At 44.9% G+C, this 112,076-nt stretch overlaps 7 protein-coding genes, 2 long non-coding RNA genes and 6 pseudogenes across 9 annotated transcripts; 1 reads left to right on the top strand and 14 right to left on the bottom strand.

Moving 5' to 3' along the window:
• Window positions 1-18,737: 18,737 nt before the first annotated feature.
• Window positions 18,738-19,799, bottom strand: LOC127785875 (BTB/POZ and MATH domain-containing protein 1-like; annotated as a pseudogene).
• A 5,466-nt stretch (window positions 19,800-25,265) lies between these two features.
• On the bottom strand, window positions 25,266-26,521 carry LOC127786220 (BTB/POZ and MATH domain-containing protein 1-like). The gene has a single exon (XM_052313562.1). The coding sequence runs from the start codon at window positions 26,346-26,348 to the stop codon at window positions 26,034-26,036; it is 315 nt and encodes a 104-aa protein (XP_052169522.1). The 5' UTR covers window positions 26,349-26,521; the 3' UTR covers window positions 25,266-26,033.
• Window positions 26,522-26,560: 39 nt separating this feature from the next.
• Window positions 26,561-27,119, bottom strand: LOC127785874 (BTB/POZ and MATH domain-containing protein 3-like; the record flags this gene model as incomplete). Its single annotated transcript, XM_052313233.1, has 1 exon — window positions 26,561-27,119. A coding segment is annotated over exon 1 (531 nt), but the record flags the coding sequence as incomplete, so codon positions are not given.
• Window positions 27,120-33,277: 6,158 nt separating this feature from the next.
• LOC127785873 (uncharacterized) lies at window positions 33,278-43,917 on the bottom strand (annotated as a pseudogene).
• A 5,703-nt stretch (window positions 43,918-49,620) lies between these two features.
• LOC127752988 (uncharacterized) lies at window positions 49,621-51,925 on the top strand. Its single transcript, XR_008012455.1, has 3 exons — window positions 49,621-49,920; window positions 50,143-50,229; window positions 51,196-51,925. It is a non-coding gene; the product is annotated as an uncharacterized LOC127752988 (long non-coding RNA).
• Window positions 51,926-52,501: 576 nt separating this feature from the next.
• LOC127785661 (uncharacterized) lies at window positions 52,502-53,314 on the bottom strand. Its single transcript, XR_008019816.1, has 3 exons — window positions 53,201-53,314; window positions 52,924-53,025; window positions 52,502-52,803 (listed from the first exon to the last, which is right to left on the bottom strand). It is a non-coding gene; the product is annotated as an uncharacterized LOC127785661 (long non-coding RNA).
• A 1,629-nt stretch (window positions 53,315-54,943) lies between these two features.
• On the bottom strand, window positions 54,944-55,969 carry LOC127785871 (BTB/POZ and MATH domain-containing protein 1-like). Its single transcript, XM_052313232.1, has one exon. It carries the CDS (start codon window positions 55,967-55,969, stop codon window positions 54,944-54,946), a length of 1,026 nt encoding a protein of 341 aa, XP_052169192.1.
• Window positions 55,970-57,018: 1,049 nt separating this feature from the next.
• On the bottom strand, window positions 57,019-58,413 carry LOC127786189 (BTB/POZ and MATH domain-containing protein 2-like; annotated as a pseudogene).
• An 8,504-nt stretch (window positions 58,414-66,917) lies between these two features.
• On the bottom strand, window positions 66,918-67,521 carry LOC127785651 (uncharacterized; annotated as a pseudogene).
• Window positions 67,522-70,161: 2,640 nt separating this feature from the next.
• LOC127786157 (BTB/POZ and MATH domain-containing protein 1-like) lies at window positions 70,162-71,937 on the bottom strand. The gene is made up of 2 exons (XM_052313487.1): window positions 71,121-71,937; window positions 70,162-70,983 (listed from the first exon to the last, which is right to left on the bottom strand). The coding sequence occupies exons 1-2, from the start codon at window positions 71,718-71,720 to the stop codon at window positions 70,495-70,497; spliced, it is 1,089 nt and encodes a 362-aa protein (XP_052169447.1). The 5' UTR covers window positions 71,721-71,937; the 3' UTR covers window positions 70,162-70,494.
• A 5,777-nt stretch (window positions 71,938-77,714) lies between these two features.
• Window positions 77,715-82,031, bottom strand: LOC127785592 (BTB/POZ and MATH domain-containing protein 1-like; annotated as a pseudogene).
• A 2,243-nt stretch (window positions 82,032-84,274) lies between these two features.
• On the bottom strand, window positions 84,275-85,439 carry LOC127785870 (BTB/POZ and MATH domain-containing protein 1-like; annotated as a pseudogene).
• A 944-nt stretch (window positions 85,440-86,383) lies between these two features.
• On the bottom strand, window positions 86,384-88,998 carry LOC127785869 (BTB/POZ and MATH domain-containing protein 2-like). Its single transcript, XM_052313231.1, has 3 exons — window positions 88,873-88,998; window positions 88,526-88,791; window positions 86,384-87,158 (listed from the first exon to the last, which is right to left on the bottom strand). The coding sequence occupies exons 1-3, from the start codon at window positions 88,996-88,998 to the stop codon at window positions 86,384-86,386; spliced, it is 1,167 nt and encodes a 388-aa protein (XP_052169191.1).
• Window positions 88,999-93,086: 4,088 nt separating this feature from the next.
• Window positions 93,087-95,018, bottom strand: LOC127786078 (BTB/POZ and MATH domain-containing protein 2-like). The gene has a single exon (XM_052313405.1). The coding sequence runs from the start codon at window positions 94,743-94,745 to the stop codon at window positions 93,570-93,572; it is 1,176 nt and encodes a 391-aa protein (XP_052169365.1). The 5' UTR covers window positions 94,746-95,018; the 3' UTR covers window positions 93,087-93,569.
• Window positions 95,019-108,261: 13,243 nt separating this feature from the next.
• Window positions 108,262-110,017, bottom strand: LOC127785868 (BTB/POZ and MATH domain-containing protein 2-like). Its single transcript, XM_052313230.1, has 2 exons — window positions 109,295-110,017; window positions 108,262-108,423 (listed from the first exon to the last, which is right to left on the bottom strand). The coding sequence occupies exons 1-2, from the start codon at window positions 110,015-110,017 to the stop codon at window positions 108,262-108,264; spliced, it is 885 nt and encodes a 294-aa protein (XP_052169190.1).
• Window positions 110,018-112,076: the final 2,059 nt, after the last annotated feature.

Genomic DNA, 112,076 nt, shown 5'->3' with positions numbered 1-112,076 from the left:
TTCAGCTAGATATTAGATGTGATTGCTTAGCCATGCTTAGAAACATTAGCACACTATTGGGATAACTTATGACTCACTATTATTTAATGATGGCTTAATGATAACTCATGATGGTTAATCATGATTGGTTAATTAATTAATTTGCCAACTAAAACCTGTTAATGGTGGGTTGTGAGCACATGGTTTTGATGGTCGTGCTCATGACAATTAAGGACCGGTTCACGAGTTTCGGTTGTGAAACATTAACCGTGCCAACCACAAGCCAGCGTGAGCAACGGCTTTACCTTTTGTATAGCATAGTTCATTGCGGGGCACCAGACTGAGAAGTGGCGGAGATAAGCCCACGGGGGTCGCTGGGGAGTCCATGCCTTGTTTATAAGGGGGTGATTATGATCCAGGAACGGTGCGCTGTGGTGGATTGTGTTGTGCGAGGGGTACTGTCACAGCTCCTTTCTGAGGTACCGTGGTGGTATCAAGGCGCATGGTGACATGTCGTGGGGCTGTGTCTTGTGGGTACAGTGGTACACCTCTGGTCAGAGTAAAACTATTCGAATAGCCGTGCCCGCGGTTATGGGCGGGTCAAACAATGTCTTTCGTGATTAGTCTCATACCTCTCATCATAATGAAAGATACTATGACTGGTAATAATTTGATTAGCTCCTGGTTTGGAATGGAATATTCCTGGTTTGGAGATAGAACTGTGCAGCCGGGATTGGTTGTTCAGAATGGTTGGGCCTATGCAACAGGGTATGTTGTATAGCGTTGGAATAATATTGTTTAATTATTACTCAACTGTTTTACTAAATTCTGAAATGTTTATTAAATGCTGTTTATGCAAATGAAACTCTATTATGCCATCCTTTGTTATCCTGTGCACTTGCATATTTGCTGCGTGGCTTGCTGAGTATGTCATATACTCACCTTGCAATCATTCATCAGAGGAGGAGTTCTACAGTGATGCTGATGGTGTGGAGGATTAGGTGTAGCCCTGGTCAAGCTGCCTGTGGAGTGGAATCGTCTGCGCCGTTTATCCTATTTTCCGCTGCTTAGATCTTTATTGATTGAGAGGAACTATCTACCTCTGTAATGACATTTTATTCGCTTATTAATTAGAGTAATAATTGTACTCTATTATCAATTTGTTATTGGGTGCCTCGGCTGATTCCTGGACGAGGGTTCGCGCACATGTAAGCGTTTGGAATTTTGGATAGAAATTCCGGGCGTGACAAGTTGGTATCAGAGCCTCCTTGACCCTAGGTTATGCCAAATGGTTACCCATAGAAGCCCTCTAAAAATGTTGGAAAAATAGAACTATTCTCCTCTCTTTCTCTTTTAATTAAACCAAACAAATGGCACATGCAGTTTATAATTCCTTTAATTGTTCTCATTTAAAAATTTATTTATTATTATTCCTGTGTTATTAGTACCGTACATCTATTACTGTACTAATGGCTCATTGGCCAGCAAAAGTTTTACAACATTGTTTAATCTTGCTGCAATGAAATGAATTTAGCATATTGATTTTATAACTTTTCTTTTATTTTATTTCTTTTGAAACCTGTCGTTCAAAAGTGCAAAATTTGTGATCTTGTTTCCAACTGTTTCAACTTATCTTGCAAGCTTGGTTTACTTACCTACCTTTTTCTTGGAATTTCTAACTTTATTCAAATTAATCCAAAAACTTATGCTATTAATTGGACAAATGTCTTAACTCCCTCCTTTTACTTGTCTTTAGATGCCGCGCTACAAGCCTGAGTACTTGTTTGGTGTTGAGGGATTTGTCCAGGAGTTGCGTACGATGTCCTTTGCCATAGGATTTGGGACTGCCCCTATGTATGCCCAGATTCCTCATGATCGGGATGAAGAGAAGTGTCGAGTCAAAGTCACCTTGAACAGTAATAGTGAAGATATCCCATCAGTGGTGTTCGAAGCTGGAGGAGGAAATTATATTCATGCATGTCAGGAGGTGGCAAGGATCGCCATAGGAGAGCTCCGCGATCGCTACAATGATCAGTTGGCCGACACTGAGTATCGCTACCATCCTCGCCAACCCCAGGGAAGTGACTGTGGCAGCTACCTTGAGACTGAGGGGATTGAGAATGATGCTACCACAAGGCATTTGGTTGAAATGCTGTGGGCTATGGATGAGACCCGCGCGGAGGTTGTGCTAGCAGCTCAAGATCGTGAAGACCGGAATCGTGGAAAGATTTGCAAGCTAGAAGACAAGGTGGATCGTTTGGAGAAAGAACTAGCCGCATTGAAGGGGGAAGCACCGCCGCAGAAGGCCAGGGTTCGTCTTACCGCAAGGAAGAGAGCTCTATTCGTCCCTCGCTACCAATTGGCGCCAAAGGTCCGTGTGGTGGAGAAAGAAGTTACCCCAGCCCTAGCAGATCCTCCAGTCGTCAATATAAGTGATGATGAAGGAGAAGAATCGAAGCGCACCCATTCAAAGGTCGAGTGGGGAGCCACTCAAGATGATGAAGACGAGCCGAACGAGCCTTCAATCAACTCCGATGCCCGGAAGACCTAGAGTTCCTTGTCAAGCCGTTGTCCTAGATCGTTGTGTTAGTTTGCTTGTTTTAAGTTTGGTTGTGTGTGTGGGTCCTGCATGTGGTTTACATCAGTGGTGGGATGTAAGTGCATGCGTTTGTTTGCTTTCGAGTGTTAGGTAGTTGGTGAGTTTAGTGGTGTGAGAGAGTCTTCAGTTTTGTAATAATGAAACTCAGTTAAGATCAATAAAAGTTAAGTTAGAAGAGAAATTAATTCTCTGTCCTAAGTAGTTTTTTCCCGGTTTCTCTTCCTGTGCTCTTGCCCGTGCCAGATGGTGCTCACTCACAGCAATGGGAATGGCCCCAACAACAACAACAACAACAATGGAGAGAATCCCACACTTGCTCAAGTCCTGGCTCAACAGGCACAGCTTATGAACATGATGATGCAGCAACTCCAGAACCAGCAGAATCAGGGAAATAACCACGCACCTCCCCAGAACAAGTTAGCAGAATTTCTTCGTGTGAGGCCGCCCACTTTCTCTAGCACCACTAATCCTGTGGAAGCTGGTGATTGGCTGCACGCCATAGAGAAGAAGTTGGATTTGCTTCAGTGCACTGATCAGGAGAAGGTCTCATTTGCATCACACCAACTGCATGGCCCTGCCTCTGAGTGGTGGGATCACTTCCGCCTTAACAGGACTACTGCTGAACCTATCACTTGGCTTGAATTCACCGCTGCTTTTCGGAAGACGCATATACCATCGGGAGTGGTGTCTCTCAAGAAGAAAGAATTTAGGTCGCTCACCCAAGGGTCTCACACGGTCACCGAGTATCTGCACGAGTTCAATCGTCTGGCTCGTTATGCTCCAGAAGATGTGCGCACTGATGAAGAGCGCCAGGAGAGGTTCTTGGAAGGACTTAATGATGAGCTGTCTTACCCACTCATGACTGGGGATTACCATGATTTCCAGAAGTTAGTGGATAAGGCTATTCGTCAGGAGGACAAGTACAACCGCATGGAGCAGAAGAAACGTCGGATTGCTCACTTCAAGGCACAACAAGGGAATAGTCAGAGGCCGCGTCTTACTTTAGGACCCCAGTCCATGCCACAAGGAGGTTCTTCGTCTGTTGTTCGTCCGCAGCGTCAGTTCTTCAACAACAATGCTGGCAACAACATCCGAAATCAAGCTCCACGTCCTGTGGCAGCTCCAACCCAACAACAGCCTGCCAAGAAGGAGCAAGGCAGCAAGCCCGGAGTATGCTTCAACTGTGGTGAACCAGGACATTACTCTGACAAGTGTCCGAAGCCCCGACGCGTGAAGGTTGTCCCTACCCAGAGTAACTTTACCGCACCTACGCCAAAGGCTCGTGTCAATCATGTTGCTGCTGCAGAAGCTCAAGGTGCTCCAGATGTGATTTTAGGTACGTTTCTTGTTAACTCAGTTCCTGCAACAGTGCTTTTTGATTCTGGTGCTACACATTCATTTTTATCTATGAGTTTTGCGGGAAATCATGGGATGGAAGTAGAAGATCTTAGACGTCCTTTGATGGTTAGTACCCCGAGTAATCAAGCACTCTCTTTGCAACGGAGCCCCTCTGTCAGAATAGAAATTCAAGAAGTGCCATTTCTGGCCAACCTTATCTTGTTAGAATCCAAAGATCTTGATGTCATCCTAGGGATGGACTGGTTAGTCAGGTATAAAGGTGTGATAGACTGTGCCAACAGAAAAGTAACTCTCACCAGCAATAATGGTCGAGTTGTAACAGTTCATGCACTGTCCTCTGAGTCTTTAAGGTCAAGTCTGAACCAAATAGCTTTGGAAGAGATTCTCGTAGTACAGGAATACCCAGACGTGTTCCCGGACGATTTACCTGGTATGCCGCCTAAGAGAGATATTGAATTCAGAATAGATCTGATACCCGGAACAACTCCGATCCATAAGAGACCTTACAGAATGGCAGCCAATGAGTTGGCAGAAGTCAAAAGGCAAGTCGACGATTTGCTTCAAAAGGGATACATCAGACCAAGTTCATCTCCATGGGGAGCTCCAGTTATTTTTGTGGAAAAGAAAGATCATACCCAGAGGATGTGTGTGGACTATCGTGCATTAAATGATGTGACTATCAAGAATAAGTACCCGCTGCCCAGAATTGATGATTTGTTTGATCAGCTCAAAGGTGCCACCGTTTTCTCCAAGATAGATCTTCGATCAGGGTATCACCAGTTGAGGATTAAAGAAGAGGATATACCTAAGACGGCTTTTACCACTAGGTATGGATTGTTTGAATGTACTGTTATGTCTTTTGGACTTACCAATGCCCCCGCTTTCTTCATGAACTTAATGAATAAGGTGTTTATGGAATACCTAGACAAGTTCGTGGTGGTCTTTATTGATGACATTCTTATCTACTCCCAAACAAAAGAAGAGCATGAAGAACATCTTCGTCTTGCGCTAGAGAAGCTGCGAGAACATCAGTTGTATGCCAAGTTTAGCAAATGTGAATTTTGGTTGTCTGAAGTGAAGTTCCTTGGTCACGTCATCTCAGCCGGAGGAGTTGCCGTTGATCCCAGTAATGTGGAATCCGTAACCAACTGGAAACAACCGAAGACGGTTTCAGAGATTCGCAGTTTTCTGGGTCTTGCAGGTTATTACCGGAGGTTCATAGAGAATTTCTCCAAGATTGCTAAGCCCATGACTCGACTGCTTCAAAAGGATGTAAAGTACAAGTGGTCAGACGAATGTGAGCAGAGTTTTCAAGAGTTGAAGAATCGCTTAACATCAGCTCCTATTTTAATTTTACCTGATCCAAAGAAGGGTTTCCAAGTGTATTGCGATGCATCTAAGCTTGGCTTAGGTTGTGTTCTGATGCAAGATGGGAAGGTGGTTGCCTATGCATCTCGTCAGTTACGCCCGCATGAGAAGAACTACCCTACTCATGATCTTGAGTTGGCTGCAGTGGTTCATGCATTGAAAATTTGGCGTCATTATCTTTTCGGTACTCGTACAGAGGTGTACACCGATCACAAGAGTTTAAAGTATATCTTTACTCAGCCAGATCTGAACATGAGACAACGGAGGTGGTTGGAATTAATTAAGGATTATGACATGGGAATTCATTATCACCCGGGAAAGGCTAATGTTGTAGCAGATGCTCTTAGCAGGAAAGGTTATTGCAATGCTACGGAAGGACGACAGTTGCCATTGGAGTTATGCAAGGAATTTGAAAGATTAAATTTGGGAATTGTTAGTAGAGGTTTTGTTGCAGCCTTAGAAGCAAAGCCTACTCTAATTGATCAAGTTAGAGAAGCTCAAATTAATGACCCCGATATTCAAGAAATTAAGAAGAATATGAGAAGAGGAAAAGCTATCGTTTTCTTGGAAGATGAGCAAGGAACTGTATGGTTGGGCGAGAGAATCTGCGTCCCAGACAACAAAGGTTTAAAAGATGCAATCCTGAAGGAAACTCATGATACTTTGTACTCCATTCACCCTGGTAGTACCAAGATGTACCAGGATCTCAAAGAAAGATTTTGGTGGGCAAGTATGAAGCGTGAAATCGCAGAATACGTAGCAGTATGTGATGTTTGTCAGCGAGTCAAGGCAGAACATCAGAAGCCCGCAGGTTTGCTGCAGCCTTTGAAGATTCCTGAATGGAAGTGGGAGGAAATCGGTATGGATTTCATCACTGGTCTACCCAGAACATCATCAGGCCACGACTCTATTTGGGTGATAGTCGACAGACTTACCAAAGTGGCTCATTTCATTCCAGTAAAGGCAACATATTCCGGAAGTCGGTTGGCGGAATTGTATATGGCAAGGATTGTGTGCTTGCATGGTGTCCCTAAGAAAATAGTGTCTGATCGAGGTAGTCAGTTTACTTCACAGTTTTGGAAGAAGCTTCAAGAGGAGATGGGTTCTAAGTTGAACTTTAGTACTGCTTATCATCCGCAGACAGACGGACAAACCGAAAGGGTAAATCAGATTTTGGAGGACATGTTGAGAGCTTGTGCTTTAGACTTCGGTGGAAGTTGGGATAAGAATTTACCTTATGCGGAATTCTCGTACAACAACAGTTATCAAGCTAGTCTTCAGATGGCTCCTTACGAAGCGCTGTATGGTCGGAAGTGCCGCACTCCGCTTTTGTGGGATCAAACGGGAGAACGTCAGGTTTTTGGGACTGATATTCTAAGGGAAGCAGAAGAAAAGGTAAAAATCATTCAAGAAAGATTGCGTGTGGCCCAGTCCCGTCATAAGAGTTATGCCGACAGTCGTCGTAGAGATCTAAGTTTTGATGAAGGAGATTATGTGTACCTTCGTGTCACGCCTCTTCGAGGAGTTCATCGCTTCCACACTAAAGGAAAATTGGCACCGCGTTTCGTGGGACCTTACAAGATTGTCAGTAGAAGAGGAGAGGTCGCTTATCAGTTGGAGTTACCTCAATCTTTAACAGGAGTCCATAATGTGTTCCATGTGTCGCAATTGAAAAAGTGTTTAAGGGTACCTACCGAAGAAGCTAATCTTGAACAGATAGAAGTCCAAGAGGATCTGACCTATATTGAGAAACCAATCTGTATCTTGGAAACAGATGAGAGAAGAACCAGGAATCGAGTGATCCGTTTTTGTAAAGTTCAATGGAGTAATCACTCGGAAGAAGAATCAACTTGGGAACGAGAAGATGAATTGAAGTCAGCTCATCCGCATCTGTTCGCCAGTTCTTCCGAATCTCGAGGACGAGATTCTGTTTAAGGGGGGTAGGTTTGTCACACCCTAAAAATTTCAAATATATAAATTGTTGTTTAATTGGAATTATTAGAATTGATTTTAAAAGCCTAGAAGAGAAGATCTAATTTTAAATAATAAATTCCAATATAAAATGGGGCTAGATAAAATTTTATTAAATACTTTGCTTAATTCTATAATTCCTAGATTTTTCTGGGATTTATTTGAGCTAAGGAAGTATTTTTAATAAATGGAATTGCATTTCATGAATAATTTAAATGGAAAAAGGTTTTTAAAAGTCTCTTTTGGCTTTGGGCCGAAAGTCGGCCCAAAACCTTCTCTCTCTCCTCCTCGGCCCAAGTCGGCCCAGTCCGCAGCCGCAGCCGTCGCTCGCGCGCGCGTCCGCTCGCTGACAGGTGGGGCCCGCCTGTCAGGGTCGTCGTCTTCCTCGCGCCGCCGCCGCCCGAAACCCTAGCGCCGCGCCGCTGCCGTCTCTTTCCAAATCCGGCCGATCCTTTCCGTTTCCGGTGAAATCAATAGAGGGGAAATGATCTTCTCGATCTCCTCTACCTTTTCCCTTTTGGAACTTCGGCTAAAATCGTTTGGAAAGCGGAGGATTCGATCTCGAATCGGATCGGTCTCTCTCCTCCGAACCCTAGACTTTCCTTCTCGTCGCCGGCCGCCGTGGGCCTTCGCCGCCGTGTTCTTGCCCCTATAAAAGGATCCCCGGTGTCTCCGCTACCCGTCGCCACCCTCGCCTTCGCCTCTCGTCGTCCGTAGAGCCCTAGCGCCGTGAGTCCTCGCGCCGCCGTCGTCGCCGCCGCTCTAGCCGTGCGCCGCCGTCGCTCCAGTCGTCGCCGTCGCTCGGGAAGGCCGCCGTCGTGGTCGCCGTCGCGTCGCCGTCCTCGTTCGCCCCTCCGTCGTCGCTGTCGACCGCCGGAACTCCGTCGCCGTCGTCAAGCCGAAGGTTGCCGCCGCTTCTTCCTCGTCGCCGACGTCGTCCGGTCATCGTCCGCCGTCGCTTTGGTCGCCGGTGAGTTCGCCGTGTCGCCCGCAACCCGTAGAGGCTTTCCGTTCGCGCCGCCGCGCCGTCGTTCGCCGGCGAGCTCGCGCGGTTCGGTCGCCGCCGGAGATGACGTCATCGCCGACGTCATCGATGCCGTCCGCCGTGGTCCGGCCGTGGACCGGTCGATCTCGGCCGTCCAATCTTGTGAACCGTCGCCGTGCACCCGGTCCACCGCTAACCCTAGCCGCTGACGCAATAAATCCTCTTTTCCTTTTCAAAAATAATTCATTATTGCGTCATAATTCAATTAAAATCCATATAAGTGTTTTAATCCGATTTAATCTTTAAAAATTCATAACTAATTCATTTTATTCATCTTAGCTCGGATTTAGTTGGTTCAAGTCTCTAAATTTTTCTAAAATTGAGATCTACATGTTAAAAATATCCACATGTACTGTTCATGCTTGTTTATGTGCTGTTTTGGTGTTTTGCTCTTTTCTGTTTAGATTCCGACGTTTCCGGAGAGTCCGTTTTCGCAGGAGAAGAATTTGAAGAGTTCCAAGGCCAGCAAGGCAAGTCACACAGATCCCAAACAACCCCTTTGAACATGTTGATCCCGTTTAAAGCTATTGTTTCTATTCAACTATTGCATTTATTTTCGAATGTCATTGGGTGGAATTAAACTATTGTTTGTTATAGCCCTTTTGTTCTTGATTACTTTATTCCTTGATACCTTGGGTTCTTATAAATTGACTAGTTGAGCTTTATATATTGGTTCAGCTAGATATTAGATGTGATTGCTTAGCCATGCTTAGAAACATTAGCACACTATTGGGATAACTTATGACTCACTATTATTTAATGATGGCTTAATGATAACTCATGATGGTTAATCATGATTGGTTAATTAATTAATTTGCCAACTAAAACCTGTTAATGGTGGGTTGTGAGCACATGGTTTTGATGGTCGTGCTCATGACAATTAAGGACCGGTTCACGAGTTTCGGTTGTGAAACATTAACCGTGCCAACCACAAGCCAGCGTGAGCAACGGCTTTACCTTTTGTATAGCATAGTTCATTGCGGGGCACCAGACTGAGAAGTGGCGGAGATAAGCCCACGGGGGTCGCTGGGGAGTCCATGCCTTGTTTATAAGGGGGTGATTATGATCCAGGAACGGTGCGCTGTGGTGGATTGTGTTGTGCGAGGGGTACTGTCACAGCTCCTTTCTGAGGTACCGTGGTGGTATCAAGGCGCATGGTGACATGTCGTGGGGCTGTGTCTTGTGGGTACAGTGGTACACCTCTGGTCAGAGTAAAACTATTCGAATAGCCGTGCCCGCGGTTATGGGCGGGTCAAACAATGTCTTTCGTGATTAGTCTCATACCTCTCATCATAATGAAAGATACTATGACTGGTAATAATTTGATTAGCTCCTGGTTTGGAATGGAATATTCCTGGTTTGGAGATAGAACTGTGCAGCCGGGATTGGTTGTTCAGAATGGTTGGGCCTATGCAACAGGGTATGTTGTATAGCGTTGGAATAATATTGTTTAATTATTACTCAACTGTTTTACTAAATTCTAAAATGTTTATTAAATGCTGTTTATGCAAATGAAACCCTATTATGCCATCCTTTGTTATCCTGTGCACTTGCATATTTGCTGCGTGGCTTGCTGAGTATGTCATATACTCACCTTGCAATCATTCATCAGAGGAGGAGTTCTACAGTGATGCTGATGGTGTGGAGGATTAGGTGTAGCCCTGGTCAAGCTGCCTGTGGAGTGGAATCATCTGCGCCGTTTATCCTATTTTCCGCTGCTTAGATCTTTATTGATTGAGAGGAACTATCTACCTCTGTAATGACATTTTATTCGCTTATTAATTAGAGTAATAATTGTACTCTATTATCAATTTGTTATTGTGTGCCTCAGCTGATTCCTGGACGAGGGTTCGCGCACATGTAAGCGTTTGGAATTTTGGATAGAAATTCCGGGCGTGACAAATCTTAACATTGCAAATAGATGGATAAGGTGATTCTGTATATCAGCAGCCTGCCCAGAGTCACCAAGTATGAATGCAGCCTATTAGGAATCCAGGATAAGCACTCATGGATGCATCTCAGTTTCAGTTCTTCAACACCAAGTACCAACTGCATTTTTTTTTTCAGATTCGTACTTGTAAATATGATTAAAGATATCCCCAGTGTAACACCCTGAAAATTCGACCGACAAAAAAAATCTAAACTCTAAAAATACGGATTTTCAAAAAACTTTTTTTTAATCAATTGCATCATGCCGATCTTATTCGCTTATTTTTGGATTTGATCTCGAAGTTTATTAATCGTGAGTAAAGAATAGTTAATTAGGAATAAACCTTAAAAATAAATTGGTAAAATAAATATAAATTAAAATAAAGATTAGGTATGGATAGAAATGAGTAAAATATTATTACGACCATATTTATATCCATCAAATTTAAAGAGCAATGGAATGAGAATTAACTCTAATTAAATTCAAGTAAATTATAATAATGATATATAAAACATGGAATAAATTAATCTAGAATGAATCCATGGATTGGAATAGCACAAATATTGAGTATACTTCATTTATGCAAAATTTGGGAATTAAAGAATCAAATTTAAATAATAAATGGGCCAAAATCGGGTTAATTAGAAAACGGCACTGTTCATTGCACCTAAAGTGTTCGACGAGGTCCCCTAGCCCTAACCCTCCCCCGCTGCCGCGCCAACGCCGCCCCGAGCGCCGTGCCGCCCCTGCCGCGCCGCGCCAACGTCGCCGCGCCGCGCCAACGTCGCCGCGCCGTCGCCATCGCCGCCCGTCCATCGCGTCGCCGCTGTCGCGCCGCGCGCCGTCGCCATCGCCGCGGGTCGCCATCGTCCCGCGCCTCGTGCCGCCGCCGTCGCGTCGCCGCTGCCGCCCGTCGCGTCATCCCGAGAACCGTGCCGCCGCCTCGCGCCCCACGCCCGTGCCGTCACGCGTCGCTCGCCGCCATCCCGTCGCGCCGTCCCATCGCCGCTGCTGCCGCCCGCCGTCACGTCGTCGCTGCCGAGCCGTCGCCGTCGCTGCTCCGCGCCCCGCGCCGCGCCGCGCGCCGTCCCGTCGCCGCGCGCCGCCGCCACCGCTGTCACATCACGAGTCGCCGCAGCCGTCGCGTCACCTCGCGCCGCGCGCCCCCACCTCGCGCCCCGCGCCGCCGTCGCGTCTCCCCTCTCCCCCCCTTATCTCTTCCCCTCTCCTATATAAACCCCACTATTCCCCCTCTTTCCCTCCATCCTCACCTCCTCTCCTCTACCCACTCCACCACGCCGTCGCCTCCACGCCGCCACGCCGTCGCATAGAGCCGCCACACCGCCGCCACGAAGCCGCCGCGCCGCGCTGCGCCTTGGCCGTGCCGCGTTCCCCGCCGCCGTCGCAGCCGCCGTGCGCCGCCGCCGTCGCAGCCGCCGTGCGCCGCCGCCGTTGCCGTTGCCGCCGGTAAGCCGTGCCGCCGCCGCCTCTTTCCTTTTTCCTCAGCCGGTCTCGGTAGGCAGGACGAGAGAGAGAGGGAGACGAAGCCGAAAGAGAAGAGAGGAAGAGAAGGAAAAGAAAGAAGGAGCCGGGAGGAGGAAGAAGAAAAGAAAAGAGAGAGAGGGAGAGAAAAGAAAGAAAAGAAAAGAAAAGAAGAAAAGAAAAGAGAGAGAGAGGGAAAAGAAAAGGGAAAAATTTAGGGGGAAATTTAAAAATATTTACAAATATTAGAATTTAATTATAGGATTAATGAAAATATAGTTAGATGAAATCTTACTAATTAAATACCTAAAATACTAGCATTTAAATATAGGATTAATGAAAATATAATTGGATGAATTCCTATAGATTATAAATTATTTTTAGTACTCTCCATAAGAAATCAATTCGCGGTATTAATTTAGATGTAATTAATAATTAAACAAATGTATGAATTCTCGTAAATTATTATGGATTATTTCTGGGTAATCTCTATAAGTAATCGATTAACGGTAGCGATTCGGATTTAATTACTAGGGTGTTACCCGTGTATTATATTTAATCATTTAGTCATAGGCTAAATTAAATCGTATAATATTTCTAGGATTCCATCCGATATTTAGCTCGCGATAGAAATTTCTAACCTATTATATGGATATAATGCTCGGTTAGATTAAATTAAAAACTTATGACAACAAAATATTTATACCCGCAAAATAGTTTGGATCGAAATTGGGTTTGCCTTAGTTCGCGAATAAGAAAGTTAATATAAAAGAATTGACTTACGCGTTCGACTTCCATTTGGATTTATTTGGATTTTACTTGAATTCTAACCGAATTCAAAATCGATTCTTCGCACGTACTTGTAGAGCCCGAGGGAGTTGCGGATCCAAGCGAGGACCAAGACCCGCAAGACCTTGAGCAAGGCAAGTCATCACTATTCCTTGAACATGTTGATCCCAATTGCGAAATTGTTTTGTTTGCAAATAAAATTGCATGCAATGGTGAACATCCCACTTGTGATTATGCCATGCCTTGATTATTGTTTACCCTTAAATCTTTGTAACCATGTTTACGTATGAGTCCCTAGTCAATTATGACAATTGCTTAGAAATGCTATTCTAGAATCATGCATACTCATATTTATCAAATGCTATGTGCTTGGCCAATTACCTTTGGGAAGGTAATTGAGATGCGGCATATGGAGACATGAGCGCCACATTGCCATGATGTTGATGACATGATTTGTGAAAGGAGAAATAAAATTAAACAATTGTTTTCGACTGGGGCGGACGGAGGATTTGGGTGGTATCTGGAAAAGGCTAGTACCGTCCCCGGTGAATTAAGGACCGAGCCATGAAGTTAAGCATGAAACGACCCCCGTACAACCGCACTTCTCGTATGGGTATAGACCTAGCGGATTAGATAGCCGAGCGGAGGCAGTATCCCTGCATAGATGGTTCACCCCTGAGTGAGGCAGGTGCGCTACGGTGGGACAGCCGTTGAGGTAGGGCCGAGAGGCGTGCCCTACATCGGTGTCGCCGTTGGTAGGACTGCCATGAGTGTGTGTGAGAGAGAACTTAACTTGAACCATAATTTAATATGTGTGTGAGACTTCTCTTTCCCGGGAGCGCCAGAACTCCTCTCACTGCTAGAAACATGGACGCCTAGAGTGCATGAGGATTTAAGTTCATGAAGCGGGTACTGTCAATGCGAGGTTATCGAAAAGCTTTGCCGTGACGCGTCTCATGTGTTGGGACGAGGCTCATGTGTTGGGCAGTCGCGGAGTGCGGGTAAAGTGTACATCCACTGCAGTGTGAGTAAACCAAATCTATTCGAATAGCCGTGCTCGCGGTTATTGAGCACCGAGACATGTATTACACTTGGCTAGACTCTAAATTCTTAACTTGTGTGGGATGGGATATTGCATGATGATTTTTATGCTGATGGAGCCACTTCCTGAGAGGTGGGAAGGTGGACGTCCTCAGAAAACCATAACGACTCGATGGCGGGAAGTTATCCTTGGGATCACAATGGATGGTGGACAGAACCGTCATTGTTTAATATGAACACTGGTACTAAAATTTGATTAGTCTGTGCTAGGTCTTAGGCTTGCGAAAAGAATTACAAAACTGGCTTTGCGCAAAGGAACCATAGCTATCCTTTGAATACCCCTATCATGTGCATTTCTTGCTGTGGTGGCTTGCTGAGTACGGTTGGTACTCACCCTTGCAAATATAAAATTAATCAGAAGCGGGAGATGAAGCTTCGGAGGATCCCTATGCCTACTACCAGGAGGGAGAAGAAGACGATGGCGCTCAGTAGGTCTTAGTTACGGTCGTTGCCTGTGGCAATGGCATGCCGCTGCCTGAATTCCGCTACCTCATCTATTTCTGCTTTTGGATGTATTCCGGACCGCTCGGTTCGATGATTTAAGAGAATGCCTGCGGGCTTATGATGTAATAATTAGCACTGGACTCTCGTGTATGTGCTTTTGGGTATTTCAGCTATGAACTCGTGTGTACCAGACTACTTGATCCAGGGAAATGGTACTGTTTACACGAATGATTCCTGTTATAAAAACGGGGGTCCACACCCAGCAACTGTACCCTTATAGAACAGGAACACATTTATTAATAATCTAGTGAATGTAGAACTAATGCGATGTTCAGCAGTTCAGCTAACCATGAATCTTCCCTGAAAGAAAGTTGAACTACTAGTACCAAGAATTATTTCTATTTCTAGAGAATTTCGTGACGCTTCCTTGTTCCAAACAGAAGCCCCCCTCTTGACGACAACAAACTGTTTTGCACCGTCATATATACTACGAGTTCATGAAAACAAAGTTATATAATATTAGACTCTAGTTCCATCTATCTCTACTATTATAAATGTTTTTGTCGGTACTTTGATAAATCATTCGTGTTTGATTTTGTTTTAAGTTTCTTCGTTTTTGAAAATACAAAGCGGCGGACGCAACAGGGCGGCAAAGGAGGCTCGGTCACCCCTTACTGCCGCGCCCCCAATGCATGCACCGTGTGCTAGCAAGCGGCTCTTTCGTGGTCTCGTGGTAGACTTGTGGCTCACAGCAAGAAAATTCACCAATCCGGTGGCAACAAGCAGCATGCAACATCCTTTACCTCGCGTCCTCGTCGTGTGCATGAGCCCGTTGGAACCGCAGCAACCAAATTCGACTCGATTAATGACAGTTGTATTCGAGTAGTTCCTATTTTAATGTGTCGCAAAGCAGCTGGGCTGCTGTGTTTCCTATATTAATGACCTTGTAAATCAACCAATAAACTTAAACAGGTATTAATCATGATAACATGATGATAAACCCATCCTTATGACTTAACTATATAAGTAACATATACATAATCAATAGATTTGTGCTATTTTTTACGAGAACACCCATACCCCGTCTCCCGATGATGGTCTTCTAGCCATTTGCGTTATATGACAAAAACTCCACTTTCTTCTAACATACTGACATGCAATCCTTTTACGCATTCGCGAGAAACGAGCACCCCCAAAATTTTGGTTCTGCATTCGCCACTGGAAATACATATCCGTCATTGAGTCTGTTTTTAAGTTAGTTCGCCTTTGGAAATATAGAAGAAGTCGCATAAAAAATTACTTAAAAAAAACTCACATGCTAACTAAAGACGCTTTTGGAAATACAAAATGAGTCGTGTGATAAATCACTAAAAAAAACTCGCATGCTAATTTGAGATGAGAGTCAGACTCCTAATTACAGCTCATGATTTTCTAAAAAAAAATATATCCAAGCGAATTCCCACAATAATTTTCACCTTAACTAAACCGTATAATACTAATAAAACTAAAATAGCCTTCAGCCCTTCACCCGTTGCAACGCACAGCTATTTTTCTAGTCATATATAAATTTTGATTATTGGCACATAGAGTGAAGGAAAGTAGGAAACAAAGTAACAATTTGCAGGTCTAGTGGAAATATGAGCTAACATCAAAGTGGAGATGCAATTAACTAGCATAAAAAACGTAAAACTATTCTGACATTTCCTTAGTAAGCATTCTATACAAATTTGCAGGTTCATTAGTGGGGAAAACTAGCACAGCTTCTCTGATAACAAAGTCATTCATGGTTAATACCTTAATTGATAACAGAACAGATAAAAACTGAAACTATCACTGCATCTCCACATACATATAATAGCTATCTGATAATAAAGCCTGTAAAGTCAGCCAGGGAGAATATTGCGAAAACAGGATAACTACCTGATGACAACATCAGTCAAGAAACCACATGAACCACCATTGAAAGAAGACACTGAGTACCACTCAACTAAGCTGCTGAGTTCATGGCAGTCAACTCCAACAAAACAGAGGGGCAGCTCCATGTCAGATGCGCGAAGCCATCAGTGGCAATGACTACCCTGAGACTTGCTGGAGATTTGAGAAAACCGAAGCACTGTACGCCTTCTTCAGAACATCGCAGCCGTGCCGATCAGCTAGCACCAGCATGTCACCACCGTGACGACATCGATGTACTCGCCGAGATTTTCCTCGCAAATCAACCTCGGCCTCTCAATGTTATAGTACAAAGAACAGAACACAGGGGCTTGCGTGCTTGAGCCTCTTCTTGATGAGGATGAACGGCGGCCGCATCGGTGCCGTCGCCGCTGGGCTTGACGTAGAAGTACCAGCTGTGGCCTCCCACGGTGAATGAAGGGGCCTGACCGGAGGTGCTCCCCGGCGGGGAGGCCCCTGGTGCGGGCGAAGCCGTCGATCTTGAGGCAGTGGGACCCCCTCCCCGCGGTGGGGGCGACGGAGGAGGCAGTCCTCGACGACGGCTTGCCGCGGCCGGGGGAGGAGGTGGGTCACCACGATGACGCCAGTATTAATTGGGCGCGCGCGGGGGAGCCTAGAGTAGTAGAGTCTATCCTCCTCGTCGGAGACTCGGAGGTAGGGTTTAGCGCGGCGGAGAGGAGGAAAGCGAAGGAAAGGGGAGAGGAGAAAAAGAGAAGGGGGAAGGAGGCTCGTGCCGTGCGTGGTCGGTCGCTGCTCGTCTGATCTAACGGCCCACATCTCCTGTAAAAATGGTTCTCCCTCTGTCCACACTGTCCACAAATATAAGGTTTTTTTTATTTGTTGGATGTGATATATTCTGGTATGTCCAGATTCGTTGTACTATAATGTGTTATATTTAGACAAAAAGCTCTATATTTATAGACAGAGGGCTTTCCCTGTATTATCAACCCATTGCCACACGCGTAGCTGGAGTTTTTATATAGCGTTTTAGGCCAATTTGATTCGGTCTAAGATTATTATAATCTAAATTATTAGAAGTAATTTAAAATAAGTAAATAGATTGTTTTGGTAGATTATTATAATATAGAACCCAGAGTACTATAATATGGTAATCTTCTTCAAAAGTGTTGTTCTTCATAGTATTAGTTGCCTAAAGACCCATGGCCTACAAAAACTTAAAAAAATTTATCTACATCTACCATCCACCCAAACAAATAGTCGAGGGTATTATAAACTTGAGCCTTTCAAACTCAAACCTAGTATTTGATATCTATATTAATTCAGAGAAACAAACAACTCACAACTTATTCTACTCTAATTTATTATAATGCAGCTTATAGTAATCTGACTCAATAATCTTAAGCCGAAACAAACAAGGCCTTAGCTCGGTGATTTTCATGCAAATTTTAGCTCGTCTGCAGGACTGCTCTTTAAAGTAGGTCACTAGCACATGAATGAATCTGTTGGTTGTGTAGTTCTCATGTCAACGAAAAACACTTTTAAGGGTCTCTTTGATTTGAAGGAAAAACATAGAATTCTAATCCTATAGAATTTTTTCCCCTGTATAACCCTTTGAAACAAATGATTGAAAATTATTGAATACCATGAAATTAATGTCTCAATCCATACAAGTTTTGGAAAATTTTAAGCATGAGGTCCAACCTTATGGAGAGTTTTCAATAAGTCTATCTCGCTCATCTAATACCTACGTTTTTCTTGTGGTTTAATTAAACAATCGTTCCTATATTTTTCCTATATATGTTTTACAATCCTCTATTCTATAGTAAAATTCTTGTCAATCTTTCATTTTTTCTATTCCTCTATTTTCTCAATCATTTAAAGGGATCCTAAATTGTTATGAAAAAAATATCAAAAAATTGATAACATAGATTTATATGTAATATGTCACTCCAAAAACATGCCAGTTTTAAATTTGACTTCTGTAAGTTATAACAAAAGTAACAAATCAAACTATAATTAATATACATATATTCATAATTAAATTCGTTATTTTGGTTACAACTTATAAAAGTTAAATTTGAACTTGCATACATGCAGTGATATATTACATATCAATCTGTCTTGGCATCTTTTTTTTAAATTTTCTCATATAATAATTTAGTTGATAAATTGGTAGACATCTATATGTACCCGAGTGATTAAAATCCGTCTCCACATGTCAGCCAATCTCTGACTCTTTGTGTTTCTTAATGCACCTGATCATTAGGTCATGGTGTGTTTTTCTTGAGTCCTTACCTCTTTCTAACATGGCTATATATCTTCTGTGAGAAACGCAAAGGGGTTTTCCAGCTAGCTTCACAAGGTGGTAGGCTAGACGACCTGGGTTTGAATCCTCACCCCTTTTAATTATTTAATATTATGTCCTTCACTAATATTCGTGTTTTTTTATATATCTTTTGTGAGTATTAGGTACCAATATTTTAAATCTAATTAGTTGATACTAGACACTTTCCTAATATTTGTGTTTTTTTATATATCTTTTGTAAGTATTAATTACCTATATTTTAAAACAGAGGTAGTAGTAATTTGATTTTGTAATATCGGTGAATTACATCTGCGCTCAGATGGAGCTAATAAGTTAATCCCTCAAAATTAAGGAGATTCTCCTGAAACAAAAGTGCATACATATATCGAGCCACTTTAGTTTACTGAAACAAAAGAAATGCATAATTATAGTAGCTTAGTACCCTGATTAAGTTTCTCTGCTCGAATCATGAGATGAGGGTAGCAACCTTCGCAAACAGCTCCTTCACAACAGCTGGGGAGCTGCCGATCAGCTCCTCAAATGCATCTGTTCCGGCGAACTCTCGCAGCTTGGCGCCGGAGCTGAGGAAGTCGAATCACGCCTCCTTGAGATCGTCGCAGTTGTGCCGATACGCTAGCGACAGAACGGATCCAACCGAGCTCCCGTCGATGTGCTCTCGCAGCTTCTCCTCGCAGACGAGCTTCATCCTGTCGAGGCCGTACCTGTCGGCGGCGGCGAGCAGGTGCTGCGCCATCACGCCGTCGGCGGCGGCATCAGGGGGCAGTGAGTCGGTGTAGATGAAGTGAGCAGAGAGCTGAACACCTCCGCTTCCATGTCGTCTATGGCGATGACGCCTGAGGCCGTCGATCCCTCCTTCATGGGGCCGAACAGCTGCGCTCTGAACACCGGCGACCGTGCCGCGAGCACGCACCGGTGCGCGGCGAACGTCTCTCCGCCGGCGACCATCTGGAAGGTCACGTTGGCGCCCTCCTTCTCGGAGAGCAGCTTGCCGAGATGCTGGTGCAGGTCAGACGGTGGCAGTGGCCTCGCCGCCGCCTCCGCCGCAGCAGCCGCCGCTCCTCCAAGCACGTCCATGAACACGATGTCGCACCGGACGGTGAGGCGGTCGTCGTCCCCCAGAAGCTCCGGCCTCCGCCGCTCCAGTTCATCCACCGTGACGAGATCCGAGCAGTACGAGGACCTTACGAGACCGGACCAAGCGATGACCGGGCTGTCTCGGGCGTGGGACGGCACTGGATTCCCCGCCCGGCCGGTCGAGCAAGGTGAACTTGCACCGCGCGTTCATGGTCATGGGGCCATCGATTCTGTCCAGAAGAACGAGGGCGAAAGACATGCGTCCTGGGTAGAAGAAGGTGTTAGGATGGTAGGTGATACGCCAGCTATAGCCTCCAACACTGAAAGGGGGCGAGTAGAGGCTACGGCCTTCCTCCCTAGTTCGTGAGTAGCCGGCGATCTTGATCACGAAGCACCCACTCACCATGCTGAACTCCATCGCCGCCGGCGAAGAGACGGAGATGGATATTGGGGACAAGATGGAAATGCTATCAGGAATGGCGTTTTATTGGCACTGGGCAGTGATTAAACTACTGGATGACGGCACAGTGCCATGAGGAAAGATCAAGTATGCAGATAATGCTTTCTTTCCCTTTTTTTCTTCTTCTTCAGGGGAATGTATTTAGTATTAGCCGTAAATGCGAGCACCTGTGTCAAATCTAGAATTTGAATTCGGGTGGGCTGGTTCCACCACAAGGAACCTAGCCAGTTGAGCTATGCTCACTTCGCAAATCTCTACTGTAGCGCCCGTTCCGTCGTGGCGCCTAGCGGGAAAACTATCTCTTAAAAACCCTAATTGCGAAATCCGTTTCTTTACTTGTTGTCTAGTGCCCGTGCCATCTCAGATCTCAAATCCCCGATCGGTCGTCGAGTTCAATCCCGAATCCAAATCCTTCCCAAATCAAATCCCTCCGCAAAAGTCTATTTCGCCTCCCTAGGGTTCGATGGGCCGAATCCCTCTCGGCCCATCTCCCCCTCCCTCCCCGGCTCTCTCTCTCTCTCTCTCTCTCCCCCGCTCTGCCCGAGCGCTGCACGCGCGTGCGCGCGAGCCGCACCGAGCCGAGCGCCCCGCCCTCGCTGCCGCCTCCCGCCGATGCCGCCCAAATCGCCGCGCCGCCCGTTGCTTCCCGCGCGCGCGCGCCGTGGTGGCCGACCGCCTGGTCGCCGCCGCCGTCAGGCTCTGCCGCGCCTGCCCGCGCCTGCCGCCCGTGTCGCCGCTCCGATCCAAGCCAGTCCGCCGTCATCGCCGTCGTCACAACCCGGCCCCGCCTCTCCGCGCGCTAGCTTCCAAGGGACGGAGGCAGAGCCCCCCCGCCCTCTCTGCCGCGTCGCCCTCTCTCCCTCCTCCTTTTCCCGAAATGGCAAGGAGGCAAGCCCCCTTTCCTCTCCCCCTTTTCCCCTTTTCCCTCCCGCCGGCGTCATCCTCCCCCCTCCTGTCGCCGTTTTGGCCGCGAGCGCCGAGCGCCAGCTCGCTCCCTTGACCGCCCAAGGTCGGTTTCCAAACCGACATTGCCGCCCTTTAAGGCCCAGGTGCCCTCTCTCTCCCTTCTCCTCTCGTTTTGTCCCATCATCTCCACTCCATTGTCGCCGCTTCCCGTGCTCTGTTCGCCGTCGCCGTTCGCCGTCGCGCGTGTCGGAGGAACCGGCACGAGTGAGGACACGGAAGGGGACTCCGGGTGCTCGTCTTCTTCCTCTTCCCCGGCCCGAGACCGGAGAGATCACTCCCGCGCCGTCGGTTCTCGTCACTGCGCCCCTTCCCCGCACGGTAGTGTCTCCCTCCGTTCTCCCTTCTCGTTCCATCTCCTCCCCTTAGACTCGGGTAGTAGCACGAGTAGCCTCCCCGTAGCTAGCTGGCGCCGCCCCGACCGTTGCCGCCGCCCGCCGTGTGCTCGCCGCCGTCGCCGCCCGTGCTCCATAGCGCCCGCTCGTCGCCGGCCTCGCTCGGCGTAGCTCCGCCCAATCCGACGCTAGCAACGGATTCCCGTAGCCGCGTAGATGCTCTCACCGCCGGGAATCGACCCCTCGTGACCTCATCGCCGTTTCCCCCTTCTCTCGCCGCCGGATGCCGCCGCCGCAATCCGCCGCCGGTGAGCATCCCCCGGCGAATCCGAGCCGTTGGCTCGTCTCCTCACGTCCCGTGCAACCCCCCGGTGTGCTCGCTTTCGCCTGTATCGCCGTGGTTCGCTCCGCCGCTCGCCGCTGCCGTCCGCCGTCCGTTCCGGCCGGCGTCGTCGTCTACCTCCCGCCGGTCCGCGTGGCAGCCACGTAGGCGCCACGACGGCGCCACCTCGGCCGCGACCGGACCCACCGACCAAGTCAGCCGCCCCTCCGTTTCCCTCCCCGTGCGCGCGGTCCACCGCGAGCCGTGAGGCTGCGCGTGGACCCGCCGTACCGTGCCCTCCGCGAACCGCGCGCATGCGCCGCGCCTCCCTCCCCAAACCCTAACTTGCCCCGCGTGCACCTCGCCCACGGTGAGCCGAGTCGCTGACAAGCGGGTCCCACCCGGGACCACGCGGGATGGACCCGGCCCACCGGCTCTCTCTCCTCCCCGCTCGCGCGCGCGCCTTGGGCCGCCCTCTTGGGCCGGCCGGCCCATTAAGCTCGGCCGAGCCGCCCCTCCCTCTCGGGCCGCGCCCTAGCCGCCCGAGGGAAGTCTAATTTCCCTCCCTCTTTCTTTTCTTTTCCTTTCTTTTTCAAAAAGGGTTTAATTAAATCCTTTTCCTTTAGACCAAAAATCCAATAATCGTAGAAATTCAATATCTTCCCAACCGTAAGTTCGTCTGACTCCGTTCAACTTCCAAAATTCCTCAAATCTCGAGATCTATCTAATGGCATGCTTAGAGGTCAATAATAGGGCTTTATTTTCGCCGTTTGTTGAGTTGTCCCGTTTCGCGTGTAGTTTCGGAGCCCGAAGACCCGCAGTGCGAGGATTTCGAGGATCAGGCTCAAGATCTCGAGCAAGGCAAGCCACCTTTGAACATCTTGAGTCTATATTTGAAATTAATTATGTTGCTTGAAAAATATTATGCATAGGTAGGATTGCACTTAATCTGTTTTCACCGTCTGCAAGGCAGACCGGTGTGCCTACCTAACTTGCTGCATCTGATCCTTCCATTGTAATTGTTATACCACGTTCCCTTGTAACCACCTAGTTGCGCCTCGGTAATCATGCACTCTGCACGGGTATCGACGGTCGCCTTCAAACTTAAAATCTGAGAAACATCTTGGGTAAAACTTGGGGTTTTACAAAAGACTTGGAAAACCCGACACTTGGGTCGGTGCTTGCGAACTAAATGAATTTCCAAAATTGCGGACCGGGGAACGTACCGGGAGTACGGTTTCCCGCTCTTGCACTTAAGGACCGTTTCCTTGGAATTTCATCCGAACATAAGACAAGTACGACCACATGGGTGGAATGGGACACCCCTGGCTGAGTAATTAGCTAATCGAGGGAGCCTTGATGCCAAGAGACCTATGGATTCGCCGGGGTGGTGTCGGGGAGGACCCCTGGGCTTCCTGGCACAATATGGTCTGGGACCTAATCTGGTGTTGGTCTGGGACCCCTCTCGTTGGCATATGGTGAACCTGTGTCGGCTTTCGAAATGCCTTGTCATGAAAGCCTTAAGGTCTCTAGTCATGGCCGTTCTGCACGGGCTGGATGATCCGGGTTAGTAATGTCGTGTGGGTAAAGTGTACCCCCTCTGCAGAGGTTATTAAACTGTTCGAACAGCCGTGCCCACGGTCATGGGTGCATGTGAGGTGATTCCTAGCGTAGTTTTGTTTGACTACTGCCTTGTGAAATTTGCTGTTGAGGAATGGGTTTGATGTTGGAAAATCTGCGGCTGATGGGATCAGCCAGGCCCGGGTGGCCGTTTGAAAGCTGTTGGCCGGGTGCCAAACTTGATCAATTTAAAAGACTGATACATTGCACATACTCCGACCGGACACGACGCACTGTCTCATCCGTGTCGTTTGAGAAGCACTCACTTAGCTGTTTCAAAAAGGGTTTAAATAAAAATCAATTGCAAAAACAACAGCCTTTCCTTTGAAGCCTGCATTAAACACTTATTTCCCCTGGCTTGCTGAGTACTCCCGTACTCACCCTTGCCCTATATACATATCCCCCCCCCCCCCCCAAGTTGTTGAAGAAGATGAAGCGGATCCCGCTGACGAGGAGTTCCTCCAGGAGCAAGCCGGATACGATGAGTTTTAGGGTTTCGACCTAGTTCCCAAGTCGCGCCTGTGATGTTTGGTCCAATTCTTGGCTTCCGCTTCCCTTTTGAAATGCAGTTGTGAGCTCGGGATCTGTCCGTAGCCCAACATGACTGTACTCCTACTCTATAATAAAGAGACCTCTGTTGCTGTGATATTCTGTCTTCCTGCGATACCAGCACTGTTTCCTGGGACTGGTATCGATTAACAGGTTAATCTGGAGCGTCACAGGCTAGTTCCGCTCGGGACTAGTTCGGGGCGTGACATCTACCAATTTGGAATTTAGAGATGCATCAACATTGCAATTTTATCTGGGGCTTGGGATTTACTGATGGGCTTTGTTGTGCACTAATTCTGGTGTATGTATATCATTAGATTCATCATATATTGTATTCACAGATAACAAAAATATGTAGAGTAAATACTCCCTCCTTCCAAAAATCTAAGTTCTATTTTCTTTTTGCACCAAGACCAAGGTGTAGTTAACTTATTCATCATATGACAAAACCAAAGAACATGTAACCAATAAATACTAAAATGATTTCTTGGGTTCCGATAAAAAATTTAATATAGCACATAGTAACTACAAATAGGATATAGACTTTTAGAAAAATCAAAGAATGAAATAAGGAGGGAATACTATACTAAATGAACAGTTTAACTTCCCCGCAAAAATAAAAGAACTGTTTAACAGCTACTAGTGTACAACGCAGAATCTCAGGATAATGACTTAAACTTCAAATTGCTGCATATCAGCTTTAGTTCATCAAAAGCAACATCATTTTCATCCATCAGGTTCTTCTAGAGTTCAAGGTCACATGAAACGGTCTAGTAGCATTTTGAGAACGAAGTTGGATGTTACACTGTTACCGAACCATGGATCTTCCCAGAACCAGGTTGAAGTACCATCCCCATGAATTATTTTCCAGAGAATTTCGTTGTGCTCCCCTGTTCAAAACAGCTACACCCCACACCGAGGACAACTGATATCGTTGTACAATGTCATGTTAATTAGGACTACATGATAACAACATGACTTGTTACAAAGTTTTCGTCAATTTTGCTTGAATGTCTCAGACTCTTGGTTCCAACTATCATAGATTTTGATAATTGGCACATAGGTCGAGGAAGGAAAGGAGGAAATAAAATGAGCACTTGAAGGAGTAGTGGAAATCCAATGAGCTATTACTCCCTCTTCAGTTTGTCTGGGCCTTATGATTTGTTCTGCAGAACAGGCCGGCTTAGTGGTAGTAGTAGCATTACCGCATATTGTACTCACAAATAAGGTAAAGGTTGTTTGAAACAATGTATTGTGGCATTTACACAGAATGAACTGTGTATCAGCCATAGTAACCAAAGCGTTCAGTGCATCCAATCAGGATAAATCACATAGCTTCATATTGCTACATCTCAGTTTCAGTTCTTCAAAACCAACTGAATCTTCATTCGGAAGGGTTCTTTCGAAGTTCATATATAGCCTGTACATATAACTAAAGATATCCCCCACAAGCCACAAGTGTACCCTTAGACAAGGTCACATTAAACAGTCTAGCATATCGAGGACAAAGTGGGATGTGGGATTTTACCTAACCATGGATCTTCCAGTAGTAGGTTGAAGTACCATTCCTAAGATTTTTTTTTCCAGAGAATTTCGTGATATTCCCCTGTTCAAGACAGCTACACCCCCTATGAGAATAACAGATATTGTTGTAAATTGTATGTTAGGAGTTCATGATAACAACATGAATACATGACTTCTCACAAAGATCTCTTGTCTCAGACTCTCGTGTCACAAACTATCATAATTTTATTATTAGCACATAGGGTGAATGAAAGGAGGAAAGAAAGCGAAACTTGAAGAGCCGTGGAGATTAAAAAACATGAAACTGTTTTGAATATTTCATTAGTAATCATTCTATATAATCAAAAAGGAATTTGCAGGTATATTGTAGGTGAAACTAGCACAGCTTCTATGATAACAAAGGCATTTTTGTGGTTAATATACTAATTGGTAAGGTTGCACGGATTTAATGAAGTAACAGAACAGATAAAAATGGGATCTATTAATTCATCTCCTTAGGGACAGATGCAACCATATACATATAGCTACTCCCTCCGTTTCACAATGTAAGTCATTCTAGCATTTCCCACATTCATATTGATGGTAATGAATTTAGACATATATATATCTATCTAGATTCATTAGTATCAATATGAATATAGAAAATGTTAGAATGACTTATATTGTGAAACGGAGGAAGTACCTGATAATGAAATCCATAAGCCAGGGAGTACCATTGCTAAAACAGGATAACTACCTGACAAACGATTAGTCTAGAAGCCATGAACCACGATTGCAGAAAGACACTGAGTAACCCTCAACCAAGCTTCATAGGCATAGCAGTCAACTCCAACAAACTTCCTGTCAGATGCACAAAGGCGTCAATCGCCATGACGGTCATCAGGTTTGCTGGAGCTTGAGAAAATTGAAGCATGCCTTCTTCAGCCCGTCGCAGCCCAGCTGATCAGCTAGCACCAGCATGGCTGCCACCGTGCCGACGCCGACGTACTCGCAGAGCTTCTCTTCGCAAATCAGCTTCAGCCTCTCAATGTTATACCTGTCGGCCGCAAAGAGCAGGTTCTGGAACGTGATGTCTTCCTCCCCTTTCTTCATCACAGGCAGTGAATCGGTGTAAATGAAACGGAGCAAAGCCCTGAACACATGAGCCTCCATGTCATCGATGCTGATGACATGAGCGACATTCCCCTCCATCATTGCGCCGAAGACCGGTTACCGTGCCGCGAGCACACACCGATGCGCCGCGAAGGTCTCGCCGCCGACACGAACACCACGTCTGCGCCCTTTTCGGTGTCGAGGAGAACGCCGAGCTGCTGGCACAGGTCGGAAGGGGGCACCGAGACGAAGGACGGCGCGGCCGGGGTGGCGGCGGCGCGGGTCGTCCCCCCCCCCCCCCCCCCCCCCCCCCCCACCGTCCGGAACTCGTTGATGACGAGGACGTCGCAGTTGATAACGAAGCAATCGTACTCGAGATACCCCTGGTTCTCCAGGTCCGCCCATTTGAGGAACTTGGAGAAGCCCCAGGCGGCGCGGCTAGCGAAGTTGCAGGTGCTCACCCGCGGGGTGAAGGGCGCGTGCTTGAGCTTGATCCTCTTCACGTGGAGGAGAAAGAACGACGGCCGGTTCTCCGCCCCGATGCTGAACTCGAACTGCGCCGTGACCGGCTTGGCGACGTCCTCGTCGAGGAGGAGGTAGAGGGAGGCGTGCCCCTCGGCGGCGTTGCCGTTGGGCTGGAGGTTGAGGCGCCAGCGGTGGCCTCCGACGGTGAACGGGATGGACTGGAGGCGCTCACCGGCGGGGAGGCCCTTGGTGCGGGAGAACCCGTCGATCTTGAGGCAGTGGGACCCGCTCGCCGCGTCGGCGACGATGGTGGAGGTGGAAGAACGCGGCGGGTCGCCGCGGCCGGCGAAGGCGGCGGCGGGCCACCACGCCGGCGGCATTCCTGGTCGGTCGTGGGGGTCGTCGGCCTGATCGCCTCCGCCGTGGTAGGGTTTTGCGCGGCGGAGGAGGGGAGAGGAGGGAAGGGGAAAGAGGGGGAAGAAAGGAAGGGAAGGGGGCCCGGTGGCTGGGCTTGCTAAAATTGGGTATCAATATGATAATATCAGTCTCTGTAACAAAATAATAAATGGACATATATTGAAGCTTTCAAAAGTTTTTAAATGAACACATGGAGAAACAAAAATTGAGTCATCAGGTTGATGAGTTGATTATCGTCTCTGACAGCGCTGATCAGTCGCGACGAAATCATCTCAATCAAATCAATACCATATGCGTCGTCAACACTGATCGATGACGACGCATGCGCTCACCTCGTCGGGGACGGTGGACTCGGCGGCGGTGGCGAGGTAGAACCGCTCGACGTCCATGTCGCCGCCGCCGCGGGCGCCGTCCTCCTCCTCCGCCGGCAGCGCCGGGATGAGCGCGCCGCACATGGCCCTGAGCGCCCCCATCTGCGCCGTCCCGAGCCCGTGCGTGTACCGCTCCCGCCTCGCCGGGCCCCGCAGCGCCGGGTGCCCCCTCGCCGCCGGCGCCGCCTCCTTCGCCTTCTGATCCATGGCCTCCTCCCGCGGCGGCGACGCCATTAACCAATTCCCTGCAGCTCGCGCAAGCTCAGCTGCTAGCTATAGCACACGTACGTGTGTAGATATAGAGTAAGTACCGAAGTACGTACCGGAGCTTGCGGGGCACAGCACGCACTGGCCTCGCAGCGACGTCAAGCGCGCGACGTCGACGTCGATCTCTCTCTCTCTCCGATTTTGTGTAGCTGACATGTTTGTACACACGTACGTTAGAGTACAGTATACCAGAGAAATCTTGTGTAGCTGTGTTGGAAAGATATGCAAAACGAGGTGAGCCATTAGCGTATTATTAATTGAGTATTAATTATTTTAAATTTTAAAAATAGATTAATATGATTTTTTAAAGCAACTTTTATATATAATTTTTTTTTAAAAAACGCATCGTTTAGTAGTTTGGGAAACGTGCGTGCGAAAAACGAAACAAACAAACTCCCTTTGTTCTCCAAACAAACGCATACATTATATCAGAAATCTCTTACGTGACCTAGATCGCTGATACGTTAATTAGAAGAAGTAAATCCGAGGATTTACTGTTCTCTACAGTGGGTCGCTGACACGTGGGGCGTCACGAGCCGTGAAACCCCACACGTCAATCACACGTCAATCGTTCAAAGTCAGATGACAGTAAATCGGAGGATTTACGACTTCCGTGACGGGATTACGCAACCGAGACTTATCTGATGCACTCACTGTTATCTAACATGTAGATAAACATATCCGTTACTCAAAGTTAAAGAGAGATGGACATCGACGTTGAGGTCGTAGTCGTACGCCTCACGTCGATGTCGCCGTTTTAAAAACGAGGGCGCTCGCCAACCACCTGGATCGTCTGCTCTGCTGGCGTGGTGGATTCATACCGCAAATGGAGTGGTCGATCGAGATGAGATCGTGTACGTGTGGCGTACGTGCTGCGTGTGCATGCAAATGCTTTGCTTTGCCGTGCTAGTGCTATACATGTTGGTTAATTGTGCATAGTGTGGTGGTGGACTACGTACTAATGGTAGCTATAGAGTGTGGTTGAAATTAATGAGGAGCTGTTGATTTCGGAGAGGGAAAGGTTTATTACTGTATCCATATGCAGAAAAACAGTTTATCATCCCTACACACTTGAAAAAAAATTAGGAAAAAATTATTCATCTAATAAATAAGTGTTTTTATTCCTCAAGAATATTTTCACTTTCTTGTACGTTACCTAAATAATTATAAAAATATATACTAAATATTATGTGGTATATTACTAAATAAACATGTAAGTTTAAATTTGACTTTTATAAGTTGTATACTAGTCTTAATTTATTTTTTATATGTTATAAAAGTGGAATTTTACCTTACATATTTGCGGGATGATATATTTTATATTAATATATATATATATATATATCTTTTTATTGGCTATTTAAGTACTTCCTCCGTTTCACAATGTAAGACTTTCTAGCATTGCTCATATTTATTTAGATGTTGATGAATCTAGACATATGTATGTGTTTAGATTTATTAACATCTATATGTATCTGGGTAATGCTAGAAAATCTTACATTCTGAAACGGAGCGAGTAACATGTAAATTTCCTCGATAAATGAAATACATCCAGTGGTTGAAAAGAAGTTGTTGATTTCAGAGAGAGAAAGGTTTATCACTGTATCCATATCCAAAAAGAAAAAAAACAGTTTAAAACTGCACTTAATGCGAAAGAGGGACAGTTTCTCTATTTGCCAAATTAATGCGAAACTCTGGTATTTTAGACGGTCAACTCGGATGATGGTGATCTAGAGGGAATCGCGCGCACAACAGTTATGGACGCTTCTTGCGCCATTAGTTCGACATGGATGGCTCACCTAAGTGAGCCTGAGGTAAAAAATCCAGGTCCTTTGCATTACTGTAGATGGATATAAATATGGTAAAATTTGCTATAGTGCATAAAAAAATGTGTAATTAGCTCGTGGACACCGCAAGAACGATAATTTGCCTTCAGACATCAAAAAACATGTAATTAGCTCATGGACACTCGGGGCCTTATTTTAATATTTCCTGTGAACTTGGAGAGAGAAACACGGTGAGAGTACGATTTTGCCCCTGCCCTCACAACGGCCAGAGCACCGCTGCCACCTCCTCCGCGCGGCGGCCGGCGCGACGAGCGCGTTGGGCAGAGGGGGAGAAAGGCGAGCCCGCTCTGCGCCGCCCGCTGCCGCGCCCACGCATGCCATCGCATGCACATCCGCGCCACTGCCGCCGCCGGCAGTGGCAACCGACGCACGCGTGCGCCGCTGCCTTCCCCCCATCTGCGCCGTCGCGCTGGAAGACGAGGAAGACGATAGCGACAAGGACGACAGGAAGGAGGAGGCCGTGGAGCTCAAGATGCTGCACATCGACCGCGCGTGGAAGTCCGTGAAGCCGACGAGCTCTGCCGGTGGCCGCCGCGGGCTGATGCAGGTGGAGCTGCTCCGGCCCGTGGCCGCGACTGAGGAGGAGGCATGCTCTTGTCGACGGGAACCGAGAAGCACTCTGGTCGCTGGCGACGAGCACCGCCACGCAGTCGCGCCGCCGAGCCGGCTGGAAAGAGCTAGCTCAGCGCCATATGCGAAAGGGAATTCACGAGTATGTGCATGTACTCTCTCCCTCCCGATCAAAATTTCCCCTCCTTTTTTTTTGTGATCTCTCCATCTCTATATGCAAATTGTTGTTTGATCCTCTCCCTTGCAATTGCGAAGCAGCTGCCATTGACATGGCAGGAGAACGGGACACCGGCGTCGAGGCTGGCGAGGAGCAGCTCCGCGACATCACAACTCTCCACCGTCGCCCACGCGCCGGGCACCGTGTCGCCGGACATTGTCGTCGATGTCAGTGTCGTCGATCAACACGTGCATTAGCTCCACGCCAAAGGGGTCATCGGCGGCGAGCCCACGCACGCTGGCCACAGAGCGGAGCATCCCAGCGATGGCCGCCGCCGCTCGGACCCATCACAGGAACAGAACACAAGCGCATTGTCATCGGCATCGGTGTCGTCAGTCAACACGTCCGTTAGCTCCACGCCAAAGGGGTCATCGGCGGCGACGAGCCCACGCACACCGGCCACAGCGCGGAGCATCCCGGCGATGGCCACCGCCACTCGGACCCGTCACAGAGACAGAACACAAGCACTGCACGTGTTCGGCTCCGTCGCCGCCGTCGGCCAACCCAATGCTTTGTCGCTATCCAGGTCGAGACCCAAGGGCAAACTTGCCTTTATTTATTGCTTCTCTCTCCAAATTCACAGGAAATAATAAAATAAGGCCCCGAGTGTCCAGGAGCTAATTACACATTTTTTACGATGCCCGTTAGCAAATTCTCGTTCTTGCGGTGTCCACAAGCTAATTACATGTTTTTTCGATGCCCTGTAGCAAATTTTGCCTATAAATATAGTACTCCTAGTACGTATGTAATCTAGAGTCTGCTATGGTGTTCTACTCCCTCCGTTTATGTTGTAAGACTTTCTAGCATTGCCCACATTCACATATATATATATATATATATATATATATATATATATAGGGATGCGCTAAACCGCGCCTGGGGTGCGCAATAACTAAACTACTCCCCTCACAGCACCCCACCCCACCCCACCCCCACCCCCCGGCGCCCAGGGGGCTCTCCCTCACAATTTGTCTTTCAGTAAATAAATTACTTGCAGTTAATATCTTCTTATTAGTAAATGAATTACTAACTAATATATTGATTTTTGCATTGTAATCCCGCACCTTTTGGCCTGTCCATTCCAACTGCAACCCGCACATTTCTCTTGCACACGTAGTAAATAAATTACTCTTTGTTAATATCATTTTATTAGTAAATAAATTACTCGGAATCCAACTCATTTCTTCTCTCAGTAAATGGATTACTCCCAGGTTGTAGCCCTTCTCAGTTGGTTCATTCTCTCAGTAAATGAATTACTGTTGGGTTGGTCTCATTTATTCTCTTAGTAAATAAATTACTTAAGATAATACTACACTTAATTGGTTATCATACCTTCTCGCAGTAAATAAATTACTTAAAATAACGTATTGATATCGTCACAAGATTTCTCTTAGTAAATAAATTACTATTACACCAATCTCAACATAACATATTGACATTGCCAACAAATTCTCTTAGTAACCAAGTTACTATTACTCCGATGGTTCTCAACATATGTCTCTTAGTAACTAAATTACTATTACATGCACGAATCCAACAGGCAAGACGACGCTAGTGCCTCATATCGATGTTGAGCCGACAAAGCACTATAGATTCCTTAGGTCTCCCCATCGACAGGTATCCATCACCCACGAACATCTAGAGAGGCATCCCACAGCCACCTGGATATAGACAGAAACGATTACATCATCTAAGAGAAGTCTATAATTTACACTCATAAATGACTCTAAATGAGATATGATTCGCTGAAGAAGAAATAAAATGCTTCATAAAAAATTGAGCAGCAGGAAGAGAGAATATGTGCAAAATGCAGCCTCAATCTGAAGAACATAAATCGAGTAGAATAAATTTTAGAACTGATGAGTCTATACTGCTTTATTTACAGGAATACACTCCATTAGACTGATCATAGATTTCAGATGTTCACATGCATGTTAAATTAAGAACCAAAATTCTAATTGACACATTATCAGTTCGCCAAGATAAATCCAGAAAAAGTGTGCAAAGTGTACGACATGAAACATTTAGAGCGTCCATGTCAAATGAACCAAGGATCCTATATCTTCAGAGATCACCCGGATATCATTGAGGTCAAGAGAAAAGTTCAATTTGGCAGTCAGTAAAGATCTGTTTCCAGGGAACATATTATTATGCATAAAAATGATACTAATCAAATAGACTCGTCCTAGATTTTTCACGATACCAATGCCCAAATAAGCTAAAATGATAAGGAAATTATTCATGGATGAAAACTCCCTTGGTGTCCTTGATCCGCACCTGCGGAACTAGTGAAGGACATGCCATATGCACATGAGCAATTAGAACAACAATCTCAATCCTCTGAATATGAAAAAAAAAAGCATACTTAGGCAAAAAAAAATTTATTGTGTGCCCAGTAGCAAAACACCTGCACCAAGAACAGGGATTTGTGCCAATAGACTGAACAATAAAGGTCTCAATGTACATCGTTGTCAGTATAATCCTCATCTGCATTGATGCTGCATCCGGATTCTCACTCTGCCCCTGCGAAAAAAATACATATCTTGTCTTTTCATGTCTAGTTATAAACACTAAACTAAAACCTGGGAAAATTGCAACCATAAAGCATAGAAGATTGAATCGACAAGAAAAACCACATGAATCTGAACAGTGTGGGGTAAAAAGGCCCGATCACCGATCATGCAAACATGAAAAAACAAAAATGAAAAAAAAAGAAAGGGAATAGATCGGATTGGCATGGCAGCACCAAAGACACTATTCCTCTCATGGGGGATGCAGACTTCAATCACGCAGACGAGTTCGGGGTTGTCGATGGTGTCGCTTGTGAAGGAACGCAGACGGCGCCGGCCCTCCTCCTCCTTTGCCCGCATCAACAACTTATGCAAATCCAATCCAAATGCTGCTACTACACCTCCTCAGCGTCGTCCACGGGCGGCGGACGAGGGCAGCAGGCGTGGGCGATGGTGGCGATCTGGAGGCCGCCAGCGGACGAAGGCGGAACGGCGGCCGCCGACGAGGACGAAGGACGTTGGCTCCTCCGTATAGCTCGCCAACGCGGAGCAGATCGGTGGCGGCGGAAGGGAAGCCGGTGGAGACCATGGGCGGAAGAAAGGCAGGCGCCTGTCGTCGTGGAGCTTGCCTCCAGATCCAGGTGGCGTGGTGGCCTCTCCCTGGTGCTGCCTTTTCTCGAATCACAGCTGGCAACCTCCTCATTCCAGATCTGAAAAAAGCAAAAGAAATTAGCAAAAAAAATGAGTGTATTAAATCCTATATATAGGAGGAAGTTTAGTAGTAAAAGAATTACTACTGTATGGGAAAGGGGAGGAGGTCGGGGGTAGAGGGGAGGGGTGGGTTGTGCTGTATTATACTACACCCCATCTGTAGTATAGTATGTCTATATATATATATATATATATATATATATATATATATAGTAAATTTGTTTGGTGCTCCATGGTGCCCGGGCACCATTGTTGAAATTGAGTATATACCCAATTCAAATGAGTATGAAACTTTTTCAATTACTTAGGTATTAACATTAACTACTTTACTAACTAGTTCAAAGCAAGTTTGAACTGAATTTGAACTTGTTTTTGTTAGATTTTGATTCTAGGTATATAGCATCCATACATATAATTAGTTAGGTATGTAATCATGGATTGTGAAATAAAGTTAAATTTGAGTTGTTTTGTTGATAGGTATAGGTATGAATCGAATTATTATAACTAGGTATATACTCACAATTTGAAATTTTTGAAAAATTTAAGTGATTTTGTGTATTAGATACCATGGTGCCCGGGCACCATGGTGCCCCATATGAGTGTCCTATATATATATATATATATATATATATATATATATATATATATATATATATATATATATATATATATATATATATATATAAAGAGTAGCTCTATTATACACCCCTCCCCTAGAATAACTATTCTACACCCCCCCTCCCACCTCCCATCGGTCCCCACCTCCCTCCCTCCCGCGCCCCCCTCTCCCTCCCGCGCCCCCTCCGTCCCCACCTCCCTCCCTCCCCGTCGCTCCTCTCTCCCTCCCGCCCCCCCTCTCCCGTCGCTCCTCCCTCCGATTCTCCCTCCTCCCGATTTCTCATCTTCCCCCCAATCTCAACTTTTTCTTCTTTTGTTTTTCTCTCCCTCCTTCTTCTCTCTTCCTCCTGATTTCTCATCCTCCCCCCAATCTCAACTTTTCTTCTTCTTTTTTTCTCTCCCTCCTTCTTCTCTCTTCCTCCTCCCGATTTCTCATCCTCCCCCCAATCTCAACTTTTCTTCTTCTTTTTTTCTCTCCCTCCTTCTTCTCTCTTTTTTAGAAAAATTAAAAATACCCCCTCTCCCGTCGCTCCTCCCTCCTCCCGATTTCTCATCCTCCCCCAATCTCAACTTCAAGACTTGAAACCATGATCTCATGGCGAGCACTTCTAACCAAATCACCATATGATGATTTGTGAACAAATCAGTTATATACCTGTAACAATCATATTTTGTTACTATGATTTGGCAGTAACATTATCTTAGAAGGGTAGTAACATCGTATGTTACTGTAAAAATGTATAGGTTGTTACTGTAAACTTTATAGGTTGTTACTGCACTTTTGGCAGTAACAATATAACGAAATTTGCAGTAACAGAGAACATGCATAGTAACAGTGGCCCTATAGTAGTAATGTTTTTTAGATCTAGAGTATTTTAAATCTCAATCTTTAGAGAGTACTAACATACACGTCATGTCTTATTTTTCTAACCCATTTGCATCGTGGCGTTCGTAAAAAAAGTGCTTAACAAAACTAGAACCATCATAACTATTTTTTAACGTTGTTACTGCATATTGGCCATCGTGTTACTACGCTGTTCTAGTGAGACGAGAACTAAAAAAGAGGTAAATCACAATCTTTAGAGAGCAATATCTCTCACATCATATCTTGTATTTCCAATCTGTTTGCACCATGAAGTTCATAAAAAAATGCTTAATGAAACTAGATCCATCATGGCTACTTTTTGACGTTGTTACTGCGATAATGCTGTCTTGTTACTGCAGGATGATCGTCCTGTTACTGCACGATTCCTGCAAGACGAGAGCAGCAAAGTGGTGGGCGGGTTTGACCGATGGGAGGACGCTTTGACCGAGGTGGGAGGGGGGTTTTGGGCCCTAGGGAGGGTGGGGGAGGTGGGTTTGACCCATGAGAGGGGGGTGTAGAATAGTTATTCTAGGGGAGGGGTGTAGAATAGATTCACTATATATATATATATATATATATGTATGTGTGTAGATTAATTAATATATATATGAATATGAACAATGCTAGAAAGTCTTATATTATGAAATGGAGGAAGTACCACCGAAAATAGTGTGCCTGAAGACCATAGCAAAACAGTGCTTCTTTGTACTGTGTCCATGAGGATTTTTACTGTGGGCGGCGAAGTACTGATTGAAGTAAATGGATTTAATTTGTTCGGGGATCTATGAACGAGTAGTGGAAGGCTGGAAGCTATGGGCTAATGCCCATTACTGTTGCCATCCGTTTAGTTGGAGACAGCCCTAACGGTTGTGATCAACCATATATCCACACCACATCAAAGGTATCCACACAACTTCACGGGAGAGGTGTCTCAAACTCCACCAGTTATTGAGGATCAGGATCCTCTGCAGTCACTGCACCGTACCTTTGTCACTGACATGTGGGTCCGATGTGGCGTCAGGTCCACATGTCAGTGATAAAGGTATGCTGAAGTCGACTGCATAGGATCTCAATCCATCATTGGAAGGTATGCTTTCATATATATTTTTTTATCACATGACAGACAGACATATATATGCCCACATATCACTGCACATGTAACACATGCTCAAATATATGCAAACCAGCGGCACATTCATGACCTTACTAAATTCTTGTTGGAAACCTATTTACATGTATGTAATATTCATAGACCCCAATATTTGCATGTGATGAGTGGAGTCATGCGTCTATAACTTCGTCATAATATATACCACTCGTGTTTTCCTCAGTATCTTTCCATCTTGTTTTCAAGGTTCCTCTTTATTTTCATCTTTCATATATTATTTTCTGTTTTTAGTTTATTATCTAGTTTTATATCTTTTTCCTTTTCTCTAACTATATTTTACACCTTTTCAGTTCATTTTGATTTTCTGAAATTTCATGGTAGGATCAAACAGGAGGGAGTGTGATCAACCCCACTATAAATATTACTACTTATGTTAATTATCTCTCTTTTTTATCATCTAAGCATGCATAAGATTGATAATAAATGAGGTTCCTTTCCAAAAAAGTTGATAAATAAGGGGAAGAGTAGCATTTGTTATACAAAAAGAGACAGATAACCAACATATTAGTGTCTATATGTGATTTAGAATGAAACAGACTTACGGCTTTAAGTTGGCAAAAAAATTATCAGAAAGAAATGGAATTTGATAGAGGCTTCAGACATATGGGGCTAAACTAGCCTTAATATCGGTAGAGGTCGAAACTGGTCGCTGTTAATAGATATAGGGTTACCCTTTGTCCATTGTTCCCATGCAACTTTTTTGATACCGATCGATCATTTTGCTAGTCATCAATATAATCTTTTATGCTTATAGAGATGGTTACCGGAACTTTGACTGATAATATATATTTCATTGGAAAAAGATACGAAGCTGCATGAAAATGATATGTAAGATTTGCTCATAACAGTATTGATCAAAGGGATGTTCTGGACTTCAGGTGATCTATCAACAACAGCTAGTTTGTTGCTCAACTATATCGAACAAAATACTTCTTTCATTCCATAGTGTGTAACTATTGTCTTAGGAGTATCCATATTAAAACATTGTTAGTTGAGGACAGGACAAAATATTTACAAAATTTGACCCTAACTGAATGCTTTTGAAAGAGACACTGCACCTCACTCCGTTTCATATTATAAGTCGTTTGACTTTTTTTTTCTAATCAAACATTATTAAGTTTGACCAAGTTTATAGATAAAATTAGGAACACTTAAAATATCAATTTAGTTTCATTAAATCTAATTTTGAATATATTTTGATAATATATTTGTTTTGTTTTAAAAAAATGATACTATATTTTTCTATAAATTTAGTCAAATTTAAATAAGTTTGACTAGTAAAAAAGTCAAACAACTTATAATATGAAACGGAGAGAGTACATGGCTGGTGGTCAAAATCAATCTTACAGGAGCCGCCTGTAACCAAAGGTTAGATAAAATCGTGGATTTTGACAAGCGGAAAACCAACCTAGCAAAAATCGACTTTTGCTAGCGGATCTCATAAGTCACTGCCAACGAAGAGATATTTGGGGCCAAAAAAGAAATAAAAACATTTTCCACAACAACATGATTTGATTCAAATCCATATTTTTCACATGGACATGCAAGCATCAACATCAACATCGTCATAATCATCGCCACACACAAAGCCACCGCGGTCATCATCTTGTCAAGCTTCATCGGCAAAGGCGTATGCGGTCCTTCTTTCTTGACTACGGATCCGGGCCATGCCGAGGCCTTCACGCTCGTCGCCGAGCCATCTGTCGTCGAGGCCCGCCGGCGCATGATCTGGCCGCCCCGAGGTCCGTCGTCGCCAGATCTAGGTTTTGAGGCTGGCTCACCACTGCCATCATCGTCCCAAGGCTATTGCCATCTCTGTTTGCTGTACGTCGTTGAGGCCCGTTGACACCAGATCTGGTGGCCCCGAGACCCACCACTGCGCCGTTGTTGTCCCGAGGCCGCCCCGTCATCGTCGTCCCATCAGCTGCTCATGGAGCTGCTGGGGGAGAGAGTGGAGCAGGAGAATGAGTGGAGACCGACTGCCTTTGACGCCCTGTGGCCGTCTCGCCATCGCAGGTGATAGGGGAGAGAGTCGAGAGGGACAACTAGTGGAGAGGAGTGAGGGAGAGGGATGAGAACCGGTGAGGATGAGTATAGGTGAGGGATGAGAATGAGTATAGGAGAGTGTCTCCTAAACTTGTATATTTTACTTGTTGATATCCCACGCTTTGATGTGGGATATGTGGATGAATGCATGCTATAAATTGCAGAAAGGATAGATGTATATGTTTAATATTGTTTAAAATTTATTTTTTAGTAGTGAGATATGTATAGTAGTTGTACTATGTATTTCCTTTTTTGTCTTGAAAAAAAAGGTGTACTATGCCTTTGTGGGTATACTGATAGTCGTTTGTCATTAAATTTTTCTCCTTTTCTGCTTACTTAGCTCGGTGTATCAATTACAGAATGGATCGTGGTGGTTGAATAATGCGAAATACATCATGATCTGTAAAGTTCATACATACACTTGTTTATGATGTTTAGCCCCCATCAGGATTTGATCTCCAAAGCTCAGATGCACATGTTTACTTGTACACATTCTTTTAGTTCTAAATCTTTTAGTTCTAAATTTCAGTTCTTATCTCTTCACGCCTAGTATAATTTATCTAAATAAAAAATGATCTTTCACTGCTTGAGAAACCCTTTTTAATCCCGGTTCACAACCTCCTATAGTCCCGTTTATACAACCAGGATAACGAATCCGAGACTAAAGATGTGTATTTTTAGTCCAGTTGAAATAAACAACCGGGACTAACAAATTACTCGTGTATACGGTACATAACAAATCTAATCATAGCTATTTTCTTACATTTCGACAGACCTCCTGGTCTCCTAAGGAAGAGTGAGCTTCCCTTTACAGTGAAAATATCACCAATCAAAAGATATGTTGTACAAATACAAAAAATTGGGAAATACAAGAAGTGGAAACTCAGAACAATAATGTTAGCAGCAGCTTAGCACTTGCTAATAATTTTACAGTCCTGTCAAGTAATAAGTAATGCCTCTTAATAGGAACTTAAAACTGTCATCTTTGCTACCGACTAAATTCAGCTGTAGTTGCAATTTGTAATCAAGTGATAGGTCACACTAGGCCTCAAGCTGTGTAATAGTTCATAAATCTAGGCAATACTTAAACAAATATATGAGTCAGGAAACCTGCTTGCCTAAATATCGTTCTGGGACACATTTTAAATGCATTTTAACCTTGCTACAGTCAACTAATGGTCCACAGAGTTGACACATTCTGAAATTATTTTTAGTTCTGTAAATAAATAAATCGTCAATCTCATATACTCAAACTAAAAGAAGCTGATAAAAACAGATGTGACTTGAAGTCTTGAACAACAGAGCTCATTCAGCCCAAGTCAAATCTTGAGCAAACTTATATACAGTCAGTCCCATTGGGGATCCCTACCCACTAGACGAACACATCAAGGACATGATATGAATAATATATCCATTAGCTAATTGCTTGATCAACACAACTTCATAAATACTCCAACAGTGGAACTACTTTTGACACACCAAAAAAATGAGATAACTCGTAAATTGCTACAGTCAAGTCACATAGATAATCCCTGGACACCAGTCGTTAAACTTACATATATTTTAGACAAGTCTGTCAAATAAGTATTACTTGCTAAATAAGCAGAATAAGGTCCGCCAAATACCAGCATGAGTTTACTGGAGACGCCTTCCAATACACTTGGGTACATAAGACCTATCTACATCAAGCGAACCATGATACCAGTATGGCTCGGGTACAGGCCACCTGTCATCCAGTATAACTTTTCCTATGTAAATTGATCATTGAATACAACAATCTAAGATGCCAGAAACAAGTGGCAATGAAGAATCCAAAAATAAATAAATAAATACCTGTTTTTCTTCGTTCCCTCACCGACATCTATGGGCATAGGATTGTTACAACCACTGCGAATAAAAAAATTTTCAGTCTAAATTCGTAGAATAAACATTATGCGTACCAGCTATCATCAAGATATAACAAGGAAAAAGAATCATACCTTTCTGATGGTAAATCATTCACTCTGCTTAAAACTTCGACAATCTTATGCCTTGGTAGGAAAGGAGTTGCTTCACTTCCATCATAGAAGTTCATGCCAACAAAACTCCCATCAAAATTAATAAGAGGGCCTCCAATCCCAGCCTAATACAAAAGAAAAGACCCAATGTTACTGGAAAAGTTGAAATTCCTAAGAAGTCATGTGCTGTGATTATAGAGATAACTTAGATTCTCATGCAACTAATATGGGCTACCACGTAATAAAAAAGTAAGAGAAATTCACCACACCTTCTTGATTTTACATGTGGACAACTTAAGATCTTTGCAATCAAGTTTGCAACCCTTTTTACCACGCTTCACATTACCAATTGTGGCCATCAATGGTCCAAGTCTAGTGTCACGCCCTATAGCTACTACTTTTTCAGATGGCTCTTGCACTGTTTTACTAAAAATATCTTCTGGGCGAACAGCATTGAAATTCTTCTTGAGACCGACAATAGCAATATTATAGTTTAAATTATAGAATTCCAATGTCCCACAGCAACGTTGATTCGGTGGGAGAAACACCTCAATCTGCAAACATAAAGAGAGTTCAGCTAGCAATCATATAATAAAGACCAAGATAAATGAATAGGAGAACCAACCGTCAGGTTACTATCAATCTTGTCGTCATTACAATGACTGACCAAACTGGCTGAAGTCAAGATAACAGTGCGCGTAGCTTTGCTTCCATGCCACTTTATAATCAAGCCTGTGCATGCAAAAAACCTCACGAAACCTACACATTACAACTTTAATCATTAGTTAGTGAAGATAAAATTGCATAGAAAAGTAATGAACATATTGCTGTCAAAATCACCATTGAATGATGCAAGGGAGACAACACGACGAGATATATATGTCACAACTTCTTTCGGAAGTTGATACCAGACACGATTCCTACAAGACTTGGCTGGATCACCATAAGGGTACCCTTTTCATGCAAGTAATTCACCAAAGCGTTCTTCAAAATGATTAAGCAATTCCCCATTCACTGGTTAAAGAAACAAGATCAGAAATTAACTACAAAGAAGTGCACAAGGAAGATGAAAGCAATATCAAAAGCAACGACTTACGTTCAAGCACAAGAGGTGGTGGCATGGGATACCCATAGGATTTTAACCGGTAAATAGTTTTCATAAATCCTGATGCAATTAGGAGATCATTATTAGTACTCAGATGATATGTGACATTGGCATAATAAAGAACATAGGTAACATTTAGAATGATGATTTGCAGTATTGTTCACACCTGAAGGTATTGTGCTTGATACACCTTTAGGCAATGAATATCCTCGGAAGTGGAGATGTTTAGGACTGAGAGAACACAATACACTTGTTATGACAAATAAATAAAAACACCGGAACTAGCCCAACCGCAAAAATAGTCATACCAACACAGGAACCAAATTGTATGAAAGGAACCAAGGTATGAAAAATGTACTTAAAAAATCAGGATATTAAATATTCAACATAAGACATGAGAGGACTGAGCACATTCAAGTGTAACAAATATAAGTTGCACTATCCATATGGCCAGAACGAATTGTTTTGAGTTTAAACACTTCCTCATTTAGGAAATACATTAAGCATGGGCACTAATTTAGTAAAGGACATGTGGCACTGATGTTGGTAACCATAAGGTAGAGGTATCAAGAATCCAAATTGTTTCAATCCAAAGATTACAGTGTGAAAACTCTGAAGGCTCCAATGCTGCTAGAATCAAAAGATTACCATGTGAAAACTCCCAAGGTCCCAATGCTGTTAGTATAAGAATGGCTTACCTCAAACAAAGGGAATAGGAGACGAATTTGGAACAGCTATCATAAGCTAAGTGGGGAAGAAAAAACTCAAATAAAGGATGTGTAAAAGACATACTTCAATATCCCAAAATGCTCCAAGCGCTTCCGAAGCAATTTCGTTGGTAGGAAAGCATATGTCAAAGTTCCATCATCATCATGGCAAATGCTAAAGTTCATCCCAAGAAATCTCTTATCCTTTCCAAGAAGCGGCCCTCCAAGTACAGCCTAACAAAAGCAAATTGGTAGGATAAAGGAAAAAATGTATTGTTTTTTTTTACTTCGTTGCAAACAATGATACCTTAAGACCACCAATATTAATGCAATTATTTAATTCAAGTTTTCCATCATGCCAAAAGTAGCAAACAGATTATAACAGCATACCTCAGAGATATCTTGACTATCAGGAACCCAGGTGTTATTGCAGCGAACAAAACCATCCATGGCCATTAAATTGCCTGACACGAATGCACGCCCAGCAGCTAGTGCTTGAATACCATCAGGACATGCCTTAAAACTTATAGGACGGACCTCTATGAGCCCCAAGCACGTGACAATAGCAATATCATGGTCATATAGTCCTAAGAACCCATCAGTAATTCTATTATTAGGAAGGCGCACTGCAACCTATAGTGATAAAAGCAGTACATCAACATACAATGGCCACAATCAGTTTGGATAAATAAAGCAAAATGGAGGGCGCAATTAAGGCCAAATAAACAAGCAAAATGGAGGACAATGATTTGTAGCACCAACCCTCAATTTATCATCTCTATTTCTCTTCTCATCGAATACTCTAACCAAAGCAGCTGATGTCACAAATCTCGTTAGGTGTTCTCTAGTTGTCCCATCTGGTAGAGGTATGCCCGAGCATGCAAATAACATCTTATCTCCTAGACAAGATCATGGTTTAAATAATTAAGAAGTGACAACTAAATACAAATTACGAAAATCCATAAGCATCAGAGTGCACTCACCATCAAACAAAGCAAGGGAGACAACAATGGTAGACAAATCTACATCAACATTAGCACTGATTTGATAAGTTTGTTGACTGGGATTGACAACATGGCCAAATGATTTCTCTTCAAAAGCAATGCTCGAAACTTCTCGGTCACGAAGATCTTTGCCGAATCGTTCCTCCTCTATAGCACGCAGATTGTTGTAATAATTAGCCACTGCCTTCCGGATCTCTTGATCTGATTAACGAACATGATGTATACACAACTATGAGTGTTTTATTAGAGCAACATGTACTAGAAAAACAAGAACCAGCAAATTCAAAATCAATGACACACATTTCCTCATATTTTTTAAGCCGCGGCTTGGCTTGTCTTTCTTGCCATCACCCCTACTTGAAAGCAATGAGGAATCAAGTTTGTTCCTTCTGTTTATGGCTCTTTGCTCCCTACTCACACCTCTTGTGCAATCAATATGCCCCTCGTTTCTCAGGGTCTTTGCAGTCCTGAAGAAGAAAGGAAATGCAGATGGTTAGTCAAGGTTTGATCATAATGCATGTGTGTCACGCCCGGAAATTCACAAGTAATTTCCAAACTAATTTGTGCATTAAAAATCCTCGTCCAGGAATCACCCGAGGTATACAACCTGACATTTTATAATATATAGATTCATCATAATAACTAAAGTGATTAAATACTTACATAAGAGGCACTTAGTCCTCACCACGAAGAAAACTGCAGCGGAAAAGAAAATCTAGCAAAGCTTCAACTCCACTCCCACAAACAACTCACTGGGATCTAAGCCAAAAGTCTTCTCCTTTTGGATCCTTTTTCTCCAACTGAGGTTGATGATTATTGCACGATGAGTATATGAATACACCGCAGGCCACACAACAAGTATGCAAGTGCACAGGGATAACATAGGATGGCATAATATAGGGTTCATTTGCGAAAGCAACATTTGACAAAGAGTTGAGAATGTGTAAAACAGTAGAGTAATTAATTAAATAGTATTAATCCAACACTATACAACATACCCGTTGCATAGGCCCAACCATATCTGAACAACCATGCCCGGTTGACAAACCCAATCTCCAAAACCAGGGACTAACCATTCCATACCAGGAGCTAAACCAAAGTATCATCATTTATCACATTATTATTAATGAGTAGTGTGGAACTAATCATGAAAAACATTGTTAGGCTCACCCCATAACCGCGGGCACGGCTACTTGAATAGTTTTACTTTGGCCAGATGTGTACAAATTTACCCACAAGACATAGAACCATAACATGTTGCCATGCCCTCAGTACCACCACGGTACCTCGAAACAAGACTGTGACAAGAGACCTCGCATAACACAATTCAAAGCAGTGCACCTTCCTGGATCATAGACTCCCCTTTAGACCAAGGTATAGACTCCCCAGCGATCCCCGTGGGCTTATCACCGCAACTTCTTAGTCTGACACTCCATAATGAACCATGCTATACAATATATCCAGCCATTGCCCACGCTGGCTTGTGGTTAGTACAGTTAATGCTTCACAATAGTAGCTCGTGAACCAGCCCTTAATTGTCATGTGCACGACCATCAAAACCATGTGCTCACAACCCACCATTATTAAGTTTTAATTGGCATTTAACTAATTAACCAATCACGATTGACCATCGTGAGCTACCACTAAATATCCATCATTAAGTAATAGTGAAGCATTAGTTATCCCCATAGTGTGCTAATGTTTCAAAGCACGGGTAAGCAATTACATCTAAATATCTAACTGAACCAGTATATAAGGCCCAGCTAGTCAAATTACCCATAGGATAATAAAGTTACCTTCGGCCATAATATGGGGAAAAGGCTCAGACCACCCAATGACATTCAAAAATAAAAGCATATTTTAAATGAAATAAAGAATTAAGTAAATAGGTTCAACATGCTCAAAGGGTATTTTGAGATCTATATGACTTGCCTTGCAAACAAGCGTCTTCAATTCATCTTCAGGAGCTTCTCCAACGAACGAACGAACGATCATCCGAAACAACAGAAAACTAAACCTAGAACGTAAAATGAGAAAAAACACTAATAAAACCAAATAAACAATACAAATAAAGTTTATAAATGGGTAGAGCTTGAATTTATATGAATTATGTGATTTGAACGATCTCATTTCGAGTTCGTATGAATTACTTGTGAATTAATGAAATTTTAATTAATTAAAACCTATAAAGAAAACATCATATTTGATTATTTTGGAACTGAAAAGGAGAAATATGACGTCAGCCCTATGATAGGAGAGAGAAAGGGCTTGTGATAGGTGGGATCCATTCGTCATAGAGACAAGCGGTAGATCGGTTTTACCATGAATCACGTCCATATAGGTGGTCAACGGGTCCACGGGATGGATGGCTCAGATTGGTTTGACTTGAGATCCGACGGATGAGATCAATCCCGATATAGGATTTAGGATGGCAGCCACGTGACATACAACAGGCAGCCATGGGGATGGAAACGACCACGTGGCACTGACGCGAATGCCATGCGGCTGGCTTAGGACAACGGCGGCGACGGCGAACGGCGGCGGAAAGCGAGAGGACGGGGAGGAAGAGGGGACCGAGGCTAACCTTACCACTACTTACACGAAGACGAACGGCGAGGGGAGACACCGGCAGCGAGCTCCGAAGGGCGGCGAGGTCGGGTCGGCGGTGGCGGCGGTTTTCCGGCGATGGGCGGCGGCAACGGAGGGGTAGTCGGGCTTCTCCTCGGCGCTGCGATGCGGAGGAGAGCGACGGCGAAGCTCGGCGATGGCGGAAACAACGGTGGGTGGCGGCTGGAGGTCGATGGGAGGCAGCGGCGCTCGGGTTCGCGTCGGCGAACAGGCGGCCGTGGTAGCCCTCGTCTTTGTGGAGCCGGAGGAGGCGACGGCGGAAGGCGGCGCGGCGCGGCGCGGCCGTAGTTGGCGGCTGTGGCGGAGAGAGAGGGATCTCGCGAGGAGAGGTGGCTAGGGCAAGGGGAGCTCGGGCTAGGGTTGGACACCGGAGAGGAGATCAAAACCGCTCCGATTCGGGGAGATAAACCACGTGATTTCTTCGATTACTTCACGAGAGGAGGCAAGATAAGAACAAGGGCAACAAATCCCCTCAACCAATTCCGAAAAGGGAACAACGAGACGGCCGAATTTGGAGGGGGAGGGCGGGCGGCACAGGCTCGGTTCGGCCGGCTGAAGCTTGAAGAAGACACTGTAGCGACTAGCGAGGGACGCTGAAACAAAACGGCCGGTCCGAGAGGAAGAGAAGGGACGCCAAACAGACTTCCTCGGTTCCACCGTTCCAGCCCAAAACGAGAGGGACTCAGAGTGGACTTCTCCGGAAAAGGGACCTACAACTTGGGCTGCGGCTTGGCCAAGAGAGGAGTCCGGCCGGAGTTTGGCCCAATACTAGGAAGAGGATTTTGATTTCCTTTTAATTGAAATAAATTGCTGAAATGATGTTCCATTTATGAAAATACTTCCGATGCTCAAATAAATCTGAGAAAAATCCTGAAAATACTTGGTCACCTAAAGTATTTAAGAAAATTTTTATCTAACTCAAATTTATGTTCAAATTTCCATAGATTTTATTCAAACGCTTACTTTAATTATTAAATAATTTCTAAAAATTACTTTTTCACAACAATTTATAATTTGGAAAAAAGTACGACTAATCACTTCGAACTATAATGGTTGATTGAATTACCTCCCCTGAACCACAAAACGGACATTTTACACCTTCAAGTATTCATACCGGACAAATTACCCCCCTGAGCACTATTCTGAGTGGTTTTGACTTAAGCTTGCACATGTGACGCCAATGTGGAAGTCCAGTTAGCAAATAAAAAGTAAAAAAGTGTTTGGGCCCACCTGTCATCCCTTAGCCTCAACCAAATCTCTCCCATCCCCTGCTCTCTCTCTCTAGTGACTGGTGGCACAGGTGTACCTCGCTTCGGCGGCCGACGGCGGAGGTGGACCTCGCTCCAGGCAGGGACGGGCGGCGGATGGCGGCGCGCACGAGGACGGACGGTGGACGGCGGCACGAGGAGGCGGGCGCTGTTGGGCGGGAGAGGCGGACGCGGCAGGGATGGGCGAGGCGAGCGCGGCAGGGACGGCTGGCTCGGGTACGCACTCGGGCGGCCGGCTGTGGCGGTGGAGACGGAGGCGCCTGGGCGGCTGGTGGTGGCGGCAGAGGCGGACCGGGCAGCGGGTGACGGTCGCGGAGGCGGACAGGGCCAACGATCCACAACGACGAGGCGGACGCCAGGATGGATCTCTCAAAGAGCGACGAGCTTTACAAGATGCTGCACAAGAAGCTGAGAGAGAGATGGAGAGGGCAGCCAGTGGACGAGGCTGTGGCGGTGGCATCGATGGACGCAGTGGATAGGATGCTGAGGCGGGGGTCAGCCGGAAGCATCGGCGGCTGGCCGCCTTCATCTCCGTCACCGATCGTCCGGTCCGCCTCCATTTCTGTCGCCGGCCACCCAAGCTTGCCCCAGCTCCACGCTCCTCCACCGGCGTGGAGCTCGCTTCCCAGCGGCTGCTGCGGCTGCCGCCTTCCTCCCGCCGCAGCCTCCCACAATGCCGCCGGCTACCCAAGCGAGTATCGCGCCGGTGGAATCGCCACGCCTTCGCCTTCTCTAGCGGCGCGTGGCTCACTCCCCAGCCGTTGCTGCGGCCGTTGCCTTCCTCCCTTCGCAGCTTCCCGTGACGCTGCTGCCCACTTGAGCTCGCCCCGCCTCCAACGCCGACCGCCCTACTTCTCTCCGCCTCTGCCTCCTCCACCGACGCGGATCTCGCCCCCCCAGCTGCTGTTGCGGCTACCGCCTTCCTCCCGCCGCAGCCTCCCGCGATGCCGCCGGTCACCCGAGCTTGCCTCCGCCACCACCGCCCGCCGCCCGAGCTATGCATCCACTGACGGCCACCCAAGCGAGCGCCCTCCGCCTAAGACGACGACGACGCCTAAGAGCGGGCGGCCGAGCAAGAGAGAGAGAGAGCAGAGGGATTGGGGAGGGGAGAGGGATGACATGTGGGTCCAGGTGTTTTTTTAATTTTATTTGTTGACTGGATTGCCACGTTGGCGTCACGTGTGCAAGTTCAAGTCGAAAAAAGCTGAAAACCAGTGCTTAGTGGGGTTATTTGTCCGGTTTGTATATAGTTGAGGGTGAATGATGTCTGGTTTTCGGGTTTAGGGGGTTAATTCGGTCGACCACGATAGTTTGAGGGGGTAATTCGTACTTTTTCCTTATAATTTAGCTATTTTTAGGGTGCGAAAATGCGCCAACACCAATTGGAAAACTAAAACAAAATTTACCTTACTTTCGGTTTCACTGATAATAATGACAATCATAACGCCATTAATTGAAGCAGCTTGTGCTCAAAATCAGTACCAAATTGACTTGATTATTAATATTTGCATATAGATCTATACAATGAAAAGGTTCAGTTTGCCCAAAGTTACTTTCCGTTGTATGGCGACTTTGCAAGTGGTTACTGAAAAATATAGGCAGAAAGTTCCTATAGCAAGTTAGCAACAAGTGGTGAACCAACATGCACATGGATTTTATTTGTAGCAACCAAAAAATAAAATCTAAAATATACTACATGTAACCCGGCAACATATCAGGTGAACACAAAGCAAATCGTGCACACATGACATGCACAAACTCCATCTCAACCATCTGATCCATTATGTGTGCTCAGGATGGAGGCCAGCGCTCCCACCGCGCACTTACGCGCAGTTTTGCGAAAAGCCCCTCGCGCGTGGGAATACGTTTTGCAAACAACACCCCGTTCGCTTCCCAGATCGATGCCGTCGTCCACTCGCGAGTCGGCGACGCTTCGGCTCCCGTCCGCCTGCTGCCGAAGTCAGTCTCCGCAGCCGAAGCCGCCCCGCCGCCCGCTACTGAAGCTGAGTCGCTGCCGTTCAAGTCGAGCCAAGCGCCACCTTCATCCGCTGCCATCTCAACGCCTCCGTCCGCCATGGAAGACAGTCGTCTGCCCCCATTCACTTCCACAGACAAGTAGCATCACCTTCCTGTGCTGTTGTCTCCACTCCGCAGCTGAACTCGTTTCTGATGCTGTAATGCACAACTCTGGACTATGGTTTGCATATCTGTGATTTAAGTTCGGTTTAATTTAATCGATAAGCTTTGTATGACAACTGAAGTGCAACCTTAAGTCTGAGAAATTAGAGACAAGTCGTTACTCTGTGTTTCACTGTTTGACTTATGCCAAAATCTTTGCTTGTTTGGAACGCTGGCAGTATCAGGTTCATTGAAACCAGTGGCAGAGACAGCGTGGGGGCAGGGGGTCTCAAGCCCCACTACCCCCTAACGAACCATTAGAGCCCCTATAATACCTCCCTACAATTTTAATCCCAAGGGGTCTGAAATAGACTTTGTTCTGAGATTTTAGAAGGCCCAACAGGCTGAGTAGGCCCAAAATATCCCACAACTCTACCCAACCGGCCAACTCTAATCTCTTTCCCCAACCGAAGAGAGGCGGAGACTCGTGGCGGCGGCGGCACACGAGCGCACTCGCGCGCGACGGCTTCCAGTTCCAAGCGCCGGTGAGGCGAACGGCGGCCGGCGAGGGGACGCGACGCGCGGCGGCGGCGCGCCGGCACAGCAGCAGCCAGGCAAGGCAACAAGGCAAGCAGCGCCGGGCAGGCGGACAGCAACAAGGCAGGCGGCAAGCCGGACGGCACCAACCAGGCAACCACCAAGGCAGCAAGGCAAGCAGCAGCAAGGGCCAAGGGGCAAGGCAACAACTCAACAATTGAGGATTTGAGCAAGTGAGGTATATAAAATTTCTGATTTATCATTTAAAATCAATTTCAATTGTCATGTCTAGTTGTTATTGATAGTTCAAGTCTTCAAAAAATTATAGATTGTGATTCCTAGTTTGCTACTTAAAAATAATTTAGCGGTATGCTCCATGCCTCCATTCCCTACTTTAAATTATTTGAAGCTATTGTTTGTTAATTGTCATTATTCATGAATTTGACATTTCTTTTTATAGATTACCCCTGATGAAGAATAATTGGGATAGGGTGTACTAGTGTCGTACATCATGTCATCATCTATTGGATATTTCAAGATTGTTTTGGTATGCATAATGTTTATTTCTCGTTAATTCTATATATTTACACTTTGTATTAGACATATAGTCAATTTATATAAGACATGTCTCGATTTTTCTTGGCCACTTTTAGTTCAGCCCCCACTATAATATAATCCTGGCTCCGCCACTGATTGAAACAATATGTGATGTCAAATTGCAACGGTTTCAGAGTACTAAAAAAAAAGGCACCACTCCTAATTAAAAGACACAAGGCATTACCAGACATATATCGTTGAAGTTTGCCATCAAAACAGTACCAGGGCAACATGGCATGTTGCTGCATTTCCTTTTACAAGCAAAATATATAGAACCAAACATGAACAAGTAGAAAATAAAGTGAGTTCATTACTAGTGGTGGAGCCAGGATTTCGAAGTTAGGTATTCCCGTTTAACAAAAAAAAAGTTCTTATTAAAAAAAATCAATGGTTCACAGTATGTCAATACCGATAATAAAAAAATAAAACTATAAATTATTACATGGTACCTCTAATTTTCTATTTCGGTTCCTTGATAGCTTGGAAGAGTAGCTTTAATTCTACGTTCCTTCATGGTTTGAAAGCGGTTTATAATATCACAGTCCTTGACTTTCAAAAACGTCTCACGCTCAATAAATGTGACCAAGCAATGATTCAAGTATTAATCCCCAGCCAGATTCTCAATTTATTCTTCACATAATTTATGGCAGAAAAGATTATTTGAACACTAGCTGTTGCTACTGGAAGTACTATAACCAATTTGAGAAGCTTGTAAACAACCTCGTGTCTATTGTGCAACTTTGTTTCAACAATCATAATTGGAAGATCAAGAAGATTTTTCACTTTTCTAAACCTTTCATCTATACGCATCTCAGTGAGGAAGAGTACTTGGCTAACTAATATGTGTACATATGCATATATTGAAGTATACTTGTTTCTTGATAAAAAAAATTTGGGTATTTATGGGAATACGCAGGAATCGTGGTGGCTCCGCCCATGTTCATTACATCAATTCCGAACCGGTGGTTTCGGATCGGATGGTTGAGGCGGCGATTCAGCTTCGGCGGCGGACGGCAGGGTGGCTTCGGCAGCGGATTGAGGCGGTAGCAACTCGATTTCGCCGGCAGGAGGACCGAGGACGAGGAGGAGGGGCATGGATGGCTCATGTTGATGGCTCTGGGCAGCTGAAGCATCGCCGACTCGTGAGTGGACGGCGGCATCGTTCTGGGAAGCGAACGGGGGGTTGTTTGCAAAACGTATTCCCACGCGCGGGGGGCTTTTCGCAAAACTGCGCGTAAGTGCGCGGTGGGAGCGCTGGCCTCCATCCTGAGCGCACATAATGGATCAGATGGTTGAGATGGGGTTTGTGCATGTCATGTGTGCACGATTTGCTTTGTGTTCACCTGATATGTTGCCATGTAACCCAAGATAGATAGCTATGGCAAGAATAGATTGAGGAAAGTGCAGTGTTTTCTGCCATGTAAGTAACTAACAACTTACGTGGCGCAACTTCGTCAGATCAATACGATGGCGTTCGTCGTTCGTCAACCGCCGCTGGTTTGTGACGGCCGGTGTCGCCGCCAACCGTGATTTCGCCGCCGCGTCCACTAGATGCCGATCGATCGAGATAGGTTTTTTAGAGTTTGTGTTTGTACGGCGCAACACATGCAGATACGGGCCTTAATTTGTTTTGAGGAATCATCATCTTATGTGACCGGCCCACTACTTTCCTCTTTTTTTCTCTCTCTTTTTCCATGAGTGAGATCGAGTAAACCTCCCTTCGCGCGCCATCTTCAAATTAAACTAGAAGGTACCCCGCGCGCCATCTTCAAATTAAACTAGAAGGTACCAGAAGGTACCCCGCGCGTTGCAGCGGGACATTGTGCATACAAAGAAAAGAGAACATTTGATCCATCACAAATAGAAATAGTGTATATGAAAAACATTACTTTTATGAAAACATTTCATCATCATATTTTACACATTTCATTAGTCGAATAGATCCAAGTATTTTCCAACTGACCTTAATCTTATTATTAGACCAATCATAGAAAAATGAGTTGGTTGAATAGGTCCAAATATTTTCCTAACAAAGCACAATCTTATTTGATCAATTATAGAAAATGAATTTTATTGACTACAAATGTTGAAAATAGTTAAAATACTAACCTTCTGATGTGATCATGAAAGTTGAGTAGTATGTGCTGTATAACGGCCACTGTTCACTGTGCTATGCTTCAAACTAAGTACGGATCAGTTGCACAATTATTTCAAGAGTGGTAATATTTTATTTGTTAGAAATAAATAATATTGTAGTATAAGAAATAAGCTAATTTGAGGGGTACAGCCTGGAATTTCTAGAAATCAATGTCTCGGAAGAAGAAACTGAATCTCTTCCGAATCATACCATAGCTTAAATATGATTTAAGATAGAAATTAGTGACCAAAATTTACATTCTAATTAGGTGAGAACATGCAGCATAAAATCCATCAGCAAAAAAGTATATGATCTTCATCTAAAGGAAGGGGGAACCCTGATATTAAATCTTGGCTGGCAGACTGAAGACAAACACCTGGGACATTTCTTTTTTACAGTAAATGGGAAAAAATGAGTACAGCCGATGAACTCATCCAAAATACACATGTTTTAATTTGGTGAACCAATAAACTCAATAGGGGAGAATAAGGGAAAAGAAAAATGTACCTGATCCAATTGGGAACAGAAAAAAGATGGTGCAGGCCAGGATGATAGGAAACACCGTCGCTGGAGGATGAATTAGCTGAGGCCGTTTGCGTCCAATAATCCCTAATCAAGATGGAGATTGGCTAATCCAGCTACTTTTTTTAATCAAAAGAACAAATTGGCTAGTGTGCTGCATCAATTAGTTACATAGCAAAGGGGGAGTCCGGTATTCATGGGCTATTAAACCACCAGACCTGATAATCAACCGATGGATACCAGTTATATAGATTCACAATACCTGTGATGGGCATAGCACTCAGATTAGCCATCAAGGAGCAGTTGAGGCGTCTATGCCGTTTTCTTGATTTTGCGCGCACGAAGGTTATAGGGTAACGAAGAGGGAGCAGAGCGGTCAGGCGAGAAACCGGCATGGAGGTAGCGGAATCGGGGGGGGGGGGGGGGGGTGGAGGGGAGGCGTGGAGAGGGAGCGCAATGCAGTGGGGACGGGCGCGATCCAGGAGAAGGAGAGGATGCGGCACGGCGAGAGCGATGCGGTGAGGGCGGCGGAGCGTGATGCGGGACAAGGAGAGGATACGGCGCGGCAAGCGCGCTGATGGTGGGGCGGCATAGCGTGATGCAGGAGAGGGAGCCGATGCGGTGCGAGTGCGACCATGCGGGTGGATAGGTCGATCCGTGCAACGGTTGATCGCTCGATTAGATCGAACGGATAGGGGAAAGAGATGACGTGGAAGCACCATGAAGCAGAGAATTGTAGTAGTGGGGATGATTTGTATAGGTATATAGGATTAGGCTTGTTTCTATCTAAAATCATAAATTTGTAATTTGCTACTATATATATTCCGCAGGAAATACTTCCATATTATTCTCGGTGACCTCCTTTGCTCCTCTTGCGCGGCGGAGGGGAGAGGAGGGAAGGGGAAAGAGGGGGAAGAAAGGAAGGGAAGGGCATTATTTTGACAGAAATATACCATCGGTCCCGCAGAAACATTGGCAAAAAATGAGGTGGCGATGACGTCAAGAACGGTCTTGCGCGAGAATGACGCGACACTGCGCTGCGAGACCGCGGTCTCGCTCATTCCTGTGCGACAGCGAACGGTCTCGCTCCTTGCTTGTGCGACAGCGAATGTTTTGCCCACTGAGCTGTTTGTTTAATTAGTAACTAATTACCTGATTAGTGATTAATTATTCTAATTAACTATTAATTGATAATTAATTAATCATTAATGAGGATAATTAATCAATTTGAATGTTAGACCGTCCGTGTCATCATTTTCACGCACCGGTTCCGCCAGATCGATGGTATATTTCTACCAAATAATTTGCATCCCGTATATTTTTAAAAAAAAGCCAAATGAACAGTATATTTTCAAATTTAATTCAGCTTTGGTTGAGTCATGAAAATAGAATGGTTTGGAGAGGTTGGTAATGAACAATATTCAGTTATATTAGCATAAAGTTCATCAGTGTGACAATACATCTGAATTTCCCGAACCCACCGTCCCCGGCACAGGGTTTGTAATCTGTCTGAATTTTATTTTTTTTTCCAAAAATTCTGCAATTTCTAAATTGCCGGATTTCTCGATTCCCCTTGCAGATTTATGCACGTACTAAAATAGTAGTAAACCCTGTATGTAAAGGTCAGAATGAACTCTATTCTTAAAACCAAAAAAAAAAAAAAGTTACAAGCTCCTCCAAAAGAACACAGTCAGCACATCTAAAGAGGAAGCAGATTAACACCACTCAGATCTGATCAATTCCATCCATTTGGGGATAATATATTTTGTTTATTTTGTAAGCTTGGCTTTAAGCTGGAGTCCCCAGCACGTCTGTTTTTATGGCTGTATACTTTCTTGTAGACTCTGTTCTCTCCTTTTCCTTGTTTTTGTCAAGACTCTGTTGCTGTTTTGGGCTTGGTTTTCAAGCTGGGTAATGAAAGTTGCCTGATATAAAAATATATTTTTTTTTACTGATATGGAATGCATTATTAGTACTTCAGTACCCTAATTATGTTTGTTTTATCCTAAGAGATCAAGAGGGTAGCGAGGTTAGCAACCAGCTCCTTCACAACAGAAGGGGAACTTTCCATCAGCTGCTCAAATGCATCTGCTCCGGCGAACTCCTCCAATTTGACGCCGGAGCTGAGGAAGTCGAAGCACGCCTCCTTCAACCCGCGGCAATGGTGCCGCTCTGCTAACACCAGAAGGGATCCAACCGAGCTCCCGTCGATGTGCCTCCGCAGCTTCTCCTCGCAGACGAGCTTCATCCTGTCGAGGCCGTACCTGTCGGCGGCGGCGAGCTGGTGCTGTGCCATCACGCCGTCGTCGTCGTCGCCGTCGCCGTCGTCGTCAAGTGAGTCGGTGTAGATGAAGTTGAGCAGGGAGCTGAACACCTCTGGCTCCATGTCGTCTATGGCGATGACGCCCGAGTCCGTGGATCCCTCCTTCATGGGGTCGAACAGCTGCGCTCTGAACACCGGCGACCGCGCCGCGAGCACGCACCGGTGCGCGGCGAACGTCTCCCCGCGGCCGGCGACCTGGAAGGTCACGTCGGCGCCCACTTTCTCGGAGAGCAGCTTGCCGAGATGCTGGTGCAGGTCAGACGGTGGCAGTGGCCTCGCCGCCGCCGCCGCCGATCCTCCAAGCACGTCCGTGAACACGATGTCGCACCGGACGGCAAGGCGGTCGCGGTCCCAAAGAAGCTCCGCCCGCCGCCGTTGCAGCAGCTCCTCCGGCGTGACGAGGTCCGAGCAGCTCCACTCCATGTCGACTGACCAGTCGAGGACCGGGCTGGCCCGGGTGCGGGACGGCACCGCCGGCTTGCCCGCCTTGTCGAGCAAGGTGAGCTTGCACCGCGCTCTGATGGGGCTGCCACAACCACCACCATAACCCAGGTCAAGAACGAGTGCGAAGAAGATCGGGCCGCCGCAGCTGGGGCTGTAGATGATTCGCCAGCTGTAGCCTCCCGCGCTGAAGAGGGTGGATTCGACGACATTGCCGGCCTTCCTTGAGTAGTCGTTGATCCTGAACAGGAAGCACCCGTTCACCATGCTGACCTGTTCGGCCGTCGCCGGAGAAGAAGTCGGAACGAAGGCCATGGTGATGGTGGAAACAGGTAGGATAGGAAAAAATATTGTCGCAGGTAGGGCTTAAGTAGTGATCGACTAGTGGCTTAAGTGCTAAGCAAAGCAAGAGAAGCAAAGCAAAGGTTATTGTTATTCATGTGATCGATGATGACTCACCGTATATATTTTATACTCTCTCTTGTCCGGCACAAAAGTGCTGGAAAAGCTCTGTTCGGAAACAATATTGGCGTGTGCACCGTTTCGAACCTTTGGCCCTGTTTAGATTCTAATTTTTCTTTTCAAATTTTTAACTTTTCTGTTATATCGAACTTTTCTACCCATATAAATTTCTGACTTTTTCATCACATCGTTGCAATTTCAATTTCTTTGAACTTTCAATTTTAACCTGGAATTAAACACATCCTTTGTTGATTTAGGTCGCGTTCTAATTAGCTTGAAGGCTGGGCTACTCCGTCTTTACCGTGAGCATGCCTAAGCAAAGCTGTTAAACGATATATTCCGGGCAAAAACCTTTTATGAAACTTTTTATGTAGAAGTTTTTGCTAAGAATCAAATAAATACATTTCTTGAGTTTGTACTAGTCAACACTTAATTAGTGCATAATTAGTCATGCACTAATGGTTATCCTTATCCTCGTTATTGTGCTAAAATAAGCTGAGTCCGTTCACCTAAATTGGATGAAGCCTTACTCATGGCTCTATTACAGACATACAGTGGAACAGGTCACCTTGGTTAGTATCATCTCCGTTTTTAAAATATATGATATTGTTGACTTTTGAATATAGGTTCTAAGAGTTGTCCACTTTCATCGTCCCCTTAAATCACCTTAAATCACAGGAGTGGAGAAAAAGATGAATAAAAAACCACATGATTTTAACATGAATGTAAGTGCAAAACAAAGAAGTGCAAAATAGAGAATTGCAAAAACGCAGAAAAGACCGTTTGATTGGATGATAGAAAAAATACAGGAATCGAATGAGTGATTTTTTCGAACGACTCACACAAAACGGTGCGAAGTTCTATTGATAGAGCAGAAGAAAAATTACAAGATTACAACCCTGAAAGGTTAGTAACCAGGGAAAAAAGGAAAAAGTATACCACCACCACCCACACACCGACTAGTTAACGTATATTCACAGTTAAATTTGAGTGACAGCCAAATGTATAATTATTTGAGTGACATGCAAATAATGAGGGAGATAAAAATAGTTTCCCCAACTAGCTAGCAACAACATTACTAAGTAGGGAGCATCGATCCAGGCCAATTTGGATGGTTTACTCTACTAGTTAATTCATCACATTTGCACACATGCTCATTCCATGCTGAGCAGGCTATCACCATACATTTGATAGATACCACAAACCAAAACAAACATAAGAGAGGAGGAGCATGATGCATCACACCATCTAAACTAGCCTAGATGACAGATAATAATTATACACGGGATTAGCATCGGATCGAACCAGCTGATGACGATAATTATACATAGGTCTAGCTATTTGACACTCCAGAGTAGAAGAATCACACACTAAAATATTTGGATGACTTCCATAGCTTACCACAAAATATTTGGCAAAGTGTGGCATGCCACACATTATATGGCTAAGAATTTGTTGGCCACAATTGTGGCAAGTTATGGCAAAAAAAAAACCACTCAATGACAAGTGGGCCAGCTTGCTAAAAAATTGTGGCATAACTCACTTGTGGCATGAAGCAAACACTAGGCTTAATTGGTCAGGCAAATGTTGGCACTCAAACAAACAGCCCCTTAACTGTCACTCAAACTCTGAATCGACACCATCCTGCTTAATATGCTTCTGCTGAATATTCAGTGTTCAGTGAACAACAGCAAGCTTGGACATGAGCTCCTTGTCCTTGAGAATGGCAGGGCAGCTTGTGGTGAGATGCTCGAAGCCATCGGTCGCCATGGCCGAGCTCAGGTTGCCAGGGATTCTCAGGAACTCGACGCACGCCTCCTTGAGCCCGTGGCAGCCGTGCTGCTCGGCCAGCGCCAGCGTGGTCGCCACCGTGGCCGTGCCGATGCCGCGGCACAGCTTGTCCTCGCACACCAGCTTCAGCCTCTCGAGGTGGAACCTGTCTGCCGCTTCGAGCAGATGCTGCGCCATGGCAGCGGCGGCTTCTTCTTTTTTCTTCTTCTTCCTCGTCGCGCGCCGTCTCGGGGAAGTGGTCTGTGTATATGAAGTGCAGCATCGCCCTGAACACCGGCGCCTCGATGTCGTTGATGCGCGTCGGCGTGGCGGCGGTGGTGCTCCGCGCCATCGGGCCGAGGAGCTCCGCCTGGAGCACGGACGAGCGGGCGGCGAGCACGGACCTGTGCGCCTTGAACGTCTCGCCGCCGGCCTCGAGCGTGACGTCCGCGCCGTCCCCGCTGGCGAGCAGCTGGCCGAGGTGGCGGTGCAGGTCGGACGGCGGCACGGAGACGTAAGACGGAGAAGAGGCGGCGGCGGCGGCCACGGACGACGACGACGCCGCCGTCGCGCCCTCCGCGCGGAACTCGTTGAGGACGGCGATGTCGCACCAGATCGTGAAAGAATCGTCCCTGATTTGCCTCTCGACGGTTAACTTACTCACCTCTGTTGCCTTGCCGCCGCAAGAACCGTGGCAATCGAAGCTTTATACGGCGGACGCCAATGGCGGTGGCTTGGATTTCCCGAAGAGGGACCGCGTCGGCGGCGGCTTGGGCTTCTTGAAGCTGAACTCGAACTGCGCCTTCACCGGCTTGGGGACATGCTCATCGACGAGGACGAGGTAGAAGGACACGTGATTCGTTTCGCAGGTGAAGGTGACGCCGGAGAGCGTGAGTTGGCGGCCGGCGTCCTTGCCGTTTGGGTAGAAGTCGATGCGCCAGAGGTGGCCGCCGACGGCGAAGGGGCAGGAGCTGACGCACTCACCGTTGGGGGAGGTCGTCCTTGATGCGCGAGTAGCCGTCGATCGTGAGGTGGTGGTGAGCACGCACCGTGTCGGAGACGATGGAGGAGGGGGACAGCGCCGGCTTGCCGCCGGTGGTGGTCCGCGACATGGCGCCCGCGCGACGGATGTAGCTGGTGGACGTTGCGAGCTCGGCGACCGGCAGCTCTCTCTCTCCGGCGCAGCTTCTGTAGCTTCTAGCTAGCTAGCTTGGTCTCAAGTGGAGTGGAGACATCGAAGAAGGGAGAAGGTTTTTGATGATGATGTTGACAAGATTCTCTATAGTGGTCACGGGCAGGTGTAGCCATTGATCCCCCATACGCAACCAGATTTTCATGTGGAAGCCTGGAAGATTCTACCTTCGTCCGATATGCTACTTACCTCTTTAATTGTAGGACCTGTTTAGATCCCACGTAAAATATTTTACCATGTCACATCGAATATTTGGATACATGTTTAGAGTATTAAATATAGAAAAAAAACTAATTATACAGATTACGTGTAAATTGCGAGACGAATATTTTAAACCTAATTGCTCCGTGATCTGATAATGTGGTGCTACAGTAAACATTTGCTAATGACGGATTAATTAGGCTTAATAAATACGTTTCGCAGTTTACAGGCGGAATCTGTAATTTGTTTTGTTATTAGTCTACGTATAATACTTTAAATGTATGTCCGTATATCTATTGTGACACACCAAAACTTTTTACCCCTATCTAAACGTAGCCATAAAATAGAATAGAATTGAATTGCAAAAGGGCCTGTAGCCTAGTGGTTACAAGAGCCTTAGTAACACCTTAGGTCCGGGGCTCGACTCCCCATGAGAGCGAATTTTCCAGGATTTAACGGCTTTGTGCTTTCAGTGGTAAACGACGTACCCATCAACAGCGAGGCGCCTGTGGTTAGATGCTCATAGGGGTAGGGTTTGTGTAAAAATAGAATTGAATTTAGAGGGTGTTTAGATGCAAGGTGTAAAGTTGTTCATAGAGGGTTTGTGTCAGTAAACCGCTAGATGAATTTATTAAGCCTAATTAATTCGTTATTAGCACATGTTTACTGTAGCAACACATTGTCAAATCATGGAACAATTAGGTTTAAAAGATTCGTGGCGCCTGTGGTTAGATGCTCATAGGGGTAGGGTTTGTGTAAAAATAGAATTGAATTTAGAGGGTGTTTAGATGCAAGGTGTAAACTTGTTCATAGAGGGTTTGTGTCAGTAAACCGCTAGACGAATTTATTAAGCCTAATTAATTCGTTATTAGCACATGTTTATTGTAGCAACACATTGTCAAATCATGGAACAATTAGGTTTAAAAGATTCGTCTCGCAAATTACTCGCAATCTATGCAATTAGTTATTTTTTACCTATATTTAATACTTCATGTAGGTGTTCAAACGTTCAATGTGACGGGGTGTAATATTATAGGGTGGGATCTAAACAGGTCCTTAATATAAATTTTAAGGCCCATTGTTTGGCTTATTCATGAAATAAGATGCGGCATATTTACAAACGAGAAGTAATTTGTGATTAAAACTTTTATATGCGTGTTTTTAGTGACCTAAAAGCAAAGGCTGAAAAATAAACTTCGATAAAAAAAATCCAAAATCAGCTTTAAATTTAAGGTTGACAAAATTTAAATTTTTAAGGTTGACAAAATTTAAATTTTGGCTCATAAACGTAAGCGAGAAGATGAGGGATTTAACTTATATTTTTTATTAACATCGTACTATATAGGTTTTAAAATATAAGCATCTTTATCGTTCAATAGAGATCAATTTTTATCGTACGAAAGGGCATGTAGCTTAGTGATTGCAATGACCTTATTAGTACCTCAAGGTTCTGAGTTCAAATCTCCATAGGATTAAATTTCAGAGATTGGGTTGTTTACGGGGCTAAGTTCCCTATTTCAATGGCCGTATATATGCAGTTGGATGTAGAGCCGGGTAAAAAATACCCTTCTCTAAAAAAATCTTTTATTAAAAAAAGGTTGGTTAAAGTAAAATGAGAAAAATAAACCGAGGGCTCGTTCGGATTATATGCTAAAAGATCTTTTATTAAAAATGAGGGTTGGTTAAAGTCGGGTAAAAAATACCTTTCTCTAAAAAAATCTTTTATTAAAAAAGAGGGTTGGTTAAAGTAAAATAAGAGAAATAAACCGAGGGCTCGTTCGGATTATATGCTAAAAAGATCTTTTATTAAAAATGAGGGTTGGTTAAAGTAAAATGAGAACAATAAACTGAGGGCTCGCTCGAATTATATGCTTCCCGTAGGAGGATTTCTCGTAGAAAACCAATTCCTAAATCCTAATGTTTTACTGCTGTATATGTATTCGGAGCATACGATTCACTTCGATCTATTCGTAGGGATATGATTTCTGGTAGAAAACCAATTCCAAAGGTTTTTACTACTGTATATTGCATTCCGAGCATACGATTCCCTACATTCTATTCGTAGGGATTTCTATAGGTTTACAGTACTTTCAAAGAAATTTCATATGAAAACGAATACACTCTAACCTCATTTTTGCTGCTGACTTCACATAGGACCGAGGCAAGGAAGAAATAAATCAATTCAATCGGCCATTGCAATGATGTTTACTGTTCCAGACCCACACATCAGTTGCTTGTACCATCTAAGTGCAATAAATTACTAGATAATATGTTACCATTTTACTGTTTCTAGTAATGAATCAAGATTTCTGAGTTTTCCTTTGCGTTATCTAAACGATAGTTTTCTATCTTTCCTATGTTTTAAATCCTATATTTTACACCTATAGTCCTATCATATTCCTGTGTTTTTCCTTTTTTTTTTCTATTTTGTATTCCACTAGAAAAAATACCCGTGCGTTGCAACGGGTAAAAATATTTTGCGATTGCTATACATTATACTCCTTCTTGTTTTCTTTTCTAGTTGAATACTCCTTCCTTATAGTTTTAGGCTGAAAGCCCCATTCTTTTCTTTCTTTTCAGCCTCAGTCAAGTCCGCTAGCTCCATCCGCTCGGCTTGCCTCTTCGGCCTGGCCACAAGCGGAGTTGAAGGCCTAGCTTACATAGCCGACTGCTGTCTTTAACTTCCAGAAGACAGTTCTACGCCGTATGATGCCGAAATCGATCCTTCGCATCAAATCTAGACAAATCTTTCTCAATCTCCCAAATTGGTTCGGTACTTTTGATCCACTCTATCTCATCTTTCCATTTTGACGAGCTAAGGCCACTACCCCTCTCCCGACTGGTGTCGTTGGTCTCTCCCCGCCGCACTCGCTACCTCTCACCCCACCAACAGAGTCGCTCCCTCTCCGCTACTCCCCCTGCCTCCATTGTCGGCCCCTTTCTCCTTGTCGGGGTGTTTCTGCCGCCTCGCTCCTCGCCAGATCCGGCCTGAGGCTCACCGTATCTAGCCTTGGGAGGTGGTGGCGGCCGGCGGGTCGTCGGGGCACACAGCTCAACCGAGCCACCTCCGCCGGCCACTTCGCGCCCCCTCATCTTCGAATATGCCCTTAAGAGGCGGTGGCGATAGCTTGAAGGCGACGGCAGCAGACTCATGCCACTCATGTCTCTGGCGAGGTTAGGTGGCTGGATTTTTGTTTGATTTTGGGTTTTTTTTTATTCGTTTGCCATTTTGCAATTATTGTATTTGGGGTCTAATTCGAGGAAATTTTGTAATCAATTTTTGTATGTTGTATATGTAAGTTATTCTGGAGTAACACTAACTTCTTTATTTTTTTTGTGTTATTTGACCCGGAAATGGGATGATTTTTGTGTGTTGGACTCAGGATATTGAGGACGAAAAAATTTAGGTGAGGACAGACGAAAACTTTCACCGGAATTCTTTCATACTTTTTTTATTATTAGGTATAGATTAACACCATACAAAATGCTTGTGGGCCCTTTGCATGCAAAGTAACCTTTTGTTTCTTTCACGGAAAAAAAAGAGCATTAATTTTGTATACTTGTATACGTATTACATCCTATATATTGGTAAGCATATATTTATACTGATTTTTGTGTGTATAATATAATTATCTTTAATTTTTGGATTAAGAAATAGTTCGTTATAAGATTTCATAAAAAAGGTTCATTATAAGATTTCATAATCAATAAAAATCTGTTGAAGAAAGAGGCATGGAAATATGATTTGACACGAGGGAGGGATAGTAGACTTATTCGAGGAGAGGAGAAGAAAGAGGCGCGGAAATATGATTTGACACGAGGGAGGGATAGTAGACTTATTCGAGGAGAGGAGAGGCCCATAGCCACCGTGCAAGTAATAACAGGTGCAAAATTGAGTGGATTGGGAATTGATCCCTGGCGGCCATGGTGAAAGCTTTTCTCCTTAACCAAGTAGGCAAATTGTACATGTGCTATATGGTTACATGAAACTGTACATATAATATATCAAGCTCGGTTTTGGTGTAGATCCAAAAAGGCCCGACCCAACTATAAAACGGATTTTGACGGACGAAAAAAAAACCCCGGAATCCTTATGTATTCTTTTATTATATATATATATATATATATTATATATATAGGTAGGTATAGATATAAGCCCTGAGAGGAAGGTGTTAGAAGTAATTATGTTTTGGTATAACTTTTAAATGTTAGATATGATTATATTTTGGAACATATAGAGTATACCGTTATAAATTGGACTTGCCATGCTTTAATTTTTTTTCTATTTTCTTTGATTCATTTGATAATTTATAAATCTTCTCTGTAAAATTGATAGCTTCTTTTAAAGATCTCTTATTAAAGGAGTGCCATATTATAATCGGTATCGAATCCCAACACTACCCTAGTTTTTTTTTTTTTGAAAGTGCTATTTAGCGTGATGCACATACTGAGTATAAAGTTTTTTAGTTTTAAGATGAAATTTCATTACACCTCCTTTTTTTAATATAAGATGTTGTTGACTTTACAAGATACTTTTGACTACTTATGTTGTTCAAAAACTTTATGCGGTTATCATTTATTTTTATATGACTTAATTTGCCATTAAATATTTCTTTAAACATGTCTTATATTTCTTTTTGTTTGTACAAACTTTTTTAATAAAATGAATGGTCAAATGTTTAAATAAAAGTCAACAACGCTATATATTAAAAAACTAAGAGAATATTTAATTTTATTTTTTAATTCAACACGGAAGTATTGAGATCAAAGTTGACAAGACTTAAAAGTTTTGTATAAAAGCGGAGAACGTTCCCAATCGGTGTATCGATATATATCAGAAAAAATATTGAACGCTCCAACAACTACTATGCTCTGTTTTGCTCTTCTCTACTCTATTCATGTATACATATACATGTATCAATCATTAAAATATTTTTTTCTCCTAAACTACTTATTGGTTTTCTGATTGCTCTTCTCTACTCTATTCATGTATACATGTATCAATAATTAAAATATTTTTTTCTCCTAAACTACTTATCCAGTTACCCATGTATTTGTTGTAATAAAATCTTTGTAATAAGATATCACACAAATATATTCTGATGAAAAAAATCATTAGAACTCAATGTTTTATACACTATAGCAACATGTTTTATCGTGTGTTTTCACCGAGTTTCATAAAAAATTCACAATTACCTGCTCTTACTCTCTTTACGGCCATACTACTTTTTCTCCCCACTTCATTCATGGATGATGGATGTATGCATATAGCAATCTTCAAAATAATTTATCTCCTAAACTACTTATCCGATTTACGATTCGATCACACCGTTATATTCGTTTCAATTAAGTCTTTTATAACAAAATATTATATAATTATATTCTAATGAAAGAAAAAACATATATTCCAAACCTTTAAAACTTTTTGTTTCATACATGACATGTGTTGATGAAAAAAATCGAACACACCGGCCTGTGAGATCTGCTTAACTCCAGTGCAGGTCCAAATATGATGAGATGCGGGCGTGCCAGTCAGTTTGATCCTGCAACTGACAAGATATGCAAATAGTAGATCAAAACAGCCCATCGGCTGATAAGCCGATGGAGTAGTTCCAGCCGATACCCGATAATAGCCGATGCCGATACCAGCCGATAGCAATAGGGTTTAAGCAATCGGCTATATGTCAAATGTAGATAATGATATAAAGGTAATCGGCTGATGATGATGTAATATAGCAATATAATCCAGTAGAAACCAATCGGCTAACAATATGATATAGTAGAACAAGTATTGATCCGAAGGTTAAAGCACCCATCGGCTGGAGGACCGATGTCATGAAATCCACAAGATTAGATTAAACAATGAAACCTTTGTTGTCATCAGCTAAATCCAACTTATATGTATATGCAATCCTTATGAGCCGATGCAACGTCCAGATAACTCACTAGCTGAAACCCCGATAAAACCCTTATTGGCAATCAATAAGCAGGCTAGAGATTATGGTTCTAAGCACGACTTAGTAGATCAAACTTAACTGATGCAGCACTAAGTATGAAAAGAAACATAATATCTAGACAATCAAGCCGTTGACTGATTTTTAGGGTGGTAGATGTCTGAGCTAATCTAATCTAGCAACGCGATTTAGTCGATATCGGCAGAAACCCTAAAACGAGAAGCAGCCAATAGAGCTAAATTGATATGCTAAGACTAGATTAATAGAGACATATGATAAATAGGTAGGCAAATATATCATCCAAACCGGAGCAATCCAAGAGGTCGAATGTACTGATGCAGCCTTGAACGACGCCGATGTAGATGAGACAATTGCCTGGGCCGACGGAATATTGGACTTACCCCTTCGCCGGAGATCGAACACCGATGCAGCCCCGCGTCAGGTGCCAAGTCCCGCCGGACGATCAAATAAAGTAGAAAAGGTAAAAGGTGGTGATGCGCCGAATTGTATTGATCGTGAGGATAGATTACATAGACCCCGGGTGTACATATTTATACCCATGGGTTGATACAAGTTCTTGTCGGAAAAGAAAGAAACATTCCATAAACTCACTTTATCGGACACTAAACACATTTTCCTAAAGATAAAAGGAAACTAACAAACTATTCCTAATTAATATATAAACTACCATGCTGCATCCTCTTTAAACTCGGTAACTTAGGGATAAACTTCCTTCAGTAGATTGATTTCCTTAACCGAATATAGTAGGAATCCGACTATTGGCGACTTGATAACTCCCATCGGCTGATTCCGAGATGCTGCAGCCGATAATGATTCTAAGCCGATGACGTCTTTGCCGATTACCAAATTTCACTGTTGACAACATGACAGTGGCATGCTTCAACGGATGTTTTCTCTGTGCTTCAAAATATTTAAATATTTCAGTTGCTGTTTTTTTCACCAATGTATAACATTATGTTTTACTTGTTGGTCAACTCGTTTGATTGTTCGATTCTTTTTTTTTAGAATCAGATGTTCGGTTTGTAGTTTACTTCTACAAAAATATTATAAAAGGGAGAAATGGTAGAACACGCGTGCCTTAATTGGAAGTCTCTATATTTTGGTCCACAAAGAAATCCCCATAACTCCCTAGCCCCCGAAGCAAACAATAGGCCTAATCCCATGACGTCTCCGCTCGTCACCGTGCAACAGTGACGGATCCAGAAAATCGATTTATTGGTATCATAGTATGCTAATTATACTTAGATTTACTGAAAGTCGTCGGTGTCGTCTGACACTGGCCCTTCAGATCCACCCTGAGGTCAAGCCTGACGCCATTTCACTGACGGCCACCGGGACGCCATCGAGCACGCCGGCCGATTGGTAAGCCTTTGGCAAATTTTGCTACAGAACACTGTTATTGTGTGGTTTCAGTCGTGGGACACCGTCTAAACTCACTTTTGGGGGAAAACATTCCATAAACGTGGTAATTTGCCAATGGACACCGCACCGATTAAAATAATGATTTTCGGTTTTACAGAAGAGAAAAATAGTGTGAAATATCAAAAATACCCTTGGGCTCAGATGTCAGCCCTCCATCTCTCTTCCTCTCTTTCTCTCTTCTCCCAGTCCGGCTTGCTCGGCGACGCCCGGAGCGCGCGCGGCCTACTCGGTACCGGTGGCCGCTGGAGGACCTCCTCCTCCACACCTGACGGCGTACTTCGCCGACGCCGCCGTTGTCCACCCCTGATGATCTCCCGTAGCCGCCGCTCCACTAGTGGCGCGTCGTCGTCTGGCCATGGCCGCGCTCCCTCGCCCACGCCCGTATCTGCAGCTGCTCCACGACTTCCGCGTCTCGGCAGCGAGGGAGACGGTGAAAGCGACGGGGATATTTCCACCTCTGCCTCGCCCCAGCCACCCCGTGCCGGCGCTCCTGATCTCCTCGCGCGGCGGCGGCGTGCTTGGCTTCCAGCACGGCGTCTCCGGCCTGCTGCTCTGCAGCCTCTGCTGCTGCACGCTGCAAGAACGCATCAGGATTATACGGTAAATTGCACAGTCATGAATTAATTAAGGCATCAATATATACATCAATGATGGGTCAGAGATTTGAGTTTTTACTCGGGCATGGAAAGGGCAGGATGTCTCGAGTTGGGGTACGGGTGCGTGTGCTAGAGCGGCCTAGCACAAATGTCAGCTTCAGTTACAGTCATCTGCAAATGTAGTCCCAATTTTATCGACATTGCGCCGCCGCTGCCGTGCTCGTGTGCTCAGTGCCGCCGCTTGCCGTCGCGCAGTGCGCCAGGTGGCCGTTGCGCCTCGTCGTCATTGGCGGTGGGTCCCCGGCGGTGCGCCGCCACTTCCCCGGCCGCCGACCGTGCGTTGCGCCGCTGCTCACCCACGGCGGGAGGAAGAAGGGAGAAAGAAAAGAAAGAGAGGAAGAGAGATGAAGATCTAACATATGGGTCCAAGGGTATTTTTGACATTTCACGCGATTTCTCTCTCATTCTCAACAGGAAATCATTATTTTAATCGGCGCGGTGTCCATTAGCAAATTACCACGTTTATGGAGTGTTTTTCTCCAAAGGTGAGTTTGGGCAGTGTCCCACAGCTAAAACCACATAATAGCGGGGGATTTGCAATTATAACACTGCAAACATTAACCTTTGCTATAATGACACTAAACCCACATTTCATACACACAGATGGGCTCATTTGTCATCCACTCGGAGTATCAAAACAGCGAAGCCTCCATGTTTGTAGTCCCAATATTATAATTTTCTCCACAATAGCAGTGTCCTGTAGCAAAATTTGTCTAAGCTTTTCTATGTGACAGACGGATGAACCGATCAAATTTACTTCGGACGGTCTACAAACAGCTAGTTCTTCCAGTTTCCATTTAAATTTGGTGAGGTGAATCCACGGGGATAATTTACCACAGTTATTTACCATAGAGCAAATGGAAAATATTTACCACATCATGATCGATTGATAGGCATCCTCCAGGCCGCGAGCACGCAACGGTGCACGCCGAGCATCTCGCCGCCAACTTCGAACGCCACGTCAGCACCATCCACGGTGGAGAGGAGGTAGCCGAGGTGTCGGCACAGGTCGGACGGGGGCATGGAGACATGGACGTACGCCCAGTGGAGACATCACCACGGACGACGACGCCATGAATGATATGAAACCGGTGAAGGCGAAGATAAGTCCCCATCGTTTGTGGCTTATTACCGGTGTAGGCCATACGACATATTTGCAAACAAAAAGTAATTTGTAAAATTTTATATACGTATTCTTAGCGATCTAAAAGCAAATGCTGAAAAATAAACTTTGATAAAAAACCCTCAAAATTAACTTCAAATTTAAATTTGAAAATTTAAAATTTGGCTAATAAGTATAAGTATAAGCGAAAAGATGAGGCTGAACCTTTCTTCTGCATCGGATTTGGAGCTGGATACAAATGTGGAAATACATCAGAATCGTGTGGAATTTACACGACTCTACTTGGCCAGCAATTCGATTCCATAAAAGGGCATTTACTCCTCATTTTGGTGATACAGAAAAGGTCCAAACATGAGAGTTTTTTTTCTTTCTGACAACATGAGAGAAAAATACTCACAAATGCGTATATGCATCCCGATCATTTACAAAATACAAACAAATACTGTGAGAGGAAAGACAGATACCAACAGAGTCACCTGCAGAGTGCAGCGTTTGTTGCGGCAGTGTGCAAGAACCTGCTAGATATCTTTCCCAAATGGCTCATGGCAACTTACCTGATTAATCAGCAAGACAGCACTTGAGGGCAAAGCAAAAGAAACAAACAAAAGGGGACATGGATCTTGGGGCCATGGTAATGTGCTGCTGATGTGTGTTAATCTCCTTGGCTGAAAGTAAACCAGAGAAGCTAGACAAATTACTGAAATTAATGGGATAAACAGAAGAAGATGCATTGAGAATTGGGAATGTGAGGCAATCTGAAGGAGATTAACCTACATTTTTCACAAACCTTTTTATCATCCGTGCGAAATACAACCACCAAGAAATTTCTCTGTTTTCTCTGCATCTGTCTCTGTCCTCAGAAATTGAAGAAGTTCTTCCTCACGAGAAATGACTCCGGCACCTAGCCAAATATGTAGATCCAAAAATATGTCAATTCCAGTACTGAACAGAAGGGACTCAATTGAATCATATAATACTGAACAGAAGGGGCACCAGATTTGCATCTCCTATTTTGTTAAATATTAAGTTAATTCACTCCCTGCTAATTCTATATAAAGAAAAATCCCATAAACTTTTCTTTCTAAGATATGGCTAATTATGTAATGTTCTTTTTCGCGAACGCGCAAAAAAATATGTAATGTTCCAGGATTAGTGATTCTAAACAAGAGAAAACACGATGTTTTACCAGACAAATACATGACAAGAGAGTGGCAGGATAGCAACTAACAATATTATCAGGGCCTTGATGTAGCAGAGATTGTAAATAACTGGGTAGATATCTACTTGGCACTTGCACTCCAAGCCTCTTCATGTCAAGTTACCAGATATGATAAATATATACTTGCATAACATACAGCGCAAATTTCATCTTTACGCAACAAAAAAATTGTAAATAGTACATCACTACACAGAGGCATTTTCTACCCAAAAATTTAACCATCACTACTGAAGCAAGTATTCCATGAAAAAAAAAAATACAATACCATTTGTTAACAAGGCCTCAGAGCCTTGGCTGGTGGCATGGCCAACCAATCAAGGACCATTTGTTACATTAGTACTACTAAATTCAAAAACAAGAAACCCATAGACACCATCAAGGCTTTCCACAGATTGTAAATGAAACACTCTACGCCAATGGATAAAACACAAATTCCAAATCCAGCATTCAAAGATAAGATTTATCTTTACCTGCTAAGCGCTCAGCATCTCCACATGGAAGAGATACGTACAAACAGAACAGCTGAATAAGGTTTTCCATTCTAAGAGGAATTCTGTGAACAGTGAAGAAGCTCGACAGACATTCCAGTGAACTTGAATGCCTATAACTTGTAAGTGTACTAATACATTGCATCGACCGAAGTATAAGATTAAATATATCTAGTGCTATTAAATTTGATAATAGCGGGGCACTAAGTTTAACTTATAGACAAATGCAATTGCCATGACTGAAGACTCATCCCTATATATGCCCTTGATTTGATTCTCCCAAGTTAACAAGGAGAAAGCTTGGACATTATATCTTTAATAAGACCTGGGCAGCTACTGATTAAGTGCCCAAACCCATCAGTTTCCATGACGGCCTTCAGAGATCGTGACAACCTGAGGAACTCCAAGCATGCTTCCTTAAGCATGTGGCAACTGTGCTGCTCAGCTAGTACCAAAATGTTCACCACGGAGTCCGTGTCAATGTGCTTAGACAAATTATGTTCACAAATCAGCTTCATCCTCTCCAGATTGTACCTGTCAGCCGCTACAAGCAAATGCTGAGCCATTGCAGCTTCGTCTTGCTGCTTCATCTCAGGCAAATCGTCCGTGTAAACAAAGGTAAGCATAGCCCTGAACACTTCTTCCTCCATGTCATCGATTCTTATGGCACCTCTGGTGGTACTCTCCCTCATCCTGCCATAGAGCTGCGCCTTGAAGACCGGAGAGCGCGCCGCGAGCACCGATCGGTGCGCGTCGAACTTCTTCTTGCCCACCTGGAATTTAAATAGATGCGAATATTAGGGAATGACCTAATATCAAATAACTGGAAGGGGCGAGGCTTCGAACCCAGGTCATCTAGCCCACCGCTTTGTGAAACTAGCATGAAGACCCCCGGGCGTTTCTCTCTCACCTGGAACTTGACATCCGCGCCTTGTTTGCTCAGCAGAAGATCACCGAATTGCCGGCGCATGTCTGACGGCGGCACCACGATGAGCGGCGTCTCCTCCTCCGTGTGGAAATCTGTAATGACGACGACGTCAATCCGGATCTTGAAACAATCATCCTTGAGATACTCTGATTCCTCCAAAGATTCCCTTTTCATGAAATCAAAACCCCAACCCTTCTTATGCTCCATGAAGTTGACCACCCTGGTGGTGAATCTGTAGGACGATACCGGATTCCCCTCCATGTCGAGTAAACTGAAGATGGCCTTCGCCTCCACGGCCTCGCTGCAGGCCTCGGCGTCATCGAGGCAGAGGTAGAAGGCCACGAAATCGGCTTTCTCGGCTCGATTCCAATTGGGGTAGTACAGCACGTGCCAGGTGTGGCCTCCTGCGCGGAACGGCCGAGACCTGATGCTCTTGCCACTGGGGACGGCCTTGGTGAAGGAGTACCCGACGATCTTGAGCACGTGGTGGCCGTTCACCGTGCCGGCGACGATGGCGGAGGCGGACCCTGAGCTTGAGGAGGCCCCGTCGGAGGCGGCGGCGGCGAGCGAGGAGGCGGTCATGGCGCGCGGCGGTGGATGGTGGTCGGCGAGAGGTGACCACGGTGTATCCCGTCGCCGGCGGGAGGAGAGGAGGTTGGCGACGGCGAGGGGATTTTGAGGGTTTCTTTTTAATTAATTTGTTATTTCTTTTTTCTGTTCTTCTGAAGAAGAGAAAGTGTAGACGAGGCAGAGAATGCTGCTGTAGTATTGGACTTCTTTTGTGGCTGAAATCCGTGACGTGCGATACAGATCAGACAGCCACGCATCGAATAAGTTTTCGGCTTGTTTGGTAACTCGAGGGAAGGAGATTGTGAGTTTACACGAAGGAATTGATGATAAGATTAAGATAGGAATTTAATTTTTAATCCCAATATCTTGTTTGGTAGAGATGATGGAAATTGACAGGGAGTTTAGTTGGAGATTAGGTTATTAATAAAAACGGATGGTTGAGATTTGCTTAGAAAAAGTAAAAGAGAAATTCCCTTCCAATTACCTAACACTTAATAGCCTCATCCCTCTAAACTCCCAATCATTCTTAAAAACTCCCTCCAACCAAACAGGCCGTTTGGAAATTTTGTCAAAAGCTAATAAACGACGCTTCATAAAAGTTTGGGAAAAAAATCTAAATAACTCCTAGAACTCGCTAGTGTTTCTGTTTCCCACTGAAACTCAAATTAATACATAATAAATCCTATCGCATGCCAATTTATCTTCTAACTTTCCTTTCAATGCCATCCTAATCCCTTTATTAGCCAACATATGAGAGTCCTAATTATATTTATAGTTGGCCATCAACTATAAATCTTCATCAAATAAGGGAGAAACAAAAATTCGGTAGGGATGGAAGAAACCACCGGAAGGTAAATTGATGGTTAATGTTAATGCAGGTTTCGATGTGGACTCGGAGAGTGGCAATACGGGTGTGGTGATACGAGATATCTATGGAGCTTGTGTTGCAGCAACTCAAGAGATTCTACCACATGTTTCGGATGCACATATGGCGGAAGCTTATGCATTGAGAGATGGCTTAATGCTGGCCCAAAGATTAGGAATTAATAGGATAATGATCCACTCAGATTGCTTGCAGGTTGTCGATACTATGTTGTATGTAGGTTATTCGGCAACAGCCTTAGCAACTATTTACGAAGAATGTAATCTAATATGGAGAGGTTTTGATAGCATATCTATTGAACATTGTAATAGAGAAGCAAACAAAGTTGCTCATGAATTGGCCAGGATAGCTTTTAGTAGGAAAGAGTATTGTACTTGGGTCGATGAATCTCCTGTCTATACTCTAAGCACTTTGGAAAACGATGTAATTTAATGATCAATAAAGCTAGCCCAATGGCATTCCCTAAAAAAAGAAAAAAGGAATCACTTTGTTTTTGAAAGGACTGAGCTTAGGAAATAATAAGAGGCATTTTTAGCAAGGCTGTAATGCCGCGCTTTTAGTGAGATGTTAAAAACTAACTCGGCAAAATCCTAATTGCGAAAATTTCGTTCTTTGTGTGCGAGTCTAAGTGGTGCCATGGATCTCAATTCAAATCCGTCCTTGTTCCCTCTCATCGCCATCAAAATCGTCCACCTCAAGATTTCCTCTTCCAATTCAAGTCTCCCAAATCAAATTCCGAAATTCAAATCCTCTCCTTTGAATCCCCGCCAAATACCTGTCCCCATTTTCGAAAATATCAAATTCCCATCTCGACTCCTTTCCTTGAGTCTCCCTTGATTCCTCCCTAAACCCCCGAGATCGAATCTCAAATTTGAAATTTAAACCCAAGCCCCAAATCCCTCCAACTCAAATTCCCTATAAAAGTCTATTTTGCCTCCCTCTGTTTTTGTGGGCCGAATTCCTTTACCTCGGCCCATCCCTCCTCTCAGCCCGTTTCCCCTCCCCTTCGCACGTGCTGAGCACGCGCGTCGTGCCCGAGCCAAGAGAGAGCGCCGCCCTCTCTCTCTCTCGCCCTCTCTGCTTCCTCTCTCCCCGGCGCCGATTCCCGCCACCGCCTTTGGTTCCCGCGCACGTGTCGGTCGTGGCCGACCGCCCGGTCGCCACCGCCATCAGCGCCCGCGCCACGCTGCCGCTCGGCCCCGCTGCCTGGCACGAGCTCTGCAGCGCGTGCCCAAGCCGCTACACCCGCGTCCGTCCAAATCCCGGAAGCAGAGCTCTCCCTCTTCCACCTCCTCCTCCCAAACCGGCATGGTCAAGCTCCCCTTTTTCCCCCTTCTTTTCCCTTTTTCCTTTCCCGAACCAATGCCCTGCATCCATCACCTAGCCCCTAGCGCCATGGACCGCGAGCGCCCTGACGCCGCGAGCCAGCTCGCCGCCCCCACCTTGACCGCGCCAGCCCGCGCTCGCGATTCAATTCATGCCGCCCGATCCACCGCCTTCGCCGCCCCACACATCCACACCGTCGCCGCTTTCGCACCGCCCACGAAACTGCCGCGGCCGCCAGCCGAGCGCTTGACCGCCAAGGTCGGTTCTCCCCTCCCAAACCGACCTCGCCTCTGCTATAAAACCCAAGCCGAGCCCTCACCATCCCAATCTCTCCTGTTTTTGCCCCCATCGCACCATCGCCGCCTTGTTGCCGCCCCTGCCCTGCAGTCGCTCTCGTCGTCCGTCGCCGAAGCACCAAGGAGACTGGTGCGTGCGAGGACGCGAGACGAGGACTACGGGCACCCCTCTTCTTCCCCTTCCCCAGCCCGAGGCCAGAGAGCTCGCTCCCGCGCCGTCAGCCGCTCATCACAGCGCCCGTCTCGGCTCGGTAGTGCACACTCTTCGTTCTCCCTCCTCGCTCCCTCTCCTCCCCTTAGCTCCGGGCTGTAGTGCGAGTAGCCTTCCAGTAGCTAGTTGGCGTCGCCCCGACCGCAGCCGCCGCTCGCCGTAGGCTCGCCGGCCATCTTGCTCTGTCCCGGAGGCCGCCTCTCGTCGTCGGCCTCTCTCAGTGTCCCTCCGCTCCATCCGAGGTTGGGAATGCATTCCCTCGGTCCCGGTCGTGCTCCCGCCGCCCGGAATCGAGCCCTCGTCGACCGCTGCGACTTTCCCTCTTTCCTCGCCGCCGACGATCGCCATCGAAATCCACCGCCATCGGCTTCCCTCTTGTCAATTCCTCGTGCCGCCACCCTACTTGAGCCCCCTTGACTCTCCCCGAACCACCGCCCCAGCCGCCGGCCTTCTCCTTTGCTTCCGTGCCATGCCGCCTTCTTCCGCCGCCGCATAGCGCCGCCGCGCGCGCGTCGCTGGCGACCTTCGGGTCCCGCGTCACCGCGTGCGCGTCGCAATTCCTTTCCGCGTCAGCTAAGCCCAACCCCGCGCCCCTTTGTCCCTTCTCTCGCTCGTCCGCATCGGCATCCCGGCGAACTTCGTCACCGCTGCCGGCCGCCGTCGTGTCCCCTCTCTCCAATCCAAGCCGTGGAATGAGTTCCCCGTCTCCTCCTCCTTCTACCAGTGCCCGCATCTCCCTCCGGCTCGCCGCCGTTCGCCGGATTCCGCCGTGCGCCGTGAGCCGTCCGATGAGCCGCCCGGCCTCCTCTCCCTTCCCCATCCGACGTGACGTCCACGTTGGCACCACCTCAGCCATCGGCCCCGCTTGACTAGGTCAAGCCAACGCCCAGTCAGCCGCCCCACTCCTCCCCCTCTCTCCCATGCTTGTGGGCTTGGCCCATCGGCGCACCTTCCCCTCGGCCCCTTAAAGCGAACAAAAGTCCACATATACTCCCTCTGTCCAAGCCCAGTATCCATCACTCATAAACTAAAAGTCCATATCTGCTCCTTCTCAATTTACTCTCTCTCACCTTCTTGTTGGCCCCACTTGTCAATGAGTCAAAGATATTCTTGAGAATATCTTTTCCAATATTCCACAAATACCTCTCTTTTCTAGAAATTCAATAAATCATTTTCCTATATTCCAAAATTCCATAAATCCTTCCTCTTGACCCGGGAATTCCAATAATTCATTCCCTTGGCCCCGCATGTCAGTAACCGTCAATAATACTCTTGAGAATATTATTTCTATAAACTTTCATAAACAATTTCTCCTATTCCAGATATTCTAATTAAACTTCCAAAATTCATATCTCTCTATCCGTAACTCCGATTGACTCTGTTCCACTTCCATTTTTTCTCTAAAATTGAGGTCTATTTAATGGCACTATTAATTAGCCTAAATAGGATGTCTCTTTTGGTCCTTGCTTAGGTTTTGATAGTTTGCATATAGTCGCGGTTACCGGATTTTCGTCGATCGCGATTTTCTCAAAGATTCGTGAAGCCTCGTGAAGACCTTGAGCAAGGCAAGTCACCCTTTGACCAATTGCTCCTATAATTGGAAAAACAGTACTATTTTGTTTGCAACTTGCATTATTAGAATCACCCGTTTAACTTGCTTGGCCTCGGTTTGCATGCCAAACCGACGGACCTACCTAGTAGTCGCACTAATTCCTGTAGGCTGTACTACCCTGACTCCTTGTCGCTTCACCTTTGTGGTACCTCGGTATCCGTGCTCTTTGAGCGCGTATACCAAATATCCCATATACACCGTTGTTTGTCGAAAACTTGGGAAATGGGTTTGAAAAGCCTTGAAAACCTGACATGTGGTGTCGGCGTGTTTGAAAATAAAATAAATTATGAAAACTCGCGATGCGGGGGTTGTGCCTGTGTGGCACTGTCCCGTATTCGCATATAAGGACCGATTCCTATGGGAAATTCATCCAAGCATATAACAAGTGCGACCACACGGGTGCAATGGGACGCCCCTGGCTGAGTAAATAGCAAACCAGGGAAGCCTTGATGCCAAGAGACATGTGAATTCAACGGGGTGGTGTCGGGTAGAACCCTCGGGCTTCCTGGCACAGTATAGTCTGGGACCTAACCTGTTGTCGGTCTGGGACCCCTCTCGTTGGCATATGACGACCTTGTGTCGGCTTTCGAAATGCCTTGTCATGAAAGCCTTAAGGTCACCAGACGTGGCTGTTCTCCACGGGTTGGATGATCCGGGTTAGTAATGTCGTGTGCGTAAAGTGTACCCCCTCTGAACTAACTGTTCGAACAGCTGTGCCCGTGGTCATGGGCGGATGTGAGGTGTTTCCTGTAGCGTAGATTTGTTTGCCTGTGCTTTGTGAAAAGTTGTTGTGGTGTGGAAATCGTTACCAGAATCAGCCTATGTGGCAGATGGATGACCTGAGTGGTCAAGAAATGAATCTGTGTGATTCGTGATGTCTACGGGCATCATAGACTAGGCTTCCCGAGTGGAAGCGGATTGTTGTGCTGCTGGGCAGTTGGACTCTGGGAGTCCGAGAAAATGAAAAGGCTCTGGGAGCCGATTAATCAAGTGAAATGGCTCTGGGAGCCGAGAAGTAATAATTTGACCGGGAGGTCGGTACATTACCAATTGAGTTGTTGAAAAACATCTCTTAAAGTCGAATTGAGACGCAAGTCTCTTTTCGGCCCAAACTTAGAAAGAAATAAACCACTTAGTGATTTCAAAATGATTTCAAAACAAAAGATTTGCAAAACAACCTTGCCTCTCTTCCAAGCTTGCATCAAACACCTAAATTCCCGTGACTTGCTGAGTACGAAAGTACTCACCCTTGCTCTATATAAATATATATAGTTCCTCCGCCCTGAAGAGAAGATGAAGTGAAGTGAAGATTAGGGTTTCGTCCTGGTTCCCAGTCGTCACCTGTTGTGTTGGGTGTTAGACCGTTGGTTCCGCTGCTGTTGCTGGTGTTTTCTCATCCGTGTCTTCAGTTGTATTATCAGGCTGTCCTGAGCTGCAACCTAAGTTAAGGTAAATTAGTTCTCTATTTATTTTAAGGATTGCTATTTATTTTAAGGATTGCAATGATTTATGTTTGTCACCGTGAGTACCAGCGCTATGTCCTGGGACTGGTACTAAGATCGCGGTTTCGTAGGAAGCAGTTCACGCCGTTTTTCCTACGACACGCTCCTATCAGGTGCCGTTGTACGGCGGTGCCGGATTGGGGTGTGACAAAGGCATGGAAATCTCTTCTTTGGACTCTAAAAGTCTTGTTCTGATCCATCAAGGGCTGCAGATGTTGAAACTAAAGGAGGACTTGTAATGATTGGGCCTAATATGTGCAGATGAAATGAATTTTCAGTTTAATTAGGAATACACTTTACAGCTCTATTTTACCAGTTTTTGAACTGAACCCCATGCATCATCAGCCGCAAAAGAAAAATGCAGATGAGCCAGGAAATTGTCACATCCACACCTGCCTTTTCATGGAATCAGAGCTGCTAAATATCACAAGAATATCTACGCACATATCACAAATACAAGAAGTTCAGAACAAATTCCCGAGAATGCGACCTCAAATCAGTAACTTCTCCAGTCGTTATAGAATACAGATGCCGATTAAGTTTTTACCCTCTAACATGCATGCGAATGAATTAGCCTTGACAAAGTGGCCATAGACATGGTAGTGTAAATATAATTTCAATTCTAATTTAGTAACTTTGAACAGGTTGAGGATTGGTATACTGAGTCATGCATGCAAACACTGATTATATATACTTGCAAGAGCTAAATACAGCACATAGTGTAGGATATTCGCAATTTTATCCCAAAGCAAACAGTAAATTTATTCAGATCATACCATACCAGATGTGCATACACTATTGCTATAAATGTTGATTTGGTTCAGTTCATGCTAAGTCTATTTAAAAACAAAATTCCATCTCATTGTCCTATTAAGATATGGAGAATCATATAATGTCATCTGATTAGTGATTTAAAACGACATGATAGAACATGATGTTTTACCAAGCACATGGCAACAGAATGACAGTAAAAATATTAGCAGGGCCTTATTGGTTTAGCAGAGATTCCGATCGAATAACTGGGTAGACATCTATTGGCCCCCTTGCACTCCAGGCATCTTTTACCAGATAAGAAAGGTAGTTACATGAATGACTCATAGAAAAACACTGGAGATACAGCACAAAATGTTAGCTTCTAGTAACAAAAATAAATGTTTACATGGTATAGCAAATTAGCAACACATAGAGGGCACACTCTAAACACCGCCCGCCCCCCCCAAAAAAAAAAAAAGATCCATCACTAGTGAAACTAATATACCATAAAGAAAATATGCACGCACCATCCGTCAGTCAAGGTCTTGGAGCTTTGGCTGGCAGCATGGCCAGACAATCAAGGGCAAGTGCCTATCCTCAGTCCTTGGACCCTTGTAGATATGCACATAATATTATTACTACTAAATACAAAAAACAAGGAACTTATAGACATTAACTTCAGCTTGTATAAAAAACACTAGAGCTCAATGGATAAAAAACAACTTTTCCAATCCAGCATTCAAAGCCAGGACCTGCTAAGTGCACAGCATCTTGCACCACATGGAAGAGACACGCACAAATGGAACAATTGAATAAGGTTTTGCAATACTAAGAGGAATTGTATGAAAAGTGAGGACTGAACAAGCAAGCCAGACAAGTGCACTAATTGTTTTCAATACTCCATAAAGGATAAAACAACTTTTCTGAGAAAAAGAAAGGCAGGAATACATCGCATCCTCCATACTACAAGACTAAATATAGCTGGTACTATTAAATTTGATAGTAGCAGAGCATTAAGTTTATGTTATTGACAAATGCATTTGTCCTCAGCAACTGAAATAAAATGTTCCTCACTGGAAATTGCACTAGCCTCCACCACCCAGCAGAAAATGTAGGTTCCAAAAGCTTGTCAATAATCTATCCTCTATGGAGCTATTATAAAATACAGAAATTTCCAATGAAATAAACAAGCAAAAATTAAACATGGTTGTTTAAGTTTTGCACTCTTGTTAAAAATGCTGATGAATTAGGCGTGACAAAGTGACAACAGTAATATAAATATAATTTTAGTTAAGCAGATGTCTTTAAATGGGTTAAGAATTAATCTATTGAGTCATGCATGCAAACACGGCTTATACTTCCAATAGCTAAGTAAATACAGGGCATAGTATAGGATACTTTGCAATTTTATCCCAATACAACTACCCTAAAAAAAAATTATCCCAAAGCAAATGATAAATTTGTCCAGACCATATCATACTAGATGTGCATCTACTATTGTTAAATCTTAATTTGGTTCACTTAATGTTAATTCTATTTAAAAAGAAAAAACCCATCACATCTTCCTACTAGCATATGGATGATTATATAATGCTACTACTAATCATTGTAAACAACATGAGAAAATATGATGTTTTACCAAACATATACATTACAAAAGACTGGCAGGGTAACAATATTAGGAAGCATGGTCTTAGTGTAGTACAGATTGTGAACAACATGGTAGATATCTGCATGGCAGTTGGCACTTGCTCTCCAGGCCTCTCATTGTCAAGTTACCAGATATTAAAAATACTTGTATAGCTCATGGATAAGAACTGGAAATACAGAATGAAAGTTAGCTTTAAGTGACAAAAGATGTGCAAATAGTATAGAAATATGAAGAGGCATACTCTACATAAAAGATTGAACCATCACCAAGTGTGAAACTAATGTTTCATGAATAATATACACATATACCATCTGTTAACAAGGCCTTGGAGCCTTCGGTTGTAGACAGGCGAGATAATCAAGAGCAATTGCACTAACTCCAGTCCTTGGACCCTAATACATACATTCATGCACCTAAATTCAAAAACGGAAAACCTGTCATCACCATCAAGACTTTGCCTCAGCTTCTAAACAAAACACTACCTCCATGGATAAAAAAACAACTTTCTCAATCTAGCTTTCAAAGCCATAATCTATTTGAGTGCCCAGCATCTTGTACCACATGGAAGTGACAAACACAAATGGAATAATGATTGAATAAGGTTTTCAGATACTAAACAATGAAGAGGAATTGTGTAAACAGTGACGGAGCAAGACAGACAAGTGCACTAATTCTTCTTAGTTCTCCGGAAAGGATAGACACAGCTCTCCTGACAAAAAAAGGGAGGAAATACATCGGATCAAGTACTATTAAACTTGATAGTATCGGAGTATTAGTTTTGCAATAGGTATGACTAAATCCTCATTCATATGCCCCCTGATTTGATTCCCCCAAGTTAACGAGGAGAAAGCTTGGAAAAGATATCCTTAATAAGACCTGGGCAGCTACCAATTAAGTACCGAAACCCATCAGTTTCCACGACTGCCTTCAGAGATCTTGATGACCTGAGGAACTCCAAGCATGCTTCCTTAAGCGTGTGGCAACTGTGCTGCTCAGCTAGTGCCAAAATGTTCGCCACGGAGCCTGCGTCAATGTGCTTGGACAACTTATCTTCACAAATCAGCTTCATCCTCTCCAGATTATACCTGTCAGCCGCGACAAGCAAATGCTGAGCCATTGCAGCTTCTTCTTGCTGCTTCATCTCAGGCAATGCATCTGTGTAAATGAAAGTAAGCATCGCCGCAAACACTTCTACCTCCATGTCATCAATTTTTATGGCACGTTTGGTGGTACTCTCCCTCATCCTGCCATAGAATTGCGCCCTGAAGACCGGCGAGCGCGCTGCGAGCACCAATCAGTGCGCGTCGAATTTCTTCTTGCCCACCTGGAATTCGACATCCACGCCTTGTTTGCTCAGCAGAAGATCACCAAATTGCCGGTGCATCTCTGACGGCGGCACCACGATGAGCGGCGTCTCCTCCGCGTGGAAATCTGCAATAACAGAAACGTCTATCCTGATCTTGAAACAATCATCCTTGAGATACTCTGATTTCTCCAAAGATCCCCTTTTCATGAATTCACTATAACCCCAACTCCTCTCCTCCGAGAAGTTGACCACCCTGGTGGTGAAACTGTGGGATGAAACCGAATTCCCCTCCATGTCAAGTAAACTGAAGATGGCCTTCGCCTCCACGCCCTTGCTCGCGGTGTCATCGAGGCAGAGGAAGAAGGCCATGTACTAGGCTTTCTCGGCGTTTTGCCCATTGGGGTAGTACGCCACGTGCCAGGTGTGGCCTCCTGCGCGGAACGGCCGAGACTTGATGCTCTTGCCATTGGGGACGGCCTTGGTGAGGGAGTACCCGACGATCTTGAGCACGTGGTAGCCGTTCACCGTGCCGGCGACGATGGCGGAGGAGGAGGCCCCGTCGGATGCGGAGGCGGAGGCGCGCGAGGAGGCAGGCATAGTGCGTGTGGGTAATGGCCGGGGAGCGGTGGGCCGGGTGGAGCCCGTCGCCGCCGCCGGCGGGACGCGGCCGCGAACCCGCGGTGGGTTTCGGCGGCGGCCGGAGAGGATGCAGGGAGGCGACGGCGAGGGTTTCGAGGGTTTTTGTTTGTTTTATTTTTTTTTTTCTGTTTTTCTTTTTTCTGAGAAGGGGAAGACGAGGGGGAGGAAAGTTGTGTTGGACTCCTTTTCGGCTGAATCCATGTCGTGCGATGCAGATCGGACGGCCAGGCAATTTTGAGTCAGTGACATACCCGTCGCCAGTATAGTTCTAACTCTAAACTCTTAAATGCAACAATGAAAAAAAAAACATTGCGGAAAATATATTAAAATAAACTGACAGTACATAACACTTCATTGAGGTCAAAGCTTTATATCTATGTGGCAATATAAATCTTATTAGAGGATAATTTTTGTACGTAGAGTTATTTTTGAAACCATGCATAGAAATTATTTAGCTATGATGGAAAATTTTCATTGTTTTCTGCCAATTATTTGATATGGAAATTCAGAAAGAGAAGCAGAAAAATAAAATATGATAAAACTAAGGGGCCAAAATAAAATAGTCTAAGTTGAATGGCTCAAGCGCGGAGCGAAAGTTAGAGCAGGTATAATAACCCTCATAGGCCGGCGATACTGACTCCACATAGATTTGAGGAGTGAGCTGGAGGGATGAAGGGAAGAGAGAAAGAGAGAGAGAGAGAGAGCAGCTCGGCGACTAATTTACAGCCCGGCTGTACACTGCTCCCAATTTTCTGTTGCTACCTTTTTCTCATGCATGCATTCAAGCTATTGCTCTCAGCCAATTGCAGCATTCAGGGAGAGAAGCAGAAAAATAAAATATGATAAAACTAAGGGGCCAAAATAAAATAGTCTAAGTTGAATGGCTCAAGCGCGGAGCGAAAGTTAGAGCAGGTATAATAACCCTCATAGGCCAGCGATACTGACTCCACGTAGATTTGAGGAGTGAGCTAGAGGGATGAAGGGAAGAGAGAAAGAGAGAGAGCAGCTCGGTGACTCCACGTAGATTTGAGGAGTGAGTTGGAGGGATGAAGGGAAGAGAGAAAGAGAGAGAGCAGCTCGGTGACTAATTTACAGCCCGGCTGTACACTGCTCCAAATTTTCTGTTACTACATTTTTCTCATGCATGCATTCAAGCTATTGCTCTCAGCCAATTGCAGCATTCAATTGAAGATTAAAAAAATCAAAGCCTATGGGACGTGTGTAGAGATGTATATACAGTCCATTATTGTATTGATTAGCTTCTGTCATTGGCTGTAGTAGTATGATGTTGTTATTTTAGTAGTATGATGTTATTTTAGAGTCAACATCGAGCTGTACTCTTAGTCTTGCTCTTGCTTGTTGTGCAGACGTGTAGACTGTAGAGTGGAGTGTACTCAGAAGTTCAACAGCTCCACGACGACGAATGTATGAAGCGGCCGGGTGTATATACCTTAACGGAATAAAACTCATCTTTTGATGATATCGTCAACTCAACTCTACGAATATTAAGACGTGTGTCATATCTATGGTTTGAGTTGTACTTGAAGGTTCAAAAGTGAGCTTGTATCCTACATCTTCATGCAGAATCAATTACTCTTCAAGTGAATGAGCGAAGGAAATGCAACCTTTTTAAAGGCATGTTTTCGGTAGCTTTACATGTTGAAAAATAACTCATTACCAACTTCTCATTTCTTGTTTATATTTTCTATATTGTACAACTACAATTTCTTATAATTTTGACGAAAAGTTAAACTGTTTAGGTCTTAGGAGAGTTTTTGATTCTAGAGAAATTGTAGATACTTACTTGGCACTTGCACTTCAGGCCTTTTCATGTCAAGTTACAACATATTAAAAATGCTTTGCATGAATGACTCATGGATAAAAACTGGAAATGCATAGCGACATTTAGCTTATAGTAACAAAAGATGTGCAAATAGTCTAGCATCTTGTACCACATGGAAGTGACACACACAAATGGAACAATTGAATAAGTTTTTCCGATACTAAACACTGAAGAAGCAAGACAGTCAAGTGCACTAATTGTTCTTAGTTCTCCGGAAATGATAGACACAACTCTCCTGACCAAAAAAAAAAAAAGGGAAAAACAATACATCGATATGACGCTGGAGTATATACTCCCTCCTTCCCTAAATGTTTGACGCCGTTAACTTTTTTAAACATGTTTGACCGTTCATCTTATTTAAAAACTTTTGTGAAATGTGTAAAACTATGTGTATACATAAGAGTATATTTAATAATAAATCAAATGATAGACAAAGAATTAATAATTATTTAAATTTTTTGAATAAGACAAACAGTCAAACATTTTTAAAAAAGTCAACGGCGTCAAACATTTTGGGATGAAGGGAGTATAAGACTAAACATAGCTAGTACTTCTGAACTTGATAGTATCGGAGTATTAATTTTGCAATAGGTATGACTAAAGCCCCATCCCTACGCCATTCATTTGATTGTCCCAAGTTAACAATAAGCTTGGACATCAGCTCCTTAATAACACCTGGGCATGTGTCGATTAAGTACTCAAACTCATCGGTTTCCATGACTGCATTCAGAGATCTTGACGTCCTGAGGAACTCGAAGCATGCCTCCTTGAGCGCGTGGCAACTATGTTTCTCAGCTAGTAACAAAATATTCGCAATCGAACCCGTGTCAATGTTCTTGGACAAATTATCTTCGCAGATCAGCTTCAGCCTCTCTAGGTTGTACCTGTCCGCCGCGACGAGCAGATGCTGGGCCATCGCCGCCTCGTCCCGCCGCTTCATCTTCGGCAACGAGTCGGTGTAGATGAAAGTAAGCATGGCCTCAAACACCTCCTCCTCCATGTCGTCGATAGCTATGGCGCTCTTGGTGGTGCTCTCCTTCATCCGGCCATAGAGCTCCCCTTGAACACCGGCGACCGCGCCGCGAGCACCAGCCGGTGCGCGTCGAACACCTTCTTTCCCACCTGGAACTCGACGTCGGCGGCTTCCTTGCTGATCAGGAGACGGCCGTAATGCCGGTGCATGTCGGACGGCGGCACGACGACGGTAAGCGGCGGCGTGACGGCCAGGTCTATCCTGATGCTGAAGCAATCGTCCTTGAGATACAGTGGATTCTCCAGAGATTCCCTCTTGATGAAGTTCTTGTAACCCAATACTTCTTCTCGGAGAAGTTTACCAGCACGGTGGTGAATGTGTAGGACGACACCGGATTCCCCTCAATGTCGAGTAAACTGAAGATGGCCTGCGCTTTCACGGCCTCCTCCGCGGCGTCATTGTCATTGAGGTAGAGGAAGAAGGCCACGTAATCGGCTTCTGCTTCCTCGGCGCCAATAACCCCATTGGGGAAGTACCCCACATGCCAGGTGTGGCCTGCCGCGGTGAACGCCGGATACTTCATGCTGCAGCCATTGGGGACGGCCTTGGTGCGTGAGTACTCGACGATCTTGAGCTCGTATCTCATGGCGCCGGCGAAGATGGTGGAGGTTGACCCGGTGGCGGCGGCGGCAGCGGCGGAGGCACGCGTGGTCCGTCGGTGTATCGGTCGGCGCATGATGGTGGCCCGGGTGAAGCGGTGGGACGCGGCCGCGGCGGCGACGGTAGAGGATGACGGTGCCGGCGATGAGAGGAGGAAGATGATCGGGGAGAAAGACTATTGGACTCCTTTTGTACTGAAAATGCGTGACGCACGTACAGATCCGACGCAGTCTGGATAGTTACCATTCTATAATAAACCTTACCAAAATACTCCTATTACTGTCTGGAGTAGCAATGGAAGGAGTTCTTCGCAGTTCGCACGCCATATTTCTTTTGGTAATAGTACGTGGTTATTTGGTATGTTGCCAAATTTTGGTAGGTGTTTGAGCTTGTAGTTGTTTTGGCTAAGCCAATTGTTCTCAGTTTTGGCAGTAAATCAAATGGACGTTTAACTCCATTAGCTTTTCCTTTTTCTGTTTTTCTGAGCAAAATTCGTTATAAGACATTTTAGAACATATCTTTTTTCCTCGCAAAAAAAAAGAACATGATCTTTTCTAGAGGACATGATAAACATGATTTTTTTTCTAGAGGACAGTAAAAACGCGGTGAGATCCACTTTGGGATGAGAATGATACGCAGCGAGGTGGTGGATGCCGGCAGGAATGGGAAAGCGGGGAGAGCCTGAGGTCCACTCCAAGTGGAAAGGAAGTCCGGTTTCTAGGAAAACTGGCCAATTAAAGGAAAGAAAACAAAAAAGTCCAGTTCGAGTCCCTTGACTATAGGTTAGATCTAATTCGTTTCTCTTACCATAAAACCTAATATATATCAACTCCTACCAGTATTAAAACTGTGTAAAATGATTTCCTCGGTTATTTTAAGGGTGTGGTTTTTGAAGCTGTTTCACATTGGCGCATTGTAGGAGATGATTACAAGGGTAAAGCATATATGCTCCTAATTATAAAACTCATACAAATACAAGTACGAGTGGTACATGAAACAAGAAAATTTGTTCAAAAGAAATCAAAGCGCAACAAGCTTAGCGATTAGTTCCCTCAGGATAACGGGGCAGCTTGTGGCCAGATGCTCGAACCCATCCGTCGCCTCCACTGCCTTGAGATTCCCGGGTGAGTAGAGGAAATCCATGCACGCCTTCTTCAAGCTCGGGCAGCGGTGCTGCTCAGCCAGCGCCAGCGTGACGGCGGAGCTCACGTCTATCCGCTTGCACAGCTTGTCCTCGCAGATCAGCTTCAGCCTCTCCAGGTTGTACCTGTCCGCCGCGACGAGCAGATGCTGCGCCATGGATGAGGTCTCCTGATCCTTCCCGTCCAACTCCGGCACCGCGTCCGTGAATATGAAGTGGAGGAGCGCCCTGTACGCCCGCGCCTCGACGCCGTCGACGCGCGCCTTGCCGCCACCGGCGGTGCTCTCCTTCATGGCGCCGAAGAGCTCTGCCCGGAACACCGACGACCGGGCGGCGAGCACGCACCTGTGCGCGGCGAACGACTCGCCGCCGACCTCGAACGTCACGTCGGCGCCCTCCTCGCTCTGGAGGAGCGCCGCCTCCATGTCCCTGTTCAGCTCCGGCAACGGCATGGCGACGTCGACGACGGCCGGAGGATCAGCCACGGCGGATGGTTCCTTCATGATGAGGATCGCCGGCGCGATCAAGAAGGCTGAACCGGACCTCTCCCATCTTCTTCTCAACGTGGCCGTAATCTGTAGGTTCGACGACGAGAGAGAGGGAGATGCAGCCGCCGCGTACATGACGACGTTGGAGCTGCCGTTCGGATAGTATCTGATCCATGTGCCATGAATGGTTGCCTACACGGAAGCTGCGCGATCTTGTGTACTCACCAAAGGAGAGCACCGTCTTGGTGCGCGAGTAGCCGTCGATCTTGAGTAGGTGGTACCCGGGCACCGTGCTGACCATGATTGCCGATGACGAGCGCGACGGAACGCCGGCGGTGGATGACGACATGCCGGCAGGGTTGGAAATTTCGGTCATTTCAGTGACCCCTGATACGATATTAATTCGGCCGAAATTTTTGAATTTTTCAATTTTTTCATGAATTTGGATAATATTTGTTCAAATTCAACTAAATTTTGTTCAAAATTTCGGACCGAAATTTCCGAAATTTCGGGATTTCGGTGACCCCCGATAGGAAACCTTGAACCGATATAGTGAACCCTGCATGCCGGCGGGCGACACAAGTACACAGTAGTGGTGTTGTATGTGGGCAGTCGGTAATTTCGGTCATTTCGCAAACTTCGGTCATTTCGGTGACCCCGATAGGCCGATACGATATTAATTCGGCCGGATTTTTTGAATTTTTCAATTTTTTTCATGAATTTGATAATCTTTGTTCAAATTCAACTAAATTTTGTTCAAATTTTCGAAAATTTCGGACCGAAATTTCGGGATTTCGGTGACCCCTGATAAAAACCCTAAACCGATATAGTGAATCCTGCTGGCGAGGACCGGGAAAATGAGTACAGTATTTGGCAAGAATAAGTCACGATAGGAGTCAGGGGAGATAAGTGCTAAACCAAAGCATGCAAAGGGCAAAGAAAGGAAAAGAAAGAAAGAAAAATCGGTACCCTATGATTTGGGATTTGGATCGATCCACTCGGCGAGGGATCGGACGAGAGGGATTCCCTGCTTTGGGGGGGGGGGGGGGTCAAAATAAGAGTGCAAGCGGCGGAGCTTTGGAGAAAAGCTACTTTGGTGATTCGCCTCCACGTACAACACACGCACGACGGCGGCCGGATTCCATCGCGGCGCAACGAGCCCCGCGCGCTAGTGTGACGCGCGACGAGTTCCACGGTGATCACAAACTGGACTACCGTGTGGCAGCCACGTACGTCAACGTCCCCGTGCGTGACGAGCCTTCGCTGAGGCTGAGCCCGATTCCTGAGCTACGTATAACTAAACTTTCAATTTTAACGTGAACAAAACACACCTTTGATTTTTTTGACTGCTGCATGTCCGTCATTGCAGTACAAGTGTACGACCCAAAGGAGCAAACCTAGTGGTCCCCACACACCCATAAAAAATTAGTTCCGTAAAACAAATTGTTTGACAGATACTTGAAGCCACCTCAACCGCTCTCAAAGTCTCAACCGCTCTCGGGTTGGCGTCACGAGAATACGAGATCCACGCACGCTTTCTTCAAGCTAGAGCAGTGATGCTTCTCAGCCAAAGCCATCGTGGGGTCGATGGTGTTCGCGTCGATCCTCTTGCACAGCTCGTTCTGGCAGGTCATCTTCAGCCGCTCCACGTTGTACCGATCCGCCGCGACGAGGAGGTCCCGAGCCATGGAGGAGGCGTCGTCGTCTTCTTCGTCGAGCTCCGGGGGCGCGTCCGTGTATATGAACCGGAGCAGAGCCTCGAAGGCCCGCGCGTCGATGCCGTCGTCGACGACGTGCACCTGCCCGCCGCTGCCGGCTTTGGAGGTGGCGGTGGCGCCGAAGAGCTCCGACCTGAACACCGACGACCGGGCGGCGAGCACGCAGCGGTGCGCCACGAACGTCGTCGTCTCGGTCTCGCCACCGCCCACCTGGAGTGTCACGTCCGCGCCCAGGAAGAGGGCGCTCATCTGGCTTTGCAGATCCGGAGCAGCAGCAGCCGGCGGCATGTCCACTACGACATTTAGCAATATTTTAAATAGCGGGCTAAGACATTTAGCGCCTTAGCAGTTAGCATCTTAAACAATTATAGCGGCTAAATTGTCCATGAGAGTAAATAATTAGAACCCTTCTAAAATAGTTATAATGGGAGATAGCACATAGCTATAGCGGGAGATTTTAAACCCTAGTTTTTGGACGACGCTGCCATCACTTTAGTTCTCTATTTCTCCTCTTTAATCTCTTGTCAATTTCCTTTTAATTTTTTTAAATGATTATCTATTATCTTATTAAAGTAATAGAAAAAGAAGCCACCACGTTTACTTTTACGGCCTAGAAATTCTCACATTAATCGGAGAAAAAGAAAAAGTAGAGTCCAGATAGGAATATAATTTAAAAATAGCTAAAATTCGAAATTGCTAACTATCGTTTGACATAATTATGAGCCTTCCATCATTCTTTTTTTAGCCGTCAGATGGTTTTTGAGATCCGTGCTAGCATCTAGCTGCTAATTAACTAGGTCCGCGTTACAGTTCCCTGGTGTTAAACTAGCCGTGTTTTCCAATGCTAATTTGTTTATGATCCCACACGTACTAATTACATTGTACTTACACTATAATTACATATTAATTACATATGTAATTTTAGTATATTTACGATGTAAGTTTGAAAATTACATATTTAATTTTAGTGTATTTACGTTGTAAGTATGAAAATTACATATGTAATTTTAGTATATTTACAATGTAAGTTTGAAATCTACTTGAGCCCATTTGAGCCCACGTGAGCTTCAGATTGTCCACGTGGTCCGTTTGTTTATTTTTTTGCATTTTGTTTGTGTATATTAATGTCATCCGTTAGATGTTGATCTAAAGGAGAAGAAATCTGTCACATGATGTATAGGTAATCCCTTAAAAATAAGGAGTATTGAAAGAGTAGACTAGAGTCCATACAAGTACACAATTTAGAATTAATTAAAATTCAGAATTAAAAAAATAGGAAAACTAAAAGTAGAAGTTAGAGTTCAGATAGAAATACTCCCTCCGTCCAATAATATAGCAACCTAAAACCGGATGGAACGTATCCTAATACTACGAATCTGGATATGCCCCTTGTCTAAATTCGTAGTACTAAGATACGTCCCATCCGGTTATAGGTTGCTATATTCTGGGACGGAGGGAGTACAATTTAGGAATAACTAAAATTCAAAATTAAAAAAAATCAAGATTGGGAAAAGAGCCTAGAGTCCATATATCATATATACAATTTATAAAATAACTAAAATTAGAAATAAAAAGAAATATTAGAAAAAAAGAGTCTAGAGTCTATACAGGAATACAATTTAGACATAACTATTCAAAATTGTTAGAGTGCGTAGCCCGGCCCACCAACCGTGGGCCACCCATGTCACATTGGGCCTGCTCCACCACAGGCCCAACTGGCCCAACCAGAGCCACAACTTTAGGTCCTGGGCCGACACAACTCAAAAGACTAGTCTGATGGGTGAGGATCGCTCCCACCTTTTAAGTCGTGCTCCCCCATCATCAATTACTGACGTGGGACTAAACCCAACAATCTCCCCTGTCACACATCAGGCCCAACAATCTCCCCCGTCACATCAACCCATGTGACCCCGAAGACTTGTTACCTGGCCTCGCCACCATGTGACCCATGGAAATTGTTTCAGGTTCCCAACCTAGGCTCTGATATCACTTGTTACAGTGCGCAGCTCGGCCCACCAACCATGGGCCACCCAGGTCACATTGGGCATGCTCTACCACTGGCCCAACCGGAGCCATAACTTTAGGTTCTGGGCCTACACAACCCAAAAGACTAGTCTGATGGGTGAGGACCGTCCCCACCTTTTAAATCGTGCTCCCCCATCATCAATTACCGATGTGAGACCCAACAATTGAAAAAACAAAATATTTAAAAATGAATTTAGAGTCCATATTGAAATACAATTAGAAATAATAGATTGGGAATTAGAAAAGTAGAAATATTGGAAGAAGAGTCTACGGTCCACCACGTTTGCTCTCATGGCCTAGAAATTTCCACATTAATCGGAGAAAAGAAAAGGTAGAGTCCATATAGGAATAGAATTTAAAAATAGCTGAAATTCAGAATTAAAAATAAGGAGTGTTGAAAGAGTAGACTAGAGTCTATACAAATATACAATTTAGAATTAATTAAAATTAGGAATTAAAAAAAAAAGGAAAACTAAAAGTATAAGTTAGAGTCCATATAGAAATACAATTTAGAAATAACTAAAATTAAAAATTACAAAAAGCAAGATTGGGAGAAGACTCTAGAGTACATATATGAATACAATTTATAAAATAACTAAAATTCGAAATAAAAAATAAATATTATAAAAAAAAGAGTGTGGAGTCTATATAGGAATACAATTTATAAATAACTTAAATTCAAAAATGGAAAAAAAGTCGAAAAAAAGTCTAGCGTCCGTATAGCAATACAATTAGAAACAACTGAAATTTATAAATACAATTTATAAATCACCGAAATTCGAAATTAACAAATAAATCACTGAAATTTGAAAAAAAGAGTCTGGAGTCTATATAGGAATACAATTTATAAATCACTGAAATTCGAAATTAACAAATAAGGAATATTGGGAAAAAAGTCTAGCGTCCATATAGGAATACAATTAGAAACAACTGAAATTAAAAAAAAGAAATAATGGAAAAATAAGTCTAGAATCAATATAGAAATAAAATTAACCAATAATTGAAATTAAAAATTAAAAAATGAAATATTGAAAGAAGAGTTTAGAGTCCATGTAGAAATACAATTTATATATAATTAAAATTCAGAGTTAACAAAAATAAATATTGGAAGAGTATTCCAGAATACATATAGGAATAGAATTTATGAATAAAGGAAATTCAAAATTTAAAAAATAAGGAATATTAAAAGATGATTCTGGAGTCCGTATAGAAATATAATTTATAAATACTATCATGTATATTCAATACAATAAAAATATCACAATTTGTCAGTTCAACTAAGAATTTAAAATTATGTTAACATTTTAATATGTTTTAATAATAAAGTGTGAAAATTTTTAAGCTATTATATGAGAAAATACAATCTAACGATGCTAGCCGTGCAATCTGAGCGGACCACCATGCTAGTTTAGTTGAAATGAGTGGACGTCTCTTTGATGGACAAACAATCCATCTCCCATATACTCCCTCCGTTCCATAAAAAACCAACCTATTACTGGATGTGACACATCCTAGTACTACGAATCTTTACATACCTCTGTTCAAATTCATTGTACTAGAATGTGTCATATCTAGTCCTAGATTCTTTTTTTTTGGGACGGAGGGAGTACGTGGACATTCATATACTCACTCCATCTACTTTTGATAATCATATTTTATCTTGGCAAACAGACCAATGATAAGTAATTCTACTTATCATCCATTTAAACATGCTACTAATTATTCCTCGTAAACAAGCGATTCATTAATATTTACATTTCTCGATGCCCATGTAACCAATCTTGTGTGGAAGAATGGAGAGTCACGAATTAAATCCGAGAAAGTCATTAAGATGATAGGTTGTTAGATTAAAATATGTCTATCAAAAATAAATTTTTCAGATTTAGAAATATGCCTATCAAAAGTAGTAGATGGAGGGAGTAATATTCATGGCTAGGGATTCGGATCCTCTGCATCAATGCAGAGGGTCACTGTAGCTACAGTAATATGTGAGGAGAACATTTCTCAATGCACAGAACAATGACGCTACAGGGGTGATTCACTGCACCTTAAAGATGGCAACGGGTGCATACTCGTCGGGTTCCCTTGACCCATACCCACACTCGCGATAGCTAAATATTTTCACTTAAATACCCACACCCGTCGCGGGTACAAAATCGTCCCCATATCCACACCATGCGGGTAACGGGTACCCAATGGGTACCCATACCCATATAATTGACTTGTAGCATTTATAGTTTCGTACTATAATTAGTCATATTAGAACGGTAAACCATCAATACTTTCTCTAGCAACAATGCTATTAACATTAGCGTTCAAAGGCGAGTAAAAAATTCTACAACCACATTACATAATAAAGAAATTAAATAGTAATTTCATATAACTAGATTAGAACAATGCTTAAGATGTGAAATGAGTTTTATGCTATGATTTAGTAGTAGTTGGGACTTATGTTACTTATAGTCTTAGGCTCAATCTACGGGTTTTTTTCACCCACGGGTTAGTGGGTATGGGTGGGTAAAAAATGTATCCAATGGGTAAGAGTTTTCGTCCGTCAATAGACCCATGGGTATAAGAGTTAGAACATAATTAGCTTCCAATAGAGTAAAGATCAGTCGGGTATCGGGTCATGGGTCCTCATTGCCATCTCTACTGCACCTACAGGGATGGCAGTACTGTAGCAGCGCCTTATCTTGTCCATCCATCCTCGATCGGACGGTCCACAGTTCTCCTAATACTGGGCACTGTAACACCTATGCATTTTCTCCTCGACAGCAGAGGATCTGAATTCCATGGGTAGCTAGTTTAACAGAGTATTTGTAATTTTGCGAAATTTACCCATCGTTCTTCAAATCAAAGTCAGCAAGCCTCGCGATTAGCTCCCTCAAGATAGACGGGCACTTGTTGGACAGATACTCGAAGCCACCGGCCGCCTCGACCGCTCTCGGGTTGGCGTCGACGAGGTCCATGCACGCTTTCTTCAGGCTAGAGCAGTGATGCTGCTCAGCCAAAGCCAGCGTGGTCGCGACGGTGTTCACGTCGATCCGCTTGCACAGCTCGTTCTCGCAGATCATCTTCAGCCGCTCCACGTTGTACCGATCCGCCGCGCCGAGGAGGAGCCGAGCCATGGAGGAGGCGTCGTCGTCTTCTTCGTCGAGCTCCGGCGGCGCGTCCGTGTATATGAAGCGGAGCAGAGCCTCGAAGGCCCGCGCGCCGATGCCGTCGTCGACGACGTGCACGAGCCCGCCGCTGCCGGCTTTGGAGGTGGCGGTGGCGCCGAAGAGCTCCGACCTGAACACCGACGACCGGGCGGCGAGCACGCACCGGTGCGCCGCGAACGTCGTCGTCTCGGCCTCGCCGCCGCCCACCTGGAGCGTCACATCCGCGCCCTCCATGCTCAGGAGGAGGGCGCCCATCTGGCTTGGCAGATCCGGAGCAGCTGCTGCAGCAGCCGGCGGCACGTCGACGACGACCGCCGGTGCCGGTGCAGCACGACGGGGAACCTTGACGATGGTGATGTCGCACCTGACCGCGAAGCAGTCGCCGTCGAGGACGTGCTCCTCCAGCTCCTTCCTCGTGACCAAGTTGGAGCACGCCCACACCTTGCCGCTCAGCAGCGGCGACGTGACGCCGCGGGTGTGCCCGGGCACCGGCTTCCCGGCGTGGTGGTCGAGCAGGTGGAACCGAGCCGTCATCTGCTCGCGCGCGGCGCCGCCGTATCCAAGGTCGCCGCCGTCGTCGTCGTCGCGGACGAGGCAGATGGCTATGTGGTCGCTGGCGTTGTGCAAGGATCTGCCGTTGGGGTAGTACTCGAGGTACCAAGAATGCGTTCCGACGCGAAAGGTGCACGATCTGGAGCAGTCGCCTTGGGAGAGCATCTCCTTGGTGTGCGAGTAGCCGTCGATCTTGAGGACATGGCACCCGCTCACCTTGCTCACCACGATCGCCGACGACGACGAGCGCGAAGGGATGCCGTTGTTGCTGGCAGAGGATGTTGATGACGACGACATGGCGGCGGTGATCGATCGAACTAGTGGACGAGGGGCAGTGGCCACTGAGAGTGTTGTGTGTTTTTGGGCTAAGAACGAAGTAGGTTAAACTAGTCCTGTTTGGGAAACTTAAGTAGTGGGACGCGACTACACGGTGCATATATAGTAGCGCGCTAGTCCTAATCCGCGACAAGTTTGTAGCACACGCGGTTGTACGTCAGGATGACAAGCACGATGGAACGGCTGTGAGGCGTGTCGTGTGATACGACAAAAGCGAGAAGCCTCTCGGTTTAGATTTTACGATATATGATAGAGATCTATTAGATCTAAAGCAATACGGCTCTTAATCATTAGAGGGTACATTATATTGAAAAAAATCGCTGCCATATATATGATGCCGATCGATAGGTTCGATCAGTCTTCAGCGAGCTCAAGTGCTCAGGTGTGAGTGCGTGACTGATGACTCCCCCTATCCTATCCTCCATGCATCCTTTTTCCTATTGTCTCTTTTTTGAAGACCACCACCTTTTCTCCATCTTCAAATTGCCGGAAAAGCTACTTTAGAAATTAGGATCTAATCATGCCCTACAAATTGATCCGGCTGCATGCATGACTCACCACCTTTTTCCACGTTAGGACGAGTTGGCGAGCTAGCTCTAGCAGCAGCTACGCTACGGGGGGGTTCGCATCTTCGTGATAGATCCCTCTCTCTAGGAAAAGTCCATCGTGGTGAGCGCGACCCTCCACGCTTGTTTCCTTCCAACACATGTGATCACTAGTCACTTGGTTAATTTACTCTACTTTATATCGATTTTAATTTGACGTGGGTATCTAAGTTTATATTGAGAGAGGTGTACACATGGTGAAAATAGATGAGATATAACTTAAAAAATTTCTTGATCGGGTTCCTGGGTATAGGGGTGGGCAAAATAAGACCGAACCGTAGAACCGAACCGAAAAGACTGAGACCGAGAAATTCGGTTAGTAGATCGGTCTCAGCCATCAAAAGACCGATTTTTTTTCGGGTAATTCAGTTATAGTCTTCGGTTACCGAATTAACCGAAAAAACCGCATTGTGGCCCAACAGGCCTAGGAGGCCCAATAAGCCCAGTAAATACAACAAACCCTAGCCACCCCCTCAGCCCCTCATGCATCCACTCCGACTCCATCCCCCACCAGCGCCGCGCCGACATGCATCCGCCTCCGAGTCCATCGCGTTGGGTCGCCGGCGCCGCCTCCATCGCGCCGCCGCCTCCGCCCTCCGCCTCCAGCACTGGCCTTCGCCTCCGCCTCGGCGCTGGCTCCATCGCGCCGCCGCCTCCGCCCCCCGCGGCTCCACCTCCAGCGCCGGCGCAGCCTCCGCCCTCCGCGGCTCCACCTCCTCCAGCGTCGGCCTCCGCCTCCGCCTCGGCACCGTCTCCGTCTCCGCCTCCAGCGCCGGCGCCGCCTGCGCCTCGGCGTCGCCTCCGACTCCACTCTCCAGCCAGCCCACCTCCGCTTCGGCGCATACATCCCGCCAGCTGCATCCCGCATCGTCTCCATCGGGAGGCAGTGAGCCAGTGAAATTTTTTTTTCATTTCAAAATCTCCTGAAATTTCGGTCAGACCGAGACCAAATTTGCCGGTCCTAAATTTTTTTTGATGAAATTCGGTCTTGAGTTTCCAAAGACCGAACTACCCGAAAAATCGAAGACCAAGACCAAATTTTTCGGCCTGACCGAACGCCCACCCCTACCTGGGCACCCCCTCGATGCCCTAGCTCCACCCCTGGCCTCAGCGGCACATGCCGTTACCAATTCAATTAAATTTATAAAAATATTTTAACTACTTTTTTTATTTTAAACTTTGCATGTATTTTTTTTACCAATTCAACGTCTAGCTATATTTTAATTGGATATATGGTATTCGAATTTATCATATCGCTATATACTTCAATTTCAATTTTATATTCTCAAATTTCTAGAACCCGTATATATATATACGACCTAATATGTGTAGTGTAAGAGATGAAAAATATCAAAGTATATTTATATTGGCAAAGAATTGAAAATTGTAGCGCTGCCATATGAGATGCTGATACGGCTTCAAGCTGAAGTCTTCATCGAGCTCAAGGCTGGTGAGTGTGTGGGACTCACCATATTGATTATCTTTTTCCTTATCTTTTCAACGCCACTGTATATTCTCCAATCTAAAAATGTCGGGAAAGCTATACTTTAGAAAAAGAAAAATTAATCCGGCTTTCCGACTGTGCCTGTGTCACCACGCTCCTTTCCGCGTCACGACTACGGGGCCGGGCCGGGTCCGCATCTTCGCGCCCTCTACCTTACGCTCGACAGGCCACGCTCCTCAACGGCTGTTATAGTTGGCCATATGGGCCACCCGGCCAAAATTTCTCGGGCCAGCACGGCCCGGCGTGTATATGCCAGACCGTGCCGTGCCGGCCCACGTGCTCTACCTGTGGCTTAGGCACAACCAAGGGTCGGGCTATGCCGGGCCAACCCGAAGGCATAGACAACCCATCGTGCTTTATTTGAAGTAAGTTTATTTTCCTTCCCTCTTCTTTGGGTTCTGACATATATATAGTTAAAATAAGTCTATTTTAAGTCCCTACTCTTTGAGCCATGCCATATAATACATCTATTTGTCCTCCCTATTCTTAGTGCACTGTCTTATATATGGTTGAAAATAAGTCTATTTCACCTCCCTAAAGTTCGTGTCGTGCCGAGCCGGCTCACCGTGTCGAGGCATAGGCCCAGGCACGGCCCAATAGCCGGGTCGTGCCGGCACGGGCCCGACAGAGATCAGGCCATGCCGTGCCTGGCCCGAGCCAAAATCCCATGCCATGGGCCAGGCTGTCGGGCCTTGGGACTTATGGACAACTTTAACGGCTGTGTCATCAATCTCCGAATTTTTTTATTTATTTTTAAAAGATTTATAGAAATAAATTCAGTTTTACATAAATATACCTTCACCCGCTCTATCGTATGACAAGGCTTATAAATCAGCCTACGGTAGAGCAATCTATGTATGTGACGTGGCGGTGGCACCATTTAGGAGGTGCGCCGTGATAATTTTGCAGGCGGCCGAACAATTTATCCTTGAGAGGGGCTGCTTGCAAAATTGCCACGGCGTGCCCCACACAGACCAAACTTTATGCTGTGGAGATTTTGCAGGCGGCCCCCTCTCAGCAATAAACCTAGAGTAGGCTTTGAGGTAGTATTCACGTAGCGTGCATGCATGTATGTCCCATACACACCAAACTTTGCGCTGTGTAGTATTACACACTACGTACGTCACCACTCCCTCAAAGTTATTTCTTGCGAATCTTCCAATGAACCAGGAAGAAATAGCCCCACCATCGGCGAAAGATGGGAGACGGGTCAGGTTCAGGTCCCCTCTATCCCCCAGTTGTCCTAGTACCTAGTCGAGTTAATCTCGTAGTTGAATTAGTCTTGTAGTTGGGTTTGACCCGTTCTTCTTCTTCCCTACTCGAGCACTCCCTTCGTCCCAAAAGAATCAAATCTAGGATGTGTCACATCCAGTCCTAGATTCATTTTTTTCTCGGAGGGAGGGAGTTAGTCTCATGGAAAATATGGTGTTTCTAGCTTCAGATTTGGTCCCATGTAGATGGCACATAGAGGGGGACAGGTCTCTCTAATAAAGAGGCGGAGCTATAGATGGTGCTCAAAGCGACTCTAGCATGGACCAGTCGTTGTATGGAAGATGAATCATGCAATGATGGAAGAGGGGGGAAGCATCAGTTATGGGGGATCTGGATTGCATCGTGCCTTCGTGTCCCACTCAACCATCAGATCTGCTCCGCAATCAGCCTTTCCGACACTCTCTTCCTCCATGTCATCCTCAGATTTCACTACTAGAAAAAATATTTCTGTAGGCAGCCATAACCTAAAGTCCTGCGAAAATCAATGATTTTTGCAGGCGGATCCCTTGTCCGCCTAAGAAAATCACTTTCGCATGCGACCTCTCTATCTTCGCAGGCGCTAAATTCACTCGCCTGCGAAAATACTTTAGGCATAAAAAATAATCCGCCGCCACCAGCCCTACCCACCGCGGCCCTCCCCTCCGGCCGGATCTAGGGTTAGGGTTTTGGGAGGGAGAGGAAGGGGAGGGGAGTTGCGCTGCTGTCGTCGGATCTGGGAGGTGAGAGTGTCGCCACAAGTTCACGGTGCTGCCACCGTCGCCGCCAACCTCTTACCTCTGTGCCGCCTCCGCCGCTGCAGGTCGCCATCACTGCGCCCTCCCTATGGCGCAGCCGGATCCGGGAGGGGAGGGGAGGGAAGGGTCACCGTCGACCGGATATGGGAGGTGGGAGCGCCACCACCGCCCTCCCCACGACGTAGCCGGATTCAGAAGGGAAGGGGAGGAGAGTGCCGCCGCCGCCACCTTTGACCTCCCACCTCCGCCGCTGCATGCAGCCGCCATCGCCACCCTCCCCACGACACAGTTGGATCCGGGAGGGTAGGGGATGGAAGGGCCGCCGTCGGCCAGATCTGGAAGGTGGGAGCGTCGCCGCCGCCCTCACCACGACGTAGCTCCGCCGCCGCCGCACGGTCACGCCCCACAGCCGTCTGCCTCGTGCCATGTCTGAGGAGAGAGAGGGAGGGGAGAGGAGGAGTAGAGGAGAAAGTGGGGGAGGAGGAGGGGGATGAGGAGAAAGTTGGGGAGGCCAGATCTGAGAGGCTGAAAATCCTATGGCCGGACCCATTTTTAAACTGCGAACTGATTTTCGCAGGCGGAGCTCCTAAGGCTCCGTCTGCAAAAATCGATTTTCGCAAGCGTATCCTTATAAGATCCGCCTACAAAAAAATATATATCTTCGCAGGCGGACAACTTAAGTCGTTCGCCTGCGAAGATGTATTCGGATGGTCACCGTATCCCCATCCATAACAATGCAGGCGGTGTTTTGGGTATAAAATTTTAGTCCGCCTGCATAGTAAAATGGGTGTCGTTTGTAAAAATAGGTTTTCTAGTAGTGTTCGTAGCAGCCGGCGAGAACGGGTCACGTGAGGCCATTCTGCCTTAGCATCCGGTGGTTTGGAGAGTGTAGCAAGCCTCCATGGGTTTACCTGTGCAGCTGAAACAGTTTATGATTCTGAAGCTAGTAGCCTGCGTGCTTCCTTCATTGACGGTGACTTCGACACCGACAAAATCACCTTCATCTCACTCTCCACCCTCAAGATCCAGCTGAAGTTTTTAGTAAAACGCCACTCTCATCTCGATCGTCACCATCTTGCTTCTCTAATTAAGCCCAATGTTAACTGGATTTTGGATGCATATTGTGTTTCATTGTTTTGCCGCAGTAACCAAGTCCATGTCGAGGACCTCATTTGGGTTGAGAATCGACTCTTTGTTAAACTTCGGTCGGAAAGAATGCAGTCAGTAAAAGGGAATTGGATACTGTGAAACTACCAAGATATCTACTACTCAACTTGAGACCTTAATTAGTGCCAAATCCGTGGAGGCAGCTAGAGAGATTGTTGGCAGATTTAGAGTTAAGCATGTAACCCTCTTGTAAAATCAAAGGTGTTTTTAATTATTATACTGTGATGAACAATTGGACATTGGAGATTATTGGTTTTGTTATTTGGAATTTATTCACGAAGTGGTTTTGGAGATGATTGGATTTCACAGGTGAATCTACAGGTTATCATTTTATGTGGGCCGGTCAGACCGGGCAGGTGTTGCCGGTCAGACTGGCGGTGATCGAGCAGTCGGACCAGCCAGCCCGCGGTCTGACCGGCCGACACTATGTCGGTTTCGGTTTCGGGTTGTTTATTTGGATATCCGAGTTTATTTCGTGAATATGACTTCTAGATGGATACTATACGTATGTAATACTATTGTTTGCTGCTAATGAGTCAAGTTGGAGATAGCTTGGTCTCGGTATATGGTTTTTTTGTTTGTTCCATGTGTAGGTGACTCGATGTCTCGGGAGAGTATTTGCGGTGATGGACCGGGAGTCGGCTTGGGGATAAGACGATGTCCGTGGTGGTCAGAGATCATGCGGGATACTAAGGCTAGAGTTGATGCACGTGGGTGATGGAGATTCCATATGGCATACGATAGAGTTATTGTGTGCGTATGGGATGCGGAGTTAAATTTGGAAGGAGTCCAAATTTGGTACGATTGGTTATGTAAAGTTTCTTTCTTGTATTAGTGGGTTTCCTAAGGTGTTTAGGACTCCTAGTATGAGTTTGGTTCGTGGCTTTAGGCTGCCTACCTCATGTATAAATAGAGGGGGAGCGTGAGGCTTCCCGGTATCGCTTTAGAGAGCAATAGAGTTGAGTTTTGAGTTAGGGTTTCGAGTTTAGTCGAAATTTTTGTAAGGAGTGCTGTTGGTGCACTTTGTAAACACAGAGAGAATCAATAAAGTCGTCATCCACTTTTAGAGTTCTTCGATTTGTGTTTACCGGGTTTCGGCGGTCTAACCGGCGATCTACCGGCGGTCAGACTGGCGGCAAGCGACGGTCAGACCGGCGGGAGCACGGCGGTCCGACCGGCGACGGCGACAGCAAGCGGCAGCTGATCTCGGCGGTCAGACCGGAGATCTAATCTCAGTCAGACCGACGGCAACCAGGCGGTCAGACCGGCAGGTCAACTTCGATCAGACCGGGATACATCGATTTCGAGGGTAACTTTTATTTCCGCTAAAAGTTTTCGGTTTTTGGGTATACCAACCATTCACCCCCCCTCTGGTTGGCTTAGTTCTTGTGATTCGATCCTACAAGTGGTATCAGAGCCTTGTTTTCTTCTTTGGATTTTATCGATCTAGAGTTTTTGCCATGGCTACTCCCGCTAGGTTTTCAACTAAGCCTCATGTTTTCGATGGAACGGATTTTTCTCATTGGTGTAGTAGGATGCAATCTTACATTATGGCTGAAGGTTATGATATTTGGAGAAAAGTTTCTCATGCTTATGTGATTCCTGAAGCTATTAATACTGCCGCCGAAAAAACTGCTTTTGAACAAAATTGCAAAGCTCGCAACATTCTTTTGAGTGGTATTTCTCGTTCGGATTATGATCGTGTTGCTCATCTTCAAACTGCTCATGAGATTTGGGTTGCTTTGAGTAATTTTCATCAAGGAACAAATAACATTAAAGAGCTTCGTCGAGATCTTTTTAAAAAGGAGTATATTAAATTTGAGATGAAACCTGGAGAAGCTTTGGATGACTATCTTTCTAGGTTTAATAAAATTTTGAGTGATCTTAGATCTGTTGATTCTTCTTATGATGCTAATTATCCACAATCTGAGATTTCTCGTCACTTTTTGAATGGTCTTGACATGTCTATTTGGGAGATGAAAGTTACATCTATTCAGGAGTCTGTTAACATGTCTACTTTGACTTTGGATTCACTTTATACTAAATTGAAAACACAAGAGATGAATGTTCTTTCTCGCAAAGTTGATTTTAAATCAAGTGCTTTGGTTTCTTCTTCTTCCTCTTTGGATGTTGATGCTTCTTCATCTAAGTCTTCTTTTCTTGCTGTTTTTAATGCCACATCCGATGATCAACTCGAACAAATCGAGGAGGAGGATTTGGTTTTGGTTGCTAACAGAATTGCTCGAGCTATGAATAATGCCAGGAACAGGAAAAGAGGTGGTCCAAATCGTTGCTTTGAATGTGGTTCAATTGATCATCTTCGTTCGCATTGTCCTAAGCTTGGGAGAGGCAAAAGAGAAGACAAAGATGGTGAGAAGACCAACAACAACAAGCCCAACAACAACAAGTCGAAGGGTTCTTACCAAGGGAGAAAGATGGAGAATCTTAGGAAGGCTTTTCAACAAGTTTGCGCCGCCTTCGAGCCACTAAGTGATGTAGCTGGTGAAAGTGGAGATGATGATAAGGGAAAGAACTTCTCCGATGTTTGCTTCATGGCGCATGGTGAATCTGAAACAGAGTATGAAGACAATGAGGTGAGTGCTTTTGAGGAAGCCATTAATATTTTGAGTGCAAAAAATAAGAAGTGTGAGAAGATGTATAGAAAACAGGAATTTATCATTGAATCTCTTAAATCTGAAATTGATAGGTTAAAATCTCTTATTCCTAATGATGATGATTGTGAAAATTGTGAGGTTTTAATGAATGATATTTCAAAAATTAGAGATGTTAATGCTGCACATGATTTGAAAAATAGATCTTCTCTTACTTGTAGTTTTGCTTTGCACACACGCACTTTGGATAAGCTGTTTTTAACTAAAAAGTTGTTGCAAAAATATCAAATTGCTTTTCATGCTAGTTTGATGTTTAACATGATTTCTGCTAAAAAGTTAAAACAACCTCATGATATTTTGGATTGCTCAACATGTAATTTGAATAAAATGAAACTAAAAGATGCTTTAAGTCGTGTTGAGTACATGGAAGATGTTGTGAAAAACAATGAAGTGCTTTCTTGCCCCAAATGTCGTAAAAGCAAAGGTGTCATGGTAGATTGTGAAAATTGTGCTAATTTGGAAAAAGAGGTTTTTTATTTGAAAAATTCTTTGCTAAGGTTTTCTGATGGTAAAAAGAATCTCAACATGATTTTGGATCAATCAAAGGTTAGCACATATAACCGTGGTTTAGGTTTTGATCCTTATGCTCGTAATTCTAGACATCCTCCTGTTGTGTTAGGTGTTGGTGCTAGAAGTGGTGAGATTTTGATTAAACATGATACTAATAAAACTGTGTTTAAATCTGCTGGTATCATGTCTACCATGAATGCATCTTCTTCAAAATCCAATGTTGTGCATGCAAAACCTCCTGTTTCTGCTTGTGTTGCTAAATCTTCTTGCTCTAACAATGTGTCTAAACAACGTGAAAAATATATTTGTTCTTTTTGTGGCAAAAATGGACATATTGTTGATTTTTGTTTCAGATTAGCTCATAAACAGAAAATGAGAGAGAGATTGCTTTTGCAAAATCAAAGTGGCAAATATCTGGTTTTCCCTCGAGGAAACCGGTCAGACCGCAGTGGGTCCTGCGGTCAGACCGGCGACCGGTCAGACTGGCTGCAGAGCCTCGGTCAGACCGGTGGTACAGAGGCGGTCAGACCGGTCCCCAGTCAGACCGGCCACTGTACCTTGGTCAGACCGGCCTCGGAGGAATTTTTCTGAAAATTCTAAAATTGATTTTGCACGTGGATATATGCCTATTGGATCTTCTGGTCGTGTGTCTCAGTACTGGATTCCTAAATTTTTATTATCATCTAACCCCAGTACTAAGGCTTCGACTTCTGCTTGTGTGTAGGCTTTGGTGGCAAGGAAGGAGAACGTGTGGATCGTGGATTCCGGTTGTTCGCGGCACATGACCGGTGATAAAAATTGGTTCTCCTTCCTAAAGAAGGCATCTAAGACTGAATCGATTATCTTTGGTGATGCTGCTACAAGTGCCGTTCTCGCTACAGGTATATTTAAGGTAAATAAATTTGAATTGAAGAATGTAGCTTTGGTTGAGGACTTAAAGTACAATTTGCTTTCAGTTTCACAAATTGTTGATGAAAATTTTGAGGTTCACATTAAGAAAACTGGAAGTAAAGTTTTTGATTCTTGTGGAGATTCTGTGTTGAATATTTCTCGCTATGGAAGAGTGTTTAAAGCTGATTTTGAAAATCATGTTTCACCTATGATAACATGTTTGGTTGCTAAGTTTGATAAAGATGTGATGTTTTGGCATCGTAGACTTAGACATGTTGGTTTTGATCATCTCACTAGGTTAAGTGGTTTGGATCTTGTTCGTGGTTTGCCTAAACTTAAGAAAGATCTTGATTTGGTTTGTACACCGTGTCGTCATGCTAAGATGGTTTCTACTTCACATGCTCTTGTTGTTTCTGTGATGACAGATGCACCGGGACAGTTATTACATATGGACACTGTTGGTCCAGCTATAGTGCAATCTGTTGGAGGAAAGTAGTATGTGTTGGTTATAGTTGACGATTTTTCTCGATATTCTTGGGTTTTCTTTATGGCAACTAAGGACGAAGCTTTTCAACACTTTCGTGGTTTGTTTCTTTGATTGGAGCTTGAATTTCCTGGTTCTTTGAAAAGAATTCGAAGTGATAATGGTGGAGAGTTTAAAAATGCTTCATTTGAACAATTTTGCAACGAAAGAGGTCTTGAACATGAATTTTCTTCTCCTCGTGTTCCTCAACAAAACGGTGTTGTTGAAAGGAAAAATCGTGTTTTGGTTGAGATGGCTAGAACGATGTTGGATGAATACAAAACTACTAGAAAATTTTGGCTAAGGCTATTAACACTGCTTGCTATATTTCAAATTGAGTTCTCTTGAGATTTAAACTTGGAAAAACTTCTTATGAACTTCGATTTGGACATCAACCCAAAGTTTCACATTTGCGTGTTTTTGGTTGCAAATGCTTTGTCTTGAAATCTGGAAATTTGGACAAGTTTGAGGCACGTTCTACCGATGGATTGTTTCTTGGTTACCCCGCACATACTCGTGGCTATCGTGTACTTATTTTGGGGACTAACAAAATTGTTGAGACTTGCGAAGTTTCTTTTGATGAGGCTAGTCCTGGTACTAGACCTGAAATTGTAGGTACACTGTCACAGGTTCAGGGGGAGGATGGTCGTATTTTTGAAGACGAGAGCGACTATGACGACGACGATGAGGTTGGCTCGGCCGGTCAGACCGGGCGCCAGGCCGGTCAGACCGCCGGCACACCTCCGGTCAGACCGGCCCATGAGGAGCGGTCAGACCGGCCAGGGTCGTCGGGTTTGGGTACTGTTGATGCTGATCGAGATGGTCCTCCGAAAATTCCTACTTCAACCAGTACTGATACAGAACGTGGATCAACTTTAGAAGTCGCTGCTCCTTTGCACATTCAACGACGACATTCGCCGGAACAAATTATTGGTAATATAGGTGAGCGGACTACAAGGTCTAAGGTAACGACTCATGATGTTTGTGCATATTCCGCATTTATTGCTTCTTTTGAACCCAAAGATGTGTCACATGCATTAACTGATGAATCATGGATTAACGCCATGCATGAAGAACTTGAAAATTTTGAGAGAAATAAAGTTTGGACTTTAGTTGAACCACCTTCTGGACATAATATTATTGAAACCAAGTGGGTTTTCAAAAATAAACAAAATGAGGATGGTTTGATTGTGAGAAACAAAGCTAGACTTGTTGCTCAAGGTTTTACTCAAGTTGAGGGTTTGGATTTTGATGAAACTTTTGCTCCTGTTGCTAGAATTGAGGCAATTAGACTTTTGTTGGCTTTTACTGCTTCAAAAGGTTTTAAATTGTATCAAATGGATGTGAAAAGTGCTTTTCTAAATGGTTTTATACAGGAGGAAGTTTATGTCAAACAACCACCAGGTTTTAAAAATCCTGATTTTCCCAACCATGTTTTTAAATTGTCTAAAGTTTTGTATGGTTTGAAACAAGCTATTGTTGAATAGTCCCACATTGGTTGTGGAAGGGTAAAGGACCTAAGATATAAGTGGGGGAGCCCCTCGCCTCAATGGCTAGCTTTTGGGGTGGGAAAGGCCCTTTACGATCCTACAATTGGTATCAGAGCCAGGCTAGGTTAACATCTCTGGCCCGATAGACACGTGTGAAGGCCTGATGGACCGTGGGTGCCTGCAGGGCCCGTATACCTGATGGACCGTGGGCCGGTGGGGGCCCGGATACGGTGAAGGGCTGAGGGACACCAATGTGTGAAGGGGGAGATTGTTGAATAGTCCCACATTTGGTTGTGGAAGGGTAAAGGACCTAAGATATAAGTGGGGGAGCCCCTCACCTCAATAGCTAGCTTTTGGGGTGGGAAAGGCCCTTTACGATCCTACATCTCTTGCAAGTGGATGTACCAGGGAATAACTTTCTCGGCCCCTTAATCATGTACTCTTTGCTTAGGGCCTGTTTGGCACAGCTCTAGCTCCAAGTCCACCCCTCCTGGAGCTGGAGCTCAGCCAAACAGTTTCAGCTCCACCAAAACTGGGAGTGGAGTTGGGTGGAGCTCTCTCACAAAATGTACTAGAGTTGTAGAGCTGGGTTTAGGCAGCTCCACAACTCCACTCCAGACTCAACTCCTGGAGTTATATTTAGGAGTTGGAGCTGTACCAAACAGGCCCTTAAACTTTGAATAAATTTTATGAGTCTTAAAAAGAAAAAAAAAACAGTTACAAACCTAGGACAGCACCGGAGGAGCAACACTTGATCACTATTCACTAGCTAGTTTGGCTATTTGCCTAGCTATATATTGACCAATATGATATACATACATACGTACACATGCACGTACGTGAATACTACACATATATATAAATCGACGAGAGACGATCAGCGTACAAATTATTCATCGTTCTTCAAATAAAAGTCAGCGTAGATAGATGGGCACAGATACTCGAAGCCACCGGCCGCCTCAACCGCTCTCGGGTTGGCGTAGACGAGGATACTAGATAAAATTACGAGATTTGGGGAGAGAACGTCTCTCCAAACATTTTTTAAACGATTTTACTATAAATCAGTCGAAAGATTTTTTTTTTCTTAACTATCACACGAATTCCTGACCATATGATCCGTGCATTGAGATGTGTGTTACCATTAGAGGGAAAAAAATTGAAGGCAAGCGCTGGTAAGAATCGATCATCATGCCGCTCGCGGTTGTAATCAGATGAGCAAGCTATCAATCTTGTTATGATTACACAACAAATGTAATTATATTATAATTACACTGATTTTACATTTGTGTAATTTTTATTAAAAAATGAGTAAAATACACCGTTGGTCCTTAAAGTTGAAGCGTGGTGTCACTTAGGTCCATGATCTTATGATATTAAGGTCCATGAACTTGTTTAAGTGAATTATTGCGGTCCAAAGCATATTTGACTGGGTTGACAGTCCTACGTGGCTGTCCAACATGGCTACATATTTTCTATTATCTATTAGATCCCTTTGTGTCCAATCCACCCTCTTCTCCCCCAAATCCTTTTCTTTTTCTTCTCATTCTCTCTTTTTGTCCGGTTCTTCTTGCTGCCGCTAATGACCACCAACGAGGTCCCCATGGCCGCTGCACCACTCCTCTCTACAGTGCACCCTTGTCAACTGCCCTACAGGTGAGCTGGCCGGCAAGCTCGCCCCAGTCGTTATAACCGAGTTGGCCCCTGCCTGCGTGCCCTCGAGCTCTTTTCACCGCCGTCGGGCTTGAGTTCGACGAGGTAGCCGTCGCGAGCTCGACAGAGCAGAAAGTAGCCACGATCACGGCCTGATTCGATGAGGATGGCAGCGGTCGCCCAGTCTAGGGGCCTTACGCCCTTGTCGGAGCCATCCCTCCACCATCGCCAGAGAGATCGAGGAGCACCACCGGGGAGAACCGTGCCTCACCGACGGCCAGATTCGGCGGTCTCCCTTCCCGCTGGTTGTCGGCTCGGGTCCACCACGTTGCCAGATCCGTGCCACGACACCTCGCCGCCGAGTGATGGATGCCGAGCTCCGCCTAGTCGCCGGTGTTGGATCTGGCCTTCTTGCCAGTCATCAGCGCCGTATCCGACCTCCTCACCGTCGGAACCGCTCTACGCCGCCTCGCCGCCGGAGTAATGGATGCCGAGCTCCATCCGAGCACCGGCATTGGATCCGACCTTCCCGCTAGTCATCGGCGCCGCATCTGATCTAGGATGGCTACTGTTCACATGACCCTTGTCCCCACCACCGCCGCCATGTTTGTTGCACCCCAACTAGTCTGTCGTCCAAACCAGTGGTACGAAAGTGGAAGGGCCTAATTGAAAATATGCGGCCACGCTGGATATCCACATAGGACAGTCAAACCAGTCAAACGTGTTTTGGACTGTAATTATTCACTTAAATAAGTTCAAGGACCTTAATATCGATTTTACAAGATCATGGACCTAAGTGACACCACGCTTCAACTTTAATGACCGGTGGTGTCCTTTACTCTTAAAAAATCTTTTCGAGTGATGTCTAGGCAATATCCTTTTATAACAAGAAAATATTATGAGCGTGTGGGAATTAAACACAGAACCTTAGGGTAGAAACAACACACTTTTTACCACTGTATTATTAAGTGCATCTCACGAGGATACAAGATCCATGCACGCTTTCTTCGGTTCTATCGGACACCCCCCGATATGATATTATTTCGGCCAAAATCTTTAATTTTTTTTCATTTTTTTGTGCATTTGGCAATATTTTGTTTAAATTTGACCAAAATTTGTTCAAAATTTTAGAAAATTCGAACCGAAATTTTCGAAATTTCCGAAATTTCGGTATATCGGCACCATCCGATACAAATGCGGAAAACGAAAGATTGAACCATGGGCAAGAGCAGTGATGCTGCTCAGCCAAAGCCAGCGTGGCCTCGAAGTTGTTCCCGTCGATCCGCTTGCACAGCTCGTTCTCGCAGATCATCTTCAGCCGCTCTACGTTGTACCGATCCGCCGCGACGAGGAGCCAAGCCATGGAGGAGAAGTCGTCGTCTTCTTCGTCGAGCTCCGGCGGCGCGTCCGTGTATATGAACCGGAGCAGAGCCTCGAAGGCCCGCGCGTCGATGCCGTCGTCGACGACGTGCACCCGCCCGCCGCTGCCGGCTTTGGAGGTGGCGGTGGCGCTGAAGAGCTCCGACCTGAACACCGACGACCGGGCGGCGAACGTCGTCGTCTCGCCGCCGCCCACCTGGAACGTCACGTCCGCGCCCTCCTTGCTCACGAGGAGGGCGCCCATCTGGCTTTGCAGATCCGGAGCAGCAGCCGGCACGTCGACGACGACCGCCGGTGCCGGTGCAGCACGACGGGGAACCGTGACGATGGTGATGTCGCACCTGACCGCGAGGCAGTCGCCGTCGAGGACGTGCTCCTCCAGCTCCTTCCTCGTGACCAAGTTGGAGCACTCCCATATCTTGCCGCTCAGCAGCGGCGACGTGACGCCGCGGGTGTGCCCGGGCACCGGCTTCCCGGCGTGGTGGTCGAGCAGGTGGAACCGAGCCGTCATCTGCTCGTACGCGCCGGCGTCGCCGGCGTCGCCGTCGTCGTCGCGGACGAGGCAGATGGCCATGTGGTCGCTGGCGTTGTGCAAGAAGGACCTGCCGTTGGGGTAGTACTCGAGGTACCAAGAATGCGTTCCGACGCGAAAGGTGCACGATCTGGAGCAGTGGCCATGGGTGAGCATCTCCTTGGTGTGCGAGTAGCCGTCGATATTGAGAAAATGGCACCCGCTCACCTTGCTCACCACGATCGCCGACGAAGATGACGATGAGCGTGAAGGGATGCCGCCGTTGTTGTTGCCGGTAGAAGATGTTGATGACGACGACGACATGGTGGCGATCGATCGAACTAGTGGGACGACGACGGGCAGTGGCCAAGAGGGAGAATGTTGTGTGTTTTTTGAGCTAAGAAAACGTAGTAGATTAAAGTAGTCCTGCATGGGAATCTTAAGTAGTGATGAGTAGTGGCTTAACTGCTTAAGTGCTAAGCAAAGCAAAGGCAAAAAGGTCGCTGCATTCACTTGTCATGGCGCCAAGGCCCACGGGCTGCGGAATGCCGAGGATTCCAGCGGAGAATCGAAAAAAGGAAAAAAGGCAGTCACCGGCCATATGCCACCGCCCACTGCATATGCACCGAACGCCACTGCTCTTTCCATCTCTCATCTAAGTATCTAACCATTTTATTGGCAAATTGGACCGAACCTGAATTTTTAGTATTTTGGCCAGGCAAACGTGTGTTTAAATTAAAAATCTCTCGCGAATACTTTTACTCATTTATTCATTTGGTCAGAATGGGCTTTTTTTCTTTGGGTCTAACAAGTGTTCGATGATATTTTTTTAGATAATGGAATATATCATCTCGGTTTTTCTCAACGAGCTACATCCAATTATTATAGCCTAACACTAAGAATGAGTGTAATTCAAATAGAATTATAGAAATAAAAGACACCAATCATGAATTACTTCAAATACAATTTTCTCTTAAACTACTCATTCGATCTACCATCCGATTACACCGTTATGTTTGTAACAATTAAATCTTTATAACAAGATCTCACATGATTATATTTTGATAAAAAATAATAAATTATTTTTATTATGTATCTAAATTACTTTTAATTTCACTAAATTACTTCTTAGACATATAAAAGTAAATTCAATAAAGCCTAAAAGTAATTTACATATATTATAGAAATAACTTATAACAAAAAGAAAGTAACTTTAATTAATGCCTTTTTTATTGAACAAATTATCATATATATATAAGTTACTTTTAGATTTGATTAAAATACTTCCTATACATTCATAATGCTCTGAGGTGATTACTTTTATTATTGTCTTTAATTAATTCTATAATTTGTGCTGATTAATTTAATTTCATATTATAGAAACTTAGAACAAAACGAAGGTAACTTACTTTCAGCATGAATGACATTCTATAATATATGTAAATTACTTTTAAAATTACTGAATTTACTTTTATATGTTTAAGAAGTAACTTAGTAAAATCTAAAAGTAAGTTAGACATATCATAAAAGTAATTTGTGATTTTTTTTCATCAAAATATAATTATGTGAGATCTTGTTGTAAAGATTTAATTGTTACGAACACAACGGTGTAATCGTATTGTAAATCGAATGAGTAGTTTAAGAGAAAATTTTATTTAAAGCATAGATGGTAAGAATATTTTCCCTACTTGCTTAATGGATTAGTACTATAGTAAAGTAATATTCTTCAAGTTAACACATATCTGGATAATGCTTATATGGGTCGCTCGTTATGACTAAATCGATAGTGCTCTCAATTTAGATTTTGCGAATACCGTAGTCGTGATCTTAAGCGTCAACACGGCTCTTAATCATTAGAGTGTACATTATAATATCTTATCGAAAAAAGAAATTGCTGCCAACTACAAGTACAAAGTCTTCAGCGATCAAAGTCTTTTTTTTTTTCTAGTGCTCAATGACGCTGATCAATGACTTCGATATAAGTACAAAGTCTTCAGCGATCAAAGTCTTTTTTTCTAGTGCTCAATGACGCTGATCAATGACTTCGATGTAAGTACGTACAAAGTCTTCAGCGATCAAAGTCATTTTTTCTAGCTGTCATATACTCAATGACGCTGATCGATGACTTCGATCAAAGTCTTCAGCGAACTCTATAGTGCTCAAGGGATTCCTGGTGTGTGAGTGCGTGAACTCCATCTTTTTTTCTTTTGTTTCCTTTTTGAAGACCACCCATATTCTCCGTCTTCAAATTGCCGAAAAAGCTACTTTAGAAAATTAGGATCTACCATGTCCCTACAATTGATCCGGCTGTGTCGCCAGCTTTCCACGCCGTCCATGACGAGCTCTAGCAGCAGCTTCGTGATAGATCGAGGGGCAACATCGC

Source organism: Oryza glaberrima, chromosome 10 (genome assembly GCF_000147395.1).
Source record: "Oryza glaberrima chromosome 10, OglaRS2, whole genome shotgun sequence".
Taxonomy (NCBI): domain Eukaryota; kingdom Viridiplantae; phylum Streptophyta; class Magnoliopsida; order Poales; family Poaceae; genus Oryza; species Oryza glaberrima.
Note: the sequence above shows the minus strand (reverse complement) of the source record. Positions and strands in the feature narration are given on the sequence as shown.

What these genes read in the sequence shown, in the direction of transcription:
- LOC127785871 (XM_052313232.1), bottom strand. Translation starts at nt 55,969, where the DNA reads ATGGTGAACGGGTGCTTCCTGTTCAGGATCAACGACTACTCAAGGAAG.
- LOC127786078 (XM_052313405.1), bottom strand. Translation starts at nt 94,745, where the DNA reads ATGTCGTCGTCATCAACATCCTCTGCCAGCAACAACGGCATCCCTTCG.
- LOC127786220 (XM_052313562.1), bottom strand. Translation starts at nt 26,348, where the DNA reads ATGATGGAGGGGAATGTCGCTCATGTCATCAGCATCGATGACATGGAG.
- LOC127785869 (XM_052313231.1), bottom strand. Translation starts at nt 88,998, where the DNA reads ATGCCGCCGGCTGCTGCTGCTCCGGATCTGCAAAGCCAGATGAGCGCC. An exon ending in CGTTCGTGGCGCACCGCTGC is followed by an intron (nt 88,792 to 88,872) that starts GTGCTCGCCGCC and finishes AGCGGCGGGCAG; the next exon opens with GTGCACGTCGTCGACGACGG. An exon ending in TGCTCTAGCTTGAAGAAAGC is followed by an intron (nt 87,159 to 88,525) that starts GTGCGTGGATCT and finishes CACATGGATCAG; the next exon opens with ATACTATCCGAACGGCAGCT.
- LOC127785868 (XM_052313230.1), bottom strand. Translation starts at nt 110,017, where the DNA reads ATGTCGTCGTCGTCATCAACATCTTCTACCGGCAACAACAACGGCGGC. An exon ending in GCGCCACCGCCACCTCCAAA is followed by an intron (nt 108,424 to 109,294) that starts GCCGGCAGCGGC and finishes ACGACAGACTAG; the next exon opens with TTGGGGTGCAACAAACATGG.
- LOC127786157 (XM_052313487.1), bottom strand. Translation starts at nt 71,720, where the DNA reads ATGACCGCCTCCTCGCTCGCCGCCGCCGCCTCCGACGGGGCCTCCTCA. An exon ending in GCGCGGATGTCAAGTTCCAG is followed by an intron (nt 70,984 to 71,120) that starts GTGAGAGAGAAA and finishes TTTAAATTCCAG; the next exon opens with GTGGGCAAGAAGAAGTTCGA.